The sequence below is a fragment of the Anomaloglossus baeobatrachus genome, chromosome 3 (assembly GCF_048569485.1).
Source record: "Anomaloglossus baeobatrachus isolate aAnoBae1 chromosome 3, aAnoBae1.hap1, whole genome shotgun sequence".
In the NCBI taxonomy this organism is placed as follows: Eukaryota; Metazoa; Chordata; class Amphibia; order Anura; family Aromobatidae; genus Anomaloglossus; species Anomaloglossus baeobatrachus.
In genome coordinates, this window is record NC_134355.1 from 424,745,000 (window position 1) to 424,866,895 (window position 121,896).

At 50.9% G+C, this 121,896-nt stretch overlaps 1 protein-coding gene across 1 annotated transcript; it reads right to left on the minus strand.

Annotated features, from left to right (window-relative positions):
- Positions 1-37,592: 37,592 nt before the first annotated feature.
- PSMD2 (proteasome 26S subunit ubiquitin receptor, non-ATPase 2) lies at positions 37,593-119,472 on the minus strand. Its single transcript, XM_075340342.1, has 21 exons — positions 119,309-119,472; positions 116,168-116,224; positions 115,804-115,968; positions 108,085-108,206; positions 106,729-106,953; positions 106,113-106,271; positions 80,291-80,435; positions 74,065-74,125; positions 73,352-73,498; positions 73,153-73,259; positions 61,380-61,507; positions 60,673-60,760; positions 60,355-60,517; positions 60,165-60,266; positions 47,501-47,634; positions 44,333-44,416; positions 42,726-42,894; positions 42,553-42,647; positions 42,202-42,328; positions 42,006-42,124; positions 37,593-37,873 (listed from the first exon to the last, which is right to left on the minus strand). Exons 1-21 carry the CDS (start codon positions 119,414-119,416, stop codon positions 37,691-37,693), a joined length of 2,688 nt encoding a protein of 895 aa, XP_075196457.1. The 5' UTR covers positions 119,417-119,472; the 3' UTR covers positions 37,593-37,690.
- Between the last annotated feature and the right edge of the window lie 2,424 nt (positions 119,473-121,896).

Consider the following 121,896-nt stretch of genomic DNA (forward strand, 5'->3'; position numbering starts at 1 on the left):
CCTAGAGGGACGTGCACAGGGCGTCTACCCTCATGCATGAACCAAGAGGACTGAGCCCCGCCGGGCGGCGTGCGTCAGGGTCTTATATAGACTCTGTGCCTCATCCAAGATGGAGGACACCAGAGCCAATCCGCTGCCAGAATGACAGCAATGACGTCACACTGGCCTATCACCGAGCAACGCGTCACAAGCACATGACCAGCGACCAATCGGCATAGAAGGTGTCAGAGACATGTGACCACGTGTCACAAGCACATGACCAGTGGCCAATCAGCTTAGAAGGTGTCAGAGACATGTGACCTCGTGTCAGCGATGTCGTCACATGTGCAATGGCTCCAAGATAGGACTTAGTCTCCAGCGCTTGCACATGTGCAGTAGCAAGAAATCCGGACATAGTCTCCAGAGCCACAGCAACTGTAACATGCAGGGCCTCTTCTTGTAGTTATGTGCCTCATGCAGGTCCTCCTCTTGTAGTAATATGACCCAAGCATGACCCCTTCTTGTAATAATGTGCCCCATGCATGTCCTCTTCTTGTAGCAATGTGCTCTATGCAGGACCCCTTCTTGTAGCAATGTGCCCCATGCAGGTCCTCTGCTTGTAGTATTGTGCCCCATGCAGGTTTTCTTCTTGTAATAATGTGCCCCATGCAGAACCCCTTCTTGTAGCAATGTCCCCCATGCAGGTCCTCGTCTTGTAGTAAGGTGCCCCATGCAGGTCCTCTTGTAGTAATTTACCCCATGCAGGACCCCTTCTTGTAGTAATGTGCCCCATGCAGGTTCTTTTCTTTTAGTACTGTGCTCCATGTAGGGACCCCTTGTAGTACTCTACCCCATGCAGGACCCCTTGTAATAATGTGCCCTATGCAGGTCCTCTTCTTGTAGTAATGTGCCCCAAGCATTGCCCCTTCTTGTAATAATGTGCCCCATGCAGGTCCTCTTCTTATAGCAATGTGCCCCATGCAGGACTCATTCTTGTAGTAATGTGCCCTATGCAGGTTTTCTTCTTGTAATGGGCCCCATGCAGGTCCTCTTCTTGTAGTAATGTTCCCATGCAGGTTTTATTCTTGTTGTAATGTTTCCCAAGCAGGTCCTCTTCTTGTAGTAATGTGCCCCATGCAGGACCCCTTCTTGTAGTAATGTTCCCTATGCAAGAACCCTTCTTGTAGTAATGTGCCCCATGCAGGTCCTCTTCTTGTAGCAATGTCCCATCTTGACACACACACACACACACACACACACACACACACACACACACACACACACACACACACACACACACACACACACACACACACACACACACACACACACACACACACACACACACCCTGTACAGCCTCAGCGAGCAACACACGCGCACACACACCAAAAAACATTCTTCTCACCTGTCCCCCGTACCCTCGGAGGCCGGCAGGCACATGGACCTTGTAATGATCGTAGCTGCTGTTACCGCTTCATCTGAAATTCAGCTTAACATTTTGCCAGTGCACGCAGAGCCAAGTTCTCTCTGCACAACCATTCCAATAACAGCCGCTGGCCAATCAGAGGCAAGCAGCTGAGGTCATACGTATCAGTTGCTTGCCTCTGGCGCGCGGCTGTTATTGAGTTGTGCAGAGAGAACTTGACTGTGCGCAGCACCAGCAAGACGCTCAGCTTAAATAAAGCGCTGATGGCTGCGGCTCCTGCACCGGCCGCCACCCTTACAGGTCCATGGGCCTGCGGACCGCAAGAAGCAGCCTTAGAGGAGCATGCGGCCCACGGGCTGCGTGTTTGAGACTTCTGCTCTAAGCAGTTAAAATGAAAATGTGAAAATTAAACAAATGCACAGAAAGTCTTTTTGACATGTATATGTTCATTACTTTCAGATGGAATCCACCTGAAAAAGATGTCATGTGCACATAATCTAAGCAGGTTTTCCAAGATTAAGTTTCTGATGGAGTAATAGTATAAGCCATCAAATTCACCTGTATTGGTATGTAACCCTTGACACCCATCCAGATCAATTGGATGTACTTTGATAACGTTGCAATACCTTGGCACCAATGCTACTAAAAAGACAGCGTGCAGGTCAATGGTACGATATAAACATGAAAGAGGTTGCAATGCTACCGTGTATGCCCAAGCTCCACAACACAGCTTGTCAGCAGGTGAGCTAAGGTTCTGACTACAGCCCTTTTGAAATTCATGGCCTATTTTAACAATATATCATCACTTTGCTGATCTTCGTCATTTAACCACTTCACCCCCTCCCCCCCAGTGATTTTCCGTTTGTACGTTTTTGTTTTTTTTCATATATGTAAAAAAATTTTTCTTTTTTTTTTGTATTTAGTAGTTCCCTTAGGGAACTTGATGCTGCAATCATCCAGTCACTTGTGCTGTACATAGCAGTGCATAGCGATAAATGACGACCTCCTATGAACGTCGCCTCTCAGCCGGTGTTAACAGGAGAATTGTTATTACAGACACATGGGTCATCAGCTGACCCCCGACTGTCATAACAACTAGAGATGAGCAATCCCGAAGTTCGTTTTGTTTGTACTTTTTAGGCCATGTGCACACACTGCGTTTTTTGTGCGTTTTTTTATGCGTTTGGGGGGTGCAGTTTTGTCACAAATCTGCATGCCTATCCTTATGCCAGCAAAGTTAATGAGAATTCTGAAGTGTTGTGCACATATTATTATGGCGCCATTTATTTTATGGCGCTTTACATGTTGCCTTTGTTTTCCATGCACATTTCGTGCAGAAAAGAAATCTGCAGCATGTCAATTCTTGGTGCGTTTTTCAGTCTCCCATTATGAAAAACGCACAGCCTTTTTGGTAGTTTTTCATCAGAAAATGCAGGAAATTTCTGCACCAAATACTTCAGCGTACATACACAGCCTTAATGGGGCTTTCACATCTTGTTAATTGGTTGCACCTCTGGAAAATATATTTAAAGTGAATTTCTAATCTAAAACACCCTTTTATGTAATGTAGACAGGTTGAAAAATTCTGTGGGCAATTCATTATGTGATATATCTTTATATTGGTTAGATCTTAATTTTTCTGTTACACTGCTTCAATAAATGAGGCCCGTTATGTTAAGGGTATGTGCGCACGTGTGCGTATTACATGCAGTTACGCTGCGTTCTGCACCGCAGCGTAACTGCATGCGTCCTGCGTCCCCTGCACAATCTATGGAGATTGTGCAGGAGCCGTGCGCTTGTGGCATGTTAGAACGCAGCGATTCGGCTGCTTGCCGAATCGCTGCGTTCTAAGAAGTGACATGTCACTTCTTTCGTGCGTTCTGCATGCTGTCTATAGGGAGAGGCAGCATGCAGAGCGCACGAATCTGCCGGCACCATGCGCTTCAGAACGCAGCTTTTCAGCTGCGCTCTGAAGCGCACATTTTCGGTGCGGTGCAGAGCGCACACGTGCGCACATAGCCTAAAAAGTAGACATTAAGGCTATGTGTCCACGTTGCTTTTTACCTGCTTTTTACCTGCTTTTTCAACCGCAGCGTTTAGGCTATGTGTCCATGTTGCTTTTTACCTGCTTTTTTGCTGCTTTTTCAACTGCAGCGTTTAATGCCAAATGGATGTGTTCTGCTTTTCAAGCAAAGTCTATGGGAATTTGGGTTTCTTGTGCACACTATGCTGGTCAAAAAGGTGCTTTTTTGTGGCAGAAATTTGGGCAAAAACTCTGTTTTACGGGTACATCCTATATCATGACGGGGTTAAAAAAGTCCTACCATCAAAGTTTTTATACTTTTAACATATTGTAGTCATATTTTATAGCACTCTGAACTTACAATTGCTCATTTTGCCCTTCTACTCAGTTAATTCATCACTTTTCCATTAGGTCTATGACATCATGTGATTTAAAAATAGACTAGCCGAATTTTTCTAAGCTCTATGTAGAAACAGGAAGCCTCTTTTCCCTGCATTAGCCATCCCCCTCTTCACCTCCTCCCCCTGCGTGAGACTTGGCAGTGATGACTCATGCAGGTAATAGTGATTTCCTATTTCTACATAGAGCTGAGAAGTAGTGATGGGGTAGCCTGGCTCTTTTATGTGATTTGGCTCCACACACCAAAAAGAGCTCTTTTGGATCCTAAATGGATCACTATTAAATTTGTTCACACCACGTAAACACATTAAAAATAAAGTTAGTGCGGCCAAAACCCTGCCTACTAGCAGCCAGGAAATTAAATTGATGATTGGACAGGGTTTGGTTCAGACGGGCGGGTTTCGGCCACCGAACACCATAATTTTAAGCCCAGTGAGAACCATTAAGAGAATTTAGTGCCTCTCATAGGGGTGTCCATTTCCGGCCTTTCCAGCAGGGAGCTGGCTTTTTGTCTTGGTTCAGTTGTGAATGACCTATGACTAGTTAGGGTACTTTCACACTTGTGTTCAGCGGAGTCCGTCACTATGGAGAATAGCGCAGTCCGTTAACGCACTGCACTATTCTCCATAGACTTGTATGGATGACGCACTGTAATGCAAGTGTCAGCGTTGCATCCGCTGGACGACGCTGCGTCGGGCGGAAGAAACGCAGCATGTAACTTTTTTTGACCAGCGCAATCCGTAGGATTTCACTGCGCATGCTCTTTTTTTTTTTAAATCACAAACTTTATTTTGTCTCTCAGTGGCCGAACGTTCAGCTGAGCGCCCAGCCACCAGCATGTGAAAGCGCTCAACTGAGCGCCCGCATGTGAGAGCGCTCAGCTGAGCGCCCAGCCACCAGTATGTGAGAGCGCTCAGCTGAGCGCCCGCCCGCCGGCATGTGAGAGCGCTCAGCTGAGCGCCCGCCCGCCATGTGGGAGCGCATAGCTGAGCGCCCGGCCGCCGGCATGTGAGAGCTCTCAGCTGAGCGCCCGCCGGCATGTGAGAGCGCTCATCTGAACGCCCGCCGCCGGCATGTGAGAGCGCTCAGCTGAGTGCCCGACCGCCGGCTATTGAGAGCAATCAGCTGATCGTTCACAATACTCTGCTGCGGGTAAAACTGTTTGTACGATCCGTAGCATCCGTTGTGCCACTATATGCAACGCATCAGTTGCATCCGTCACACAACGCAATGCTACGGAAGCCGTCCAACGCAAGTGTGAAAGTAGCCTTAGTAGGATTCAGCTTGTCTGACTTTAATCATGTGATGTCATAGACCTAATGGGAAAGAGATTCACTGGCTAGAAGGGCAAAATGAGCAATTGTAAGCACACAGTGTTGTAGTAATAATATTCTATAATATATTAACAGGATTAAAATTTTGATGGGAGAGCTTCTTTAAAAAAACTAAAAAAAAATAAATATGTTTATATAGCGCTAACATATTCCACAGCACTTTACATACATCAGGAACACTGTCCCCATTGGGGCTCACAATCTAAAGTCCCTATCTGTAGGTCTTTGGAGTGTGGGAGGAAACCGGAGAACCCGGAGGAAACCCACGCAAACACAGGGAGAACATACAAACTCCTTGGAGATGTTGTCCTTGGTGGTGTCACCGCCTGGAGTTCGGCTTTTATGTGAAAGCTGAGACCCGACTCTCAGCCAGGAACGTTGCCTGCACCACCCCGAGGTGTTTAACCCCTTAAAGGCTGTGATAGTAGCATTTAGGAGCTGGGAGAGTGTGTGCTCACTCTCCCAAGCGATCTGAACCCTCGCGACATGACCACGGGGCCCTATCGTTTCCATGGAAACTAGAGGTCATCATGATGACCTCCGGGTCACCCAGCTTTAGCAAGCCTCTTAGACCATGCCAGAAGCATGGTCTGAGAAGCTTTGCTCAGTGTAAAACTGACAGGTATAATACATTGCAATGCTGGTGTATTGCAATACATTATACCATCGATTAGAGTTAAAGTTTAAGTCCCATAAAAGGACTAAGGAAAAAATAAATTGCAAGAATATAAAAAAAAACAAAAAACTGACAAAATTAAAAGCCAAAAAATATGATAAAAATAAATACATATACTTAGGTAGAAAAAAAACAAACAAAAAAACACCCAAAACACATTTGGTATTGCCACTTCCAGAATGACCTGATCTCTAAAACGGTCACACTATATAACCCCTTCAGTGAACACCATAAAAAAAAATGGCAAAAAAACAATGCTTTTTCATCATACCGCCGAAAAAAGTGGAATAAAACGCGTTCAAAAAGTCATATAAATAAAAATGGGATAGCTGAAAATGTCACCTGTTCCACAAAAAACAAGCCAGCAAACAGCTCAGTCAGCGGAGAAATAAAAGTTATAGCTCTCAGAAGACAATAATGCAGAAACATTTATATTTTCTATAAATTTGTTTTTATGGTGTAAAAGTGACAAAAAATATAAACGTGGAATCGCTGTAATCATACAGACCTGAAGAATAAAGCTGTGTTATCACTTTTATGATGTGGTGAGCATGTAAAAAAAACAACTTTCTTACAAAGAGTGGTATAGAAAGCAATCAAAAATTATGTGACCCAAAATGGTACCAATAAAAAGCTCAAATTCAAAAAGAAGTCTGCACATAACTGTCGGCATAAAAGAAAAGAAAACTATAGCTTTCAAAATTCGATGATGCAAAAAATCTTTATTTTGTAAAAAAGCGTTTTTAGTGTTATAGTAGCAAAACCTAAAAAAACCCTATATAAATCTAGTATTGCTGCAATCGTACTGACCTGAGGAATAAAGCCGCCTAATCACTTATACCGCAAAGTGAATGGCGTAAAAAGAAATAAAAAAGCCAATTCTTCAACTACTATTGATTTATTTATTCTGTCTCTCACAGATTGCAGTACGGCTCAGCTCACATTTAATCCTGCGTTCTACACTGAGGCTTGCATCGGGTATTACGTATAAATCTTAGAAAAATGTGATTCAGACAAAATTCCCAACATGAAAATTCACTGTAATGAGGCAAATGGAGTCACTTTCAACTCTTGTTTGGCTGGTGTTCCAACGGTGTCCATCTTTTTACATGTCTTTTTAGGCATGCACAAAAGTGCGGTCAACAACAGTTTTGTGCACCTTTGAAAAGAAAGATACCTCTGAACCGAGACCAATTGGAGTAACTCTTCTGCCTCATGTTAGTGAATGGATCAATCAATTGGGGGTTTCACCTGAATCACATATTTTGGAGGTGTAGCTTGAAACCCCAATATAAGGGCTCAGCATAGAGCACAGGATAAATGTGAATTGATCAAAAATGTTCTGTATACCAAATTTCCACCAATAGCATTCAATTTAACCCACAAAAAAATGTCCCCACTCAAGTCCGTCATTTGTTAATAGGAAATATGGGGGCTTCCATGTTACTGGTAGCCCAAAGACACTAGAAAAGTGGTATGGCTCCCCCCAAAAAATCCAGCAAAATCTGCACTCCTAAATGCCCCCCCTTCCTTCTGAGCACCATAATGTCAACCCACAGTTAATGTCCACAAGTTTGGCATTGTTATATAGTGAGGAGAGCCTGATTAACTCCTTCCTGACATTGGACATAGTCATATCTCCTATTTCACAGGGACTTCCTGACATTGGACATACCGGTAAGCCCTGGTGATCGTGCAGGCACAGTAGTTGTGCATGCATGATTACCGTTGAGACTTCAGCTTAGATGACAGCTGAGACCTAGCTGTCACAGAGCCAGGACCTGTACCTGCACCGCCCCTGTCTGCTCCCCAAATGCTGCAGTCAATAGCAATCAGCATTTAGGTGGCTAGGAGAGAGAGTGTGCTCCCTCTCTCATCCAACCGGGGCCCCTGCATTGTGATCATCACAGGGTCTAGATTGTCATGGTAACTCAAGGTCAAATGACGACCTCTGAGTTACCTGGCTACAATGGCCTCTTAGACCATGCCAAGAGCATGGACAAAAAGCAACCTGTCAGTGTATAATATTGACATGTATTAAATATTACAATGATGGTACATTGCAATACATTATACCAGCAATCAGTGTAATGAAATGTCCCGTATAGGGACTAAGTGAAAAGTTGAAAAGAAAGTGAATTAAAAAAAAAAAAATCTAACCTTTCTTCATTCTGCTTCTGAAGTTCGCAGTAAGGCGCAGCTCACATTTATCCTGCGCTCTACACTGAGCACTTACAATGGAGAATAAGTGTAATCTCTGAAAAACGTGATTCAAACAAAATTCCCAACAGAAAATTCACAGTAATGAGGCTAGGGGAGTAATTTTGATCTCCTTTCTAGCCTATGGTTCGGCGGTGTTCATCTTTGTACGTGTCTTTTTATGCACGCACAAAAGTGCAAATCAACAACAGTTTTGTGCACCTTTAAAAAGACTGACACCGCGGAGCAGAGACCAAACGAAGTCCGGAGTAAGGGTACCTTCACACTTAGCGATGCAGCAGCGATCCGACCAGCGATCTGACCTGGTCAGGATCGCTGCTGCATCGCTACATGGTCGCTGGTGAGCTGTCAAACAGGCAGATCTCACCAGCGACCAGTGAACAGCCCCCAGCCAGCAGCGACGTGCAAGCGACGCTGCGCTTGCACGGAGCCGCCGTCTGGAAGCTGCGGAGACTGGTAACTAAGGTAAACATCGGGTATGGTTACCCGATGTTTACATTAGTTACCAGTGTGAGCAGGGAGCAGGGAGCCGCGCACACTGAGCGCTGGCTCCTTGCTCTCCTAGCTACAGTACACATCGGGTTAATTAACCCGATGTGTAATGCAGCTACATGTGCAGAGAGCAGGGAGCCGCGCACACTGCTTAGCGCTGGCTCCTTGCTCTCCTAGCTGCTGTACACATCGGGTTAATTAACCCGATGTGTACAGCAGCTACATGTGCAGAGAGCCGGAGCCGGCACTGGCAGTGAGAGCTGCAGAGGCTGGTAACTAAGGTAAATATCGGGTAACCACCTTGGTTACCCGATGTTTATCTTGGATACAGCTTACCTCAGCTGTCAGACGCCGGCTCCTGCTCCCTGCTCGCTTCATTTGTCGCTCTCTTGCTGTCACACACAGCGATCTGTGTGTCACAGCAGGAGAGCGGCTTTGAAGAAAACGAACCAGGGCTGTGTGTAACGAGCAGCGATCTCGCAGCAGGGGCCAGATCGCTGCTCATTGTCACACACAGCGAGATCGCTAATGAGGTCACTGCTGCGTCACAAAAAGCGTGACTCAGCAGCGATCTCGGCAGCGAGCTCGCTCTGTGTGAAGCACCCCTAACTCTGCTGCCTCATTAGTAAATGGATTAATCTGGGTTTCACCTCACTCATACATTTCAGAGATGTAGATGGAAGACATAATGTAAGTGTTCAGCATAGAGCACATAATAAATCTGAACTGATCCAAAATGTTCTGGACACTAAATTGCCAAGAGCATTCAACTCAACCCACAAAAAAGCAAGTCCCCATTCAGGTCTGTCATTGGTTAATGGAAAAATGGAGGCTTCCACATTACTGGTAGCACCAAGTGTCTAGAAAAGCCCCCCCCCCCCCACAAAAAAAAAAATTCCAGCTACATCTGGACTCACAAATTCAAATGCCCCCCTCGCTTCTGAGCATCACAATGTGGCTAAGCTACATTTTGCGACCATGTTTGGCATTATTGTAGTGAAGAAAGCCTGCTTAATTTATGGGGTGTTTGTCTCCAACAGCACAAGCTGGGAACAATGTACGGGCACTACATAGGCTTATTTGCAATGTTTAATTCTGCAACATTCATTGTGTTTGACTCCATGGGTGTTTTCCAGTGACAAAAGCATCACTACACTCGAAGAATTGCCAGAGGGGTATAATTTCCAAAATGCAAATCACTTGAGGGGGTTTCTGTTGTTCTTGCAGTTAGGAGGCTCTACAAATGGAGTCCATAAACTATTCTAGGAAAAATCAAATAACGCTCCTTCCCTCCCGAGCCCTGCAGTGTGTTCAAACAGTACTGTACATGTGGCACATGACAATACCCCACATGTTCAAGAGAAATTGTGTAAACACATTATGATGACTATTACCTAGTTCCCTTATGAAAATTAGAAATCTGGGGGTAAAACATTTCAGTGGTGAAAATGTAACTATTTTTTCTTCACCACCCAATAGTATAAAATTTTGTGACACACTTGAGATGTCACCATGCTGCACCCCGAGATTAATTCATAGAGGGGTGTGTACTTTGTAAAACAGGGGTGGGTGGCTAATTTGCTGACATGTCAGGGGCTCTGCCAATGTGACATGGCACCCCTAAACAATTCAAACTAAATCTGAACTCTTCCCTTCTGACCTTTGCATTGTGCCTCAAAAACAGTTTTCAACTACAGGTAGGGTATTGGCGTTCTGAAGAGAAATTGTGTAAAATTGTATGGTCTATTTTCTCCTATTACCCTTTTTTAAAATTTAAATTTTGGCACCAAAGTAACATTTTAGGGGAAAAATATATTTTTTTACTTTTCTCAGACCAATGGTATACAATTCCATGAATCACCTGAGTGTTAAAATTGCTCTCTACACCCCTAGATGAATTAATTGAGAGGTGTACTATCCAGGTTGCGGTCACTTGTAAAGGTGTGGGGGGGGGGGTGTTTCCTGACGTTTTGGCATGTCAGATTATCTTCAGAAGTGACATGGCATCCACAATCTATTCCAGACAAAATGGCACTCCTTCCCTTCTGAGCCCTGCCGTGTGCCCGAACATATGGGGTATCGGCGTACTCAGGAGAAATTGCACAGTGCATTTTTACCTGTTACCCTTGTGAAAATTAAATTAAAGGGCATCTGTCAGCATGTTTTTGCTATGTAATCTGAGGACGGCATGCTGTAGGGTGTTAAAAAACAAAAATCAACTATGCCTCTCTTATCAGGCTGTGTGCTATTTACTTATACTAAAGGCTTTATCACTTGGTAATTATAATTGCAAGCTGGCAAGTGCATGGCAGTCCTGCAAGCTCCCTCCTCTGACACCACACTGTCAATGTACAATCTCTATTGAGAGCCTTGTGTGGACAGGGACAGCGCTCAGCTCTGCTGTTTTGCTAAATCTTAAACCTCTGACTGTATCCGTACGGCTGCAGTACGGCAAGCAGAGTGCAGAACGCCCTGAGTGCGAGTAAGATCGCGCAGATTTCCAGGATGTTTATGGGTAGGGAAGACTCCTGGGGCGTCCAACGTCCTTGAGCAGTGTGGTGCCGCTACACTGCTCCCCAGCCTAGGAGGCTGGCGTCCGTGGTCAGGACCAGCCAGTTCACTCGGAGAAAAGATCTCCCCTTCGATAGGGATGAGGACCGAAGCCACCAGCGGAGTGCGTACCTGACTGAAGGCGTCAGGTGAAGATGTCTGTCCGGGGAGAAGGGGCTCTTGTCCCAGGCCGCTAGATGGGCTAGCTGCAGTGGGCGGAGGTACAGTTGAGGAAAGGGTACTGCTTCCATAGCCGCCACCATCCTGCCGAGCACCTTCGTGCTGAATCAAATGGAGCGAGACGGAGGACGTAGAAGGCAGCGTACCGCTCGTTGAAGAGAGATCGCCTTGTCCAGGGGGAGATAGATCAAGCCCCGACAGGTGTCCAGGGACATGCCCAGGAAGGTGATGGCTCGTGATGGGATCGGGGGTGATTTGTCTAGATTCACTAGCCACCCTAAGCGGGATAGAGTGTCCACAGTGATCTGTACGCTGGTTGAGCAGTCGCGGAAGGAGGGGGCCTTGATGAGGAGGTCGTCCAAGTAAGGGAGAACGACTACTCCCCTGGCGTGAAGGACGCTCATGGCGGCCGCCATGACTTTGGTGAAGACCCTTGGTGCGGTGGCAAGGCCGAAGGGTAGAGCTACGAATTGAAAGTGGGAGTCCTGAACTGCGAAGCGGAGGAACTTTTGGTGATCTGGGGCGATGGGTATGTGCTGGTACGCGTCCTTGATGTCTAAGGTGAGGAATTCCCCTTCGACCATGGATGCAATAATGGACCTTAGGGACTTTCTGAATCTCCATACGTGCACATGTTTGTTTAGGTGTTTGAGGTCCAGGTCGAACTGACCCATCCTTTTTGGGGGCCACAAAGAGGTTGGAATAAAATCCCCTGAACTTCTCGTCGTCCGGGACAGGTATCACTCCTGCTGTTTGGAGCGAGTGGATTGCTGAGAAAAAAAGCTTTGCGTCGTTTTCGAGTCTTTGGGGGGTTTGAGAGAAAGAACCGACTCGGGGGTCGAGTCCTGGTAACCGGAAGATACAAGGTCTCGCACCCATTTGTCGTCTGAGGCGGCAGCCCAGATGTGTTGAAAGAGCCGCAGTCGACCTCCTACAATGAGTGTGTCTTCCGGGGCGCCGAAGGAGTCATGAGGGGGGAAAACGTCGTGGACGAGTCTCCCTAATCCTGGACTGTTTCGGTCTAGGCTGCCATGACGAAGTGGGTTTCGGGGAGAGCTGAGGTCGGTCCCTGCGTAGTCCGCGGCTGGTGTCGGGGACAGCACGGGATGTCGACCAACCAATGAGTTCCGAAGGAGCGGAACGAGGACTGTGGACGTCTGGTGAAGGTCGTCCTGGACTTCAGCTGGGGGAGGGAGGTACTCTTTCCTCCCGTGGCGTCAGAAATGAGCTTGTCCAGACGTTCGCCATCGGTCTGGAAAAAAAGGGAAGGCCCGTGAGAGACTTCTTGGAGGCAGAGTCCACTCGCCATTGTCGGAGCCAGAGAGCTCCACCTGTCTGTCTGTCGGGTCCTTGATGGAGGAACCATCGGGTAAAGACAGGAGTGTCTTTGTGGCAAGGCGGGACCGGGGAGGGTGGGGGGGGTCGACCGAGGGGGGAATCGGCCCAGCCCTTAGGGGCGGGTGAGACAAAAGGGTACCGGGACTCCATGAGTTTTCGGTTACCGAAGCGCCTGTCAGGCTTCTCCCTTTGCTTTGTGAGGATAACCTGAAACTCTGGGCTATCAGCGAAAACCTTTCGGGGTTTCCTTGCCCTCTTAAAGGAGACCGCATGGTCAGTGGTAGTGGATGGGGGATCCTCCACATGCAGAGTTTGGTTGACTGCTGCTATAAGGGAGTCTATTGCAGTTTGATCATCTGGAGAGGATGAAACCAAGGAATCCTCCTGGTACAAACAGCATTCTCCCTCCTCCAGCTCTTCAGAAGCCGTGGAGCGTGTGGGAGAGCCTGCCCTGTGTGCTCCTGAGGGAGAGTCATGGGGGCCATGAGAGAGTGCTGGAGACACCCGGCCGTGTGCTCTTTTCCTGATCCCTGCAACCGGTGAAGCATGTGCCCGGATTACCTCAGAAGGATCTTCCATAGGGGTATCCTCAGGCTGCATTCTGTCCAGGGGCCCAGAAGGGTGTGGAGGACGACATTGTATAGCCAGAACCAGGTTCTGTGACAGTTTTTCCATGGATTGGGGCAGAAACTGTGCCCATTCCGGTGGGCTAGGAGCCCTAGGCTCTGGGCTGACGGTTGCGGCGGTGGTGGCGGGGGGGTGGGGTGGTCTTGGGGGGCTATAGGGGTACAGGACTCACAGAGAGAAGAGGTGTGTTTACGTGATAGCTCAGTGTGGCAGGCAGTGCAGGCTGAATAATCTCTTAGTACCCTTAGAATTCTGCATGTTCCTAATAGGAGTATGCCAGGAGGGGGAAGCAATGCTCAGCGGAGCTACAAGTGAAGCAAGTACCTCACCAGAATCAGTCGATGGCCCTGCTTCCTCAGGAAGGAGTAAGCTCTGTGGGAAACTTCGCACGCTTTCCGGGGGGCGGGGCTTAGCGCTAAAAGAGCGCCAAGAAGAAGTCAGTGTGCCCCCCTGCTGTCGGTAGCAAAAAACGGCAGGAAGGGAGCTTCTGTGACAGTTTTTCTCCCCCTCCCTCCAGTCAGCACACAGCTTGGTGGATTATCTCTGCCGGCTTTCCTGCAATCAGAGCACGCAGCTAGAGTAAATAAGCAGAGCAAATAAACAGTGTGAGTTCCTGAGCTCTGGGCCCTCCCCCCGCCACGGAAAGAGTACATTACTTACCGGTAATGGGATTTTCCTGAGTCCACGACAGCACCCACAAGAGAGGGATCCGCCCCCTTCAGGACAGGAAACCTACAGATAAAAAAGGGGCAGTCCCCCTCCCTCATCAGTTGGTTGCAGAGAACCGGGAGAGGAACCGCCAAGGAATGAATACACAAAAAAAAAACCCAGACCCCAGGACACCAAATGGTGACAAACAAACAAGAAAGGGTAGGGGTGTAAAGGGTGCTGTCGTGGACTCAGGAAAATCCCATTACCGGTAAGTAATGTACTCTTTTCCTTTCGTCACGACAGCACCCACGAGAGACTTAGAGAGATTACACTCAGAGGGAGGGAAAACCCACGCAAAGGGCCAAGCCTCCAACGGAAGACAGCGGAAGAACAAAGGCTAGCCGGCAAAGACCGGAAAAGCGGACGGAGAGGATCAGGATACAGCCGTACAATACCACCGAAGGAGACACAGGCCACATCCATCCAAGGAGGAGGCAACCGCCCAGGAGAAGGATCCGACACCGAGGAGGCCAGGGGAACCCGCAGCACTATAGACGAGAGGGGAACAGCATCCCACAGCCATCGGGACAAGGGACGGCACGCCACGCGAGGACCACCGCCGGAATCCTGAAAGACAAAGAACAAAAAACAAAGACCAACCCCTCCGCCAAGGGGCCGATCTAGCAACACAGACGAGGACAGAGCCCCCCCACGAACAGGCAGCGAAACGAAGAACGGAGAAGACACCCTGCGCGGGAAGAAAAACACCGAAGACACCCGCTCGGCAGAAGAACAAATCGGACCGGAACACCGCAAGGCAGGAAAGACCAACGGACAGAGCCGGACAGGCGTGAACACGCCCCGCAGAAGCAAGAGCGACCAAGAGACAGCACCGCAACGGACGAGGAGGAGAAGAGACGCAGAGGCGAAGCAGGAAGTCCAAGGCGCCAGGCCAGGCGGAAGGCCAGGGAGGCGCAAGGCGGCAGCGGCGCAAGGCCAAGGCAGGAAGGACCAACCAGGAGCGCCGCAAGAAGCAAGCCCATACGACCAGGAGGCCCCAAGGCACAGAAGCCAAGAGGCCCCAAGGCCCAGAGGCCCAGAGCCCAAGAGGCCCAGACCCCAATAGGTCCCGAGCCCAAGAGGCACAGAGGCCCAGAGACCAAGAGGCCCAGAGGCACAGCGTCCAAGAGGCACAGCGTCCAAGAGGCACAGCGCCCAAGAGGCACAGCGCCCAAGAGGCACAGCGCCCAAGAGGCACAGCGCCCAAGAGGCACAGAGACCAAGGGCCCAGAGGCCAAGGGCCCAGAGGCCAAGCGGCACAGAGGCCAAGCGGCACAGAGGCCAAGCGGCACAGAGGCCCCGAAGCCAAGAGGCCCAGAGGCCAAGAGGCCCAGAGGCATAGAGGCACGGAAGACAAGAGGCCCAGAGGCCCAAAGGCCCGGGGGCCCAGAGTCCAAGAGGGCCAGAGGCCAAGAGGCCCCGAGACCAAGAGGCAGAGAGGCGAAGAGGCACAGAGGGCAAGAAGCACAGAGGCACGGAGCGGAGGCCAAGAGGCAAGAGGCAATACGGCACAAGGGCCAAGAGGCACAGAGGCCAAGAGGAACAGAGGCCAAAAGGCACAGAGTCCAAACGGCACAGAGGCCAAGAGGCACAGCGGCCAAGAGGCACAGCGGCCAAGAGGCACAGCGGCCAAGAGGCACAGAGGCCAAGAGGCACAGAGGCCCAGAGGCCAAGAGGCACAGAGAGACAGAGGCACAAGGGCCAAAACGACAAAGGCCAAGAGGCACAGAGGCCAAGAGGCACAGAGGCCAAGAGGCACAGAGGCCAAGAGGCACAGAGGCCCAGAGGCCAAGAGGCACAGAGAGACAGAGGCACAAGGGCCAAAACGACAAAGGCCAAGAGGCACAGAGGCCAAGAGGCACAGAGGCCAAGAGGCACAGAGGCCAAGAGGCACAGAGGCCAAGAGGCACAGGGGCCAAGAGGCACAGGGGCCAAGAGGCACAGGGGCACAAGGGCCAAAACGACAAAGGCCAAGAGGCACAGAGGCCAAGAGGCACAGAGGCACAGAGTCACAGAGGCCGGAGCCAGGAGGCACAGGGTCAGGAGGCCCAAGCCAGCAGGTACAGAGGCCAGGAAGGCCCAGAGGCCAAGAAGGCCCAGAGGCCAAGAAGGCACAGAGGCCAAGAAGGCACAGAGGCCAAGAGGCACATAGGCCAAGAGACCAAGAGGCACAGAGGCCGGACACAGCAGGCACAGAGGCACGGGGCCGGGAGGCCCAGAAGCCAAGAAGGCACAGAGGCCAAGACGGCACAGAGACCAAGAAGCCAAGAGGCACAGAAGGTCAAGAGGCACAGAAGGTCAAGAGGCACAGAGGCCCGAGCCAGAAGGCACAGAGGCACGGGGCCGGAAGGCCCACAGAGGCCCGGAAGGCCCACAGAGGCCCGGAAGGCCCACAGAGGCCCGGAAGCCACACAGAGGCCCGGAAGCCACACAGAGGCCCGGAAGCCACACAGAGGCCAGGAAGCCACACAGAGGCCAAGAAGCCACACAGAGGCCCGGAAGCCACACAGAGGCCCGGAAGCCACACAGAGGCCCGGAAGCCACACAGAGGCCCGGAAGCCACACAGAGGCCGGAAGTCACACAGAGGCCAGGAAGCCCCACAGAGGCCAGGAAGCCCCACAGAGGCCAGGAAGCCACACAGAGGCCAGGAAGCCACACAGAGGCCAGGAAGCCACACAGAGGCCAAGAAGCCACACAGAGGCCCAGAAGCCACACAGAGGCCCAGAAGCCACACAGAGGCCCGGAAGCCACACAGAGGCCCGGAAGCCACACAGAGGCCCGGAAGCCACACAGAGGCCCGGAAGCCCCACAGAGGCCAGGAAGCCCCACAGAGGCCAGGGAGCCACACAGAGGCCAGGGAGCCACACAGAGGCCAGGGAGCCACACAGAGGCCAGGGAGCCACACACAGAGGCCAGGCAGCCACAGAGACCAGGAACCCGAGAGGCCAGAGGCACCGAGGCAGGAGGCATGAGGCCAGGAGGTAACCGAGGCGCGTGGCCAGGAGCCCAAGGCGCAGAGACAGTACACACAGAGGCCCGAAGGCAGGAGGCACCGAGGCCAGGAGGTACACAGACCCGAGGCTAAGAAGGCACAGAGGCCCGAGGCCAGAAGGCACAGAGGCCCGAGGCCAGAAGTCCCAGAGGCCCGAGGCCAGAAGGCACAGAGGCCCGAGGCCAGAAGTCACAGAGGCCCGAGGCCAGAAGGCACCGAGGCCCGAGGTCAGAAGGTATAGTGGCCCCAAGGCCAGGAGGCACAGTGGGCAAAGGCAAGGATGAACAGCGGCCCCAGGCCAGGAGGCACCAAGGGCAGGCAACACAGAGGGCCAAGGCCATGAGGTACAAAGGACCAAGGGCAGGCAGCATAGAGGAACAGAGGCACAAGCCAGGAAGCACGCGGCCCGGAAACAGGAGGGCCGGGCCACTATGACAGAAGGCGCAAAGGCCAGGAGGCCCAGAGGCTGGGAGGGCCCGAGGCCCGGAGGACCCGAGACCAGAAGTCAGGAGGTCCAGAGGACACAGAGGCCACAGAGACCAGGAGGCTCAGGAGCCACAGAGGTCAGGAGACCCACAGGCCAGAAAAAACACACAGGCCACATGGGCCAGGACATACAGAACACACAGGGGCCCGGAGGCCACAGGGACCAGGAGGGCACAGAGGCCCCAGGGGCCAAGAACCCAGAGAGGCCAGGAACCCACAGGGGGCCATCACGAGTCCATAGAGCCCACATGAGCCAGGAGCCTACAGGGGACACAGGGGCCAGGAGTCCACAGAGGCCCGAGGGCCAGGAGTCCATAGAGGTCACGAGGGCCAGGAGTCCACAGAGGGCACGAGGGCCAGGAGTCTCAGAGAGGCCACGAGGGCCAGGAGTCCACAGAGGCCACGAGGGCCCGGAGGCCACAGAGGCCACGAGGGCCAGGAGTCCTCAGAGGATACAGTGGCCCGGAGTCTACAGAAGCCTTACAGGGGCCATGAGTCCACAGAGGGCACGAGGACCAGGAGTCCACAGAGGCCACGAGGGCCCGGAGCCCACAGAGGCTACAGTGGCCCGGAGTCTACAGAAGCCTTACAGGGGCCATGAGATCACAGAGGCACAGGGTGCCAGGCAAACACAGGGGTTACAGGGGCCCCTGGCCATGCGGCAGAATCCAGCTCCAAAGTTTGATCAGGAAGCCACACAGCCCGGCCCGAAGCCACGTACCGACCCCGGACTAGCGCAGGCAGGGACTCCGGGACGATCCTCCTTGCACTACCGGGACACCGCCGAGGAGACAGAGCGGGGACGCGGCCCCGGACACAGCGCACCCGCCGTGCAACCGGAGGCGCAGCCCGCTCCACAGGGAGAGGCGCCGGCCGCCGAGCACCGCCATGAGTCCACAGAGACAGTAACTTACCCCGCGTCCGGCACAGGAAGGAGGGATCCACGGCCTTCACAAGGAACCTGCCCGGTCCACTCCCCCGGAAGCGCTCCAGTGCACTTCCGGGTCACGGCAGCAGAGAGCGCGCGGACACGGCAGGGTCCTCCCTGCCGTCCACAGAGCCAGGCGCGCGCGCAGGTGCCGGCGTCATTACCCCGGAGGTAAAGCCGAACCAAGGGGAAGAGGACGAGGCGCACCGGAGGACGGAGTCCACGAGGGGAGCTCCACCGACCGTGCTTCTGGACCTAGAGCTCCGCCGTTCCCACGGAGACCGCACGGACTCAACCGGACCCAGGTACTGTAGGTTCCTCTCCATTCAGGACAGGAAACCAACTGATGAGGGAGGGGGACTGCCCCTTTTTTATCTGTAGGTTTCCTGTCCTGAAGGGGGCGGATCCCTCTCTCGTGGGTGCTGTCGTGACGAAAGGAAAAAAAGAGAATTTTGTTTACTTACCGTAAATTCCTTTTCTTCTAGCTCCTATTGGGAGACCCAGACAATTGGGTGTATAGCTTCTGCCTCCGGAGGCCACACAAAGTATTACTCTTTAAAAAGTGTAACCCCTCCCCTCTGCCTATACACCCTCCCGTGGATCACGGGCTCCTCAGTTTTGGTGCAAAAGCAAGAAGGAGAAAACTTATAAATTGGTCTAGGGTAAATGCAATCCGAAGGATGTTCGGAGAACTGAAGACCATGAACCATAAGAACAAATCAACATCAACAACATGTGTACACAAAAGAACAACCAGCCTGAAGGGCACAGGGGCGGGTGCTGGGTCTCCCAATAGGAGCTAGAAGAAGAAGAAGGGTGTATAGCTATGCCTCCGGACGCCACACAAAGTATTACACTAAAAGTGTAAAGCCCCTCCCCTTCTGCCTATACACCCCCCGTGCCTCACGGGCTCCTCAGTTTTGGTGCAAAAGCAAGAAGGAGGAAAAAATTATAAATTGGTTTAAAGTAAATTCAATCCGAAGGAATATCGGAGAACTGAAACCACTCAACATGAACAACATGTGTACACAAAAAACAGGGGCGGGTCCTGGTGAAACACCAGGAAGAAGGGAATTTTGTTTACTTACCGTAAATTCCTTTTCTTCTAGCTCCAATTGGGAGACCCAGACAATTGGGTGTATAGCTACTGCCTCCGGAGGCCACACAAAGTATTACACTTAAAAGTGTAAACCCCTCCCCTCTGCTATACACCCTCCCGTGCATCACGGGCTCCTCAGTTTTGGTGCAAAAGCAGGAAGGAGGAAATTTATAAATTGGTCTAAGGTAATTTCAATCCGAAGGATGTTCGGAGAACTGAAACCATGACCAAGAACAGTTCAATCTGAACAACATGTGTACACAAAAGAACAAACAGCCCGAAGGGAACAGGGGCGGGTGCTGGGTCTCCCAATTGGAGCTAGAAGAAAAGGAATTTACGGTAAGTAAACAAAATTCCCTTCTTCTTTGTCGCTCCATTGGGAGACCCAGACAATTGGGACGTCCAAAAGCAGTCCCTGGGTGGGTAAAAGACTACCTCGGTAAAAGAGCCGTAAAACGGCTCCTTCCTACAGGTGGGCAACCGCCGCCTGAAGGACTCGCCTACCTAAGCTGGCATCTGCCGAGCGTAGGTATGCACTAGATAGTGCTCCGTGAAAGCGTGCAGACTCAACCAGGTAGTCGCCTGACACACCTGCTGAGCCGTAGCCTGGTGCAGCAACGCCCAGGATGCACCCACGGCTCTGGGAGAATGGGCCTTCAGCCTTGAAGGAACCGGAAGCCCAGCAGAACGGTAGGCTTCAAGAATTGGTTCCTTGATCCACCGAGCCAAGTTGACTTGGGAGCTTGCGACCCTTTACTCTGGCCAGCGACAAGGACAAAGAGCGCATTCGAGCGGCGCAGGAGCGCCGTACGAGAAATGTAGAGTCTGAGTGCTCTCACCAGACCTAACAAGTGCAAATCCTTTTCACGTTGGTGAACCGGATGAGAACAAAAGGAAGGTAAGAAGGTATCCTGATTGAGATGAACAGAGGATACCACCTTCGGGAGAAATTCCAGAACCGAGCGCAGAACCAGCTTGTCCTGGTGAAACACCAGGAAGGGGGCCTTGCATGACAGCGCTGCTATGTCAGACACTCTGCGGAGTGACGTGACTGCACTAGGAAGACCACCTTCTGCGAAAGGCGTGAAAGAGAATATCCCTCATTGGCTCGAAGGGTGGTTTCTGAAGAGCCGGTATCACCCTGTTCCGATCCCAGGGTTCTAGCCGACGCTTGTAAGGAGGGACTATGTGGCAAACCCCCTGCAGGAACGTGCGTACCTGAGGGAGTTTGGCTAGACGCTTTTGAAAAAAAAAAAACACAGAAAGCGCCGAAACTTGTCCCCTTAAGGGAACCGAGAGACAACCCCCTTTTCCATTCCGGATTGAAGGAAGGACAGAAAGTGGGCAAGGCGAATGGCCAGAGAGTAAAACTCTGATCAGAGCACCAGGATAAGAAGATCTTCCACGTCCTGTGGTAGATCTTGGCGGACGTTGGTTTCCTGGCCTGTCTCATAGTGGCAATGACCTCTTGAGATAATCCTGAAGACGCTAAGATCCAGGACTCAATGGCTACGCAGTCAGGTTGAGGGCCGCCGAATTCAGATGGAAAAAACGGCCTTTGAGACAGCAAGTCTGGCCGGACTAGTAGTGTCCACGGTTGGCCTACCGTGAGATGCCACAGATCCGGGTACCACGACCTCCTCGGCCAGTCTGGAGCGACGAGGATGGCGCGGTGGCTGTCGGATCTGATCCTGCGTAACACTCTGGGCAGCGGTGCCAGAGGAGGAATACGTGAGGCAGGGAAACTGCGACCAATCCTGCACTAATGCGTCTGCCGCCAGAGCTCTGTGATCTTGAGAACGTGCCATGAATGCCGTGACTTTGTTGTTGTGCCGGGACGCCAATAGGTCGACGTCCGGCTTCCCCCAGCGGCAACAAATCTCTTGAAACACGTCCGGTCGAAGAGACCATTCCCCTGCGTCCATGCCCTGGCGACTGAGAAAGTCTGCTTCCCAGTTTTCTACGCCCGGGATGTGAACTGCGGAGATGGTGGAGGCTGTGGCTTCCACCCACAGCAGAATCCGTCGGACTTGCTGGAAGGCTTGCCGACTGCTTGTGCCGCCTTGGTGGTTGATGTATGCCACCGCCTTGGCGTTGTCCGACTGAATTCGGATCTGCCTGCCTTCCAGCCATGGCTGGAACGCTTTTAGGGCTAGAACACTGCCCTTATCTCCAGAACATTGATCTGGAGGGAAGACTCTGCTGAGTCCATGTACCCTGAGCCCTGTGGCGGAGGAAGACTCCCTGACAGACTCGCGTCCGCCGTGACCACAGGCCAGGATGTGGGCAGGAAGGATTTTTTCCTTTGACAAGAGTGGGAAGAAGCCACCACTGAAGGGAGGCCATGGCTGCCCGAGAAGGAGCAACGTCCTTGTCGAGGGACGTCGATTTGCTGTCCCATTTGCGGAGAAAGTCCCATTAAAGTGGGCGCAGATGAATCAGCGCAAACGGAGCTGCCTCTATTGCTGCCACCAACTTCTCTAGGAAGTGCATGAGGCGCCTCAAAGGGTGTGACTGGGCTCGAAGGAACGATTGCACCCCTGTCTGTAGTGAACGCTGTTTGTCCAGCGGAAGCTTCACTATCGCTGAGAGAGTATGAAACTCCATGCCGAGATATGTCAGTGATTGGGCCGGTGTCAATTTTGACTTTAGGAAAAATTGATGAACCACCCGAATCTCTGGAGAGTCTCTAGAGCCATGTTTAGGCTGTGCTGGCATGCCACCCGAGAGGGGGCCTTGACCAGCAGATTGCCTGAGAGAGTAGGACCGCTACCACAGTTGTCATGACCTTGGTGAAGGCCCGTAGGGCTGTCACCAGGCCGAAAGTTAGTGCCACGAACTGAAGGTGTTCGTTCCCTATGTCGAAGCGCAGGAAGTGCGGATTTTCTGATACAATCGGCACGTGGAGATAAGCATCCCTGATGTCGATTGATGCTAGGAAGCCTCCTTGGGCCATCAAAGGCGATGGCAAGCGGAGAGATTCCATCCGGAACCGTCAGGTTCTCTGTCCGTTGAGCAATGTGAAGTCCAGAACGGGGCGGGGTGATCCGTCCTATCTGGTACCACGAACAAGCTGGAGTAAAAAGCCGCGACTACGTTCTTGAAGGGGAACGAGGATCGCAACTCCTCCTGCCTTCGGAGTGTTCACCGCCTGGAAACGTGCATCGGCTCGCTCGGGGGACGGAGATGCTGTGAAGCAACGAGTCGGAGGACGAGAACTGAGCTCTATCCTGTGACCGTAAGACAGAATGTCTCCTACATCGGTCTTGGACATGTGGGGACCACTCCCCTGACCTGGACCGCTATGCAGAAAAGGTTCTCTGTGCCCGGCGGAGGATGAAAATACCCTCGCCTGAGACGTCAAAGACGCTAATTGCGGAGCACAGGATGACCGCATTGATCTGAGACAGAGCAGCTGAGATAGCCTGGAGTGCCCAGCCCTGCAAAGGCCGGGGCAACGGACGCGCCTATGGCTTCATAGATGGATCCCATTAGGAGTTCTATCTGTCTGTCCGTGGCATTCTTGAGCGTGGACCCGCCAGCCACTGCTACTACTGATCTAGCCGCCAGTCCAGAGACTGGAGGGCACCTTATGACACTGAGCCGAAACCTTAACAACGTCAGAGAGGAAGGGACAACGTGTGTTATAAGGCGTTCAGTAAAACGCTTGTCCGGGAAGGTGTGCTTCTGGACAGTATCTGTGCATTAGCTGGACTGGGACTGCGGTTCGTGCTGGAGTTTACCACGTAATAACTAGAGGCCACCCCAGGAACACGCTTCGTCGCAGACCGATAGAGGCCTGGGGCGATCCCGCAGTGCCCGGGGCCTGTGTAAGGGGCCGGTCTGGACTGCAAACTCCTAGTCTCTTAGCCGACCATTTGTCCATAGCCTGAGACATGGATAGTGAAAATGACCCAGAGAGTTTCTCAGCAAAGCTGTAACTCTGTCCCTGCCGCCTGGACAGGGAACGCCGGCGAAGTTTTCATCATGCAAACTCTGTCGCTGTAATCTGTGCAGTGCCCGTAATATAGGCGCACAAGAGGTTAAAATAAGCCAGTGTCTTGGCACCCTTACTCTTTAAGAGCAGACAACAGCCTGTCGTCCGCAGAGTAATCAGTGAGGGTATACAGCCAAAAACAAATAATGCTGCCGAACAGTGAAATCATATACCATATAAATAAACACATATATATATATATATATATATATATATATATATATATATATATATATATATATATATATATATATATATATATATATACACTGCGGCACCAAGGGGGGGACAACACCCTAGGAAGACCACCTTTGAAAAACTGGTGCCCCCCAGTGCTCAGTGAGGGGGGAAGGAGGATAGCAACCTATGCTCCAGCCCTCCCTACGTTATGATGCAGGGCTCTGTCTGCGGGAATCCGGTGGTCTATAGTGATCAGTGAGGGGGGGCGGAGGACAGCGAGGTGTGCTCCAGCCCTCACTGTCGGCAACATACCGACCATCCCGCCCTTCTCCCTGACTGGCAGGCTCAGGGGCGAGAGTTTAACACACTAGGCCGCAAAAGCCGGGGACTAAAGTAAAAACCGCGGCCAGCAAACAGGCACGGTCGGCGCGGTAGTCCCGGACAAAGAATGCACACCGCAGTCGCAGCTGCGTCTGAGGCCAAGGTGCTTCATGCACCGTGCCAACGGGGACACAGTACCTGTAGCTGCAGGGTGTCCCTGACGATACTCCGTCTCCTGTCCGGCAGGGGCTGCGGATGTGGCTTGTAGCCACCAGATTCTCTGCCCCGGGTCTCCCTCAGCTGCAGCCAGAAGTTGCTGAAAAACATGGCTGACGGCGTTCTCTGAGGAGGAGGGAGGCGTGGGCGTAGTCACAAAAAAGTGCGGGAATCTGGTGCCTCAGCGTGGGTAGTGAGGGGGGCGGAGGACAGCTCAATGTACTACAGCCCTCACTGTCGGCGTCATACCGACCGTCCCGCCCTTTTCCCTGACTGGCAGGTCTGGGGGCGGGAGAATCCCATACTAGGCAGCAAAAGCCGGGGATTAAAGTTGAAATCGCGGCCGGCCGGCAGTGCACGGTCGGCGCGGTAGTCCCGGACCCACACGCACGCCGCAGTCGCTGCAGCGTCTGGGCCCAAGGTGCTTTATGCGCCGTCCCAACGGGGACACAGAGCACCTGGAATATGCGGTACTAGGCCGCAGAAGCCGGGGACTAGAGTATAAGCGCGGCCGGCAACAAGCGCGGTCAGCGCGGTAGTCCCGGCGCATTAACACGCCCAGCAGTGCTGCAGCGTGTATGACACAAGCGCTCCATGCGCCGTCCCCAAGGGGACACAGAGTACCTCACAGTAGCAGGGCCATGTCCCTGACGATACCCAGCTCCTGTCCAGCAGATTCCCAGGGGCTGCGGAGGGAGCACGGTCCCAGTGTCTGGAGACCGATTATGGATCCCACTTCACCCAGAGCCCTGCAGGGATGGGGAAGGAAAACAGCATGTTGGCTCCTGCCTATGTACCCGCAATGGGCACCTCAACTTTAACAACACCGCCGACCAGAGTGGGGTGAGAAGGGAGCATGCTGGGGGCCATATATGGGCCCACTTTTCTTCCATCCGAAATAGTCAGCAGCTGCTGCTGACTAAGTTGTGGAGCTATGCGTGGATGTGTGCCTCCTTCGCACAAAGCAAAAAAACTGAGGAGCCCGTGATGCACGGGAGGGTGTATAGCAGAGGGGAGGGGTTTACACTTTTAAGTGTAATACTTTGTGTGGCCTCCGGAGGCAGTAGCTATACACCCAATTGTCTGGGTCTCCCAATGGAGCGACAAAGAAAGGGGCTTTGCACGACAACGCTGCTAGCTCAGACACTCTCCGAAGTGAAGTGACTGCTACTAGGAAAACCACTTTCTGCGAAAGGCGTGAGAGAGAAATATCCCTCATTGGCTCGAACGGTGGTTTCTGAAGAACCATCAGCACCCTGTTCAGATCCCAGGGTTCTAACGGACGCTTGTAAGGAGGGACGATGTGACAAACCCCCTGCAGGAACGTGCGTACCTGTGGAAGTCTGGCTAGGCGCTTCTGAAAAAACACAGAGAGCGCAGAGACTTGTCCCTTAAGGGAGCCGAGCGACAAACCCTTTTCCAATCCGAATTGAAGGAAGGACAGAAAAGTGGGCAAGGTAAATGGCCAGGGAGAAAAACCCTGAGCAGAGCACCACGACAGGAATATTTTCCACGTCCTGTGGTAGATCTTGGCGGACGTTTGTTTCCTAGCCTGTCTCATAGTGGCAATGACCTCTTGAGATAATCCTGAAGACGCTAGGATCCAGGACTCAATGGCCACACAGTCAGGTTGAGGGCCGCAGAATTCAGATGGAAAAAACGGCCCTTGAGACAGCAAGTCTGGTCGGTCTGGTAGTGCCCACGGTTGGCCGACCGTGAGATGCCACAGATCCGGGTACCACGACCTCCTCGGCCAGTCTGGAGCGACGAGGATGGCGCGGCGGCAGTCGGCCCTGATCTTGCGTAACACTCTGGGCAACAGTGCCAGAGGAGGAAACACATAAGGGAGTTGAAACTGCGACCAATCCTGAACTAAGGCGTCTGCCGCCAGAGCTCTGTGATCTTGAGACCGTGCCATGAATGTCGGGACCTTGTTGTTGTGCCGGGACGCCATTAGGTCGACGTCCGGCATGCCCCAGCGGCAACAGGTCTCCTGAAACACGTCCGGGTGAAGGGACCATTCCCCTGCGTCCATGCCCTGGCGACTGAGAAAGTCTGCTTCCCAGTTTTCTACGCCCGGGATGTGAACTGCGGATATGGTGGAGGCTGTGGCTTCCACCCACAGCAGAATCCGCCGGACTTCCTGGAAGGCTTGCCGACTGCGTGTCCCGCCTTGGTGGTTGATGTATGCCACCGCTGTGGAGTTGTCCGACTGAATTCGGATCTGTTTGCCTTCCAGCCACGCTGAAACGCCTTTAGGGCAAGATACACTGCCCTTATCTCCAGAACATTGATCTGAAGGGAGGACTCTGTCTGAGTCCAAGTACCCTGAGCCCTGTGGTGGAGAAAGACCGCTCCCCACCCTGACAGGCTCGCGTCCGTCGTGACCACCGCCCAGGATGGGGGCAGGAAGGATTTCCCCTTCGACAGAGAAGTGGGGAGAAGCCACCACTGAAGGGAAGCCTTGGCTGCCCGAGAAAGGGAGACGTTCCTGTCGAGGGACGTCGACTTCCTGTCCCATTTGCGGAGAATGTCCCATTGAAGTGGGCGCAGATGAAACTGCGCAAAAGGAACTGCCTCCATTGCTGCCACCATCTTCCCTAGGAAGTGCATGAGGCGCCTCAGGGGGTGTGACTGACCTTGAAGGAGAGATTGCACCCCTGTCTGTAGTGAACGCTGTTTGTTCAGCGGAAGCTTCACTATCGCTGAGAGAGTATGAAACTCCATGCCAAGATATGTCAGTGATTGGGCCAGTGTCAGATTTGACTTTGGAAAATTGATGATCCACCCGAAACTCTGGAGAGTTTCCAGAGCAATGTTCAGGCTGTGTTGGCATGCCCCTTGAGAGGGTACCTTGACAAGTAGATCGTCTAAGTAAGGGATCACCGAGTGTCCCTGAGAGTGTAGGATTGCCACCACTGTTGCCATGACCTTGGTGAAGACCTGTGGGGCTGTCGCCAGGCCAAAAGGCAGTGCCACGAACTGAAGGTGTTCGTCCCCTATGGCGAAACGCAGGAAGCGCTGATGCTCTGGTGCAATCGGTACGTGGAGATAAGCATCTTTGATGTCGATTGATGCCAGGAAATCTCCTTGGGACATTGAGGCGATGACGGAGCGGAGCGATTCCATCCGGAACCGCCTGGTTTTCACATGCTTGTTGAGCAGTTTTAGGTCCAGAACGGGACGGAAGGATCCGTCCTTTTTTGGCACCACGAACAAGTTGGAGTAAAAACCGTGACCCCGTTGCTGAAGAGGAACAGGGATCACCACTCCTTCCGCCTTCAGAGTGCACACCGCCTGAAGAAGAGCATCGGCTCTGTCGGGGGGCGGAGATGTTCTGAAGAAACGAGTCGGAGGACGAGAGCTGAACTCTATCCTGTAACCTTGAGATAGAATGTCTCTCACCCATCGGTCTTTTACTTGTGGCAGCCAGGCGTCGCAAAAGCGGGAGAGCCTGCCACCGACCGAGGATGCGGTTTGAGGAGGCCGAAAGTCATGAGGAGGCCGCTTTGGGAGCGGTTCCTCCGGCGGTCTTTTTAGGACGTGACTTAGACCGCCATGAATCGGAGTTCCTCTGATCTTTCTGAGACCTTTTGGACGAGGAGAATTGAGACCTGCCCGCGGTCCGAAAGGACCGAAACCTCGATTGTACCTTCCGTGGTTGAGGTCTGTTTGGTTTGGACTGGGGTAAGGATGAATCCTTTCCCTTGGATTGTTTAATGATTTCATCCAATCGCTCACCAAACAAGCGGTCGCCAGACAATGGCAAACTGGTTAAGAACTTTTTGGAAGCAGAGTCTGCCTTCCATTCACGTAGCCACATGGCCCTGCGGAGTACCACCGAATTGGCGGATGCCACCGCCGTACGGCTCGCCGAGTCCAGGATAGCATTAATGGCGTAGGACGCAAATGCCGACGCCTGAGAGGTTAAGGACACCACTTGCGGGGCAGATGTACGTGTTACTGCATTAATCTGCGCCTGACAAGCTGAGATAGCTTGGAGTGCCCATACGGCTGCGAATGCTGGAGCAAAAGACGCGCCGATAGCTTCATAGATGGATTTCAACCATAGTGCCATCTATCTGTCAGTGGCATCTTTGAGTGAAGCCCCATCTTCCACTGCAACTATGGATCTAGCCGCCAGTCTGGAGATTGGAGGATCCACCTTAGGACACTGAGTCCAGCCCTTGACAACCTCGGGGGGGAAGGGATAACGTGTGTCCTTAAGGCGCTTGGAAAAACGCTTGTCTGAACAGTCTCGGTTTTTCTGGATTGCCTCTCTGAAGTCAGAGTGATCCAGAAACGTATTTAATGTACGCTTGGGAAACCTGAAACGGAATTTCTCCTGAGAAGCTGACTCCTCAATTGTAGGAGCTGGGGGAGAAATATCCAACACCTGATTGATGATCGCTATAAGGTCATTCACTACGGCGTCACCTTCAGGTGTATCTACGTTGAGAGCGGCTTCAGGATCAGAATCCTGATCTGTTACCTCCGCTTCATCCTCCAGAGAGTCCTCCTGCTGGGACCCTGAACAGTGTGATGAAGTGGAGGGAATTTCCCAGCGACCCCGCTTGGGCGGCCTGGGACTGCGGTCCGTGTCAGAGACCTCACCCTGGGACCTATGGGTTACCCCAGGGGCACTTTGCTGTTCCAATTGAGGGGGACCAGGGGTCAAGGATTGGACAGTGCTCGGGGCCTGAATCACCGGTCTGGACTGCAATGCTTCCAGTATTTTAGCAGACCATTTATCCATACTCTCAGACAGTTTGTCAGCAAAGGCTGCAAACTCCGTCCCTGTCACCTGGACAGTGGTAGCAGGTGGTTCCACCTGGGCCACCAGTCGCAGAGGCTCCGGCTGAGTAAGTGCCACAGGGGCCGAGCATTGCACACAATGAGGGTCAGTGGAACCTGCCGGTAGTACAGCTGTACATGAGGTACAGGTTGCAAAGTACGCCTGTGCTTTGGCACCCTTGCTTTTTGCGGATGACATGTTGTCTCCTCTGAGAACAACCAGGAGGGTATATAGCCAAAAATCAACAGAGCGACCGTACAGTGCAAATGTATAGCCTATAAGCCTATATATATATATATATATATATATATATATATATATATATATATATATACACACACTTCGGCACTCAGTGGGGCCAGCACCACAGGTGCTGCTTACCGACCGCTTAGAGCGGTTGTGTGATCACCAGATTCCCTGCCTGGGTCTCCCTGTGTTGTCTCTCCTCTCCAGCGTCTGAATCGCTGACAGGAATGGCTGCCGGCGTTCTGTGGGGAGGAGGGGACCGTGGGCGTGCCCAAGAAAGTGCGGGAATCTAGTGCCCCAGTGTACTGAGTGAGGGAGGAGGAGGATACAAATGTATGCTCCAGCCCTCAGCGCTGACGATCTGTGCAGCGACCCGCCCTTCCCCTGACTGGCAGGCCTGTGGGTGGGAATATGCGACACTAGGCCGCAGAAGCCGGGGACTAAAGTTATAAGCGCGGCCGGCAGTAAGCGCGGCCGCGCGGTAGTCCCCGGCGCACTAACACACCCAGCAGTGCTGCAATGTGTATAACACAAGCGCTCCATGCGCGGTCCCCACGGGGACACAGAGTACCTCACAGTAGCAGGGCCTTGTCCCTGACGATACCCGGCTCCTATCCAGCAGATTCCCAGGGGCTGCGGAGGGAGCACGGTCCCAGTGCCTGGAGACCGATTAGGATCCCACTTCACCCAGAGCCCATTAAGGGATGGGGAAGGAAAACAGCATGTGGCTCCTGCCTGTGTACCCGCAATGGGTACCTCAACCTTAACAACACCGCCGACAAAGTGGGGTGAGAAGGGAGCATGCCGGGAGCCCTGTTATGGGCCCTCTTTTCTTCCATCCGACCTAGTCAGCAGCTGCTGCTGACTAAGCTGTGGAGCTATGCGTGGATGTCAGCCTCCTTCACACAAAGCATAAAAACTGAGGAGCCCGTGAGGCACGGGGGGTGTATAGGCAGAAGGGGAGGGGCTTTACACTTTTAGTGTAATACTTTGTGTGGCCTCCGGAGGCATAGCTATACACCCAATTGTCTGGGTCTCCCAATGGAGCGACAAAGAAAAGGAATTTACGGTAAGTAAACAAAATTCCCTTTTTTTTTGTCGCTCTATTGGGAGACCCAGACAATTGGGACCTCCAAGAGCAGTCCCTGGGTGGGTAAAAGAATACCTCAATAAAAGGAGCCGAAAACGGCCCCCTCTTACAGGTGGGCAACCGCCGCCTGGAGGACTCGCCTACTTAGACTGGCGTCTGCCGAAGCATAGGTATGCACTTGATAGTGCTTCGTGAAAGTGTGCAGACTAGACCACGTAGCTGCCTGACACACCTGCTGAGCCGTCGCCCGGTGCCTCAAAGCCGAGGACGCACCTACGGCTCTGGTAGAATAGGCTTTCAACCCTGAAGGAAGTGGAAGCCCAGAAGAACGGTAGGCCTCGAGAATCGGTTCCTTGATCCACCGAGCCAAGGTTGACTTGGAGGCCTGAGAGCCTTAGCTGGCCAGCGACAAGGACAAAGAGCGCGTCTGAACGGCGCAGGGGCGCCGTGCGAGACACGTAGAACCGGAGTGCTCTCACTAGATCCAAGGAGTGCAAATTCTTTTCACACTGGTGAATTGGATTAGGGCAAAAGGAAGGCAAGCAGATATCCTGATTTAGATGAAAAGGGGATACCACCTTAGGGAGAAATTCCGGGACAGGACGCAGAACCACCTTATCCTGGTGAAAAACCAGGAAGGGGGCTTTGCATGACAGCGCTGCAAGCTCAGACACTCTCCGAAGTGATGTGACCGCCACCAGGAAGGCCACCTTCTGAGAAAGACGGGAGAGAGAAACATCCCGCAGCGGCTCAAAAGGCGGCTTTTGAAGAGCCGTCAGAACCCTGTTAAGATACCAATGATCCAACGGACGTTTGTAAGGTGGGACCATGTGGCAAACCCCCTGCAGGAACGTGCGGACCTGCGGAAGCCTGGCTAGACGCTTTTGAAAAAACACGGAGAGCGCCGACACTTGGCCCTTGAGAGAGCCGAGGGACAAACCCTTGTCCATTCCAGATTGTAGGAATGAAAGGGATGTGGGTAAGGCAAACGGCCATGGAGACAAACCGTTATCAGAGCACCAGGATAAGAAAATTTGCCAAGACCTGTAATAGATTTTGGTGGACGTTGGCTTCCTGGCTTGTCTCATGGTGGCAATGACATCCTGAGATAACCCTGAAGACGCTAGGAGCCAGGACTCAATGGCCACACAGTCAGGTTGAGGGCCACAGAATTCAGATGGAAAAACGGCCCTTGTGACAGCAAGTCTGGACGGTCTGGAAGCGCCCACGGTTGACCCACCGTGAGATGCCACAGATCCGGATACCACGACCGCCTCGGCCAGTCTGGAGCGACGAGAATGGCGCGACGGCAGTCGGACTGGATCTTGCGTAGTACTCTGGGCAGCATCGCCAGAGGGGGAAACACATATGGCAGTCGAAACTGTGACCAATCCTGGACCAGAGCGTCCGCTGCCAGAGCTCTGTGATCCTGAGACCGTGCCATGAAGGCCGGGACCTTGTTGTTGTGTCTCGATGCCATGAGATCGACGTCCGGCGTTCCCCAGCGGCGACAGATCTCTCGAAACATGTCTGGGTGAAGAGACCATTCCCCCGCGTCCATGCCCTGACGACTGAGAAAATCTGCTTCCCAGTTTTCCACGCCCGGGATGTGAACTGCGGAGATGGTGGAGCCTGTGACTTCCACCCACTGCAGAATCCGCTCGACTTCCTGGAAGCCTTGACGACTGCGAGTGCCGCCTTGGTGGTTGATGTAGGCGACGGCAGTGGCGTTGTCCGACTGGATTCGGATCTGCCTGCCCTCCAGCCACCGATGGAAAGCCAATAGGGCTAGATATACTGCCCTTATCTCCAGGATATTGATCTGAAGGGACGATTCTATTGGAGTCCAGGTTCCTTGAGCCCTGTGGTGGAGAAAAACCGCTCCCCAACCTGACAGGCTCGCGTCCGTGGTGACCACGGCCCAGGTTGGGGGAGGAAGGATTTTCCCCGAGACAGAGATGTGGGTAAGAGCCACCACTGAAGTGATGTTTTGGTTGCAAGTGAAAGAGATGTTCTTGTCGAGGGAAGCCGAACGCTTGTCCCATTTGCGAAGAATGTCCCATTGGAGTGGCCGTAGATGGAATTGCGCGAACGGCACTGCCTCCATAGCTGCAACCATCTTCCCCAGGAAGTGCATGAGGCGCCTTAAGGGGTGTGACTGACTCCGAAGAAGTGATTGCACCCCCGCCTGCAGAGAAAGCTGTTTGTCCCGCGGTAGCTTGACTAACGCTGGAAGGGTATGAAACTCCATCCCGAGGTAAGTCAGTGATTGGGTCGGCGTCAACTTGGATTTCGGGAAATTGATGATCCACCCGAACTGCTGGAGAGTCGACAGAGTGACGGTAAGACTTCGTTGACACGCCACCTGAGAAGGGGCCCTGACTAGGAGATCGTCCAAGTATGGGATTACCGAGTGGCCCTGAGAGTGCAGGACCGCCACGACGGATGCCATGACTTTGGTGAAGACCCGTGGGGCTGTCGCCAGGCCGAAGGGCAATGCGACGAACTGGAGGTGTTCGTCCCCGATGGCGAAACGCAGGAAACGATGTTCGGGTGCGATCGGCACATGGAGATAAGCATCCTTGATGTCGATCGATGCTAGGAAGTCTCCTTGTGACATCGAGGCGATGGCCGAGCGGAGAGATTCCATCCGAAACCGTCTGGTTCTCACGTTTGTTGAGCAGCTTGAGGTCCAGAACGGGACGGAAAGACCCGTCCTTTTTTGGCACCACGAACAAGTTGGAGTAAAATCCGCGACCAATTTCCTGAAGGGGAACGGGAATCACAACTCCTTCCATCTTTAGAGCGTCCACCGCCTGAAACAGTGCGTCTGCCTGTGCGGGGGGTGGGGAGGTTCTGAAAAAACGAGCTGTAGGTCGAGAGCTGAACTCTATCCTGTAACCATGAGACAGAATGTCTCTCACCCATCGGTCTTGAATGTGTGGCCACCAGGCGTCGCCAAAGCGGGAGAGCCTGCCACCGACCGAGGATGTGGCTAGATGAGGCCGAGAGTCATGAGGAGGCCGTCTTGGAGGCAGTGCCTCCTGCGGCCTTTTGGGGGCGTGACTTGGACCGCCACGCATAGGAGTCTCCTCTGGCCTTTCTCCGGCCGGTTGGACGAAGAGGATTGGGGCTTGGCGGAGGGACGACAGGACCGAAACCTCGATTGGATTTTTCTCTGCTGAGGTCTCTTAGGTTTGGACTGGGGTAAGGAGGAGTCCTTTCCCGAGGATTCCTTAATAATCTCATCCAACCGTTCGCCAAACAAACGTTCGCCAGAAAAAGGCAAACCAGTTAAGAACCTTTTGGAAGCAGAGTCTTCTTTCCATTCGCGCAGCCACATGGCCCTGCGGACTGCCACGAAGTTAGCGGATGCTACAGCCGTACGGCTAGCAGAGTCCAGGAGGGCGTTCATGGCGTAGGACGAAAATGCTGATGCCTGAGAGGTCAAGGAAGACACATGCGGAGCAGAATTCCGCGTGACAGCATTAATCTCAGTCAGACATGCCGAGATTGCTTGGAGAGCCCACACAGCCGCAAAGGCCGGGGCAAAAGACGCGCCCGTGGCCTCATAAATAGACTTCACCAAGAGCTCTGTCTGTCAGTGGCATCCTTCAGGGATGAGCCATCGGCAACAGACACAACGGACCTAGCAGCCAATCTAGAGACTGGCGGATGCACCTTGGGTGAGTGTGCCCAGCCCTTAACGACATCAGGTGAAAAAGGGATAACGCGTGTCAGAGTGCCTTTTAGCAAAACGCTTGTCCGGGACCGCTCTGGGCTTCTGGACAGCGTCCCTGAAGTTAGAGTGATCAAAGAACGTATTGCGCGTACGTTTGGGGAATCGAAATTGGTGTTTCTCCTGCTGAGAAGCCAACTCCTCTACAGGTGGAGGCGGGGGGGAGAGATCCAACACCTGGTTGATGGACGAAATAAGATCATTTACTAAGGCGTCCCCCTCAGGGGTATCAAGGTTGAGGGCGAAGTCAGGGTAAGAGCCCTGAGCTCCCACGTCCGCCTCGTCATCCTGAAGAGTCCTCCAGCTGAGATCCAGAGCAGCGTGAGGAGGCCGGGGAAGAGTCCCAGCAAGGCCGCCTAGCCGGTCTGGGACTGCGATCCGGGCGGGAGTCCTCCGCCTGGGACCTAGGGGCTATCCTGGGAGCGCGCTGCGGCGCGGACCGAGAAGGCCCTGGAGGAGACAAACTAACAGGGGCCGGGGCCTGTGAAGAGCCCGGTCTGGACTGCAAAGCCTCAAGGAGCTTAGATGACCATTTGTCTATAGACTGTGCAATGGATTGAGAAAGTGACAGAGTTTCTCAGTGAAAGAGGCCAATGACGGTGACTCTGTCCCTGCAGCCTGCTCAGGAGGAGCAGGGGGATCTACATGAGCCGAGGGGCCCACAAGTGCCCTGGGCTCCGGTTGAGCAAGCGTGGCAGGAGTCGAGCATTGATCACAGTGAGGGTAGGTGGATCCCGCAGGCAACATAGCCCCACAAGAGGTACAGGCTGCGAAAAAAACCTGTGTCTTAGGGGCTTTGCTCCTTGTGGAGGACATGCTGTAAGCAATAAGTGTCCCTTAGGAGAGCGACCACTGAGGGTATATGGGAAAGGGTTAAACAGCCGTTCCGAATATATATAATATATGTAGATATATATATATATCACGGCACCCTAGGGGAACCAGCACCGGGTGACCGGTGTGGCTTACCAACCGCTGGTGTCCTCCAGATTCCCTGTCGTGGGTCCCCCAGAGCTGTAGAGATGTGCAGCTGCAGCATAAACCGGCAGAATGCCAAACATGGCCGTCGGAGCTCTCAAGGGGGGAGTGGAGCCATGGGCGGCGCCGGCAAAAGGCGGGAATCTGGAGGCCCCATAGTGGTCCATGAGAGGGGAGGGGAGGCATGCAAAGATGCTCCAGCCCTCTGTCGGTAATCCCGCCCTTCCCCCTGACAAGCAGGCCCGGGGCGGGATTTTTCGCGACAAGGCCGCGATGAAGCCGGGGACTAAATTTAAGGCCGTGCCCGACAAGCAGGCACGGCCGGCGCGTTAGTCCGATGAAAAAACAACGGACGACGCTACTGGGGAGAAAGGCGACCACTCTCCCCGTACCGTCCCCCCATGGGGACACAGAGTACCTTGAAGGTGCAGGGCCCGGTCCCTGGGGATGAAAACGCTCCGGTCCAGCAGGTTCCACCAGGGGCTGTGGATGGAGCACGGTCTCAGCAGGTGAATGACCGGTGAGGCTCCCACTTCTCCCAGAGCCGCATAAGGGATGGTGAAGGAGACGGCATGTGGCTCCAGCCTTTGTACCCGCAATGGGTACCTCAACCTTAACAACACCGCCGACATAGTGGGGTGAGAAGGGAGCATGCCGGGGACCCCATAGGGGACCTCTTTTCTTCTGTCATACTATGTATGATAATTTTTTTTTTTTTTCTATGAGTGGATGTGTGCCTCCTTCCACACAAAGCATAAAACTGAGGAGCCCGTGATCCACGGGAGGGTGTATAGGCAGAGGGGAGGGGTTACACTTTTTTAAAAGTGTAATACTTTGTGTGGCCTTCGGAGGCAGAAGCTATACACCCAATTGTCTGGGTCTCCCAATGGAGCGACAAATAAATTATCTGTGCAGGATTTTCTGCAAACAGCGAGGGACTCCCCCCCCCACCCCCTTCTCCAGCCAGAACGCAGCTAGAGAAAAATTAACCCCCTGTGTTCAGGATCCCTGGGGCTCTCCTCCTTGCAATCAGCAAGGGACTTTCTCATAATAAATACTGTAAATTCAGTAGTCCTGGGAGCCTTCCCTGCACAGTCTTTTCTCCCTTTGTCTGGGAAACCAGTCAGGGGGGATCTCACCTTAACACTGCCTCAGTCCAGGCAGTGGAAATAGCAGAGTCAGCTTGCTGTGTCCGGCCACACAGGTGCCATGTTCAACTCAGAGCCTGCAAAGAGGGGCTGAGGAATTATGCCTCTGCCCTGGGCTCTGGAAAATCGGTGTCTGTGGAACCCGTCGTCCAGAAAAAGGCAGCCCAGGATCCAGCGTCGCAGGAGGGGGTACGTGGAGACGACACTCCGCGTTCCCGCCAGTTGATGGTATTGGGAGATCGGTACCAAAGAGAAACCGTCGCCCTCAAAAAATAACAAACCTTGAAAGGATGTGCCTCCTACAGACACTAAGCTAAAAACTGAGGTTGCCTGGCCCGGCCAGGGGGTGTATACTGCAGAGGAGGAGCTATGCTTTTGCATCTACTTAGTGTCCTCCTATGGATAGGCAGCATAACACCCATGGTCCTGTGTCCCCCAATGAGGCGTCAGAGAAAAATGGTTTTGTACATTTTGTTGTAAAAATTAGAAATTTCTGACAATCTTTCAACCCTTCTAACTTCGTAACAAAAAACAAAATTGTGACATTTTAGTTAAAATTATGATATTTTCACAAAAAAAGCCAAAAATATTGTCTTAAATTTACCATTATAGTGAAGTACAATGTGTCTTGAAGAAAAAAAAACAACCCCCCCCCAAAAAACAATTGCATAATCACTGGAATACGTTGAAGCGATCCAGTTATTAACTGAAAGTGACAATGGTCAAAATTGCAAAAAATGTGGTTGTGAAGGGGTTAACTGTAGATTAAATGTAAATTGGTCGGTAGCAATCTATGATGAGGGCTCATGACAACCTAAATGGAATCCAATTTAACATTCTAATTCTGGACCTTTGGAGGAATTAGTATAGATTGCATTGTGCCATTTTACAGCTTATAAAAAAAAAATCATGAAATTTGTCTCTTGACCCATAGACAAGGAAGTCATTTTATTTTCTGTACCTGTAAATAAGTAACAGTTGGTATAGGGGTCCAAACATAATTATGGTACTTCCCGTTTACACAAAATAAGTCCTTTGGGAAAATGTTTTACAGAATATTTTGTGTTTCACACGGCCTGTGTATAGAAGGAATAAAATACAAGACGTGTACAATGTATTCAGTGACTATGGGGTGGATTGACAGTCCAATAAAATCCATTTAGAATAAAATCTATAATTAAAATGCAAAATGTTTGACAAAAATGATCCAGCAGTGAACGCTCAATGTGCATCCGCAGAAAGCACTTCTATGACGTAAGCCGTGTCCAATGACAGTGTGCACACTAGCAGCTTAGTCATCAACTGCATTTGCTTTTGTGCAATGGGAAAACAAAATCCCATTATGAGTGTATTGCATCAAGCCTTGTTTTTCTGAAGACACGCTATGCCGACTGCAGGCATTATTAATCCAGAGTATAGAAACGGTTGTGAAATTATTTAATAAGATTTAGTAACAAAAAGAAAACACAACTAGTCCCATGACCCCACAATATGCCCTCCCACCACAGTTTTCAAGCACTACATATCATAATTAGGGTTTTTTCGAAGGATGACAAATCCTTCAAGAATGGGCGTTACAGGCAGGTACTCTTCTGTGGCCAGCTCTGCCCGCTCGCCGTGTGCCAACAATACAGGCGTTGTGTGCGTCTGGAATCCTGTGATTGTCTTGGGCTTGCCAGCCTGGCCAACAACATCCACAGCCTATAGAGAAAAAAATGGCAACATTTATATATAACCTAGCAGACCCCATGTTATGTCTGGAATAAAGCTTAAGAAGTAAAGGGTTAATTTATGGCAAAACTACATACTAAAATATAAGGGCATAAAACAGGCATCTCAATCTGTATCATTTCTGCATTTCGATGGGCAATTGCCAAGATGTTTACACCTATGAACTGTGCATCCGGGATTTATAAATCGACGCTACGTACACACAGTCAGTGACACACACTATGTATATTACACACATATAGCACACACTCACCACACCCCTATATGTATACACAGAGCACCATCATACGGACCCATACATAAAAGCACATATATACCACCAGAAGCCTATACATTCTGATGTCCTCATTAACTCCTTCACGACGCAGCCAATTTCCGTTTCAGTTTTTCCTCCCTTTTTCCCAGAGCAGTAATTTTATTTTTCCATGTTCCCAGACATATGAGGGCATGTTTTTTCTGGGATGAGCTGTACTTTTACCACCAGTGTACTGGAAATGGGGAAGTGGGGGGGAATAACTTGCAAAACCTTCCCCCCCCAACAAGTGTAAGTGCGTGTGTGTGAGCGTGTGAGAGAGCGTGTCAGCGCGCGAGAGAGAGCGTGTCAGCGCGCGAGAGAGAGCGTGTCAGCGCGCGAGAGAGAGCGTGTCAGCGCGCGAGAGAGAGCGTGTCAGCGCGCGAGAGAGAGCGTGTCAGCGCGCGAGAGAGAGCGTGTCAGCGCGCGAGAGAGAGCGTGTCAGCGCGCGAGAGAGAGCGTGTCAGCGCGCGAGAGAGAGCGTGTCAGCGCGCGAGAGAGAGCGTGTCAGCGCGCGAGAGAGAGCGTGTCAGCGCGCGAGAGAGAGCGTGTCAGCGCGCGAGAGAGAGCGTGTCAGCGCGCGAGAGAGAGCGTCAGCGCGCGAGAGAGAGCGTGTCAGCGCGCGAGAGAGCGTGTCAGCGCGCGAGAGAGCGTGTCAGCGCGCGAGAGAGCGTGTCAGCGCGCGAGAGAGCGTGTCAGCGCGCGAGAGAGCGTGTCAGCGCGCGAGAGAGCGTGTCAGCGCGCGAGAGAGCGTGTCAGCGCGCGAGAGAGCGTGTCAGCGCGCGAGAGAGCGTGTGAGCGCGAGAGAGCGTGCGTGTGAGCGTGGAGCGAGAGAGGAGTGAGAGAGAGGAGTGCGCGTGTGTGTATTTTGTTTTCATGGTGTACATTGTGTGATAAAAATTACCTTGCAATATCATTCTCCTCATCAGTATGATGATGACGACGACAATACCAGAACATGTCCAGTTTTTTTTTCATTATTTTAGTGGTGAAAAATAAAAAATTAAAGGTTTGCAAAAAAACAAATTTTTTTTAGGGAGGGGGGGGAGGGATTTTGTTGCCCTATTCCACGAACTATGACATATTTAAAATCGATGGAGCTTATATTTTGCGGGGCGAGACAATTTTTATTAATACCATTTTGCTATAGACATTTTGATCACTTATTACTGCACATCTGTAATTTGGCAAAAGAGGGGCAATTTGAACTTTTATACTGTTTTCAAATTTTTGAAAACTTTTTTTTACTTTTTCTAATAGTTCCCTTAGGGAAATTGAAGCTGCCATCGTTGACTTACAATTGCTACATATAGCAGTGCCACAATGTTGAATATAGTGAAAATCACAGTCTCCTTTGAAGCCCGGCCACAGGCAGGGTTCGAAGGAGCACTGTGACTACAAGCATGGAGGTCTTCAGTTGACCCTCCGCTGTCATATCAACCCATCGACGACCAGCTATCCCATCACAGGTGTGCCGATGGCTGCTTAAAATGGTGTGTCACCATGCCGGCGCATTAAATGCTGCTGTCACAGTTTGACAGTGGGATTTAATGAGTTAATCACTGGTGATAGAAGCAGGTCCAAGCTGTAATACACAGCCATCACCTGCCAAGTACAGTTAGGTCCAGAAATATTTGGACAGTGACACAATTTTCGCGAGTTGGGCTCTGCATGCCACCACATTGGATTTGAAATGAAACCTCTACAACAGAATTCAAGTGCAGATTGTAACGTTTAATTTGAAGGTTTGAACAAAAATATCTGATTGTAGGAATTGTACACATTTCTTTACAAACACTCCACATTTTAGGAGGTCAAAAGTAATTGGACAAATAAACCAAACCCAAACAAAATATTTTTATTTTCAATATTTTGTTGCGAATCCTTTGGAGGCAATCACTGCCTTATGTCTGGAACCCATGGACATCACCAAACGCTGGGTTTCCTCCTTCTTAATGCTTTGCCAGGCCTTTACAGCCACAGCCTTCAGGTCTTGCTTGTTTGTGGGTCTTTCCATCTTAAGTCTGGATTTGAGCAAGTGAAATGCATGCTCAATTGGGTTAAGATCTGGTGATTGACTTGGCCATTGCAGAATGTTCCACTTTTTTGCACTCATGAACTCCTGGGTAGCTTTGGCTGTATGCTTGGGGTCATTGTCCATCTGTACTATGAAGCGCCGTCCGATCACCTTTGCGGCATTTGGCTGAATCTGGGCTGAAAGTATATCCCGGTACACTTCAGAATTCATCCGGCTACTCTTGTCTGCTGTTATGTCATCAATAAACACAAGTGACCCAGTGCCATTGAAAGCCATGCATGCCCATGCCATCACGTTGCCTCCACCATGTTTTACAGAGGATGTGGTGTGCCTTGGATCATGTGCCGTTCCCTTTCTTCTCCAAACTTTTTTCTTCCCATCATTCTGGTACAGGTTGATCTTTGTCTCATCTGTCCATAGAATACTTTTCCAGAACTGAGCTGGCTTCATGAGGTGTTTTTCAGCAAATTTAACTCTGGCCTGTCTATTTTTGGAATTGATGAATGGTTTGCATCTGGATGTGAACCCTTTGTATTTACTTTCATGGAGTCTTCTCTTTACTGTTGACTTAGAGACAGATACACCTACTTCACTGAGAGTGTTCTGGACTTCAGTTGATGTTGTGAACGGGTTCTTCTTCACCAAAGAAAGTATGCGGCGATCATCCACCACTGTTGTCATCCGTGGACGCCCAGGCCTTTTTGAGTTCCCAAGCTCACCAGTCAATTGCTTTTTTTCTCAGAATGTACCCGACTGTTGATTTTGCTACTCCAAGCATGTCTGCTATCTCTCTGATGGATTTTTTCTTTTTTTTCAGCCTCAGGATGTTCTGCTTCACCTCAATTGAGAGTTCCTTAGACCGCATGTTGTCTGGTCACAGCAACAGCTTCCAAATGCAAAACCACACACCTGTAATCAACCCCAGACCTTTTAACTACTTCATTGATTACAGGTTAACGAGGGAGACGCCTTCAGAGTTAATTGCAGCCCTTAGAGTCCCTTGTCCAATTACTTTTGGTCCCTTGAAAAAGAGGAGGCTATGCATTACAGAGCTATGATTCCTAAACCCTTTCTCCGATTTGGATATGAAAACTCTCATATTGCAGCTGGGAGTGTGCACTTTCAGCCCATATTATATATATAATTGTATTTCTGAACATGTTTTTGTAAACAGCTAAAATAACAAAACTTGTGTCACTGTCCAAATATTTCTGGACCTAACTGTATAGGGCTGGTGCATACACCAGCTTTCAACTTGCCCATCACAATTCTGGACGCGCACACACACCATCACTACATCTTCTGTTCATCCCTTACACTTACGACCTTGACATCACAGTCACATGACCAATCAAATGATCGTAAGGTCACCAAAGGTCCTGAAGTCCCTCAAAGTAACAATACATGTTGTGATATCTCGATCACAAGATCGTGATGTCACCAAAGGTCTTCAAGCAGTCCCCTACATCGGAAGCTGTACGGATAATGCTAATATCAGTAAAGCTCCTGCTGCAGATGCTGGGTGACCCCAGAACGCTGGCCCTGTCAGTATCCTGGGCACTGCTGCTGCCTACTTGGCCTGGTAAGTGGCCTCCAACACAGAGAACAGGATATTAGACCAGAGTATTTTTTATCTCATCTAAAGTATAGAAGACTTCACTTTGTGCCACTTCAAAACTAAAAAGCCATCACCTCCCGATTAGTAGATGTGAGTGGATGCTAACCAGTATTTTACACCTATTGTACCTCCAGCAGTAAGGCATGTGTCTTACCTGTCCAACTCTGACAGAGACTGGAAGAGGCCGTAACTCCTCATCAAACGTGACCAACATTCGTGGCTGCATTGCAGCTACTAAACCATACAGTATATAATGCGACTTTCCCAACACAACTGTAAATAAAAAGAACACACGGTAAAGACCCACGAAGCAGGGACAATCACGTATAATTCAATAAACTGCTACTTACTGTTCCTAACATCCAAGAAGGACACAAGCACGGTTAATAATCCAGCCACTGCCACCTGACTCATGAGCTGCCGATCACTATGATACGGGCATAGTGTGAGTGTCCCTTTCCCCAAATGAGTAAGTCCCTAGAAAATACAGGGGCATTTAGGAGACATTGAAAATTAGTATCTCAGTCCATTACATAATTTGACTAATTGCATTTCTTTCATGTTTCACCATAAGAGGTTAATCAGTGCCTGAAAGAGCTTGCAACAATGGAAAGTCAAATATTAGCTCTGGTTCTTATATAGTACATGATTGCAGTGGAAGAAAATGGTCTCAAGCGGAGCTGTGTAACTATTTTACCTACCTGTGCCAGCCGCACCATAAACAGATTGTTGGGATCCTTTGCGTGATACTGGGCTAACTGTCTCAGCATAGCAGCAAGTCGTGCATTGTTTGTGCCTAAAGAAATGAAGAAAGAAGTCATCTTCTCCAGAGATCACACAAATATACGGATAGAAAACAGTGTGCAATGCTTACCACTGCCCACCATGCCCATGGCAAAGATTGAGTTGTAGGACACTTCAGGGTCTGCATCATGGGAGAACTTGCTCAATGTGTCCAAGATATTCAACCTTGGATTGGAGACGGAGATGAGGGCCAAAGCCAGAGGGACCGCTCTGCGGAGCGTGGGCTCCCCATACCGGAGCTGCAATAAATCACAAAAAGGAAAAGATTGACTGCAGTTAATAAAAGGAAAAAATGAAAACTGCATTGAACGGGCCCCATACACAATAGGTAGTGGTTGGTCAAACTATGGTTCTTCTGGCAGCTCTCTTTCCCAACTCCTCCATATACAGGTGCACTAGCTCCTATGTTCTCTATAGACTATTCTGGAGCTGGCTTATCTCCCAGAGAACAAAGATCATCAGTCCAAAATCAGACATACCAATATCTGAGGGGGGTGAGGGAGAATCTGAAGGTCCCAGATATCAGCGGGTAAAGCAGTTAGCTGAATGTGTGTGAGGGGGCCCTTACATCAATGCTCTGTTTAAAGACCACTTCATGCACATATCACCCCATTCACAAGAGAGTTGCATTTTTATTCTAGTGTCCCTACAGTAATGTAACCTAATAGTCCATCACTGATGTGGGTAAATTGTGCAACTTCATATTATGATCCAATCAATTAAAGGGGTTGTCCGGTCAACAAATACTGATGACCTATCAGCATTATAGATCATCAAGATCAGATTGGTAGGGGTCCAACAACCAGCACCCCCAACAATTGGGTGTTACAAGCTTTGCTGGACATAAATACTTGGGATATAGCTGCAAAGCACAGCAGCAATCAATACATTGCAGCCACTGCCAGGTTCCTTTAAATAGAAACTGCAACATATTGACTGGAGCTGTGCTTTGCAGCTATGTCCCAAGTATTTATAATATTTATATCTAGTGAAGCTTGTAATAGCCAATCGGTGGGGGGTGCCGGTTTTTGGACATGCGCCGATCTGACATTCCAACTGGAAAACCCTTTAAACTGTCCCCCTCACTTACTGAACTGCTATTTATATTCACCGAGATGGGTCTATAAATATATCGACACATGACACGCCAGGGGTATTCACAACCAATATCTGATCAAAATCAATCATAAAAGAGATTGTGTCACCTCTGCAACCTCACAACCCTACAGTAATCAGTAAATAGAGTCAAAGATCCTAATTCCAAATCTGTCATTTGGATGTTTTTACTTAAGTTACCTCCGACTATAAACCTGCAAACCAGCTATGGGCTGCATGTAGAGCAAACCGAAGCACACAGAGATAACGGAGATAACACACAACTCTTTAGCACGCAGACTGTTTTAAGGCTATGTTCACATCACACTGTACCTCCTATAATGCTACAGAGGGACCATTAATATTTCAACAATATATTAGGGACTGCAGCGACATCTCATCTCACCAGCCGACTCTTGGCCATTCCCTGGTACAGCCAATTATAGATCCAGAATGCTGGGCTAGGAACCGTAATGATCAAATACATAATGTCTTCACTCCCCCCCCCCCCCCCCCTCCAAAAAAAAAATAGTATAACAGCTTCCCAATAGGAGAGGATTAAAGAAAAATCAGATTTCTTACCAAATGCCCAAAAGTGCGAAGCGCCATCTCTGATCCTATTTCTTCACCCATTGCGATGAGAGCAATGCCAAGGACAGCCACACCCTGTTGGCAGAGAAAATGCTGATCTAATGTTTCAGTTACAGAAACATATATTGGTGGCTAAATCCTCTGAGTGACGTCAGTGCATTTCAGACTCTCCAGGTCACGCCATAATCTCTGTGTGAGCCAGAAGTCTCTCTTCCAATGTAAGTCTCTGGAGCCTGGTTCTGACACTCCATACACTTACATGGCAAAAGTCACTCGAAGAGTCTGAGGAGCAGCGATGTCATTGAGAAGAGGAGCAGAACTGCCTAATAATGGAGAAGGCGAGATGTGTATATTAGGCTGATACTACAGGGCACACACATACACAGGTTAAGCTTTAAAAAAAAAAAAAAAGTCATGGGAGGGTGGTCGCGAAAGTAAAAAAAAAATTGTGTCGCCTTTTTCCAAAACTCATTTTTTTTCCGTCAGAACAGTGTGCTTAATTTATTTATATGCATTTGGGGTATATATGACTTATATTGCATTTAGTTTTAAGAAGTTGTGGTGGCCAAAACACTGCAATTCTAGGACTCTATTTTTAGTAAAGAAAAAAAAGGGGGTGGGGGTTGAATTTATCTTAAATATTACTTTACTACTTTATTTTAATCGCTTTCACTATATATTGCAGTACCACAGCGCTGCAGTATATGGTGTAAATCACGGTCTACTATTAAGCTCAACCTGTACCGATATAGCAATGAAGAGGGCCTTCAGCAATCCCCTGGCTGCCATAGTAAACCATCAATATACTGCAGTCACATGGGAGAGGCGAATCAGGGAGGGTAGGAACACCCTCAATTTATATATAAAAATTCCAAAATGCTGTATATAAGAGCCCAGGCCGCTGTGTAGAGCGTAAAAATCACTTTATAATACTCATACAAGGGGCGGTGTGATGCAGATTGGTCAGATGGGTGTCTCCGTTCTCCGGTAATGGCGCCTCCTCTTTTGGTCATGTGTCCTCCTCCTTCTGAAGCCAAGCTGCATGACGCGTTCTATGTCATCCACACTCACCGGCATTGAGGTCCTGCACAGGTGCACTTTCATCTGCCCTGAGCAGGGCAGTTCAAAGTATTGTAGTGTGGCTGTGCGGAACCTCAATGCCGGCTAGTGTGGATGACTTAGAACGCATCATGCACCCAGGTTTTAAAAGGAGGAGGACAAAGATGGCCGAAAGAGGAGGCGCCTGTACCGGAGAAGCCCATCCGACCAGTCTGCATTGCACCACATTAGGTGAGTATATAAAGTGATTTTTAGGTTTTACACAGCGGCCTGGGCTCTTATATACAGCATGTTAGAATGAGGTATATAAGGGCCCACTGGTGATGGCCGCAGCTTATAGTCGCCAAATCTGGTGACAGATTGCCTTTAACCCCTCCATGACCTTGTCATTTTTCACCCCCCCACCTTCTTCCAAGAACCCTAACTTTTTTATTTTTCAATCATTCTAGCTAAATGAGGGCTTATTTGCAGGACGAGTTGTAATTTTGAACAAAACTATTTATTTTACCATATAGTGTACTGGAAAACAGGAAAAAATTCCAAATACGGTTACATTGCAGCTGTCATGACAACCCATTGGTGCCCCGCGATCACGTCACAGGAGCATGGAAGGGAGCGGGGAATGACCCGCTCTGCACAGGCTATTGTTAAATCCCGCTGTCAGAGATTTATCCACCTGTGGCTATTAGTGGCACATGAGGACTGATTAATTCAGCTGAAATGAGGAGATTTGTCAGCTATGTAACGTAGCCATCATCTACCTTGTGTAGCCATCATCTACCTTGTGTAGCCATCATCTACCTTGTGTAGCCATCATCTACCTTGTGTAGCCATCATCTACCTTGTGTTCAGCTCCAGAGCAGGTGCAACACACTTAGGCTATGTGCCCACGGGGACATTATCCTGCGGTAATATCCGCAGGACATTTCGCAGGAGCTCCCAGAAAACCACAGCACAACTTTGTCTGTTTCAATGCTGCGGTTTATTTGCGGAATGTCCTGCGGATATGGTGCGGGCATTCTGCATTGAGGATACAGTACCATGGCTTCAGCACTGCATCCTTAATGCAGAACAAGTGCTGCAGTGATCGGGAGTTCATACTTACATCCATCACGCAGCACTTCTCTCCGGCGTCTGTCAGCGTCTGCACTGTGTAGGAGAAGGTGGGCGGGCCTGAACTAGCTGTCACATGACCGGAGCTCGTGCAGGCCCCGCCCACCACCTCCTTCCTGCTCATGGATCCACCGTGCTCCAGCCTCCTGTGCACCGAGGGAAAGTGACCGGGTGTCTGCTATCAAGGCAGGTAAGTATAGGACCATCCGCAGGTAAATCTTCAGGAATAATTGACATGCAGTTATGTGCGGCTGCGGGATATCTGCAACATATTCCGCAGCTGCACATTCCGCAACGTGGACACAGCACTCCCCATGTCCCATAGGATAACATGGGGAGTGTCTGTACATGCTGAAACCTGCGGATTTATCTGGAAAATCCAGATAAAGCCGCAAGTTTTCCGCGGCAAAATCCGCAGTAGCAAGCTCCCGTGGGCACATGGCCTTAGAATCCAGAACTGATGTACAGTTGTCAATCTGCACTAAGGGGATAATATTGTTGCCAGAACATATCCAATCACCTTGGACTGTACAAAAGGGCTCAAGGTCCATTTACACAGACCAAGTTGTTGCACTAAATGACCGATGAGGAGTAAATATTTGTCTATTGGTGGTTGGTAAATAGCACATTTACACAAGCAGACTACGGAAAACGATGTGTGCTGAACAATGTAATAAATTCACAGTTTGCACAGGCTGCCAATGTTTACACAGAATGATGCTCTGCAGAGAGGAATGAGGTTTTGTGCAGCACAAAATATATTTCACCCAATCAACAAGCTTCTTGTTCGTTCATCAGATGATCGTCAGCCTGTTTACACTGCAACATTATCGTGAAATAAGCGCTCCTAGGATCTATCAGTGTAAGTGCAGCTTAATTCTGTCAATATTTATGGCCAGTCCTAATACTATATGGCCAAATCATTAGGGCAATTATCTGAACAATAATGAGGCTGTAAATTTGCCTTAGACCAGAATTAAGCCACACCTGGTGTGATCCCATGTCCGCAGCACTCTCTTTTTTTTCCTTTTTGTCTTTTTTCTCCTCTTCTTTCTCCTTGGAGTCATAGTGTTCACTGCAAATATGAAGAAGCTGCTGCACCTTCAGCACATTTCCAGAACCTAGTAAAGAAATCTGGCAGTAGTTAGTGATCCTTATTAAGGCAACTGACGACATTAAAAAAAAGAGAATTTTGTTTACTTACCGTAAATTCTTTTTCTTACAGTTCCGTATTGGGAGACCCAGACATTGGGTGTATAGCTTCTGCCTCCGGAGGACACACAAAGTACTACACTAAAAAGTGTAGCTCCTCCCTCTGAGCATATACACCCCCTGGAGAACCAGATCTAGCCAGTTTAGTGCAAAAGCTGAAGGAGAATAGCCACTCACAAGTAAAAACAGAGCAAGAACCGTAACAACCGGAGTCTCTGTCTACGACAACAGCCGGTGATAAAACGCGGAACAAGAAACTGCCAACAGGCAACAGGGAGGGTGCTGGGTCTCCCAATACGGAACTATAAGAAAAAGAATTTACGGTAAGTAAACAAAATTTTCTTTTTCTTTATCGTTCCTATGGGAGACCCAGACATTGGGACGTCTCAAAGCAGTCCATGGGTGAGAATAAACAGAAAAACTGAGAAGTAGGCGGAGCCTAACTTCACAAGTGGGCGACAGCCGCCTGAAGGATGCGTCTGCCCAAGCTCGCATCTGCCGAAGCATGAGCATGCACTTGGTAGTGCTTTGAAAAGGTATGCAGGCTAGTCCAAGTGGCAGCCTGACAGACTTGCTGAGCCGTAGCCTGGTGCCTGACAGCCCAAGAGGCACCGACAGCTCTGGTCGAGTGTGCCTTGATCCCCGGCGGGAGAGGCACCTGAGAACACTGGTAGGCATCCGAAATGGTCGACCTAATCCAAAGGGCTAAGGTCGGCTTAGAAGCAGAGAGGCCCTTAAGCCGACCTGTGGCTAGCACAAAGAGAGGTGCACCGCCTAAGAGCAGCGGTGCGAGACACATAGATCCAGAGCGCCCGCACCAGATCCAGAGTATGCAACACTTTTTCAAAGCGATGAACAGGAGCCGGACAAAAGGAAGGTAGGGTAATGTCCTGGTTAAGGTGGAAAGGAGAAACCACATTAGGGAGAAAGTCCGGAGTCGGACGGAGAACCACCTTGTCTTGATGAAAAACCAAAAAAGGTGACTCCGAAGAGAGCGCAGCTAAATCAGAGACTCTCCTGAGGGAAGTTACGGCCACTAGAAAGACCACCTTCTGTGAAAGACGAAACAAAGAAACCTCCCTAAGAGGCTCAAAGGGGGGTTTCTGCAAAACCGTGAGAACCAAATTGAGGTCCCAGGGATCCAAGGGCCGCCGGTAAGGCGGGATGATGTGAGACGCACCTTGCATGAAGGTGCGGACCTGAGCCAGCCGGGCGATACGCCGCTGGAACAGAACTGACAAAGCTGAGACTTGTCCCTTGAGAGAGTTTAGGGATAGTCCTAGCTGCAGACCAGACTGTAGAAAAGACAGAAGGGTCGGCAAGGAAAAAGGCCAAGGAGAATGGCCGGAAGAGCGACACCAGGACAGGAAAAGTCCTGTGATAGATCTTGGCAGAGGAAGACTTACGGGCCCGAGTCATAGTGGAGATGACTTCAGGGGGGATACCCGAAGCAGTCAAGATCCAGGACTCAAGAGCCACGCCGTGAATCTGAGAGCCGCAGAATTCTGGCGGAAAAACGGACCTCGTGAGAGAAGGTCTGGACGGTCCGGAAGATGCCACGGCACCTCTACGGACAGATGGAGCAGGTCTGGGTACCAAGCTCGCCTGGGCCAGTCCGGAGCAATGAGGATGACTCGACGGCCCTCCATTCTGATCTTGCGCAGAACTCTGGGCAAGAGAGCTAGAGGGGGAAACACGTAGGACAGACGAAACTGGGACCAATCTTGAACCAGAGCGTCCGCTGCAAAGGCCTGAGGATCGTGGGAGCGAGCCACGTAAACTGGAACCTTGTTGTTGTGACGGGATGCCATTAGGTCCACTTCCGGAGTGCCCCACTTGCGGCAGATTGACTGAAACACTGCCGGATGCAGGGACCACTCGCCACTGTCCACGGTTTGACGGCTGAGATAATCTGCTTCCCAGTTTTCCATGCCTGGGATGTGGACTGCGGATATGGTGGACTTGGAGTCCTCCGTCCATTGAAGGATGCGTTGAACCTCCAACATTGCCAGGCGGCTGCGTGTCCCGCCTTGGTGATTGATGTAGGCAACCGCTGTCGCGTTGTCTGACTGGACTCGGATGTGCTTGCCCGCGAACAAGTGGTGAAAGGCTAGGAGAGCTAGAAGCACAGCTCTGGTTTCCAGCACATTGATCGAGAGGGCTGACTCGGACGGAGTCCAAGTGCCCTGCGCTCGGTGGTGGAGACATACCGCTCCCCAGCCGGATAGACTGGCAACCGTGATGAGGATCACCCAGGACGGGGCCAGGAAGGAGCGTCCCTGAGACAGAGAGAGGGGCCGAAGCCACCACTGAAGAGAGCTCCTGGTCTGTGGCGACAGAGTCACTAACTTGTGTAAGGAGGAAGGCCGCTTGTCCCAACAGCGGAGAATGTCCAGCTGCAGGGGGCGCAGATGGAACTGGGCAAAGGGAACCGCCTCCATGGAGGCCACCATTTGACCCAGCACCTGCATCAGGTGCCTGATGGAATAACGGCGGGGCCTCAGCAGAGAGCGCACCGCCAGTTGGAGGGACTGTTGTTTGACTAAGGGCAGCTTCACAGGTGCCGGCAGAGTCTCGAACTGCATCCCTAGATACGTGAGACTCTGGGTCGGAGTCAGAGTGGATTTGGGCAGATTGACAAGCCACCCGAATTGGGCTAGAGTGGCGAGAGTGAGCGAGACACTCCGCTGACAGTCTGCGTTGGATGAAGCCTTGACTAGAAAGTCGTCCAGGTAAGGAATCACTGCCAACCCCTGGAGGTGCAGAACCGCAACCACTGCTTCCATGACCTTGGTGAATACCCGAGGGGCCGTGGCTAACCCGAAGGGGAGAGCCACGAATTGGAAATGTTCCTCTCCGATTGCAAAACGTAGCCAACGCTGGTGTGAAACTGCAATTGGCACATGCAGATAGGCATCTCTGATGTCGATGGATGCCAGGAAATCCCCTTGGGTCATTGAGGCAATGACTGATCGCAGAGACTCCATGCGAAAATGCCGCACCTGAACATGCTTGTTGAGAAGCTTGAGATCCAGGATGGGCCGGAAGGAACCGTCCTTTTTGGGGACTAGGAAGAGATTTGAGTAGAAACCTCTGAACCGTTCCCGGGGGGGAACCGGTACAATTACTCCGTTGGCCTGCAAGGATGCCACGGCCTGAGAGAAGGCGGCGGCCTTGGAGCAGGGGGGAGTTGACAGAAAAAATCTGTTTGGCGGGCTGGAAGAGAATTCTATCCTGTAGCCGTGGGAGATGATATCCCGCACCCACTGATCGGAGACGTGTTGAAACCACACGTCGCCAAAGTGGGAGAGCCTGCCACCGGCTAAGGACGTTGCTGGCGCGGACAGATAGTCAAGAGGAGGCTGCCTTAGTGGCAGCAGCTCCTGCGGTCTTCTGTGGACGCGCTTTTGTGCGCCAGCTGGATTTTTGGTCCTTGGCTGAGTTAGTGGACGAGGCCGAGGGCTTAGAGGACGACCAGTTGGAGGAACGGAAGGAACGAAACCTCGACTGATTCCTACCCTGGACAGGTTTCCTGGTTTTGGTTTGTGGCATGGAAGTACTCTTCCCGCCAGTAGCCTCCTTAATAATTTCATCCAGCCGTTCACCGAACAGCCTGGACCCAGCAAAAGGGAGTCCAGCAAGGAACTTCTTCGAGGAAGCATCTGCCTTCCACTCGCGAAGCCACAGGATCCTGCGGATAGCGAGGGAATTAGCCGAAGCCACCGCAGTGCGGTGAGAAGCCTCCAGCATGGCAGACATGGCATAGGATGAAAAAGCTGAAGCTTGGGAAGTTAAAGCAACCATTTCGGGCATAGATACTCTGGCGAGGGAATGAATCTCCTCTAGAGAAGCAGAGATGGCTTTGAGAGCCCACACTGCTGCAAAAGTTGGGGAGAACGAGGCCCCCGCCAGCTTCATACACAGATTTGGCCAGAAGGTCGACCTAGCGGTCAGTGGAATCCTTAAGTGAGGTGCCGTCAGCCACCGACACAACGGTCCGGGCTGATAGCCTAGACACCGGAGGGTCTACCTTTGGTGAATGAGCCCACTCCTTGACCACCTCAGGTGGAAATGGAAACCGGTCATCAGAACCACGCTTTGGGAAGCGTTTGTCAGGACAGGCCCTAGGCTTGGTCACAGTGGCCTGAAAACTGGAGTGGTTAAAGAACACACTCTTTGTCCTCTTAGGCAAGGTAAACTGGTGCTTTTCTGCCAGAGAGGGTTGCTCCTCTGATACTGGCGGATTGAGATCCAGTACAGAATTAATGGACGCAATCAAATCACTAACATCTGAGTCACTTTCTGACAGATCAATGGGGCACATGGAGTTAGCCTCCGAGCCCCCTCCTGTAAAGGCATCCTCCTCGTCCCGCGAGTCAGCGTCTGAAACAGAGCCGCGGGACGAGGAAGGAGAGGGAGCCCTGCGTCTCCTTTTAGGAGGACAGGGTCTGGGAACAGATGATGAATCCTCTGTGAGCTCCGCTGAGAGAGCCCTAGCAGCAGAGGCACCCTGTGAAGGGGGCTGATGCATGTTCAGCAAAGTCCTGGACAGCTGTCCCATGGAGTCGGCAAAAGACTGGGAGATAGACCTAGATAAGGATTCTACCCAAGCCGGGGGTTCAGCCACAGGGACCGGAGCAGCCTGAGAGACCACTGTTGGGGCGATTCCAGGCTGAGGCATCGTCAGGTTAGAGCAGGCATCACAATGTGGATAGGTGCTCGGTTCAGGCAGTAGGAGCTTACATGCAGTGCATACTGAATACAGCTTTGGAGCCTTGCTCCTCGTGTGAGACATGCTGCTGAAGTGGGGGCTCTGCCAGAATGACCCCCAGAGAGTATATACAGAAGGTCCACAACCGGAGGTTGTGGCTTACCAGACCGCGAAGCGGTTTGTGTGCCCTCCAGATCCCAAAGTCCGGACCCCCAAGCACCTCAGCAGGGATGCTGCAGCCAGCGCTGATCGCAGGGAAGAACGCTGAGAAAATGGAGCCGGAGTGAAGAGAGGGAGCGGGACTCACTCTGAGAGCGGGATCTGGAGGGCCAAAGAGACCTACAGGGGAGGAGACATGAACTCAGTGAGGAGTGTCTCTCCCCTGTGTAGAACGGCCGCTGGGCGGAGCCGCACTGTCCCTCTGCATGGCGAAGCCGGGGCCTAAATTTGAGCGGTGCGGCCGGCGCGCAGGCACCATCGGCGCGGTTCTCAGGCGACAGCCAGAGAACCCGCCGGAAATGTCACAAAAATCACTCAGCACACTCTCCCCCAACAATAAAGTACAAGGGACCCCCATATATAAACGTCTCAGGTACTTGGCTTGCTGAGACGCAGGGTTCCAAGTCCCTGGGGGCGAGTGCGCCGGTCCAGCAGGATCCTGAAGGGCTGCGGATGGAGACCGGTCTCCTGCAAGCATGGAGAACCGTGCTGGCTCCCACTTCAAGCCAGAGCCCGGAGGAATGGTGAAGGAGCACGGCATGTAAGGCTCCAGCCTTGGAATCAACCTTAACAGCACCGCCGACACAGTGGGGTGAGAAGGGACATGCCGGGGGTCCAGGCCTGGACCCGCTTTTCTTCAAACTCTTTCCAAAAATGAAAAATCAGATGAGAATGCATGTGTGGATGTGTGCCTCCTGAACACAAAGCGATAAACTGGCTAGATCTGGTTCTCCAGGGGGTGTATAAGCTCAGAGAGAGGAGCTACACTTTTGAGTGTAGTACTTTGTGTGTCCTCCGGAGGCAGAAGCTATAATACACCCAATGTCTGGGTCTCACATAGGAACGATAAAGAAAAACGGATTTTTGTGTACTCACCCTAAAATAGTTTTCTCTTAGCCATCATTGGGGGACACAGGACCATGGGTGTTATGCTGCCTATCCATAGGAGGACACCAAGTAGATGTAAAAGCATAGCTCCTCCTCTGCAGTATACACCCCCTGGCCGGGCCAGGCAACCTCAGTTTTAGTACACAAGCAGTAGGAGAAAAAAAACAGTAAAAACTTCTCAACAGAGGAACATGAGAAAAGAAGAGTCATAACCAAATAAGGTACTGAGAGAACCAAGGCCCAACAGGGCAACAGGGTGGGTGCTGTGTCCCCCAATGATGGCTAAGAGAAAACGATTTTACGGTGAGTACACAAAAATCCGTTTTTCTCTGACGCCTCATTGGGGGACACAGGACCATGGGATGTCCTAAAGCAGTCCATGGGTGGGAAACATAAAACAAGACAACACAACCCAAGGACTGGGAACCAGTCCCAGACAGCCTGGAGCGCCTACTGAGAGAGGTGCTCTACTACCGTTTGCAGAATTTTCCTACCCAGATTTGCCTCAGTTGAAACCTGGGTATGAACTCTGTAATGCTTTGAAAACCTATGTAGGCTACACCAGGTCGCAGCCTTACACACCTATTCCACTGAAGCCTGATGCAGAATGGCCCACGAAGCACCAACTGCTCACGTGGAATGAGCCCGCAGCCCACTAGGAATGGGCTTGCGTTGCAAGCGGTAGACTTCCTGGATCGCAGAGCGAATCCAGTGAGCCAGAGTCGCCTTTGAAGCTGCCTGTCCCTTCTTAGGCCCCTCAGGAATGACGAACAAAGAGTCCGTTTTCCTAAAGAGGGCTGTCCTGGATATGTAATATCTGAGAGCTCTGACGAGGTCTAACGAATGCAGAGACCTTTCCACCCTATGAACCGGGTGTGGACAAAAGGAAGGCAGAACAATGTCCTCGTTCAAATGAAACGGGGTAAGAACCTTTGGAAGGAAATCCGGAAGGGGGCGCAGAACCACCTTGTCCTGGTGAAAGATCAGAAAAGGCTCGCGGCAAGAGAGTGCTGCTAGCTCCGAAACCCGTCTGATGGACGTAATTGCCACCAGGAATGTTACCTTCCAGGACAGAAGAGCAAGGAAAGATTCCTTGAGGGGTTCAAAGGGAGACCTCTGGAGACCGTCCAGAACGAGGTTGAGGTCCCATGGTTCCAGCGGCTGTTTGTACGGGGGAACTAGATGGGAAACGCCCTGGAGGAAGGTCTTGACCTGCGGTTTTTGAGCCAGGCGGCATTGGTAGAAGATTGAGAGCGCTGAGACCTGCCCTTTAAGGGAACAGAGCCGACCTGCAGAAAATTGAGAATTCTGGGGATGGCCAGAGGCAGAGGCTGGACGTTAGTTTCCCTGCACCATGAAAGGAAGATTTTTCACGTACGGTGGTAAATGCGGGATGAAGCAGGCTTTCGGGCGCTGATCATGGTGGAAATAACCGCGGGGGAGAATCCCGCTCTTGTTAATACCCAGGTCTCAATGGCCATGCAGTCAGCTTCAGGGCTCTGGTGTTCTGATGGGAAATGGGCCCTTGGGTCAGCAAGTCTGGGATGTCTGGAAGGTGCCACGGTGCGTCTGTGAGCATTTGTACTAATTCGGCGTACCAGGCGCGCCTGGGCCAGTCCGGTGCTATCAGTATCACCGGGACTCCCTCTGCCTTGATCTTCCTGATTACCCGCGGCAGCAGGGATAGAGGTGGAAATATGTAAGGCAGGCAGAAGTGGTGCCAGGAGCAGACTAGAGCATCCGCGCCGATGGACTGCGGGGTCGCGTGACCTGGCTATGAACGCGGGTACCTTTGCGTTCAACCTTGAGGCCATTAGGTCCACGTCTGGTGTGCCCCAGCGAATGCAGATGTGTAGAAACACATCTGGGTGGAGAGACCATTCTCCGGCAGCCAGGCCTTGGCGACTTAGAAAGTCTGCTGCCCAGTTCTCTACCCCCGGTATCTGTACCGCTGATATCACTGATCCCGACGATTCGGCCCAGCTGAGGATCTTGTGGGCCTCGAGATAAGCCGCTTTGCTGCGGGTGCCCCCCTGCCGATTGTTATAGGCTACAGCTGTCGCATTGTCCGATTGCACTCGAATCTGACGACCCGCTAGCAGAGGGCAGAACGCTCTGAGCGCGAGGAAGATCGCGCGGAGTTCCAGGATGTTTATGGGTAGGAAAGACTCCTGGGGCGTCCAACGTCCTTGAGCAGTGTGGTGCCGGTACACTGCTCCCCAGCCTAGGAGGCTGGCGTCCGTGGTCAGGACAAGCCAGTTCACTGGGAGAAAAGATCTCCCCTTCGATAGGGATGAGGACCGAAGCCAGCAGCGGAGTGCGTACCTGACTGAAGGCGTCAGGTGAAGATGTCTGTCCAGGATGAAGGGGCTCTTGTCCCAGGCCGCTAGAAGGGCTAGCTGAAGTGGGCGGAGGTGCAGTTGAGCAAAGGGTACTGCTTCCATAGCTGCCACCATCCTGCCGAGCACTTTCATGCTGAATCGAATGGAGCGAGACGGAGGACGTAGAAGGCAGCGTACCGCTCGTTGAAGAGCGATCGCCTTGTCCTGAGGGAGAAGGATCAAGCCCCGACAAGTGTCCACAGACATGCCCAGGAAGGTGATGGATCGTGATGGGATCGGGGATGATTTGTCCAGATTCACTAGCCACCCTAAGCGGGATAGGGTGTCCACAGTGATCTGTACGCTGGTTGAGCAGTCGCGGAAGGAGGGGGCCTTGATGAGGAGGTCGTCCAAGTAAGGGAGAACAACTACTCCCCTGGCGTGAAGGACGCTCATGGCGGCCGCCATGACTTTGGTGAAGACCCTTGGTGCAGTGGCAAGGCCGAAGGGTAGAGCTACGAATTGAAAGTGGGAGTCCTGAATTGCGAAGCGGAGGAACTTTTGGTGATCTGGGGCGATGGGTATATGGCAGGTACGCGTCCTTGATGTCTATGGAGGCGAGGAATTCCCCTTCTACCATGGATGCAATAATGGACCTTAGGGACTCCATTCTGAATCTCCGTACATGCACATGTTTGTTTAGGTGTTTGAGGTCCAGGATGGGTTGAACTGACCCATCCTTTTTGGGGACCACAAAGAGGTTGGAATAAAAACCCACGAACTTCTCGTCGTCTGGGACAGGTATTATCACTCCTGCTGTTTGGAGCGAGTGGATTGCTGAGAAAAAAGCTTTGCGTCGTTTTCGAGTCTTTGGGGGGGTTTGAGAGAAAGAATTTCGGACCCGACCCCCGAGTCGGTTCTATGTGGTAACCGGAAGGCACAAGGTCTCGCACCCATTTGTCGTCTGAGGCGGCAGCCCAGATGTGATGAAAGAGCCGCAGTCGACCTCCTACAATGAGTGTGTCTTCCGGGGCGCCGAAGGAGTCATGAGGGGGGAAAACGTTGTGGCCGAGTCTCCCTAGTCCTGGACTGTTTCGGTCTAGGCTGCCATGACGAAGTGGGTTTCGGGGAGAGCTGAGAAGGTCGGTCCCTGCGTAGTCCGCGGCTGGTGGCGGGGACAGCACGGGATGTCGACCAACCAAATGAGTTCCGAAAGGAGCGGAACGAGGACTGTGGACGTCTTGTGAAGGACGTCCTGGACTTCAGCTGGGGAAGGGAGGTACTCTTTCCTCCCGTGGCGTCAGAAATGAGCTTGTCCACACGTTCGCCAAACAATCGGTCTGGAAAAAAAGGGAAGGCCCGTGAGAGACTTCTTGGAGGCAGAGTCCGCTCGCCATTCTCGGAGCCAGAGAGCTCTACGGATGGCTATGGTATCTTAGGCGGCAAACGCTTCGCAGGTAGCAGAATCCATGGAGGCCTGCATGAGGTACTCCACCGCAGCGGCAATTTGAGCTGTTACCTCTGTGAAGGTATGAGTGAACTGGGATTCCTCAAGCGAAGTGTTAAGGGATTCTCGCCTTTGCGACCCACACAGCGGCAAAGGAGGGCGAGAGGGAGGAACCCGCAGCCTCAAAAAGGTGCTCCACCTGTCTGTCGGGTCCTTGATGGAGGAACCATCGGGTAAAGACAGGAGCGTCTTTGTGGTAAGGCGGGGGACCGGGGGCGGATCGGCCCAGCCCTTAGGGGCAGGTGAGGCAAAAAGGGTACCGGGACTCCATGAGTTTTCGGTTACCGAAACGCCTGTCAGGCTTCTCCCTTTGCTTTTTGAGGATATCCTGAAATTCTGGGTGATCAGCGAAAACCTTTTGGGGTTTCCTTGCCCTCTTAAAGGAGACTGCATAGTCAGTGGTAGTGGATGGGGGATCCTCCACATGCAGAGTTTGGTTGATTGCTGCTATAAGGGAGTCTATTGCAGTTTGATCATCTGGGGAGGCTGAAACCAAGGAATCCTCTTGGTATAAACAGCATTCTCCCTCCTCCAGCTCTTCATAAGCCGTGGAGCGTGTGGGAGAGCCTGCCATGTGTGCTCCCGAGGGAGAGCCCGCTGGAGACACCCGGCCGTGTGCTCTTTTCCTGATCCCTGCAACCGGTGAAGCGTGTGCCCGGATTACCTCAGAAGGATCCTCCATAGGGGTATCCTCAGGCTGCGTTCCGTCCAGGAACCCAGAAGGGTGTGGAGGACGACATTGCATAGCCAGCACCAGGTTCTGTGACAGTTTTTCCATGGATTGGGACAGAAACTGTGCCCATTCCGGTGGGCTGGGAGCCCAGGACTCAGAGAGAAGAGGTGTGTTTACGTGCTAGCTCAGCGTGGCAGGCAGTGCAGGCTGAATAATAGACTATGTGGGCCTTAGTACTCTTCGTGCCCTTAGAATTCTGCATGTTCCTAATAGGAGTATGCCAGGAGGGGGAGCAATGCTCAGCAGAGCTACAAGTGAAACAAGCACCTCACCAGAATCAGCTGATGGCCCTGTCCTCGGGAAGGATTAAGCTCTATGGAGATCTTCGCACGCTGTCCTGGGGGGGTGGGTTGGGCTTATCGCGGCCGCGGGGGGGCGGGGCTTAGCGCTAAAAGAGCGCGAAGATGAAGTCAGTGTGCCCCCCCCCTGCTGTGGGTAGTAAAAAATGGCGGGAAGGGAGCTTCTGATAATTTTCCTCCCTCTCCCTCCAGTCAGCACACAGCTTGTCACTGGTGGTTATCAGCCGGCTTTTCTGCTAGAGCAAATAAACAGCGTGAGTCCCTGAGCCCTGGGCCCTCCCTGCCACCGGGAAATTATCTGCAGGACTTTCTGCAAACAGGAGTGACTTCCCCCCCCCCTCCTCCAGCCAGCAAGCTAGAGAATAGTTAACACTGTGTGTGCAGGATCCTTGGGGCTCTCCTCCTTGCACTCAGCAAGGGACTTTCTCATAATAAATACTGTAAATGTCCTGGGAGCCTTCCCTGCAGCGTCTTTTCTCCCTTTGTCTGGGAAACCAGTCAGGGGGGATCTCACCTTAAAACACTGCTTCAGTCCAGGCAGTGAAAACCGGTGCCATATTCAACTCAGAGCCTGCAAAGAGAGGCTGAGGAATTGGTGCCATATACAACTCAGAGCCTGCAAAGAGGGGCTGAGGAATTGGGCTATAGGGGCACAGGCCTCTACCCTGGGCTTTGGAAAATCGGTGTCTGTGGAACCCGTCGTCCAGCCCAGGATCCAGCGTCGCAGGAAGGGGTACGTGGAGGCGACACTCCACGTTCCCGCCCGTTGATGGTAGTGGGAAATCGGTCCCAAAAGGAAACAGTCGCCCTCAAAAAATAACAAACCTTGAAAGGAAGTGCCTCCTACAGACACTAAGCTAAAACTGAGGTTGCCTGGCCCGGCCAGGGGGTGTATACTGCAGAGGAGGAGCTATGCGTTTGCATCTACTTATTGTACTCCTATGGATAGGCAGCATAACACCCATGGTCCTGTGTCCCCGAATGAGGCGTCAGAGAAATGTTCCTATATTAGCCTTAAAGGGGCTGTTCACTACTTTAACAACCCCTTCTCATTCCACACGTCTATATAGTTCCTGGCTACGCTTGGCACCTCCATATTAGGGATTCCGCTCTTCAAAGATGGAGAGATGGTTGGGCATGAATATAGGTCTTCATTGTAGTTTAGTAGAGATGCATATAGAAAAAATAGGTTGTATATACCTTTAATGTAATTAATGTACAGACGCACAAATAGGCTATATGGCCAATATACAAACATATGCTTACACGGTGCACCAACACACTCTGATTAGGAATACACGAACTCCAATATTGATATAAATGTTATAAATATAAGGTACTTAGTGCTTTTTGAGCAAAGAGCACTAAAGCCTACCATGTCATGGTGAATCTAGGTAAGTAGTGCTCTTTGATCAAAAATGGTTACTGCCAACCGCCCATATCACGGTGAACCTAAATATAGATGGCCCCTACCTCTCTAGGTGCCAAGTCACGCATCAACTGAATGGGGAGTGAAAAGGAAACCAGGGCTTAGCACCCATATCCACCCATCTTTCCCACACTGTTTTAATTACGAGCTATACCTGGTCTCCTTTTCACTCCCCATTAAGCACTCTAAGAGTTTCTGCCCCATCCTCTTATTGATTAGTGGGAGTCTCAGAACCTGGAATCCACGCCAATCTAACTTCCGACTTGTCGCCGACTATATAAAAGGTAGCCTTTGAATCACAGAAGAGTTACTTACACATTCTCTGAACCTACCTGCATATGCACAGATATCCACAAGGGTGTTGGCAAAGCTACGGAATGGCTCAGAAACGACCTCCAAAGCAGCGAGGATTGCCTCGATGGCTTCACCTTTTCCTAAATGACAAATAGGAGGATGACGCCAATCAGAAACAGGTAGCAGTCTCTCCAACAAACATTCCTGGCTTTGCAAATTATTACTCACCCAGATGGTTAAGTCCCAAGCCAAGTGGAAGCCAGCGAGCAAATGTGTCCTTTAGTTCCTGCTCCGACTTCTCCATAATAGTCTGAAGGATTGTGGATGTAACATCTCCATTACATGATCCCACAGCTATCATCCCACAAGCAAGAGCGGTTATTCCAACCACCTAAAACCAAACAAAATATGGAGGATAGTGTCTATACAGAAGAGAAGAAGAATGTCAGTGATCAGACCTCTAAAATAATCAACTCCGGCCCCTGAGAACTTGAGGATGCAATTATCGGAAAGGACAAGGATGTTACATGTCCCGTAAAGTCTTACCTCCATGCTAGACTTTGAATCTCCCATTACTGGAAGTAGAAGTGTCAGAACATCCTCACGATTGGAGCCAGCGTATGCCAGTCCTAACCTGAATGTAGGGAACAAGAAAATATGGTAATGTAAGAAGTATGTGATTTCCACAGCCTAATATTACATGCAAATACTGCTCAGAAATGGTAAGCAATCACATAGCTTATGGATTACAGAAAAAGTGCATCTGATCTCTATGCCACACAATACGATCAGTTAGTTCTGTGCTCTGATCTTTTCAGAGCTCTATGACTTCTTCCCTTATCACAAAGGGCTGTACATATGAGTCTGGCAACACGTTCCCCGAGACCCCCAAAGATCAGCCATAGGCTGTGAGAATCTGAATTGCCCACCATATAACACCAAAGAGGCCCGAGTCCTGCAGTTACTGCTCTGCGTTCTGTGCCTTCTTCAGTGACACACGCCATAATCAGGGCATCTGGGCAGTGGTCCTTTAGAAGACGCAACACTTCATACTTATGTTTAGGCAAATCTTGCATCAATAAGGAACAAACTATGGAACCAGATTATTGTCATATTTCCTGCCGTTGAACCCATCTTGTTCACTATCATACCAAATAACCCACTACATAGCCAGGACGGACACCGCACCTACACAATTCACCAAGAACCCTAACAGTTGCAAATACGTACTCAATGTGCTCTGTATCACTCACCCAAAAATGGCACCAAGACGCATGGTGTTGCTATTATGAAGGACGTAGTCTGAGAGAAGGGCCAAAGCTGGGTCACATTCATTTCTCACCCCAGAGTTTACAATACCACAGGCCAAAAGAGCTCCAGACTGCAGGGATAGAAAACGCCTTGTCAGACAGCAATACAACAACATAGTAGGGCACATTTATTAAATGGAGTGTTTAAGCCCAAGCCGACAGTATAACCTAAGCACATAGGGACCGATTCATTTGTGTTGCACCTAAAATTTGTGACATTTGGCGTTTCGTTTTATCAAGTATGTTAATTGGGGTACATGGAGAACCCTTGGGGTGGCCAAGAGGCCCAGTGTACTGTTTTGGCCACTGGTTTGCATGCCCTCGCACCATCTCTGGTGACTGAAGGCTGGCAATCACCAGTGAGGAAGGCGAAGGCATGCAAAACCAGTTTTTAGAATAGTGTCACTTCTGGATATATTCTGTCACTTAGGCCTCTCAGTCGCTTAAACTGTGATGTGGTCCCTAAAAAAAAAAAAATTGGTTTTCTACATTTTGTTGGAAATATGAGAAGGGAATTTTGTTTACTTACCGTAAATTCCTTTTCTTCTAGCTCCTATTGGGAGACGCAGACAATTGGGTGTATAGCTTCTGCCTCCGGAGGCCACACAAAGTATTACACTTTAAAAAGTGTAACCCCTCCCCTCTGCTATACACCCTCCCGTGCATCACGGGCTCATCAGTTTTGGTGCCAAAGCAGGAAGGAGGAAACTTATAAATTGGTCTAAGGTAAATTCAATCCGAAGGATGTTCGGAGAACTGAAACCATGAACCAAAAGAACAATTCAACATGAACAACATGTGTACACAAAGAACAACAGCCCGAAGGGAACAGGGGCGGGTGCTGGGTCTCCCAATAGGAGCTAGAAGAAAAGGAATTTACGGTAAGTAAACAAAATTCCCTTCTTCTTTGTCGCTCCATTGGGAGACCCAGACAATTGGGATGTCCAAAAGCAATCCCTGGGTGGGTAAAAGAATACCTCGATAAAAAGAGATGAAAACGGCCCCCTCTTATAGGTGGGCAACTGCCGCCTGAAGGAGTCGCCTACCTAGGCTGGCATCTGCCGAAGCAGAGGCATGTACCCGATAGTGTTTCGTGAAAGTGTGCAGACTCGACCAAGTAGCCGCCTGACACACCTGCTGAGCCGTAGCCTGGTGTCGCAATGCCCAGGAAGCATCTACGGCTCTGGTAGAATGGGCTTACAGCCCTGCAGGAATTGGAAGCCCACAAGAACGGTAGGCTTCAAGAATCGGTTCCTTGATCCACCGAGCCAAGGTTGACTTGAAAACCTGAAATCCCTTACTCTGGCCCGCGACAAGGACAAAGAGCGCATCCGACCGGCGCCGGGGCGCCGTGCGAGAAATGTAGAGCCGGAGTGCTCTCACCAGATCTAATAAATGCAAATTCTTTTCACATTGGTGAACTGGATGAGGGCCCAAGGGTAAGAAGATATCCTGCTTGAGATGAAACGGGGATACCTTAGGGAGAAAGTCCGGGACCGGACGCAGAACCCCTTATCCTGGTGAAACACCAGGAAGGGGGCTCTGCATGATAGCGCTGCTAGCTCAGACACTCTCCTGAGTGATGTGACTGCCACTAGAAAGGCCACCTTCTGCGAAGGGCGAGATAGAGAGACCTCCCGCATCGGCTCGAAAGATGGCTTCTGAAGAGTCGTCAGCACCCTGTTAAGATCCCAGGGTGCGAACGGACGCTCGTAATATGGGACTATGTGGTCAACCCCCCTGCAGGAACGTGCGGACCTGCGGAAGCCTGGCTAGACGCTTTTGAAAAAACACTGAAAGCGCCGGTACTTGTCCCTTGAGAGAGCCGAGACAAGCCCTTGTCCATTCCGGATTGATAGTGAAAGAAAGAAGGAAAAGTGGACAAGGCAAACGGCCAGGGAGTAAAACCCTGATCAGAGCACCAGGATAAGAAGATCCTCCAAGTCCTGGGCTAAATCTCGGCGGACGTTGGTTTCCTTGGCTGTGACATCTTGAGATAACCCTGATGACGCTAGGGGCCAGGGCTCAATGGCCACACCATCAGGATGAGGGCCGCAGTATTCAGATGGAAAAAAAAAAGGCCCTTGAGACAGCAAGTCTGGTCGGTCTGGGAGTGCCCACGGTTGACCCACCGTGAGGTGCCACAGATCCGGGTACCACGATCTCCTCGGCTAGTCTGGAGCGACGAGGATGGTGCGGCGGCAGTCTGACCTGATCTTGCGTAACCCTCTGGGCAGTAGAGCCAGAGGAGGAAATACATAAGTCGAAACTGCGACCAGTCCTGAACTAACGTGTCTGCCGCCAGAGCTCTGTGATCCTTGGACCGAGCCATGAATGCCGGGACTTTGTTGTTGTGCCGAGACGCCATTAGATCGACGTCCGGTGTTCCCCAGCGGCAACAGATCTCTAGAAACACGTCCGGGTGAAGAGACCATTCCCCTGCTTCCATGCCCTGGCGACTGAGAAATCTGCTTCTCAGTTTTCTACGCCCGGGATGTGAACTGCGGAGGTGGTGGAGGCTGTGGCTTCCGCCCACAGCAGAGTCCGCCGAACTTCTCGGAAGGCTTGACGACTGCGTGTGCCGCCCTGGTGGTTGATGTACGCAACCGCCGTGGCGTTGTCCAACTGAATTCGGATCTGCCTGCCTTCCAGCCACCGCTGGAACGCCTTTAGGGCTAGAGACACTGCCCTTATCTCCAGAACATTGATCTGAAGGGAGGACTCTGTCGGAGTCCAGGTTCCCTGAGTCCTGTGGCGGAGGAAGACCGCTCCCCACCCTGACAGACTCGCGTCCGTCGTGACCACAGCCCCGGCTGGGGCCGGAAAGATTTGCAAGGGAAATAGAGGCGTTCTTGTTTAGGGACGTCGACCTCCTGTCCCATTTGCGGTGTCCGATAGAAGCGGACGCAGACGAATCTGCGCAAGGGAACTGCCTCCATTGCTGCCACCATCTTCCTTAGGAAGTGTATGAGGCGCCTTAAGGGGTGTGACTAGGTCCGAAGGAGAGAGTGCACCCCTGTCTGTAGTGAGCGCTGTTTATGCAGCGGAAGCTTCACTATCGCTGAGAGAGTATGAAACTCCATCCCGAGGCATGAGAGTGTAGGACCCGCACCACTGTTGCCATGACTTTGGTGAAGACTCGACTTGATGGCGAAACGCAGGAAGCGTTGATGCTCTGGTGCAATCGGCACATGGAGATAAGCATCCCTGATGTCGATTGATGCTAGGAAGTCTCCTTGGGCCATCGAGGCGATGACAAAGCGGAGAGATTCCATCCGGAACCGTCAGGTTCTCTGTCTGTTGAGCAGTGTGAAGTCCAGAACGGGGCGGAGTGATCCGTCCTATCTTGGTACCACGAACAAGCTGGAGTAAAAAACCGCGACTACGTTCTTGAAGGGGAACGGGGATCGCAACTCCTCCAGCCGTCAGAGTGTTCACCGCCTGAAAACGTGCATCGGCTCGCTCGGGGGGCGGAGATGCTCTGAAGAAACGAGTCGGAGGACGAGAACTGAGCTCTATCCTGTAACCGTAAGACAGAATGTCTCATCCATCGGTCTTGGACATGTGGGGACCGCTCCCCTGACCTGGACCGCCATGCAGAAGAGGTTCTCTGGCTCTTCTGTGGCCCGTTGGACGATGAGGATTGGGACCTAGCTGAGGGTGCTGAGGTCTCTTTGGTTTGGGCTGGGTAAGCACGAGTCCTTTCCCTTGGACTGCTCAATCGTTTCATCCAATTGTTCGCCAAACAATCGCTTGCCAGAAAAAAGCAAACCGGACAAGAGCTTCTTGGAAGCAGAATCTGCCTTCCACAAAGACGCTAATTGCGGAGCAGAGTCTACTACTGATCTAGCCGCCAGTCAAGAGACTGGAGGGGCACCTTGGGACACTGAGCCCAACCCTTAACAACGTCAGAGGGGAAGGGACAACGTGTGTTATAAGGCGTTTAGTAAAAACGCTTGTCCGGGAAAGCCCTGTGCTTCTGGACAGCATCTCTGAAGCCTTGAGAGCCACGTCCGGACAGAGTCCTGGGTTGCGACCTCCGCCTCATCCTCTATAGAGTCCTCAAGCTGAGACCCTTGATGAAGTCGGAGAAGATTCTAAGCAAGGCCGCTTAGCCGGTCTGGGACTGCGGTTCGTGCCGGAGTCCACCACGTAATAACTAGAGGCCACCCCAGGAGCACGCTTCGTCGCAGACCGAGAGAGGCCTGGGGGCGATCCCGCAGTGCCCGGGGCCTGTGTAAGGGGCCGGTCTGGACTGCAAGCTCCTAGTATCTTAGCACACCATTTGTCCATAGCCTAAGCCATGGATAATGAAAATGACTCAGAGTTTCTCAGCAAAAGCTGCAACTCTGTCCCTGCCGCCTGGACAGGGGACGCCGGCGGAGCTCAACCAGTGCCCCCGGCTCCGGCTGAGCGAGTGCCACATGGCCCGAGCAATGCTCACAGTGATCACTGAGGGATACATATGTACAGCCGAACTGTGAAAATGCATACACACATTATATATCTATATATACAGTTCAGCACTCTAGGGGGCCCAGCACCGAGAAGAAGCCCCCTGGCGTACCGACCGCTCAAGCAGTGTGTGCTGCTTAAAAACATGGCTGTCGGCGTTTACAGTGAAGGGGGGAGCCGTGGGCGTAACCCCAAAAGTGTGGGAATCTGGTGCCCCGAGTGAAACGTGAGGGGGGCGGAGGACAGCCGAGTGTGCTCCAGCCCTCACTGTCGGCCTCAGACTGACCGTCCCGCCCTTCCCCCTGACTGGCAGGGCCGGGGGCGGGAGTTTAAGGCGCTAGGCCGCAAAAGCCGGGGGCTAGAGTTAAAAACCGCGGCCGGCCAGCAGGCGCGGTCGGCGCGGTAGTCTGTACTAACCCCGCAGGCGCTGCCAAGTCTGAGGCTAAGGTGCTCCATGCACCGTCCCCAAGGGGACACTGAGTACCTTGCGGGGATCAGTGTCGTAGAGTGATTAGTGAGGGGGGCGGAGGACAGCCAAGTGTGCTCCGGCCCTCACTGTCGGCGTCAGCCCGACCGTCCCGCCCTTCCCCCTGACTGGCAGGGCCGGGGGCGGGAGTGTAAGGCACTAGGCCGCAAAAGCCGGGGGCTAAAGTTAAACACCGCGGCCGGCAGGCAGGCGCGGTAGTCCCGTACCAACCCCGCAGTCGCTGCCAAATCTGAGGCCAAGGTGCTCCATGCACCGTCCCCAAGGGGACACTGAGTACCTGTGCGGGGATGTGTGCCGTAGAGTGCTTAGTGAGGGGGGCGGAGGACAGCCAAGTGTGCTCCAGCTCTCACTGTCGGCGTTAGACCGACCGTCCCGCCCTTCCCCCTGACTGGCAGGGCCGGGGGCGGGAGTGTAAGGCACTAGGCCGCAAAAGCCGGGGACTAAAGTTAAAACCGCGACCGGCAAGCAGGCGCGGTCGGCGCGGTAGTCCCGGCGTCATACCAATCACCGCAGTCGCTGCAGCGTCTGAGGTCAAGGTGCTCTATGCACCGTCCCCAAGGGGACACAGGGTACCTGTAGATGCAGGGCCCTGTCCCTGATGATACTCCGTCTCCTGTCCGGCAGAATCCCACAGGGGCTGCGGAGGGAGGCCGGTCCCAGTGTCTGGATGACCGGATAGGATCCCACTTCCCCAGAGCCCCTAAGGGATGGGGAAGGAAAACGGCATGTGGCTCCGGCCTGTGTACCCGCAATGGGTACCTCAACCTTAACAACACCGCCGACTTAGTGGGGTGAGAAGGGAGCATGCCGGGGGCCCTGTTAGGGCCCTCATTTCTTCCATCCGATATAATCAGCAGCTGCTGCTGACTAAAATGTGGAGCATTGTGTGAGTGTCAGCCTCCTTCAACACAAAGCATAAAAACTGATGAGCCCGTGATGCACGGGAGGGTGTATAGCAGAGGGGAGGGGTTACACTTTTTAAAGTGTAATACTTTGTGTGGCCTCCGGAGGCAGAAGCTTTACACCCAATTGTCTGGGTCTCCCAATGGAGCGACAAAGAAATTACTGATTAACACTTAATCCTTCTTTCTAACAAAAAAGAGAATTTTGTTTACTTACCGTAAATTCTTTTTCTTATAGTTCCGTATTGGGAGATCCAGACATTGGGTGTATAGCTTCTGCCTCCGGAGGACACACAAAGTACTACACTAAAAAGTGTAGCTCCTCCCTTTGAGCATATACACCCCCTGGAGAACCAGATCTAGCCAGTTTAGTGCAAAAGCTGAAAAAGAATAGCCACCCACAAGTAAAGACAGAGCAAAAACCGGAACAACCGGAGACTCTTTCCACGACAACAGCCGGTGATAACACGCGGAACAAGAAACTGCCAACAGGCAACAGGGAGGGTGCTGGGTCTCCCAATACGGAACTATAAGAAAAAGAATTTACGGTAAGTAAACAAAATTCTCTTTTTCTTTATTGTTCCTATGGGAGACCCAGACATTGGGACGTCTCAAAGCAGTCCATGGGTGGGAATAAACAGAAAAACTGAGAAGTAGGCAGAGAACGGAGAACCACCTTGTCTTGATGAAAAACCAAAAAAGGTGACTCCGAAGAGAGCGCAGCCAAATCAGAGACTCTCCTGAGGGAAGTTATGGCAACTAGAAAGACCACTTTCTGTGAAAGACGAAACAAAGAAACCTCCCTAAGAGGCTCAAAGGGGGGTTTCTGCAAGGCCGTGAGGACCAAATTGAGGTCCCAAGGATCCAAGGGCCGCCGGTAAGGCAGAATGATGTGAGACGCGCCCTCCATGAAGGTGCGGACCTGAGCCAGCCGGGCGATACGCCGCTGGAACAGCACTGACAGAGCCGAGACTTGTCCCTTGAGGGAATTGAGGGATAGTCCTAGCTGCAGACCGGACTGTAAAAAGGACAGAAGGGTCGGCAAGGAAAAAGGCCAAGGAACATGGCCGGAAGAGCGACACCAGGACAGGAAAATTCTCCAAGTCCTGTGATAGATCTTGGCCGAGGAAGACTTCCGAGCCCGAGTCATAGTGGAGATGACTTCAGGAGGAATACCAGCCGTCAAGATCCAGGACTCAAGAGCCACGCCGTCAATCTGAGAGCCGCAGAATTCTGGCGGAAAAACGGACCTTGTGAGAGAAGGTCTGGACGGTCCGGAAGATGCCACGGCACCTCTACGGACAGATGGAGCAGGTCTGGGTACCAAGCTCGCCTGGGCCAGTCCGGAGCAATGAGGATGACCCGACGGCCCTCCATTCTGATCTTGCGCAGAACTCTGGGCAAGCGAGCTAGGGGGGGAAACACGTAGGACAGACGAAACTGGGACCAATCTTGAACCAGAGCGTCCGCTGCAAAGGCCTGAGGATCGTGGGAGCGAGCCACGTAAACTGGAACCTTGTTGTTGTGACGGGATGCCATTAGGTCCACTTCCGGAGTGCCCCATTTGCGGCAGATTGACTGAAACACTGCCGGATGCAGGGACCACTCGCCACTGTCCACGGTTTGACGGCTGAGATAATCTGCTTCCCAGTTTTCCACGCCTGGGATGTGGACTGCGGATATGGTGGACTTGGGAGTCCTCCGTCCATTGAAGGATGCGTTGAACCTCCAACATTGCCAGGCGGCTGCGTGTCCCGCCTTGGTGATTGATGTAGGCAACCACTGTCGCGTTGTCTGACTGGACTCGGATGTGCTTGCCCGCCAACAGGTGGTGAAAGGCTAGGAGAGCTAGAAGCACAGCTCTGGTTTCCAGCACATTGATCGAGAGGGCTGACTCGGACGGAGTCCAAGTGCCCTGTGCTCGGTGGTGGAGACATACCGCTCCCCAGCCGGATAGACTGGCATCCGTGGTGAGGATCACCCAGGACGGGGCCAGGAAAGAGCGCCCCTGAGACAGAGAGAGGGGCCGAAGCCACCACTGAAGGGAGCTCCTGGTCTGTGGCGACAGAGCCACTAGCCTGTGCAAGGAGGAAGTCCGCTTGTCCCAACAGCGGAGAATGTCCAGCTGCAGAGGACGCAGATGGAACTGGGCAAAGGGAACAGCCTCCATTTACGCCACCATCTGACCCAGCACCTGCATCAGGTGCCTGATGGAATAACGGCGGGGCCTCAGCAGAGAGTGCACCGCCAGATGGAGGGACTGCTGTTTGACTAAGGGCAGCTTCACAAGTGCCGGCAGAGTCTCGAACTGCATCCCTAGGTACGTGAGCCTCTGGGTCGGAGTCAGAGTGGATTTGGGCAGATTGACAAGCCACCCGAATTGGGCTAGAGTGACGAGAGTGAGCGAGACACTCCGCTGACAGTCTGCGCTGGATTAAGCCTTGACTAGAAGGTCGTCCAGGTAAGGAATCACTGCCAACCCCTGGAGGTGCAGAACCGCAACCACTGCTGCCATGACCTTGGTGAATACTCGAGGGGCCGTGGCTAACCCGAAGGGGAGAGCCACGAATTGGAAATGTTCCTCTCCGATTGCAAAACGTAGCCAACGCTGGTGTGAAACTGCAATTGGCACATGCAGATAGGCATCTCTGATGTCAATGGATGCCAGGAAATCTCCTTGGGTCATTGAGGCAATGACTGATCGCAGAGACTCCATGCGAAAATGCCGCACCTGAACATGCTTGTTGAGAAGCTTGAGATCCAGGATGGGCCGGAAGGAACCGTCCTTTTTGGGGACTAGGAAGAGATTTGAGTAGAAACCTCTGAACCGTTCCCGGGCTGGAACCGGTACAATTACTCCGTTGGCCTGCAAGGATGCCACGGCCTGAGAGAAGGCGGCGGCATTGGAGCAGGGGGGAGTTGACAGAAAAAATCTGTTTGGCGGGCTGGAAGAGAATTCTATCCTGTAGCCGTGGGAGATGATATCCCGCACCCACTGATCGGAGACATGTTGAAACCACACGTCGCCAAAGTGGGAGAGCCTGCCACCGACTAAGGACGTTGCTGGCGCGGCCAGATAGTCAAGAGGAGGCTGCCTTAGTGGCAGCAGCTCCTGCGGTCTTCTGTGGACGCGCCTTTGTGCGCCAGTTGGATTTTTGGTCCTTGGCTGAGTTAGTGGACGAGGCCGAGGGCTTAGAGGATGACCAGTTGGAGGAACGAAAGGAACGAAACCTCGACTGGTTCCTACCCTGGGCAGGTTTCCTGGTTTTAGTTTGTGGCATGGAAGTACTCTTCCCGCCAGTAGCTTCCTTAATAATTTCATCCAGTTGTTCACCGAATAGCCTGGATCCAGCAAAGGGAGCCCAGCAAGGTACTTCTTTGAAGAAGCATCTGCCTTCCACTATCGAAGCCACAAGATCCTGCGGATAGCGAGGGAATCAGCCGAAGCCACCGCAGTGCGGTGAGAAGCCTCCAGCATGGCAGACATGGCATAGGATGAAAAAGCTGAAGCTTGGGAAGTTAAGGCAACCATTTCGGGTACAGATTCCCTGGTGAGGGAATGCATCTCCTCTAGAGAAGCAGAGATGGCTTTGAGAGCCCACACTGCTGCAAAAGATGGGGAGAACGAGGCCCCTGCCGCATCATATACAGATTTGGCCAGAAGGTCAACCTGGCGGTCAGTGGAATCCTTAAGAGAGGTGCCATCAGCCACTGATACAACGGTCCGGGCTGAGAGTCTAGACACCGGAGGGTCTACCTTTGGTGAATGAGCCCACTCCTTGACCACCTCAGGTGGAAAGGGAAAACGGTCATCAGAACCACGCTTTGGGAAGCGTTTGTCAGGACAGGCCCTAGGCTTGGTCACAGTGGCCTGAAAACTGGAGTGGTTAAAGAACACACTCCTTGTCCTCTTAGGCAAGGTAAACTGGTGCTTTTCTGCCAGAGAGGGTTGCTCCTCTGATACTGGCGGATTGAGGTCCAGTACAGAATTAATGGACGCAATCAAATCACTAACATCTGAGTCACTTTCGGACAGATCAATGGGGCACATGGAGGTAGCCTCCGAGCCCCCAGTAAAGGCATCCTCCTCGTCCTGCGAGTCAGCTCTTGAATCAGAGCTGCGGGACGAGGAAGGAGAGGGGACCCTGCGTCTCCTCTTAGGAGGACGGGGTCTGGGACCAGATGATGAATCCTCTGTGATCTCCGCTGAGAGAGCCCTAGCAGCAGAGGCACCCTGTGAAGGGGGCTGATGCATGTTCAGCAAAGTCCGGGACAGCTGTCCCATGGAGTCGGCAAAAGACTGGGAGATTGACCTAGAGAAGGATTCTACCCAAGCCGGGGGTTCAGCCACAGGAGCCGGAGCAGCCGGAGAGACCACTGGGGGGGCGATTCCAGGCTGAGGCATTGTCAGGGCAGAGCAGGCATCACAATGTGGATATGTGCTCGGTTCAGGCAGCACGAGCTTACATGCAGTGAGACATGCTGCTGAAGTGGGGGCTCTTGCCAGAGTGACCCCCAGAGAGTATATACGGAGACCCACAACCAGAGGTTGTGGCTTACCAGACCGCTGGAGCGGTGTTGTGTGCCCTCCAAATCTCAAAGCCCGGACCCCTAAGCACCTCAGCAGGGATGCTGCAGCCAGTGCTGATTGCAGAGAAAACGCTGATAAAACGGCGCCGGAGCGAGGAGAGGGGGCGGGGCCAACCCTGAGAGCGGGATCTGGAGGGCCAAAGAGACTTACAGGGGAGGAGACATGTACTCAGTGAGGAGTGTCTCTCCCCTGTGCAGAACGGCCGCTGGGCAGAGCCACACTGTCCCTCTGCATGAATGACATGCGAGGGCAGTGAAACCGAAAGTAGGCCTCCGGCGAAGCCGGTGCCTAAATTTGAGCGGTGCGGCCGGCGCGCAGGCACCATCGGCGCGGTTCTCAGGCGACAGCCAGAGAACCCGCCGGAAATGTCACAAAAAACACTCAGCACACTCTCCCCACATAATAAAAGTACAGGGACCCCCAGAACATAAACATCTCAGGTACTTAGCTTGCTGAGACGCAGGGCCATGTCCCTGGGGATGAGTGCTCCGTCCAACAGGATCCTGAAGGGCTGCGGATGGAGACCGGTCTCCTGCAAAGCATGGAGAACCGTGCTGGCTCCCACTTCAAGCCAGAGCCCGAGGGATGGTGAAGGAGCGCGGCATGTAAGGCTCCAGCCTTGGAATCAACCTTAACAACACCGCCGACACAGTGGGGTGAGAAGGGACATGCCGGGGGTCCAGACTTGGACCCGCTTTTCTTCAAAATCTTTCCAAAAATGAAAAATCAGATGAGAATGCATATGTGGCTGTATGCCTCCTGAACACAAAGCAATGAACTGGCTAGATCTGGTTCTCCAGGGGGTGTATATGCTCAGAGGGAGGAGCTACACTTTTTAGTGTAGTACTTTGTGTGTACTCCGGAGGCAGAAGCTATACACCCAATGTCTGGGTCTCCCATAGGAACGATAAAGAAAAAAGGATAAAAAAATGATGCAATTTGTAAAATAGACATGTGGTAAATGTTATTTATTATTTTATATTGTATTTGTATTTCTGGTTTGAGGGGGGAAAAAAAAAGTGAAAATTGTAAAGTTGGTCAAATTTCCAAAACACAAACAATATTGCCCTACATGTACCACTAACAAAGTACAATGTGTCACGAAAAAATCTCAAAAAGCTTTCCAGGGTTATTACCTCAAAGTGAACTGTAAAATTTGTCCTGGTCAGGAAGGTGAAAACAGGCTGGGTGGTGAATGGGTTAAACTATGTATGATGACCGATTTTTTTAAAAAATATACTCAAAAACCCAAAATCAACAATGCACACCATATATGCTTACCTTAATGTAGTCCTCAGAAGAATATAAGTACTTGTCTATCTGAGTAAGTCCTCCGTCCACATCCCAAAGGAGGATCATTCCCAAAGACGCGGCTGCACTCAGCATTCCTATTAAATGTGAATTACACAGATGAGACCGGTGAGGTCCCTACAGCATAATGTCCTGAATGGGAAAGACCTGCATATTAGTCATTACTCACCATGATCCTTGTTCTTATATAGCCACTTGTTTCCATCATCAGTCAGCAGCTTGTCTTGCCCAAAGGCTGCATTAACAAATCCATTCACAAAGGAGGAAGCCAAATTCATCCTTGCTGAATCCACCTGAGATCCACTACCTCCAAATCCTGAATTATAAAAGGAACACATACATAATTTGAGCTCACTTTCTGCTAAAGAGGTCTTACACCATAGTACACTGCAAACTGCACACAGAGTTCTTAGACCTGCACTTATTTAGACAATTCAAGTCATGCCAGTATAATCTGGATACTAAAATGAGCATTTTAGGAGTTCAGCTAAAGAGTGAAAGAGCTTGCAAGTGCAATCAATCCCTGTCCACCAGGCCTGATGGATAGCTGCACTTTGTACTGGTCAGTGTGAGATCACAGCAGCAGGGCAAACTCTGAGGAGCCGTCAATCAGGCTAGTTAGCAAAGACAGAGTTTAGAATTTCAGAAAGGATTCTAGAGTCACTCTGAACTGGATTATCAAAGTAAGTACACCAGTCTGATATTGTTTAAGACATCAGCTTAAGCAGTTGACCAATGCCAAAAGTGTCGCCTGACCTCTACAGCCAATCAACAGTATTTCTTCCGTTCGAACATTTCGTAATTGGTTGTCTAGCAACCCCTTTAATATTGTAAGTAGTTTGTATTGTAAAACTAGGTAAGCAATCACTGATCACAACTTACGGTTATTTTCCAGGTGGGTTTTGTAGATGTCATCTGGCACTTTGGGTTCCATGATGTCAAGCTATAAAAGGAAAATAAAGAAGGGAATTTTGTTACTTACCGTAAATTCCTTTTCTTCTAGCTCTTATTGGGAGACCCAGACGATTGGGGTATAGCTACTGCCCTCTGGAGGCCACACAAAGCACTACATTAAAAGTGCAAGGCCCCTCCCCCTCTGGCTATACCCCCCCGTGGTATCACGGGTTCTCCAGTTTTAGTGCCAAAGCAAGAAGGAGGAAGCCAATAACTGGTTTAAACAAATTAACTCCGAATAACATCGGAGAACTGAAAAACCGTTCAACATGAACAACATGTGTACCCGCAAACAACAAAAAACATCCCGAAGGACAACAGGGCGGGTGCTGGGTCTCCCAATAAGAGCTAGAAGAAAAGGAATTTACGGTAAGTAACAAAATTCCCTTCTTCTTCAGCGCTCTATTGGGAGACCCAGACGATTGGGACGTCCAAAAGCTGTCCCTGGGTGGGTAAATAAATACCTCATGTTAGAGCTGCAAAACAGCCCTCCCCTACGGGGGTGTCACTGCCGCCTGCAGGACTCTTCTACCTAAGCTGGCATCCGCCGAAGCATAGGTATGCACCTGATAATGCTTGGTGAAAGTGTGCAGACTGGACCAGGTAGCTGCCTGGCACACCTGTTGAGCCGAAGCCTGGTGACGTAATGCCCAGGACGCACCCACGGCTCTGGTGGAGTGGGCTTTTAGCCCTGAAGGAACCGGAAGCCCCGCAGAACGGTAGGCCTCTAGAATTGGTTCTTTGATCCATCGAGCCAGGGTGGCTTTAGAAGCCTGCAACCCCTTGCGCGGACCAGCGACAAGGACGAAAAGTGCATCGGCACGGCGTATGGGCGCCGTGCGGGAAATGTAGATTCTGAGTGCTCTCACCAGATCTAGCAAACGTAAGGCCTTTTCATACCGGTGAACCGGATGAGGGCAAAAAGAAGGCAAGGAAATATCCTGATTAAGATGAAAAGAGGATACGACCTTAGGGAGAAACTCCGGAATGGGGCGCAGCACAACCTTGTCCTGGTGGAACACCAGAAAGGGAGCCTTAGATGACAGAGCTGCCAGCTCAGACACTCGCCGAAGCGATGTGATTGCAACAAGAAACGCCACTTTCTGCGACAGCCGAGAAAAGGAAACTTCCTTCAGAGGCTCGAAGGGCGGCTTCTGGAGAGCAACTAGTACCCTGTTCAGATCCCATGGATCTAACGGTCGCTTGTACGGGGGCACAATATGACAGACCCCCTGCAGGAACGTGCGCACCTTAGGAAGACGTGCTAGACGCTTCTGAAAAAACACGGATAGTGCCGAAACTTGCCCTTTAAGGGAGCTGAGCGACAAGCCCTTTTCTAACCCCGATTGCAGGAAGGAAAGAAACTTGGGCAATGCAAATGGCCAGGGAGACACTCCCTGAGCAGAGCACCAGGACAAGAAAATCTTCCACGTTCTGTGGTAGATCTTAGCCGAATTCGACTTTCTAGCTTGTCTCATTGTGGCAATGACTCCCTGAGATAATCCAGCAGATGCTAGGATCCAGGACTCAATGGCCACACAGTCAGGTTCAGGGCCGCAGAATTCTGATGGAAAAACGGCCCTTGGGACAGTAAGTCTGGTCGGTCTGGCAGTGACCACGGTCGACCGATCGTGAGATGCCACAGATCCGGATACCACGATCTCCTCGGCCAGTCTGGAGCGACGAGTATGACGCGGCTGCACTCGGATCTGATCTTGCGTAGCACTCTGGGCAAGAGCGCCAGAGGTGGAAACACGTATGGGAGCTGAAACTGCGACCAATCTTGAACCAAGGCGTCTGCCGCCAGAGCTCTTTGATCGCGCGACCTCGCCATGAATGCCGGGACCTTGTTGTTGTGCCGGGACGCCATTAGGTCGACGTCCGGCACTCCCCAGCGGCGACAGATTTCCTGAAACACGTCCGGGTGAAGGGACCATTCCCCTGCGTCCATGCCCTGGCGACTGAGGAAGTCTGCTTCCCAGTTTTCTACGCCTGGGATGTGAACCGCGGATATGGTGGATGCTCTGTCCTCCACCCACATTAGAATGCGCCGGACTTCTTGGAAGGCTTGCCGACTGCGCGTCCCTCCTTGGTGGTTGATGTATGCCACCGCTGTGGAGTTGTCCGATTGGATTCGGATCTGCTTTCCTTCCAGCCACTGTTGGAAGGCCAGTAGAGCAAGATACACTGCTCTGATCTCCAGAACATTGATCTGAAGGGTGGACTCCTGCGGAGTCCACGTCCCCTGAGCCCTGTGGTGGAGAAATACTGCTCCCCACCCTGACAGACTCGCATCTGTCGTGACTACTGCCCAGGATGGGGGCAGGAAGGATCTTCCCTGAGACAATGATGTGGGAAGGAGCCACCATTGTAGAGAGTCTTTGGCCGTCTGGGAAAGCGAGACTTTCCTGTCCAGGGACGTTGACTTCCCGTCCCATTGGCGGAGAATGTCCCATTGAAGTGGGCGCAGATGAAACTGCGCAAAGGGAACTGCTTCCATGGCTGCCACCATCTTCCCTAGGAAATGCATGAGGCGCCGCAAGGGATGCAACTGGCCCTGCAGGAGAGATTGCACCCCTGTCTGTAGTGACCGCTGCTTGTCCAGCGGAAGCTTCACTATCGCTGCTAGAGTATGAAACTCCATGCCAAGATACGTTAGTGACTGAGTCGGTGATAGGATCGACTTTGGAAAGTTGATGATCCATCCGAAAGACTGTAGAGTCTCCAGCGTAGCATTCAGGCTGAGTTGGCATGCCTCCTGAGAGGGAGCTTTGACCAATAAATCGTCTAGGTAAGGGATCACCGAGTGTCCCTGAGAGTGCAAGACTGCTACCACCGCCGCCATGACCTTGGTGAAGACCCGTGGGGCTGTCGCCAGACCAAATGGAAGAGCTACGAACTGAAAATGGTCGTCTCCTATCACAAAACGTAGAAAACGTTGATGTTCTGTAGCAATTGGCACGTGGAGATAAGCATCTCTGATGTCTATTGAGGCAAGGAAGTCTCCTCTGGACATTGAGGCAATGACAGAGCGGAGGGTTTCCATCCGGAACCTCCTGGCGTGCACATGCTTGTTGAGCCGTTTTAGGTCCAGAACAGGACGGAACGAGCCGTCCTTTTTTGGCACCACAAAGAGATTGGAGTAAAACCCTTGCCCTTGTTCCTGAGGAGGGACTGGGATAACCACTCCTTCCGCTTTTAGGGAATCCACCGCCTGCAGCAGAGCATCTGCTCGGTCTGGCCGTGGGGAGGTTCTGAAGAACCGAGCTGGAGGACGAGAATTGAACTCGATTCTGTACCCGCGAGACAAAATGTCCGTCACCCACCGGTCTTTGACCTGTGACATCCAAATGCCGGAAAAGCGGGAGAGCCTGCCCCCGACCGGCGATGCGGAGGGGGGGGGCTGGAAGTCATGAGGTAGCCGCTTTGGAAGCGGTACCTCCATTTGCTTTCTTGGGGCGTGTGTGAGTCCGCCACGAATCTGAGTTTCTTTGCGTCCTCTGAGTCCCTTTGGACGAGGTAAATGGTGTCTTGCCCGAACCTCGAAAGGACTGAAACCTCTGCTGCCACTTTTTCTGCTGAGGTTTGGGTGTTCTGGGTTGTGGTAAAGAGGAGTCTTTACCCTTGGACTGCTTAATGATGTCAGCCAATGGCTCGCCAAACAGTCTCTCTCTAGACAAAGGCAAACTGGTTAAACATTTTTTGGAACCAGCATCCGCTTTCCAGTCCTTTAACCACAAGGCTCTGCGCAAAACTACCGAATTGGCGGACGCCATTGAGGTGCGACTGGTAGATTCTAGGACCGCATTGATAGCGTAAGACGCAAACGCCGACATCTGCGTGGTAAGGTGCGCCACTTGCGGCACTGCTGGATGCATGATAGCATCCACTTTTGCTAAGCCAGCTGAAATAGCCTGGAGTGCCCAGACGGCTGCGAATGCCGGAGCAAACGACGCGCCTATAGCTTCATAGACAGATTTTAACCAAAGGTCCATCTGTCTGTCATTGGCATCTTTAAGTGAAGCGCCATCCTCCACTGCAACTATGGATCTAGCTGCAAGTTTGGAAATCGGGGGGTCCACCTTTGGACACTGTGTCCAGCGCTTGACCACCTCAGGGGGGAAAGGGAAACGCGTATCTTTAGATCGTTTAGAGAAACGCCTTTCCGGGTGAGCGTCGTGCTTCTGGATTGATTCTCTGAAGTCAGAGTGATCTAACAAAGCACTCAATTTACGCTTGGGATAAAGGAAACGAAACTTTTCCTGCTCCGCAGCCGCCTCTTCTGCTGAAGGGGCTGGGGGAGAAATATCCAACAGCCTATTGATGGCTGAGATAAGGTCGTCTACCATGGCATCCCCATCCGGGGTATCCAGGTTGAGAGGGGTTCCAGGAGTGGATTCCTGATCACTCTCATCAGACACATCACAGGGAGACTGATTGCGCTGAGACCCTGAGCAGTGTGAAGACGTCGAGGGTCTTTCCCAGCGAGCTCGCTTAGGGTGGCTGGGGCCATCATCTGAGTCATAATCCTCGGCCTGTGAAGCCGGGGACCCCCCTGTGGGCTGGATACATTCCAAGTAAGGGGGACCTGAGGACAGAGGCCTCGCCGTGCCCAGAGACTGAGCCCCATGCATAGATTGCAAGGTCTCAAGGATTTTTGCCATAGATACAGACATATTATCTGCAAAAACTGCAAAGTCCGTCCCTGTCACCGGGGCAGAACTTACAAGCGTCTCAGCCTGGGTCGCTACCTCTCCTGACTCCGGCTGGCGAAGCAGCACCGGGTCGGAGCATTGCACACAATGGGGGTCATCAGAGCCTGCTGGTAGATTAGCCCCACATGCAGCACACGCAGTATACACAGCCCTTTTTGCCTTGGCCGCCTTGCGATTTGAGGATGACATGTTGCTGCTTCCACAGAGCGATCTGGGATATGCAGCCAGAAGCGCACCTCACAGTGCAAGAAATACAATATCTATATAACTGTATCCAGTACACTGACACACAGTGAGGCACTAGAGGGACCAGCACAGAAAAATCGCTTACCGCCCGCTTAAAAAGCGGGTGTGTGGTCGCCAGATAGCCCCTAGTCCAGGTCTCCCAGAGCCTTGCGTCCTTCCTCCAGCCAGGCATGCATGTAATGGCTGCCGGCGTCTCGAGAGAGGAAGGGGGGCGGGCCCTGGGCGTTCCTGGCCAAGAGCGGGAAGCCAGCTTCCCTCTGTGCATAGTGTGAGGGCTGGAGCATGTAAATCAGGCTCCAGCCCTCGTCGCTGCTTGCGAACAGCGTCTCTCCCCTACCCTGAATGACAGGGTGGGGGCGGGAACGAAACGGAGCTGCCGGCGTCCTAGGCCCAAAAAGCCGGGGACTAAAGTTATAACCGCCGCCGCCGTAAAAGCGCGGACGGCGGATCCCCGGCGCACCACAAGTCACAGCAGCGCCGCCCGGTCCAGAGGGGGTCGGCGCTGCGTTCCCATACACAAAACATCCCCCAGTAATCTGTAGGGACACTAACTCCAACATTGCGGTCCCCGGCGCACTACAACACCCAGCCAGCCCGGAGTGTGTCTGTGCCTGCCGGGGACACAGAGTACCTGTATGATGCAGGGTCCTGTCCCTGATCGTACTCCTGCTCCGAATCCATCAGGTTCTAATGGGTCTGTGGATGGAGCCCGGCATCAGAGCTGAGAGGCCGGCAGGATCCCACTTCCACAGAGCCCTACCAGGGGATGTGGAAGGAAAACAGCATGTCAGGCTCCAGCCCTGTACCAGCAATAGGTACCTCAACCTTACAACACCATCCAGGGGTGAGAAGGGAGCATGCTGGGGACACTATATGTGTCCTCTTTTCTTCCATCCGAAACCGTCAGCAGCTACTGCTGACTAAAATCTGTGGAGCTATGCATGGAATGTCTGACCTCCTTCGCACACAAAGCTAAAACTGGAGAACCCGTGATACCACGGGGGGGTATAGCCAGAGGGGGAGGGGCCTTGCACTTTTAATGTAGTGCTTTGTGTGGCCTCCAGAGGGCAGTAGCTATACCCCAATCGTCTGGGTCTCCCAATAGAGCGCTGAAGAAACAAGGAGATGCTTGATATACAAGTAGAAGACAAATAAAAATGTGGAAAAAACTATTGTTAAATCACATTACACACCTCACGAGCCAGAGCAAGGAAGTTGCTATTAAGTTGGACATTGGACATGATCTCTGTTAAATCCTCATACTCTTCAACATCTTCATTCAGGCTTAGATAGACTCCGTGTCGGCCGAGCATAAACGCCATCTGCTTCTGGATAACTCTATAGGAAAAAACAGAACACATTTACTAAGGTTAGTAGAGACCTGTTATAGAATTAAACGGGGTTTCCACTATTAATGTGACCCTCTTTCATTTGTCCTAACTAATCCTAGCTAAACACTTACCTAATACTCTTCTGCTAAATGCACTGCTCATCTAAGCTTATCTCTCTGCGGCGCATATATACCTTTATTGATATTCTAGGTTTGAGCCTTCTGGTTTGAAACCGGAATCAGACAAACTGAGCAGGGCACGTCACTGGTGGGGGGTGGGGCTGCCTCTGAGTGACAGCAGTCTGAGCACGTATGCAGATCACACTTCACTCTCCTCCCAGCCTGCTTTATAAAACGGTGCTTTTATATGACAAGTGCTGCAATTTACCTATCATTAGATAGTATACTAACGTTCTGCACATTGCAGAGTCTGACAGCAGCATTGACCGGTTCAAGGTCGTAGGCAGAGCTTGTTCCACCCGTGGCTGTTACAGGCAGGTCCTGGCTGTAACAGCCATTGCCTGCCGAGTATGGGGTGAACCTACCCTGTTACCCTGCTCCATAAACCGACAAATGACTTGAAAATGGTATGAAATTGCTGAAAATAATTAACATTTATTTGTATGGGGAAAAATGACACTGTGCATACAGTGAGTACGGAAAGTATTTAGACCCCTTTAAATTTATCACTCTTTGTTTCATTGCAGCCATTTGGTAAATTCAAAAAAAGTTAATTTTTTTCCTCAATGTACACTCTGCACCCCATCTTGACAGAAAAAACAGAAATGTAGAAATTTTTGAAAATGTATTAAACAAGAAAAACTGAAATATCACATGGTCATAAGTATTCACACCCTTTGCTCAAGCACTCATATTTAAGTCACATGCTGTCCATTTCCTTGTGATCCTCCGAGATGGTTCTACTCTTTCATTGGAGTCCTGCTGTGTTTAATGAAACTGATAGGACTTGATTTGTAAAGGCACACACCTGTCTATATAAGACCTCACAGCTCACAGTGCATGTCAGACCAAATGAGAATCATGAAGTCAAAAGGAACTGCCCAAGGAGCTCAGACAGAATTGTGGCAAGGCATAGATCTGGCCAAGGTTACAAAAGAATTTCTGCAGTACTCGAAGTTCCCAAGAGCACAGTAGCCTCTATAATTCTTAAAACGGAAGAAGTTTGGGACCATCAGAACTCTTCCTAGGCCTGGCCATCCAGCCAAACTGAGCAATCGTGGGAGAAGATCCTTGGTGAGAGAGGTAAAGAAGAACCCAAAGATCACTGTGGCTGAGCTCCAGAGATACAGTAGGGAGATGGAAGAAAGTTCCACAAAGTCAACTATTTCTGCAGCCCTCCACCAGTCGGGCCTTTATGGCAGAGTGACCCGATGGACGCCTTTCCTCAGTGCAACAGAAAGAAACTGGAGAAAAACAGGTTTTTTGCCGCGCTTGAAGACCACAGACATTGATGTCGGAACAGATGATTCTTTTATTGTTTCATTCCTACGCGTTTCGGAGATCCAAACTGTCTCCTTCTTCAGGGAAAGAATTTTACAGGGGCCAGGAAAGAATCCTTTTAAGAAGCAATGAAAAGGGGAGGGGAGACAAAGAGGAAATCCCTGCCCATGACGTCAGCTCACCATGTGTTGCAGAGCGATGACTCATGGCCACATGGAGTTTAGCCTCATCAAAGGTCACACTGAAAAAAACATATACATATATATACATATCATACATAAATCCAAAAAAAGAATCAGAAGACTATCAGAAAAAGCCAAATGTAGCTGAAAAAAACATATTAAAATAAAAACATTCATATACATATGAATCTATGCAAATACATATACGTATAAAAACAAAAAACTAGACATACATTAATATAGACCCAAGAACAATTTCTTTTTCTTTTTCGCTCCTAATTGGGAGACCCAGACAGTGGGGTGTATAGCTACTGCCCTCTGGAGGCCGCACAAAGAACTACACTTAAAAGTGTAAGGCCCCTCCCCTTCTGGCTATACACCCTCCCGTAGGAGTACAGATTCCTCAGTTTTAGCTTTGTGCGCAAGGAGGTCAGACACGCACGCATAGCTCCATTGTTTTTAGTCAGCAGCAGCTGCTGACTATATCGGATGGAAGAAAAGAGGACACATATAGTGTCCCCAGCATGCTCCCTTCTCACCCCACTGTATGTCGGAGGTGTTTGTAAGGTTGAGGTACCCATTGCGGGTACGGCGGCAGGAGCCCACATGCTGATTCCTTCCCCATCCCTTTTTACAGGGCTCTGGGTGAAGTGGGATTTACTGGTCTCCAGGCACTGAGACCGGGCTCCATCTACAGCCCCTGGAGAAGATGCTGGATGGAGCGGAGTACATCAGGGACATGGCCCTGCTTCCTCAAGGTACTCTGTGTCCCCGTGCATTTGGCGCTCACACCGCAGCTTGCTGGGTGTTGTAGTGCGCCGGGGGACATCAGCGCTACGGCGCTTGTGCCAGGCCTCATTCAGCTTCGCTGAAGCAGGCACACTTCTAGGAATAGGTCGCGCCGGCCGCTGGGACTGCGGCGCGGCTGGCACTTGTGGTGCGCCGGGGACTTCAGCGCGGCCCGCGCTTTTACGGCGGCCGCGCTGATAACTCGAGTCCCCGGCTTTTGCGGCCTGCTTCCGTTCGTTCCCGCCCCCGGACCTGCCAGTCAGGAGAGGGGCGGGACGCTGGCCACGTCTAGGAACGGTTATGCCGGCCGCTGGGACTGCGGCGCGGCTGACACTTGTGGTGCGCCGGGGACTTCAGCGCGGCCCGCGCTTTTACGGCGGCCGCGCTGATAACTCGAGTCCCCGGCTTTTGCGGCCTGCTTCCGTTCGTTCCCGCCCCCAGACCTGCCAGTCAGGAGAGGGGCGGGACGCTGGCTAGTGCATCAGCGCTGAGGGCTGGAGTCGTTTTTACATACTCCAGCCCTCACAATCGGCACAGAGGGGACACTGTTTCCCGCACTTTTGTTTGGGAACTCCCACGGACCGCCCCTCTCCACAGACGCCGGCAGCCATTCCTGCTGACACGCTGAGCTGCAGAGGGGAGCCGGGGAGACCCAGACAAGGAATCTGCAGCCTCTTACCCGCTATTCAGCGGGCGGTAAGCCCCCTCTTGTGCCATTATTATTCTTAGTATTTTGTTTCTACAAATACTTTGTATTGCATAGCGCTGGTCGCCCTTTGGCTATAGACTCTCTCACATTGCAGAGAGCCAGCAACATGTCGTCCGTAAAACGCAAGGGTGCCAAGGCACAGACATTATATGCCTCCTGCACCGCTTGTGGGACTTTTCTACCGGCAGGCTCCACGGACCCCCATTGTGTGCAGTGCTCGGCCCCTGCGGCGCTTGCACAGTCGGGACCTCTGCTGGACGTGACCCAGGGTGTACCACCTGTGAATGCTGTCCAGGTGACAGGAACTGAGTTTGCAGCTTTTGCTGACAGAATGTCTCTCACTATGTCACAAATTCTTGACACATTGCGAGCTAGGCCTGTACTTCAGGCCACGGACACTGTGCAATCATTGCCCCCTGGTCCCCCTCAGCTCCAAGCTCCGGGACGAGCATATACACCTCAGGGTGAAGACTCTGACTCGGACGATGGCCCCGGGCAGCCTAAGCGGGCTCGCTATGACGGGCCTTCACATTCATCTCAATGGTCAGGATCCCAGCGAGATGAATCTATGGGTGATGAGGCGGACGTAACTGATCAGGATTCTGATCCTGGGACCGCTCTCAATCTAGATACACCAGATGGTGACGCCATAGTTAATGATCTTATATTTAACATCAATAAGATGTTAAATATTTCCCCACCAGCTCCTCTTGTGGAGGAGTCAGCTTCGCAGCACGAGAGAATCCATTTCAGATACCCTAAGCGTACTTTAAGCACTTTTCTGGACCACGCTGACTTTAGAGACGCAATCCAGAAACCCCACGCTTATCCTGAAAGGCGTTTTCCTAAACGGCTTAAAGATACACGCTATCCTTTTCCCCCTGAGGTGGTCAAGGGTTGGACCCAGTGTCCAAAAGTGGATCCTCCAATTTCCAGGCTTGCAGCTAGATCCTTGGTTGCAGTTGAAGATGGAGCGGCACTTAAAGATGCCACTGACAGGCAGATGGAGCTCTGGCTGAAATCCATCTATGAAGCGATTGGAGCGTCATTAGCGCCTTCTTTTGCGGCCGTATGGGCACTCCAAGCTATCTCAGCCGGGCTTGCGCGAGTTGACTCCGTCACACGTGCATGTGCCCCGCAGGTAGCACCATTGACCTCGCAAATGGCGGCATTCGCGTCGTACGCGATTAATGCTGTTCTTGACGCTACAAGCCGCACGGCAGTGGCGTCAGCCAACTCCGTTGTTTTGCGTAGGGCCCTGTGGTTGAGACATTGGAAAGCAGATTCTCATTCCAAGAAGTGCTTAACCAATTTGCCTTTTTCTCGTGACCGATTGTTTGGAGAGCGTTTGGATGAAATCATCAAACACTCCAAGGGTAAGGACTCATCCTTACCGCAACACAGACAAAACAGACCCCAACAGAGGAAGGGTCAGTCTGGTTATCGGTCCTTTCGAGGACCGGGCAGGTCCCAATTCGCCTCGTCAAAAAAGACTCAAAAGGACCAGAGACGCTCAGATTCTTGGAGGTCTCAGTCACGCCCAAAAAGGACAGCCGGAGGAACCGTTGCCAAGACGGCGTCCTCCTGACTTGCGGTCTCCGATTCCCACACCCGCGGTCGGTGGGAGGCTTTCCCACTTTGGCGACATCTGGCTGTCACACGTCAAAGACCGTTGGGTGAGGGATATTCTGTCTCACGGGTACAGGATAGAGTTCAGTTCTCGTCCGCCAACTCGTTTCTTCAGAACTTCTCCACCACCAGACCGAGCCGATGCTCTGTTGCAGGCGGTGGCCGCTCTAAAGGCGGAAGGAGTGGTGACCTCCGTCCCGCTTCAGGAACAAGGTCACGGTTTTTACTCCAATCTGTTTGTGGTCCCAAAAAAGGACGGATCGTATCGGCCCGTCCTGGATCTAAAGTTGCTCAACAGACACGTAAAAGTCAGGAGGTTCCGGATGGAATCCCTACGCTCCATCATAGCCTCAATGTCTCAAGGAGATTTTCTAGCATCAATAGATATCAAGGATGCGTATCTCCACGTGCCGATCGCACCAGAGCATCAGCGTTTCCTACGCTTCGTCATACACGACGAACACCTACAGTTCGTAGCGTTACCTTTCGGTCTGGCAACAGCCCCCCGGGTCTTCACCAAGGTCATGGCAGCAGTAGTAGCTGTTCTGCACTCGCAGGGTCACTCGGTCATCCCGTATCTAGACGACCTGCTTATAAAGGCACCCTCTCAAGAGGCATGCCAACACAGTCTGAAGGTGGCACTAGACACTCTCCAGAGTTTCGGGTGGATTATCAACTTTCCAAAGTCTCATCTAACCCCGACCCAATCTCTGACTTATCTTGGCATGGAGTTTCATACTCTATCAGCGATAGTGAAGCTTCCACTGGACAAGCAGTGCTCGCTACGGACTGGAGTGCAATCTCTCCTTCAGAGCCAGTCGCACTCACTGAGGCGCCTCATGCATTTCCTAGGAAAGATGGTAGCAGCAATGGAGGCAGTCCCGTTCGCGCAGTTTCATCTGCGCCCTCTACAATGGGACATTCTACGCCAATGGGACGGGAAATCGACGTCCCTCGACAGGACTGTCTCCCTCTCTCAGACTGCCAAGGACTCTCTCCGTTGGTGGCTTCTCCCCACCTCATTGTCACAGGGAAAGTCGTTCCTTCCCCCGTCCTGGGCAGTGGTCACGACGGATGCGAGCCTATCAGGGTGGGGAGCGGTGTATCTCCACCACAGGGCTCAGGGGATGTGGACTCTGGAAGAGTCCACCCTGCAGATCAATGTTCTGGAAATCAGAGCAATCTATCTTGCCCTGCGAGCCTTCCAACAATGGCTGGAAGGCAAGCAGATTCGGATTCAGTCGGACAATTCTACGGCGGTGGCTTACATCAACCACCAAGGGGGAACACGCAGTCGCCAAGCTTTTCAAGAAGTCCAACGGATTTTGACGTGGGTGGAAAGCAGAGCGTCCACCATATCCGCAGTTCACATCCCAGGCGTGGAAAACTGGGAAGCAGACTTTCTCAGTCGCCAGGGCATGGACGCAGGAGAATGGTCCCTTCACCCGGACGTGTTTCAGCAGATCTGTTGCCGCTGGGGGACGCCGGACGTCGATCTGATGGCGTCACGGCACAACAACAAGGTCCCAGTTTTCATGGCACGGTCTCACGATCACCGAGCACTGGCGGCAGACGCCTTGGTTCAGGATTGGTCGCAATTCCGACTCCCCTATGTGTTCCCACCTCTAGCATTGTTACCCAGAGTTCTCCGGAAAATCAGGTCCGACTGCCATCGAGCCATACTCGTCGCTCCAGATTGGCCAAGAAGGTCGTGGTACCCGGATCTGTGGCATCTCACGGTAGGCCAACCGTGGACACTACCAGACCGTCCAGATTTGCTGTCTCAAGGGCCGTTTTTCCATCTGAATTCTGCGGCCCTGAACCTGACTGTGTGGCCATTGAGTCCTGGATCCTAGCGGCCTCAGGTTTATCTCAGGAGGTTGTTGCCACAATGAGACAGGCTAGAAAACCATCCTCAGCTAAGATCTATCACAGAACGTGGAAGATATTCTTAGCGTGGTGCTTGGCTCAAGGGTTTTCTCCCTGGCCATTTGCATTGCCAATTTTTCTTTCCTTCCTGCAGTCTGGGTTGGAAAAAGGTTTGTCGCTTAGCTCTCTTAAGGGTCAAGTCTCCGCGCTATCCGTATTCTTTCAGAAGCGCTTGGCACAGCTTTCTAAAGTACGCACGTTTCTCCAAGGAGTTTGTCATATCGTTCCTCCTTACAGACGGCCATTGGAACCCTGGGATCTGAACAAGGTTCTCATTGCTCTCCAGAAGCCGCCTTTCGAGCCTTTGAAAGAGGTTCCCCTTTCTCGGCTTTCACAAAAGGTAGTTTTTCTTGTGGCGGTCACGTCTCTTCGAAGAGTGTCCGAGCTAGCGGCGTTATCTTGCAAATCTCCCTTCCTGGTGTTTCACCAAGACAAGGTAGTACTGCGTCCAATTCCAGAGTTTTCTCCCAAGGTGGTTTCTTCCTTTCATCTCAATCAGGATATCACTTTACCATCTTTGTGTCCGCATCCAGTTCACCAATTTGAAAAGGGTTTACATCTGTTGGACCTGGTGAGAGCACTCAGGATTTACATTTCTCGCACGGCGGCTCTACGCCGTTCGGATGCGCTCTTTGTCCTAGTCGCTGGTCAGCATAAGGGATCGCAAGCTTCCAAATCCACCCTGGCGCGGTGGATCAAGGAACCAATTCTTCACACATACCGTTCTGCTGGGCTTCCGATTCCATCTGGACTGAAGGCCCATTCTACCAGAGCCGTGGGTGCGTCCTGGGCATTACGGCATCAGGCTACGGCTCAGCAAGTGTGCCAGGCGGCTACCTGGTCGAGTCTGCACACGTTTACCAAACACTATCAAGTGCATACCTACGCTTCGGCAGATGCCAGCCTAGGTAGACAGGTCCTTCAGGCGGCGGTGGCCCACCTGTAGGAGGAGGCTGTCTGACAGCCCGTTCATGTGGTATCTTTTTACCCACCCAGGGACTGCTTTTGGACGTCCCACTGTCTGGGTCTCCCAATTAGGAGCGAAAAAGAAGAAGGGAATTTTGTTTACTTACCGTAAATTCCTTTTCTTCTAGCTCCAATTGGGAGACCCAGCACCCGCCCTATTTGTTCTTAGGGTTTCGTTTTTTCGGGTGCACATGTTGTTCATGTTGTTTCTTAAGTTCTCCGATCGTGTTATCGGATTGAATTTGTTTTTGAAACTGTTATTGGCTTTCCTCCTTCTTGCTTTGGTACTAAAACTGAGGAATCTGTACTCCTACGGGAGGGTGTATAGCCAGAAGGGGAGGGGCCTTACACTTTTAAGTGTAGTTCTTTGTGCGGCCTCCAGAGGGCAGTAGCTATACACCCCACTGTCTGGGTCTCCCAATTGGAGCTAGAAGAAAAGGAATTTACGGTAAGTAAACAAAATTCCCTTCTTTGTGAAAAATCACTAGCTGCTTCACAGTCATTACTATGACTGAAAAGACATTGCACTGTATATGGTGACAGCGTATGTACCTGCAGGCTAAATTATTAAGATCCCCATTTAATGATATTATCATTCCTATTGTTAACCTTGTTAGTTAAAACATAGGTTTTAATAAAGCAAAAAGGCATTTACAAGAGGGGTGATGAAACGTGTATCTAGAAAAAATAATAAATAGATCTGAAAAATCAGAAAAGGGGGAAATCAAAAAAACTTTGTGGTATATTGTGTGCATGCGTAAGGAAGGAGAAGATCCTCTTACCATGAGAGGTGAAGTGAGTTCAAGCCGTGAGAAAAAAGGCAGCGCGCAAGCGCGCTGCACATGGAAAGAAGCAATATCCTCACAAGGAGGTCAAATGAGTTCAGAGGCGTGGGAACTAACTGTAGCGCGCGTGCGCATACATATCGCAGTTCCACAGCAAACTGAAAGGGAAAAAAAGAGGGAATACACATAATCGTGCCATAAAAATGAATAACATGATGGCGGGGGATAAATGGAACGGGACCTTGCCCGACCGTGCAAAAAATAAGACAATTCAACAAAGAGCGAACGAAAAAGAAAGAGTGCGTTTGAACTTGAACAAGGGGAAAGCATTCCAAGTGACAAAATAGATAAATAGATAAATATACAAAAAAGCAACCTTCGTATGACAAACAAGGCATTGAGCGGATGACAAGGAGGGGAGAAAATAAAAAATTATGAACACGCAGTAATATCTATACTAACCCAATATTGAAAGGACATTAAAAAAGCAGGAACAAAAAGTAATTATATGTATATATACATCAGCCAGTACATGAAACTATAAAATAAGGTATTTATCACATTGATGTCTGCATATTTTGAGCAGAGGGGGAAGGGGCACGGATTAAAAACCATCTATATTTTATTGACATCTGGAATATACATTAGAAATTGAAAAAGTGAATATATATATATATATATATATATATATATATAAAATATATATATAGAAAAAATATATATATAAAAAAAATAATTTATATATAAATGTGTACAAAAATGTGGAAATATAGAGGGGGAAGGGGCACAGATTAAAAACCATCTATATTTTTGACATCTGGAATATACATTAAAAATTAAAAAAATAGAGATTCAGCTCACCTGATAGAACTTTTGGATACTGTCACATGGAATAAGTCTTACACGTTTGTGACAATTGATATAGCATCCCTTTATTCGAATATACACCACCATCTAGGTCTTTTAGCCTATTCCTTCTATCTGGAAAATGATAGTAGGTTTCCACCTTTGCAGAAAAATTTTCTTTTACAAAGTATGCATTTTATTCTGCACAACAATTTTTTCACCTTCTCTGGAAAACTATATCACCAGCGGATCGGTACGGCCATGGGCTCAAAAGCCGCATGTTCGTACGCTAATTTGTTCATGGGGCTTTTTGAAATGCTTTTCATCGATAATTCCACACATAATAGTGGTATCATATTGTACAAAAGATTCATTGATGATTTGATCATAATTTGGGATAGGGACCGTTCTGACATTAGTGTCTTTCTAGATGAACTTAATAGAAATGATTGGGGTCTGCTTTTTATGGCTACTATATGTGAGAAAGAGATTAATTTTCTGGATCTAACCATTTTTCATGATGAAGTCAAAATCCTCACTAAAACCTTTTTTAAGCAAGTAGATGCTAACGGCTACATACACTTTGGGAGTGAATACCATGTGAAATGGCTATATAATATCCCACTTAATCAATACAAGAGGATTAGGAGGAACTGTACACGTGATGCCGATTTCAGAGACCAAGTGGGTATTCTAAAAGGACGTTTTTCAGAGAAAGAATATCCTGAGTCCTTAGTCCGGAAAGCATATCAGGAGACTGCTAAATTTAAACAGTCCGATCTTATCAAAAAGAAAAAAGATCCCCTGAACCCCATACAGGCAATCAAGGGGAATATGCTGGTAGCCAATAAGGGTGTCTTTGCATGTAACTTCATTACCACGTTTAGTAGGGACAATATCACTATAAGGAATACCCTGACTAAACATTGGGCTCTCCTACAAAAGGATCCCATTCTGAGCCCGGTGTTGCCTCCAACCCCTGGAGTCACTTTCAGACGAGCACCCACTATTAAAACTATTGTGGCCCCCAGTAGACTCAGAGCACCAACACTGAGCCAAAAAAGAAGTGTTCCAGTTACGGGGGGGGGGCATATAGATGCGGTATAAAAAAATGTCTGTGTTGTAAAAGCATAAATCACGGTAGGACCACCTTTAGCGCTCCAGGAACCTCTGAGTTCTTTCAAATAAAAGGGCATTTAACATGTCAGTCTGATCATGTAGTGTATCTGGTGGATTGCGTCTGCGGGAAACAGTACGTGGGTAGAACCAGTCAGGAGCTCCACAACAGATTAAATTCCCATCGTTTTAATATTAAAACTGGCTTCCTAAAGCATGGGTTGTCCAAACATTGCACGCTTGTTCATAATAAGAATTTAGTTTTTCAAAATTACACCCATAGAGCAAGTCCCTTCTAGCATCAGCAATAGAGCAGAAACCCTCAGTAGAAAGGAGTCCTATTGGATACACAGGCTGAATACTCTTAAACCTTTCGGTCTTAATGAAGTCACTGATTTATTTTATTAATTTTATTAATCTTATCAATCTTTAGATGAATCTGCTGTATGTTGCCCAGTAACTTTTTGATGTCTGCATCTATTTTATCATTTTCTAATTTATTCCATCATTTTTCAACATATTTTTCCAAATTAAAAAATATTTTTAAATTTATATACGGTATATGTTTTTAAAAAAAGTTTTCTATATTTCCACAATTTTCTGTGCATATATTTTTATATATATATATATATATATATATATATATATATATCATTTTTATATATATATATATATATTTTTCAATTTTTTTTAATTTTTTTAATTTTTAATGTATATTCCAGATGTCAAAAATATAGATGATTTTTAATCTGTGCCCCTTCCCCCTCTATATTTCCACATTTTTGTACACATTTATATATAAATTATTTTTTTTATATATATATATATATATATATATATATATATATATATATATATATATATATATATATATATATATATATATATATATATATATATATATATATATATATATATATATATATTCACTTTTTCAATTTCTAATGTATATTCCAGATGTCAATAAAATATAGATGGTTTTTAATCCGTGCCCCTTCCCCCTCTGCTCAAAATATGCAGACATCAATGTGATAAATACCTTATTTTATAGTTTCATGTACTGGCTGATGTATATATACATATAATTACTTTTTGTTCCTGCTTTTTTAATGTCCTTTCAATATTGGGTTAGTATAGATATTACTGCGTGTTCATAATTTTTTATTTTCTCCCCTCCTTGTCATCCGCTCAATGCCTTGTTTGTCATACGAAGGTTGCTTTTTTGTATATTTATCTATTTATCTATTTTGTCACTTGGAATGCTTTCCCCTTGTTCAAGTTCAAACGCACTCTTTCTTTTTCGTTCGCTCTTTGTTGAATTGTCTTATTTTTTGCACGGTCGGGCAAGGTCCCGTTCCATTTATCCCCCGCCATCATGTTATTCATTTTTATGGCACGATTATGTGTATTCCCTCTTTTTTTCCCTTTCAGTTTGCTGTGGAACTGCGATATGTATGCGCACGCGCGCTACAGTTAGTTCCCACGCCTCTGAACTCATTTGACCTCCTTGTGAGGATATTGCTTCTTTCCATGTGCAGCGCGCTTGCGCGCTGCCTTTTTTCTCACGGCTTGAACTCACTTCACCTCTCATGGTAAGAGGATCTTCTCCTTCCTTACGCATGCACACAATATACCACAAAGTTTTTTTGATTTCCCCCTTTTCTGATTTTTCAGATCTATTTATTATTTTTTCTAGATACACGTTTCATCACCCCTCTTGTAAATGCCTTTTTGCTTTATTAAAACCTATGTTTTAACTAACAAGGTTAACAATAGGAATGATAATATCATTAAATGGGGATCTTAATAATTTAGCCTGCAGGTACATACGCTGTCACCATATACAGTGCAATGTCTTTTCAGTCATAGTAATGACTGTGAAGCAGCTAGTGATTTTTCACAAAAAAGAAATTGTTCTTGGGTCTATATTAATGTATGTCTAGTTTTTTGTTTTTATACGTATATGTATTTGCATAGATTCATATGTATATGAATGTTTTTATTTTAATATGTTTTTTTCAGCTATATTTGGCTTTTTCTGATAGTCTTCTGATTCTTTTTTTGGATTTATGTATGATATGTATATATATGTATATGTTTTTTTCAGTGTGACCTTTGATGAGGCTAAACTCCATGTGGCCATGAGTCATCGCTCTGCAACACATGGTGAGCTGACGTCATGGGCAGGGATTTCCTCTTTGTCTCCCCTCCCCTTTTCATTGCTTCTTAAAAGGATTCTTTCCTGGCCCCTGTAAAATTCTTTCCCTGAAGAAGGAGACAGTTTGGATCTCCGAAACGCGTAGGAATGAAACAATAAAAGAATCATCTGTTCCGACATCAATGTCTGTGGTCTTCAAGCGCGGCAAAAAACCTGTTTTTCTCCAGTTTCTTTCTGATGTTCCTCCTGTGTAGCAGGGCTGCTGCTGGACCGCTTGGGCGCTCATTCTTGCTATCAATGGTGTTGTGACTGGCACAACCCGATCAGGTGAGTGCATCACTTCTTTTATGTTTGCCCAATATATCGGGTAAGACCCTATTGCGCCTTTTCTCTCCCATATAGTTTCCTCAGTGCAAGACATATGAAAGCCCACATAGAGTTTTCAAAAAAAAAAAAAACACATGAAGGACTCCCAGACTATGAGAAATAAGATTCTCTGGTCTGATGAGACTGAGAGAGAACTTTTTGGTGATAATCCTAAGCGGTATGTGTGGAGAAAACTAGGCACTACTCATCACCTGCCCAATACAATCCAAACAGTGAAAGATGGTGGTGGCAGCATCATGCTATGGGGGTGTTTTTCAGCTGCGGGGACAGGAAGACTGGTTGCAATTGAAGGAAAGATGAATGCGGCCAAGTACAGAGATATCCTGGAAGAAAACCTCTTCCAGAGTGCTCTGGACCACAGACTTGGCTGAAGGTTCACTTTCCAACAAGACAATGACCCTAAGCACATAGCTAAAATAACAAAGGAGTGGCTTCAGAACAACTCTGTGACCATTCTTGACTGGCCCAGTCAGAGCCCTGACCTAAACCCAATTGAGCATCTCTGGAGAGACCTGAAAATGGCTGACCACCAACGTTCACCATCCAACCTGACGGAACTGGAGAGGATCTACAAGGAAGAATGGCAGAGGATGCCCAAATCCAGGTGTGAAAAAAAGAGAATTTTGTTACTTACCGTAAATTCTTTTTCTTATAGTTCCGTATTGGGAGACCCAGACCATGGGTGTTTAGCTTCTGCCTCCGGAGGACACACAAAGTACTACACTTAAAAGTGTAGCTCCTCCCTCTGAGCTTATACACCCCCTGGTAGCCAGTCCTAGCCAGTTTAGTGCAAAAGCTGAAGGAGAATAGCCACCTACAAGTAGAACCGAGTAAGAACCGGAACAACCGGAGACTCTGTCCACGACAACAGCTGGTGATAAACACACAGAACAAGAAAATTGCCAACAGGCAACAGGGAGGGAGCTGGGTCTCCCAATACGGAACTATAAGAAAAAGAATTTACGGTAAGTAACAAAATTCTCTTTTTCTTTATCGTTCCTTTGGGAGACCCAGACCATGGGACGTTCCAAAGCTGTCCCTGGGTGGGAATAAACAGAAAGAAGGGAATTTTGTTTACTTACCGTAAATTCCTTTTCTTCTAGCTCCAATTGGGAGACCCAGACAATTGGGTGTATAGCTTCTGCCTCCGGAGGCCACACAAAGTATTACACTAAAAGTGTAAAGCCCCTCCCCTTCTGCCTATACACCCCCCGTGCATCACGGGCTCCTCAGTTTTGGTGCAAAAGCAAGAAGGAGGAAAAATTATAAATTGGTTTAAAGTAAATTCAATCCGAAGGAATTTCGGAGAACTGAAACCATTCAACATGAACAACATGTGTACCCAAAGAACAACAGCCCGGGAACCACGGGCGGGTGCTGGGTCTCCCAATTGGAGCTAGAAGAAAAGGAATTTACGGTAAGTAAACAAAATTCCCTTCTTTGTCGCTCCATTGGGAGACCCAGCCAATTGGGACGTCCAAAAGCAGTCCCTGGGTGGGTAAAATAATACCTCGTAATAGAGCCGTAAAACGGCCCCTACCTACAGGTGGGCAACCGCCGCCTGAAGGACTCGCCTACCTAGGCTGGCATCTGCCGAAGCATAGGTATGCACCTGATAGTGTTTCGTGAAAAAGAAATATCCTTCATTGGCTCGAACGGTGATTTCTGAAGAGCCATCAGCACCCTGTTCAGATCCCAGGGTTCTAACGGGCGCTTGTAAGGAGAGACTATATGACAAACCCCCTGCAGGAACGTGCGTACCTGTGGAAGTCTGGCTAGGCGCTTCTGAAAAAATACAGAGAGCGCTGAAACCTGTCCCTTAAGAGAGCCGAGCGACAAACCCTTTTCCAGTCCGGAATGAAGGAATGACAGAAAAGTGGGTAAGGCAAATGGCCAGGGAGAAAAACCCTGAGCAGAGCACCAAGATAGGAATATCCTCCACGACCTGTGGTAGATCTTGGCGGACGTTGGTTTCCTAGCCTGTCTCATAGTGGCAATGACCTCTTGAGATAACCCTGATGACGCTAGGATCCAGGACTCAATGGCCACACAGTCAGGTTGAGGGCCGCAGAATTCAGATGGAAAAACGGCCCTTGGGACAGCAAGTCTGGTCGGTCTGGCAGTGCCCACGGTTGGCCCACCGTGAGATGCCACAGATCCGGGTACCACGACCTCCTCGGCCAGTCTGGAGCGACGAGGATGGCGCGGCGGCAATCGGACCTGATCTTGCGTAATACTCTGGGCAACAGTGCCAGAGGAGGAAACACATAAGGGAGTTGAAACTGCGACCAATCCTGAACTAAGGCGTCTGCCGCCAGAGCTCTGTGATCTTGAGACCGCGCCATAAATGTCGGGACCTTGTTGTTGTGCCGGGACGCCATTAGGTCGACATCCGGCATCCCCCAGCGGCAACAGATCTCCTGAAACACGTCCGGGTGAAGGGGCCATTCCCCTGCGTCCATGCCCTGGCGACTGAGAAGGTCTGCTTCCCAGTTTTCTACGCCTGCGATGTGAACTGCGGATATGGTGGAGGCTGTGGCTTCCACCCACAGCAGAATCCGCCGGACTTCCTGGAAGGCTTGCCGACTGCGTGTGCCGCCTTGATGGTTGATGTGTGCCACCGCGGTGGAGTTGTCCGACTGAATTCGGATCTGCTTGCCTTCCAGCCACGGCTGGAACGCCTTTAGGGCAAGATACACTGCCCTTATCTCCAGAACATTGATCTGAAGGGAGGACTCTGTCTGAGTCCAAGTACCCTGAGCCCTGTGGTGGAGAAAAACCGCTCCCCACCCTGACAGGCTTCCGTCGTGACCACCGCCCAGGATGGGGGTAGGAAGGATTTCCCCTTTGACAGAGAAGTGGGGAGAAGCCACCACTGAAGGGAAGCCTTGGCTGCCCGCGAAAGGGAGACGTTCCTGTCGAGGGACGTCGACTTCCTGTCCCATTTGCGGAGAATGTCCCATTGAATAGGACGCAGATGAAACTGCGCAAGAGGGACTGCCGCCATTGCTGCTACCATCTTCCCTAGGAAGTGCATGAGGCGCCTCTGTGGGTGTGACTGGCCTTGAAGGAGAGAGTGCACCCCTGTCTGTAGTGAACGCTGTTTGTCCAGCGGAAGTTTCACTATCGCTGAGAGGGTATGAAACTCCATGACAAGATATGTCATTGATTGGGCCGGTGTCAGATTTGACTTTGGAAAATTGATGATCCACCCGAAGCTCTGGAGAGTCTCCAGAGCAATGTTCAGGCTGTGTTGGCATGCCACTTGAGAGGGTGCCTTCACAAGCAGATCGTCTAAGTAAGGGATCACCGAGTGTCCTTGATAGTGTAGGACTGCTACCACTGTTGCCATGACCTTGGTGAAGACCCGTGGGGCTGTCGCCAGGCCGAAAGGCAGTGCCACGAACTGAAGGTGTTCGCTCTGGTGCAATCGTTACGTGGAGATAAGCATCTTTGATGTCGATTGATGCTAGGAAATCTCCTTGGGACATTGAGGCGATGACGGAGCGGAGCGATTCCATCCGGAACCACCTGGTTTTTACATGTTTGTTGAGCAGTTTGAGGTCCAGAACAGGACGGAAGGATCCGTCCTTTTTCGGCACCACGAACAAGTTGGAGTAAAAACCGTGACCCTGCTGCTGAAGAGGAACAGGGATCACCACTCCTTCCGCCTTCAGCGTGCACACCGCCTGCAGGAGAGCATCGGCTCTCTCGGGGGGCAGAGATGTTCTGAAGAATCGAGTCGGAGGACGAGAGCTGAACTCTATCCTGTAACCGTGAGAAAGAATGTCTCTCACCCATCGGTCTTTTACTTGTGGCAGCCAGGTGTCGCAAAAGCGGGCGAGCCTGCCACCGACCGAGGATGCGGTGTGAGGAGACTGAAAGTCATGAGGAGGCCGCTTTGGGAGCGGTTCCTCCGGCGGTCTTTTTAGGGCGTGCCTTAGACCGCCATGATCGGAGTTCCTCTGATCTTTCTGAGGCCCTTTGAACGAGGAGAATTGAGACCTGCCCGCGGTCCGAAAGGACCGAAACCTCGATTGTACCTTTCGTGGTTGAGGTCTGTTTGGTTTGGCCTGGGGTAAGGATGAGTCCTTTCCCTTGGATTGATTAATGATTTCATCCAATTTCTCGCCAAACAGGCGGCCGCCAGAAAATGGCAAACAGGTTAAGAACTTTTTTGGAAGCAGAGTCTGCCTTCCATTCACGTAGCCACTTGGCCCTGCGGACTACCACCGAATTGGCGGATGCTACCGCCGTACGGCTCGCAGAGTCCAGGACAGCATTAATGGCGTAGGACGCAAAACGCCGACGCCTGAGTGGTTAAGGGCATCACTTGCGGAGCAGATGAACGTGTGACCGTATTAATCTGCGCATGACAAGCTGAGATAGCTTGGAGTGCCCATACGGCTGCGAATGCTGAAGCAAAAGACGCGCCGATAGCTTCAGAGATGGATTTCAACCATAGCTCCATCTGTCTGTCAGTGGCATCATTGAGTGAAGCCCCATCTTCCACTGCAACTATGGATCTAGCCGCCAGTCTGGAGATTGGAGGATCCACCTTAGGACACTGAGCCCAGCCCTTGACAACGTCAGGGGGGAAGGGATAACGTGTATCCTTAATGCGCTTGGAAAAACGCTTATCTGGACAAGCCCGGTGTTTCTGGACTGCGTCTCTGAAGTCAGAGTGATCCAGAAACGTACTCAAAGAACGCTTGGGACACCTGAAACGGAATTTCTCCTGAGAAGCCCTCCATTGTAGGAGCTGGGGGAGAAATATCCAATACCTGATTGATGGACGCTATAAGATCATTCACTATGGCGTCACCTTCAGGTGTATCTAGGTTGAGAGCGATCTCAGGATCAGAATCCTGATCTGCTACCTCCGCTTCATCTTCCAGAGAGTCCTTGCTGAGACCCTGAGCAGTGTGATGAAGTCGAGTGAATTTCCCAGCGAGCCCGCTTAGGCGGCCTGGGACTGCGGTCCGTGTCAGGGACCTCACCCTGGGACCTGTGGGTCACCCCAGGAGCACTTTGCTGCTCCAATTGAGGGGTGCCTTGGGCCAATGATTGAACAGTGCCCGGGGCCTGAATCACCAGTCTGGACTGTAAGGCTTCTAGTATCTTAGCAGACCATTTATCCATACTCTCAGACAGTTTGTCAGCAAATACTGCAAACTCCGTCCCTGTCACCTGGACAGTGTTAGCAGGTGGTTCTACCTGGGCCACCAGTGGCAGGGGCTCCGGCTGAGTAAGAGCCACAGGGGCCGAGCATTGCACACAATGCGGGTCAGTGGAACCTGCCGGTAGGATAGCCGCACATGAGGTACAGGTTGCAAAGTAAGCCTGTGCTTTGGCACCCTTGCTTTTTTGCGGACGACATGCTGTTGTCTCCTCTGATACAATCCAGGAGGATATATAGCCAAAAATCAACAGTGCGATCATACAGTGTAATGTATAGCATATAAGCATATATATATATATACACTTCTGCACTCAGTGGGGCCAGCACCACAGGTGCTGCTTACCGACCGCTCAAAGCGGTTGTGTGATCATCAGATTCCCTGCCTGAGCCTCCCTGTTGTCCTCTCCGGTCTGAAGTGCTGACAGGAATGGCTGCCTGCGTTCTGTGGAGAGGAGGGGGCCGTGGGCGTGCCCTTGAAAAGTGCGGGAATCTAGTGCCCCACTGTGCTGAGTGAGGGGGGAGGAGGATACTAGGTATGCTCCAGCCCTCAGCACTGCCGTCCTGTGCAGCGTCCCGCCCTTCCCCTGACTGGCAGGCCTGTGGGCGGGAATAAGCGAAACTAGGCCGCAAAAGCCGGGGACTAAAGTTATAAGCGCGGCCGGCAAATAAGCACGGCCGGCGCGGCAGTCCCCGGCGCACTAACACACCCAGCAGTGCTGCAGTGTGTGTGGCACAAGCGATCCATACGCGGTCCCCACGGGGACACAGAGTACCTCACAGTTGCAGGGCCTTGTCCCTGACGATACTCAGCTCCAGTCCAGCAGAATCCCCAGGGGCTGCGGAGGGAGCACGGTCCCAGTGCCTGGAGACCGATAAGGATCCCACTTCACCCAGAGCCCTGAGAGGGATGGGGAAGGAAAACAGCATGTGGCTCCTGCCTGTGTACCCGCAATGGGTACCTCAACCTTAACAGCACCGCCGACCAGAGTGGGGTGAGAAGGGAGCATGCTGGGGGCCCTGTTATGGGCCCTCTTTTCTTCCATCCGACCTAGTCAGCAGCTGCTGCTGACTAAGATGTGGAGCTATGCGTGGATGTCAGCCTCCTTCGCACAAAGCATAAAAACTGAGGAGCCCGTGATGCACGGGGGGTGTATAGGCAGAAGGGGAGGGGCTTTACACTTTTAAGTGTAATACTTTGTGTGGCCTCCGGAGGCAGAAGCTATACACCCAATTGTCTGGGTCTCCCAATGGAGCGACAAAGAAAAACTAAGAAGTAGGCGGAGCCTAACTTCACAAGTGGGCGACAGCCGCCTGAAAGATGCGTCTGCCCAAGCTCGCATCTGCCGAAGCATGAGCATGCACTTGGTAGTGCTTCGAAAAGGTATGCAGGCTAGTCCAAGTGGCAGCCTGACAGACTTGTTGAGCCGTAGCCTGGTGCCTAAAAGCCCAAGAGGCACCGACAGCTCTGGTCGAGTGTGCTTTGATCCCCGGCGGGGGAGGCACCTGAGTACTCTGGTAGGCGTCCGAAATGGTCGATCTAATCCAACGGTCCAAGGTCGGCTTAGAAGCAGAGAGACCCTTGCGCCGCCCTGTGGTTAGCACAAAAAGAGAGGTGCACCGCCTAAGCGCAGCGGTGCGAGACACATAAATCCGGAGAGCACGCACCAGATCTAGAGTATGCAGCGCTTTCTCAAAGCGATGAACAGGGGCCGGACAGAAGGAAGGCAAGGAAATATCCTGGTTAAGGTGGAAGGGAGAGACCACCTTAGGAAGAAAGTCCGGGGTCGGACGGAGAACTACCTTGTCTTGGTGAAAAAACAAAAAAGATGACTCCGAGGAGAGCGCAGCCAAATCAGAGACTCTCCTGAGAGAAGTTATGGCAACTAGAAAGGCCACCTTTTGAGAAAGACGATACAAAGAAACCTCCCTAAGGGGCTCAAAAGGGGGTTTCTGCAATACCGTGAGGACCAAGTTAAGGTCCCAGGGATCCAAGGGCCGCCGATAAGGCGGAATGATGTGAGACACACCTTGCATGAAGGTGCGGACCTGAGCCAGCCGGGCGAGACGCCGCTGGAACAGCACTGACAGAGCCGAGACTTGTCCCTTGAGAGAGTTGAGGGACAGTCCTAGCTGCAGACCGGACTGTAAACAAGACAGAAGGGTCGGCAACGAGAATGGCCAAGGAGAATGGCCGGAAGAGCGACACCAGGACAGGAAAATTTTCCAAGTCCTGTGATAGATCTTGATGGAGGAAGACTTACGGGCCCGAGTCATAGTGGAGATGAGTTCAGGAGGAATACCAGAAGCCGTCAAAATCCAGGGCTCAAGAGCCACGCCGTCAATTTGAGTGCCGCAGAATTCGGGCGGAAAAACGGACCTTGCGAGAGCAGGTCTGGACGGTCCGGAAGATGCCACGGCATCTCCACGGACAGTTGGAGCAGGTCCGGATACCAAGCTCGCCTGGGCCAGTCCGGTGCAATGAGGATGACTCGACGGCCGTCCATTCTGATCTTGCGCAGGACTCTGGGCAAGAGAGCTAGAGGGGGAAACACGTAGGACAGACGAAACTGGGACCAGTCTCGAACCAGAGCGTCCGCGGCGAAGGCCTGAGGATCGTGGGAGCGAGCCACGTAAACCGGAACCTTGTTGTTGTGACGGGATGCCATTAGGTCCACGTCCGGAGTGCCCCACTTGCGGCAGATTGACTGAAACACTGCCGGGTGCAGGGATCACTCGCCACCGTCCACGGATTGACGGCTGAGATAATCTGCCTCCCAGTTTTCTACGCCAGGGATGTGGACTGTGGATATGGTGGACTTGGAGTCCTCCGCCCATTGAAGAATGCGTTGGACCTCCAACATTGCCAGGCGGCTGCGTGTCCCGCCTTGCTGATTGATGTAGGCAACCGCTGTCGCGTTGTCTGACTGGACTCGAATGTGCCTGCCCGCCAACAGGTGGTGAAAGGCTAGGAGAGCTAGAAGCACAGCTCTGGTTTCTAGCACATTGATTGAAAGGGCTGACTCGGACGGAGTCCAAGTGCCCTGTGCTCTGTGGTGGAGATGTACCGCTCCCCAGCCGGATAGGCTGGCATCCGTGGTGAGAATCACCCAGGACGGAGTCAGGAAGGAGCGCCCTTGGGACAGGGAGAGGGGTCGAAGCCACCACTGAAGAGAGCTCCTGGTCCGTGGCGACAGAGCCACTAACCTCTGTAAGGAGGAAGGACGCTTGTCCCAACAGCGGAGAATGTCCAGCTGCAGAGGACGCAGATGGAACTGGGCAAAGGGAACAGCCTCCATGGACGCCACCATTTGACCCAGCACCTGCATCAGGCGCCTGAGGGAATAACGGTGGGGCCTCAGGAGAGAGCGCACCACTAGCCGGAGAGACTGCTGTTTGATTAAGGGCAACTTCACAAGTGCCGGCAAAGTCTCGAACTGCATCCCTAGGTACGTGAGACTCTGGGTCGGAGTCAGAGTGGATTTGGGAAGATTGACAATCCACCCGAATTGGGCTAGGGTGGCGAGAGTGAGCGAAACACTCCGCTGACAGTCTGCGCTGGATGGACCCTTGACCAGAAGGTCGTCCAGATAAGGAAGCACTGCTAACCCCTGGAGGTGCAGGACCGCAATCACTGCCGCCATGACCTGAATACCCGAGGGGCCGTGGCTAACCCGAAGGGGAGAGCCACGAATTGGAAATGATCCTCTCCTATCGCAAAACGTAACCAACGCTGATGTGACACTGCGATTGGCACATGTAGATAGGCATCTCTGATGTCGATGGACGCCAGGAACTCCCCTTGGGTCATAGAGGCAATGACTGATCGCAGAGACTCCATGCGAAAATGCCGCACCCAGACATGCTTGTTGAGAAGCTTGAGATCCAGGATGGGCCGGAAGGTACCGTCCTTTTTTGGAACTAGGAAGAGATTTGAGTAAAAACCTCTGAACCGTTCCTGAGCGGGAACTGGGACAATCACTCAGTTTGCCTGCAAGGACGCCACGGCCTGCGAGAAGGCGGCGGCCTTGGAGCAGGGGGGGAGTTGAGAGAAAAAATCTGTTTGGAGGGCTGGAAGAGAATTCTATCCTGTAGCCGTGAGATATGATGTCTCTCACCCACTGATCGAAGACTTGCTTCAACCAAGCGTCGCCAAAGTGGGAGAGCCTGCCACCGACTAAGGACGTGGCTGGAGCGGGCCGAGAGTCATGAGGAAGCTGCCTTAGTGGCAGAACCTCCTGCGGTCTTCTGCGGACGTGCTTTTGGGCGCCAGTTGGATTTCTGATCCTTGGCTGAGTTAGCGGACGAGGCGGAAGGCTTAGAGGATGACCAGTTGAAGGAACGAAAGGAACGAAACCTCGATTGATTCCTACCCTGGGCGGGTTTCCTGGTCTTGGTTTGCGGCATGGAAGTACTCTTCCCGCCAGTAGCTTCCTTAATGATTTCATCCAGCTGTTCACCAAACAGCCGTGAACCAGCAAAAGGGAGCCCAGCAAGAAACTTCTTGGAAGAAGCATCTGCCTTCCACTCTCGAAGCCACAAAATCCTGCGGATAACAAGAGAATTAGCCGAAGCCACCGCAGTGCGGTGAGCAGCCTCTAGCATGGCAGACATGGCATAAGATGAAAAAGCTGAAGCCTGAGCAGTTAAGGTAACCATCTCAGGCATAGATTCCTTGGTGAGGGAATGCATCTCCTCTAGAGAAGCAGAGATGGCTTTGAGAGCCCACACTGCTGCAAAAGTCGGGGAAAACGCGGCCCCCGCAGCTTCATACACAGATTTGGCCAGAAGGTCAATCTGACGGTCAGTGGAATCCTTAAGTGAGGTGCCGTCAGCCACCGACACAACGGTCCGGGCTGAGAGCCTAGACACCGGAGGGTCTACCTTTGGGGAGTGAGACCACCTCAGGTGGAAATGGAAACCGGTCATCAGAACCACGCTTTGGAAAGCGTTTGTCAGGGCACGCCCTGGGTTTGGGCACAGCGGTCTGAAAACTGGAGTGGTTAAAGAACACACTCTTTACTCTCTTAGGCGAGGTAAACTGATGTTTTTCTGCCAAAGAGAGTTGCTCCTCTGACACTGGCGGATTGAGATCCAGCACAGAATTAATAGAAGCAATCAAATCACTAAGATCTGAGTCACCCTCAGAGAAATCGATGGGATACATAGCCTCCGAGCCCCCAGTGAGGGCATCCTCCTTATCTTGAGAGTCAGCTCTTGAGACAGAGCCGTGGGATGGGGAGGGTGAGGAAACCCTGCGCCTTCTCTTAGAAGGACGGGTCTGGGATCAGATGATGAATCCTCCGTGAGCTCCGATTGGACGGAGGTCAGAGGATAGGAATCCTCTGTCAAGAGTATTAGAGGCACCCTGTGAGGGGGGCTGATGCATATTCATCAAAGTCCTGGACAAAAGTCCCATGGACTCAGCAAATGACTGGGATATGGACCTAGAAAAGGACTCTACCCAGGCCGGGGGTTCAGTCACAGGTGCAGCAGCAGCCTGAGAGACCACTGGGGGTGAGACTCCAGGCTGTGGCACCGCCAAGTTAGAGCAACCATCACAGTGTGGATAAATGCTCGGCTCAGGCAGCAGGAGCTTACATGCAGTGCATGCAGAATAAAGCTTTGGAGCCTTGCTCCTTGTGTGAGACATGCTGCTGGAGTGGGGGCTTTGCAGAGAATGAACCCCAGGGAGAATATACAGAGGTCCACAACCGGAGACCGGCTGTGGCTTACCAGACCGCTGAGCGCGGTGTTGTGTGCCCTCCAGATCCCGAAGCCCGGTCCCCCAGTGCGCAGCACCTCAGCAGAGATGTAGAATGCAGGATGTCCCAGAGCAGAGTGAACTCTGCCTGAGAAATGGCCGCCGGAGCGAAGAGAGGGGGCGGGACTAGGGGGCGTTCCTATAAAAGAGCGGGAACTGGAGGGCTATAGAGACCTGCAGGGAAGGGGGGACGCCCCAGGAGTGGGGAGTGTCCCTCCCCTGTGTAGAACGGCCGCCGGGAGGAGCCGAACCTGTCCCTCTGCATGAGTGACATGCGAGGGCAGGAAAACGAAACTAGGCCTCCGGCGAAGCCGGGGCCTAAATTTAAGCGGCGAGGCCGACAAGCAGGCACCATCGGCGCGGTTCTCGGGCAAAAGCTAGAGAACCCGCCGGAAAAGTTAAAACAATCACATACAGCATACTCTCCCCTTACAATAAAGAACCGGGACCCCCAACATAAACGTCTCAGGTACTTAGCTGCTGAGACGCAGGGCCATGTCCCTGGGGATGAGTGCTCCGGTCCAACAGAATCCTCAAGGGGCTGTGGATGGAGACCGGACTCCTGTCAGGCATGGAGACCGTGCTGGCTCCCACTTCAAGCCAGAGCCCAGAAGGGATGGTAAAGGAGCGCGGCATGTAAGGCTTCAGCCTTGTAAATCAACCTTAACAACACCGCCGACACAGTAGGGTGAGAAGGGACATGCCGGGAGTCCAGACTTGGACCCGCTTTTCTTCAAACTCTTTCCAAAAATCAAACAAATCAGATGAGAATGCATGTGTGGATGTATGCCTCCTGACACAAAGCGATAAACTGGCTAGGACTGGCTACCAGGGGGTGTATAAGCTCAGAGGGAGGAGCTACACTTTTAAGTGTAGTACTTTGTGTCCTCCGGAGGCAGAAGCTAAACACCCATGGTCTGGGTCTCCCAAAGGAACGATAAAGAAACTTGTTCCATCATTCCCAAGAAGACCCATGGCTGTACTAGCTCAAAACAGTGCTTCTACTCAAAACTGAGCAAAGGGTCTGAATATTTATGCCATGTGATATTTCAGGATTTCTTGTCTAATAAATTTGCAAAAATTTCTACATTTCTGGTTTTTTTTTGTCAAGATGGGGTGCAGAGTGTACATTAATGAGAAAAAAAATGAACTTTTTTTCAATTTACCAAATGGCTGCAATGAAACAAAGTGAAAAATTTTAAAGGGGTCTGAATACTTTCCTACCCACAGTATGTACAGGCTTCTGAGCATTTTTTAACCGCTAAAGGTTTCAAAAGGCATCAAACGATTTAAGTGACTTGACTATTCTTCCGCTAGGAAGACTCTATATTTTACAGTACAAGTCAATGGGAAAACTCAAAGTATGCCCAAAAGACACCGAGGCATTTTTTCGCCGGAGTTTAAAAGACGACGTGTGCACACACCCTAGGCTTTTCACCAAAAAATGTTGCAAGTTTTGCTTCAAACCTACAGAAGCTCATATGAGGTGTGATTCAATTCTCTAATTGTATAAAACTGCATCAAACTTATAAAAGGGAATTTGTCAAAGATTAGGCATTATTGTCATATGACTGAAGACCCTGATTACCCAGGAAAGCAGTAACAGAAGATGTAATGGTCAATGGATTTCATTTAATTTTTTTCAACCTTTTTTTTTAAATCTATATCTTTCATATTAAAAGATTAAAAGGCAAATGATTGAGCATATATAGCTCATTGGCACTGATTAAACAAAGGTATAGTGACATTTGGTAAAGAATTTTACTTTAAATAGCGGATACTTACACATCCTTGCAAGAGGTGAAGATGTCTTCCACAAGCTCCATGTCATTGAGGATGAGAGCAAGGCGCAGTGCCTCTGGGTAACGATCAAACTTTCGGAAGATAGAGAGCGCACAACGCAAGAGGGAGGAATTCTCGGGTTCAGGAACGTAACTCACACAACTGGATGGAAGAAAAGAAAAAATTGTTAACTATCTACACAGGAAGAAAAAAAACCCAAAACACTAGCAGGGAATAGATAAACAAGCCGTCTGCCAATTTTTCATTTCTTTGGGCACGTGCAGTTTGAAAGGTAAAAGTAAAATTCCTTTTACCTCCTGTAGACAGTTTTGGTATACGAGGAGCAAAGTCTCCCCTTTTTCCACCTTTCCTGCAAATTGCAGGAGGAAGAAGTGCTCAAAGCATATCTCACCATGTCTCACCAGTAATTCGCTCTGCTTCACAAGAAGCGCGAAGACTGGGAAGTTTGAGCCCCTTCCAGCAGTGATGATGGTTGGGCAATTAATGAAAGCTTTGAGTTGCTAACGAACAAGACAAATACCTTCTGATGACCTATATCTGAGAATTGGTGTTTTTATATTAGTCCTATTTATGGCAGTGACTGGCAATAGAGACCCACCTGGTGAGATAGAGGCAAACTTTAGAATATGCGTTATCATCGATATACTTTTCCAGCATGTCCATTTGCTCGATTTCCATGAGCAGGTCACAGGCTTCATGCTCTGCATTGTGGGCCATATTGTATGGGACAATCTCCTTCACCAATGTCAGCAGAGTATCCCGCTGGGATTTATCGGATTCCTCCACTTCTTGCCATTCTTTGGCAACTTCCCCAGCCAAGTGCCTAATAGAAAGAAAGATTGTGAGAGGCGCAGATCACTAGTGAAATACCCACCATTGTATGATCACTTTTACCACATCCAGTAACAAATTCTACGGTGTCTGTGTTGCGGAGCGAGCGTTGTGTTATTACACTTTTCTGTACAGAAATAACTCAAATCTTGCTGGATAATTCTCATCCCTTGAATAGAGATTAAAGGGACAGTGTAGTCCTCTGAATTGTGTGCATTCCCTGTGTAGGTGGAAGTCACATGACTGCTTGTATCCTATTTGCATAACTTCAGTCACGTGTAAACTAGTGTCACCAATCTTCTCTCAACAGGAGAATTGAGAGAAGTCAGGTGACGGAAAGTATGCAAATCACAAAGATACAGTCACATGACCCGCCACCTGAAAGGGAAACCCATGGAATCATGACAGTGTGTGCACACAACAGTCAGGATTCAGCACACAGTGACTGCAGACTTTTCTTCTGAGATCCCCTTCAGTAAGCCCATTGTTAATATGAAGCCTGGATGGGAAACATTCTCCCAAAAAGTACATGTCAAAACAAAGGCAAGAAATAAGCTGCAACCAAACAGACTTCTTCTGAAAAGGCCTCCTGCGGATGGAGACGATGGAACTTACTGACACCATCAGCATTTAAAACCATAGATACATATTGTAAGATACAACCTACGTGACCACCTCCCCACTACGTTCTCTACTATACAGGCGCAAATATAGGTGACTTCTTTAACCCCCTATTGATCCGTGACATACATTTTCGTCACGTCATACATGCAATGTATGGAGCAGGCTGAGGATATGAGTGGACTATATAATGAGCAGATGCTCGCTGTGTTACACAGCCGGCATCTGCCTGTAATAGTAGATCAGATCGCTACTGTAACCAATCAGTCACCAGTGTCAATCAATAACCGTGATGTTTAAACTGAGCATTCCCCCAGTGGGCACGTGCATTCACAGGTTCTGATAATTGTATTGGGGTGCTGAAGGGCACCATGGCTGTTATCTTGGTACTACCGTGAAGCCAAGCTATAGGCAGGAGACCATCATTTACACCGAAAAACTCTAGTATAGGCAAAAAGGTTGATAAGCCAGTGAGACATGATAAAGGGGAGCCCTGCCTTACCTCACATACTCATGCCCCCATGATGCCAGCTCTTCCTGTGAACCCAACAGTCTGTACTTTAGGCACTCTCTTTCACCACTCATGGTCATAGCAAGAACGGAAATGATATCAGCAGCAAAACGCTAAGGAAAAAAAGTGATTAAATTAAGTCACCATGTCATTTACTGTGAGACTTGCCATACATCCACATTACGCAGCCAAATATCCTGAAGATGTGAGCAGAGAAGATGAATATCTGTAATAGAAAGTGCTGCTCATGTAGGATCTACAGACGTGGAGGCTCCTCTGTGCCCCAGAATGGGGAAACACTTGTAACAACATCATTTTACATCTCCCCTACTATTGTCCGCTTCCCTTGGCAAAATTAGCTGTTTGTTGGTGCCCCATGTCCCCTTCTCATTTCTGAGAGCCCTCTGTGCAGCAAAAAGCCATTCCCATGTAAGCTCCAAGAGAAGACGGATCTAATAAACATGTCTACGAAAAGCTGAATTCCCCGGTCCAGGCCTTACTGGCTGCGGACAGTCACCTGAGCTATTTCCTTACAGCTCCTAATGGAATCTAGTTTCTCCTCGTGCTGCCTGACAACGACTTCTCTATTGATTGTACGTCAGCAGGCCATTAATATGCCGTGCACCACACCATTACCTTATACTATGGGGGTCGATTCATCAAGAATGATGTAATGCACACTCACAATACTCCAGTATTGCCAAAGTACAAGGCGCCAAACTCATTAAGTGTTCCCCTCCAGTCCAGGGACTGGAATAGCATTTCTGGTGTTCAAAACGCAGACATCTGATGAATTGGACGAGTGGGCGTGGCTATACCTTGACCCAGGCTCCTCCCCAGCTCCACCCATTAAGGCAGAACTATACAAAATGGCGTGAAACTGTCAAGTCACATAATATATGTGCATTTTTGCACTTAACATTTTTAAAAACTTTTATGCCACTTTTCAGGCAGAAAAACTTTGATAAATCGGCCTCTTAATGTGTCTCACTCCTTGTAAGACATTCAAATTAATTTAGTAATGCTACAAGACGACCTTCTGGTGACATCTGAAGACGTCTGCCAGAAGAGGATCTTGGGGCATCCCATAGTGACAATAAAGAAAAGAAGGGAATTTTGTTTACTTACCGTAAATTCCTTTTCTTGTAGCTCCAATTGGGAGACCCAGACAATTGGGGTGTATAGCTTCTGCCTCCGGAGGCCACACAAAGTATTACACTTAAAAGTGTAAAGCCCCTCCCCTTCTGCCTATACACCCCCCCGTGCATCACGGGCTCCTCAGTTTTGGTGCAAAAGCAGGAAGGAGGAAACTTATAAATTGGTCTAAAGTAAAATCAATCCGAAGGAAGTTCGGAAAACTGAAAACCATTCAACATGAACAACATGTGTACACAAAGAACAACAGCCCGAAGGGAACAGGGGCGGGTGCTGGGTCTCCCAATTGGAGCTAGAAGAAAAGGAATTTACGGTAAGTAAACAAAATTCCCTTCTTCTTTGTCGCTCCATTGGGAGACCCAGACAATTGGGACGTCCAAAAGCAGTCCCTGGGTGGGTAAAAGAATACCTCGTAATAGAGCCGTAAAACGGCCCCTTCCTACAGGTGGGCAACCGCCGCCTGAAGGACTCGCCTACCTAGGCTGGCATCTGCCGAAGCATAGGTATGCACCTGATAGTGTTTCGTGAAAGTGTGCAGGCTCGACCAGGTAGCTGCCTGACACACCTGCTGAGACGTAGCCTGGTGCCGCAAAGCCCAGGACGCACCCACGGCTCTGGTAGAATGGGCCTTCAGCCCTGAGGGAACCGGAAGCCCAGAAGAACGGTAGGCTTCGAGAATTGGTTCCTTGATCCACCGAGCCAGGGTTGATTTGGAAGCCTGTGACCCTTTACGCTGGCCAGCGACAAGGACAAAGAGTGCATCCGAGCGGCGCAGAGGCGCCGTACGAGAAATGTAGAGTCTGAGTGCTCTCACAAGATCTAACAAGTGCAAATCCCTTTCACATTGGTGAACTGGATGAGGACAAAAAGAAGGTAAGGAGATATCCTGATTGAGATGAAAGGGGGATACCACCTTAGGGAGAAATTCCGGAACCGGACGCAGAACCACCTTGTCCTGGTGAAACACCAGGAAAGGAGCCTTGCATGACAGCGCTGCTAGCTCAGACAGACACTCTCCGAAGTGATGTGACTGCTACTAGGAAGACCACTTTCTGCGAAAGGCGTGAAAGAGAAATATCCTTCATTGGCTCGAAAGGTGGTTTCTGAAGAGCCATCAGCACCCTGTTCAGATCCCAGGGTTCTAACGGACGCTTGTAAGGAGGGACTATGTGACAAACCCCCTGCAGGAACGTGCGTACCTGTGGAAGTCTGGCTAGGCGCTTCTGAAAAAACACAGAGAGCGCTGAGACTTGTCCCTTAAGGGAGCCGAGCAACAAACCCTTTTCCAATCCGGATTGAAGGAAGGAAAGAAAAGTGGGCAAGGCAAATGGCCAGGGAGTAAAACCCTGATCAGAGCACCAGGATAAGAATATCCTCCACGTCCTGTGGTAGATCTTGGCGGACGTTGGTTTCCTGGCCTGTCTCATAGTGGCAATGACCTCTTGAGATAACCCTGAAGACGCTAGGATCCAGGACTCAATGGCCACACAGTCAGGTTGAGGGCCGCAGAATTCAGATGGAAAAACGGCCCTTGAGACAGCAAGTCTGGTCGGTCTGGTAGTGCCCACGGTTGGCCCACCGTGAGATGCCACAGATCCGGGTACCACGACCTCCTCGGCCAGTCTGGAGCGACGAGGATGGCGCGGCGGCAGTCGGACCTGATCTTGCGTAACACTCTGGGCAACAGTGCCAGAGGAGGAAACACATAAGGCAGTTGAAACTGCGACCAATCCTGAACTAATGCATCTGCCGCCAGAGCTCTGTGATCTTGAGACCATGCCATGAATGCCGGGACCTTGTTGTTGTGCCGGGACGCCATTAGGTCGACGTCCGGCATCCCCCAGCGGCAACAGATCTCTTGAAACACGTCCGGGTGAAGGGACCATTCCCCTGCGTCCATGCCCTGGCGACTGAGAAAGTCTGCTTCCCAGTTTTCTACGCCCGGGATGTGAACTGCGGATATGGTGGAGGCTGTGGCTTCCACCCACAGCAGAATCCGCCGGACTTCCTGGAAGGCTTGCCGACTGCGTGTTCCGCCTTGGTGGTTGATGTATGCCACCGCGGTGGAGTTGTTCGACTGAATTCGGATCTGCTTGCCTTCCAGCCACGGCTGGAACGCCTTTAGGGCAAGATACACTGCCCTTATCTCCAGAACATTGATCTGAAGGGAGGACTCTGGCTGAGTCCAGGTACCCTGAGCCCTGTGGTGGAGAAAGACCGCTCCCCACCCTGACAGACTCGCGTCCGTCGTGACCACCGCCCAGGATGGGGGTAGGAAGGATTTCCCCTTCGACAATGAAGTGGGAAGAAGCCACCACCGAAGAGAGGCTTTGGCTGCCTGAGAAAGGGAGACGTTCCTGTCGAAGGACGTCGACTTCCTGTCCCATTTGCGGAGAATGTCCCATTGAAGTGGACGCAGGTGAAACTGCGCAAAAGGAACTGCCTCCATTGCTGCCACCATCTTCCCTAGGAAGTGCATGAGGCGCCTCAAGGGGTGTGACTGGCCTTGAAGGAGAGATTGCACCCCTGTCTGTAGTGAACGCTGTTTGTCCAGCGGAAGCTTCACTATCGCTGAGAGAGTATGAAACTCCATGCCGAGATATGTCAGCGATTGGGCCGGTGTCAGATTTGACTTTGGGAAATTGATGATCCACCCGAATCTCTGGAGTGTCTCCAGAGCAATGTTCAGGCTGTGTTGGCATGCCACTCGAGAGGGTGCCTTGACAAGCAGATCGTCTAAGTAAGGGATCACCGAGTGTCCCTGAGAGTGTAGGACTGCTACCACTGTTGCCATGACCTTGGTGAAGACCCGTGGGGCTGTCGCCAGGCCGAAAGGCAGTGCCACGAACTGAAGGTGTTCGTCTCCTATGGCGAAACGCAGGAAGCGCTGATGCTCTTGAGCAATCGGTACGTGGAGATAAGCATCTTTGATGTCGATTGATGCTAGGAAATCTCCTTGGGACATTGAGGCGATGACGGAGCGGGGGGATTCCATCCGGAACCGCCTGGTTTTTACGTGTTTGTTGAGCAGTTTTAGGTCCAGAACAGGACGGAAAGATCCGTCCTTTTTTGGCACCACAAACAAGTTGGAGTAAAAACCGTGACCCTGTTGCTGAAGAGGAACAGGGATCACCACTCCTTCTGCCTTCAGAGTGCACACCGCCTGAAGAAGAGCATCGGCTCGCTCGGGGGGCGGAGATGTTCTGAAGAATCGAGTCAGGGGACCAGAGCTGAACTCTATCCTGTAACCGTGAGACAGAATGTCTCTCACCCAACGGTCTTGTACCTGTGTCAGCCAGGCGTCGCAAAAGCGGGAGAGCCTGCCACCGACCGAGGATGCGGTGTGAAGAGGCCGAAAGTCATGAGGAGGCCGCTTTGGGAGCGGTTCCTCCGGCGGTCTTTTTAGGACGTGACTTAGACCGCCATGAATCGGAGTTCGTCTGACCCTTCTGTGGCCTGTTGGACGAGGAGAATTGAGACCTGCCCGCGGGCCGAAAGGATCGAAACCTCGATTGTACCTTCCGTTGTTGAGGTCTGTTTGGTTTGGACTGGGGAAAGGATGAGTCCTTTCCCTTGGATTGTTTAATGATTTCATCCAATCGCTCACCAAACAGGCGGTCGCCAGAAAATGGCAAACCGGTTAAGAACTTTTTGGAAGCAGAGTCTGCCTTCCATTCACGTAGCCACATGGCCCTGCGGACTGCCACCGAATTGGCGGATGCTACCGCCGTACGGCTCGCAGAGTCCAGGACAGCATTAATGGCGTAGGACGCAAATGCCGACGCCTGAGAGGTTAAGGACACCACCTGCGGAGTAGAGGCACGTGTGACTGCATTAATCTGCGAGTGACAAGCTGAGATAGCTTGGAGTGCCCATACGGCTGCGAATGCCGGAGCAAAGGACGCGCCGATAGCTTCATAGATGGATTTCAACCAGAGCTCCATCTGTCTGTCAGTGGCATCTTTGAGCGAAGCCCCATCTTCCACTGCAACTATGGATCTAGCCGCCAGTCTGGAGACTGGAGGATCCACCTTGGGACACTGAGCCCAGCCCTTGACAACGTCAGGGGGGAAGGGATAACGTGTGTCCTTAAGGCGCTTGGGAAAACGCTTATCTGGACAAGCTCGGTGTTTCTGGACTGCCTCTCTGAAGTCGGAGTGATCCAGAAACGTACTCATTGTACGCTTGGGAAACCTAAAACGGAATTTCTCCTGCTGAGAAGCTGACTCCTCAATTGGAGGAGCTGGGGGAGAAAGATCCAACACCTGATTGATGGACGCTATAAGGTCATTCACTATGGCGTCTCCGTGTCAGAGACCTCACCTTGGGACCTATGAGTCACCCCAGGAGCACTTTGCTACTCCAACAGAGGGGGGCCTGGGGTCAATGATTCAACAGTGCCCGGGGCCTGTGTTACCGGCCTGGACTGCAAGGCTTCTAGTATCTTAGCAGACCATTTATCCATACTCTCAGAAAGTTTGTCAGCGAATACTGCAAACTCCGTCCCTGTCACCTGGACAGTGGTAGCAGGTGGTTCCACTTGGGCCACCAGTGGCAGAGGCTCCGGCTGAGTAAGTGCCCCAGGGGCCGAGCATTGCACACAATGAGGGTAGGTGGAACCTGCCGGTAGCATAGCCGCACATGAGGTACAGGTTGCAAAGTAAGCCTGTGCTTTGGCACCCTTGCTTTTTGCGGACGACATGCTGTTGTCTCCTCTGAGTACAATCCAGGAGGGTATATAGCCAAAAACCAACAGTGCGACCGTACAGAGTAAATGTATAGCATATAAGCATATATATATATATATATATATATATATATATATATATACACACACTTCGGCACCCAGGGGGGCCAGCACCTAGAAACAGGTGCGGCTTACCGACCGCCCAAAGCGGTTGTGTGACCACCAGATTCCCTGCCTGGGCCTCCCAGAGCCGTGTTGTCTCTCCTCTCCAGCTTCAGAAATCCTGACAGGAATAAGCATTGTTGACCTTAGGGAGATCAACATATCCACTGCGGAGACACCATCACGTGTTTCTCAACGCAGTGATTCTAGAGCATTGCCCCCTGGGAAGTATGCAATAAGAAAGCCGCGGAGACACCATCACGTGTTTCTCAACGCTGGCAGGAAACTAGCCAGGTCTTTCACCGGGAAGGAACAACCACGGGAAGGGCAGTCTCCAGTCAAGGAGACCACCTATACCAAACATGGTATCCATCCACAGACAGCCGTTTCGGGGTATTTGCCCCTCATCAGTGTGGAGTAATGGCAATGCTCTAGAATCACTGCGTTGAGAAACACGTGATGGTGTCTCCGCAGTGGATATGTTGATCTCCCTAAGGTCAACAATGCTTGCTTAAGTAGTCTTTTACTAGGCATTGCCCCCACTAGCCAGATTCCTACTCCACACTGATGAGGGGCAAATACCCCGAAACGGCTGTCTGTGGATGGATACCATGTTTGGTATAGGTGGTCTCCTTGACTGGAGACTGCCCTTCCCGTGGTTGTTCCTTCCCGGTGAAAGACCTGGCTAGTTTCCTGCCAGCGTTGAGAAACACGTGATGGTGTCTCCGCGGCTTTCTTATGTGCTGACAGGAATGGCTGCCGGCGTTCTGTGAGGAGGAGGGGGCCGTGGGCGTGCCCTAGAAAGTGCGGGAATCTGGTGCCCCACGGTGCTCAGTGAGGGGGGAGGAGGATACAAAGTATGCTCCAGCCCTCAGCGCTGACGTCCAGTGCAGCGTCCCGCCCTTCCCCTGACTGGCAGGCCTGGGGGCGGGAGTATGCGGTACTAGGCCGCAGAAGCCGGGGACTAAAGTTATAAGCGCGGCCGGCAAACAAGCGCGGTCAGCGCGGTAGTCCCGGCGCACTAACACACCCAGCAGTGCTGCAGCGTGTATGACACAAGCGCTCCATGCGCCGTCCCCAAGGGGACACAGAGTACCTCACAGTAGCAGGGCCTTGTCCCTGACGATACCCGGCTCCTGTCCAGCAGATTCCCCAGGGGCTGCGGAGGGAGCACGGTCCCAGTGTCTGGAGACCGATTAGGATCCCACTTCACCCAGAGCCCTTAAGGGATGGGGAAGGAAAACAGCATGTGGCTCCTGCCTATGTACCCGCAATGGGTACCTCAACCTTAACAGCACCGCCGACCAGAGTGGGGTGAGAAGGGAGCATGCTGGGGGCCCTGTTATGGGCCCTCTTTTCTTCCATCCGATATAGTCAGCAGCTGCTGCTGACTAAATTGTGGAGCTATGCGTGCATGTGTGCCTCCTTCGCACAAAGCATAAAAACTGAGGAGCCCGTGATGCACGGGGGGGTGTATAGGCAGAAGGGGAGGGGCTTTACACTTTTAAGTGTAATACTTTGTGTGGCCTCCGGAGGCAGAAGCTATACACCCCAATTGTCTGGGTCTCCCAATGGAGCGACAAAGAAATTAATGTATACAACCAAAAAATATTGCTCTATGTTGCTTCAAAAAATACAGTCCTATGTAAAAATCATAAGATGCTCACTAGCTATTAACACTATAAACTGTGTTTTTAAACACTCACCTTATTTTCTCCAGGTGCCATACTCTCATATATCTCCTTAAGTTTTCCATAGTGTGGTCTTAAGAACTTCAGAGGTTTGGGAACAGAGGTCATGGAAGTGGTGGATGAGCGGATCTGTCTGCGGAGTTCCTCCAGAGCTGGTTTGTACAGTGAGCTGTCCTTCTCCTAGAAAGAAAAAAGTAACTTCCGATACAGCAAATGCAGAATTACTATATTTATCTCCACAACTACAGAACCCGATAGGAAGGAAACGGCAGGACTCGGAAAAATGGCCGTATATTTAGATATCTATATCACAATCAGATCGAGCACCAACAAAAGGATGGATGTTCCCCAGTAGACACAAACCCAGCAGGATACCGACCCCCAATCTCTCCACCAGCATTTCAAGTTCATCTTGCAGTTGCTTGTCTTCTTCAGACTGTGAAAACAAGGAGTAAATAAAGTGACAAGATGGACTTTTCTATTGTCTTCTATTGCAACATACAACAGAATAATGATACACACTACGGAAGGGCAGAATGTGTAATATATATATATATATATATATATATATATATATATATATATATATATATATATATATATATATATATATATATATATATATATACACACACATACATACACACACACACACATCTCAATCTTATAAACACACCAGCTGTAGGTCGGCACAGACTGCGTTCGTACACTAAGGTTGGCACATACAGAACACTACTAAATACGTGAGGTTGCAGGGAGTACATCCATTTCTGAATGATATCCGGCAGTGTCATATATACTGTGCATCTATATATGCGGACTGGTAAATAAGCAAGCAACGCTACAATACCAGGAATCAGATGACCGCCCCGACTGCAGAAGGATTTATAATGAGCACAATTTCTTATTTCTTAAGACTTGTGGGCCAAATCCTGACTGAAGAAAAGTCGTTCTTTTCTAATCAGCTATTGGAGTTTATCACAATTTTTGTGATTTTGTTTATCAACCCACTTATTGAGGATTGACCACACGTTCTTAAAGGGAACCAACCACCAGGATTTTGCTATGTGATGTAAAGGCAGTGCCATACAGGCACTAAGATGCAGAATCCAGAATACCTGTTATAGAAAGATGAGATCTTTGGTCGCTGAAATATCTTTAATCAAAGTTGCAGAAATGCCCTGCACTTTGATTGACGTGTGCAGCGGTGTGGGTCAGGTCATCAGTGTATATTCCTCCTTCTCCTGCGTCGATTATATGGCATGTCCCCTTTATTTAAAAATTGTGCTACGCCGTCATTGCTGCTCTTGGTGGCTCGCGCGCATTGCTACAGTAATGACGTCTTCATTAAAATAGCACCGGAATCTGCGCATGTGCAGCAGCATTTTATTGAAGACACTGCAGAGATGACAAGGTCAGGCCAACCAGTTCCAAGAGGTCACCTGAGGTCAGGTTAACTGCAATAATAGGTGGAGGACCGTGGAAACCTCAAGCTGTGATCGCAAATAACCTGAGTGACGTCACTGCACATCGATGCGGCTCAGTATCTGCCTGAAGCTCACAGCAGGCAGTCATAGTCTATGCCCGCGCTGGCCCCTTTGATGTACCAGAGCTCGAATCATCGTGGGACCGTGTGTGGATTATGTCAGACCTGGGTGTTTTGGTAATAAAGGGATGAAAGAGGGTGGGGTAATTTGTATTTTATTTCAAATAAAGAATTGTTTTGGCATTTGTGGTTATTTGTTTTTACTTACAGATTAGTAATGGGGGGGGGGGGCTCAGACACCTCCCATTACTAATCTAGAGCTTAGTCGCATCTGTAAGCTGTCGTTAAACCCTTATTACGCCGATTGCCAGCGCTCCAGGGCAATTGGGGTGAGCCGGGTAAACATTGGGATTGTTGCATCTAATGGATCCTGCGTGGCTGAAGGCTGCTATTTTTAGGCAGGGGGGCCCAATAAGCATGGGCCTCCCCAGCCTGAGAATACCAGCTCTCAGCTGTGGTCTTTAACATGGCTGGGTATCAAAATTGGGGGACCGCACACAATTTTTAAAAAAATGTATTTATTTGAATCATTTTAAAAAACCGCATGCGGTCCCTCTTACTTTGATACACAGCCAAGATGAGCGCACAACTGGGGGCTGTAGCCTGTAGCCATATACTTTATCTGTGCTGGGTATCATAATACGGGGGGACCCTACGACAATTTTTTTAATTTAATTTAGAGCAATAGACACGCACACAGCGCCTCTGATTGGTTGCAGTCAGACATGCTGTCACACAGGGTGGGGGCACGTCTGACTGCAACTAATCAGAGGCGCCGGTGGGTGGTGGAAGCAGTGCATATGCATTAAGATAATGAACGGCCCCAAAAACAGTGTACAACCGCACGCAGACCGGTAACTTAGTATGAAGTGCTGTATTTTAGTAGTTATAGAAAGAAAGTGAGAAATGGACATGTATTTCCACTTTATTTCCACTAATATTACTTGATGGTGGAAAAAAACAAAAACAAAAAAATTAGTATAAAAATTAGGCCCCACATCACAAAAAACCATGCAAAATTAATCACGTTATACTCGGGGGTAAACGCGGCGTCACCGCGTTATACGGGGGGTAAACGCGGCGTCACCGCGTTATACGGGGGGTAAACGCGGCGTCACCGCGTTATACGGGGGGTAAACGCGGCGTCACCGCGTTATACGGGGGGTAAACGCGGCGTCACCGCGTTGTACGGGGGGGTAAACGCGGCGTCACCGCGTTATACGGGGGGTAAACGCGGCGTCACCGCGTTATACGGGGGGTAAACGCGGCGTCACCGCGTTATACGGGGGGTAAACAGCGTCACCGCGTTATACGGGGGGTAAACGGGGCGTCACCGCGTTATACGGGGGTAAACAGGGCGTCATCGCGTTATACGGGGGGTAAACGCGGCGTCACCGCGTTATACGGGGGGTAAACGCGGCGTCACCGCGTTGTACGGGGGGGTAAACGCGGCGTCACCGCGTTATACGGGGGGTAAACGCGGCGTCACCGCGTTATACGGGGGGTAAACGCGGCGTCACCGCGTTATACGGGGGGTAAACAGCGTCACCGCGTTATACGGGGGGTAAACGGGGCGTCACCGCGTTATACGGGGGTAAACAGGGCGTCATCGTGTTATACGGGGGGTAAACAGGGCGACCCCCAGGCTATTTACCTGTAATGGATAGTGACAGTTCTGCAGAAGAGAATGCTGCATACACAAGTTACCCCTGGATGGGCCCAGCCCCCCACACAGAGGACTCAGGTCCTGTGTACAGAAGTGTCAGATCACCGCTCATATCCTGGCTCCGGCACGAGCACCGGCTGCCCCCTGTATGCTCTCTATGTATGCCCTGTACACGTGCTGCTGTCCGGTGGCCGGGCACAGCTTCCCATGTGAAGGTGTTATGTACGGGCCCGGGTGACTCAGCTCTCCCCGCTCTAGGCCGCTGACGGTCTCATACCGTGACACAGCTCGTTCGCCCATTATCTCACCAGTTCCTGCTCTTCCTTCTTATCTTTCACCGGATCGCGCTGCTCGCCGGCCGCCTCCTTGCCTTTTCCGCTCGGGGTTGTCTGCTGACTCCGGCTCTGTTCCTCCATGTCCGCCGATGAGTCTCAGTTCAGAAGCACATAGACCGGCTGAACTACGCATGCGCACACAGAACGTAACCAAACGTCAGACGCTCACGCAGGGAGAAACGCTGCGACCTGTGGAGTTCCATTGTCCGAGTGTGGAGCATGCGCTGTCGGTCACGTGATTATCGCCATATTGGTACTCCTTTGTCAGCGTTATGTTACATATCGGTGCTCCTTGAGAGCGAACAGTTGCATTGAGAGCGTTCAGTATTTGGTCAGTATTATACAGCAGTATTTGTAAGACCGAAACCAGGAGAGGAACAATCAGAAAAAGTCTAATAGAAACATCACCACTTCTGTCTTTATCACCTCGCCTTGTTTTGACTTACAAATACTGAGGTAAAATACTGAACATGTGCACCTGGCCTTAACCCTTTAATGATATGATATGATGTGCTATGTGTCGCTGACGGGTACCGCCTCCGCTGCGGCAACCGGGGCTGCTCGAGTGACGCTCGGGTCCGGGATCTGGGGCTCGCGCATCCGCCCGTCCACGCACACAGTGGAAGAGGGGGGTATTTACAGGGGAGATTGTGACGCCACCCGTGGGTTGCGGTGATGGGATGGTGGCACCGACGCTGCCTCTCGGGGTCGGCGTCCGGGACCGATGATGTTGGGGCAGCAAGGTGGTATCCCCTCCATGGGTAGGAGAGAGGTGTAGTCTCGGGGCCCAGGTGTGGGTAAGGAGCAGGGCTGGGGCGCTGTCGGCATGTTGGACCAGATGACACCGGTGTACTCACAATTAGGAAGAAATCACACCAAGTCCGTATTGTAAACCAAGGACAGATGCCGGTTGCCTCTGGAGGGGTGTGCTGGTCCTGCGCACAGGTTGGCAGTGTAGGGGCCCTTCCCCCTGCACTCGTGTTTTTGTGGTGTATGGATTAACCCCACGTGGAACGGAAGAAATCCGATCCCTTGCAGTTTTGGACGCAGAGGGAGCCGTTGCCCGCAGATGCTGATCCGTGGGACTTCAATGGGTTCTTGGCGGACACCCTGTCCCCCGTGTTGGGCTGCCGGTCTCCTCTATCTGGGCTTCTCTCTTTGGAAACAAGGCCTGGTACCTTGTCCAGGTGGTTAATTAACAAGGGGCTTGAAGCTTGCCTCGTCCTAGGGTCCAGGTACCCCACCCATACACGGCCTCTGGACCGATTCCCTCCGTCGGTACGGGCGGGCTACGACCCTGCCCCGGTCCACTTCGGGTCTTCCGCGACCGAGTCGCCGTCTCCTGTGGCCCTACAGAGCCGTCTGCCACCTACACGTGAGGTCCATTTTCACACCGGAGAGGTGGACACATGTAGATCCATTAAAATTAGTGGCTCTGCACACACCTCTGTGTTTTCACACAGACGTGTGTCCATTTGCTCCACACGGCGACATGTTCGTTCTTTTCCGGCAGCACTGATGTCACATACAGACCACATGCTGATGTGATCCGTGTGACATCAGTGTGACACGTATCAGAGAACACGTGTCTTTGAAATAAAATTATTTTTTACACTCACCTGTCTCCAGTGCTGCGGTCTTTGGCGCTGCTGTCACTTGCTTCCGGGTCTGCTCATTATGCTCATGTATAGTCACTGCACCGCAGACCTGGAAGCAGCAGCAGTACCAGGTACAGCAGTACCAGGGACAGGTAAGAATAGCAGCCCCTGCTGTCCGTGTGCTATGGGGATGTCACACAGATAGCACACTGACAGCCCACACTGAACACACACGGACACACACATACGCACCTACGCCACGAACCGTGCAAAACGCACCTAGGGCGCTCTCCACTAGCAGTGTATACCATGTGATTTTCTCTCTCTCTTCCTGGTAACGGAAACCTTAGTCACCACACTCTCAACAAGCGGTGGATACCGCATGTTATACTCTTGCCCATTCGGTGACGTCTGCCAGATTACCTTAACTTTATTACAAGTGGTGGATACCGCACATCTTTTTTCTGCGTTTTCTGGAGCAATCCTCATCATTACTGGTTACTGATTCACACACAGTTTGCTATAGGTGAATTTCCATTCAAAACCTTTTTATAACAGGTCCACTTCCCACCTGGTTTCTTATCCATACTTGAACTTCCTTTGTTCGCTTTTCAACCATCATAAGACAGGTTCTTGAAGAAGGTCCAATGAGCGACCGAAACGTTGAACTGTTTGAAGTTGCAATAAAATTTATTCTTTTTTCACATCAATTGGAGTGCCTGGTGCTTATTTCTTCGGCGCTCCATTGGGAGACCCAGACGATTGGGTGTATAGCTACTGCCTCCGGAGGCCACACAAAGCATTACACTAAAAAGTGTAAGGCCCCTCCCCTTCTGGCTATACACCCCCCGTGGGATCACGGGCTGCTCAGTTTTCAAGCTTTGTGCGAAGGAGGTCAGACATCCACGCATAGCTCCACTGTTTTTAGTCAGCAGCAGCTGCTGACTATGTCGGTTGGAAGAG

Coding starts and splice junctions, on each gene's coding strand:
- PSMD2 (XM_075340342.1), bottom strand. CDS start 119,416: ATGGAGGAACAGAGCCGGAGTCAGCAGACAACCCCGAGCGGAAAAGGC. Junction 115,969..116,167: donor TGCTGGTGGAGAGATTGGGG/GTCGGTATCCTG, acceptor TTTTCTTTCTAG/GAGAAGGACAGCTCACTGTA. Junction 60,267..60,354: donor CTTGGGACTTAACCATCTGG/GTGAGTAATAAT, acceptor TTTGTCATTTAG/GAAAAGGTGAAGCCATCGAG.